A 144,179-nucleotide genomic window follows, 5' to 3' on the forward strand; every position below is an offset into this window, starting at 1 on the left:
GAAAGTTTTCCTAAAAATAAGAAGAAATATTTATAAATTAATATCCTAAGTATTAGGTTTAAGGGTTATTTTGGTATATACTATATTTTGTTAAGGGTATTTTAGGTAAGAAGAAAAGCCAAAACTGCTTCTGCTTCTGCTTTTGGAAAGAAGCTACTTTTTTCTGCTTCTCTGAAACTGCCTCTGCTTCTTCCCAAAAGAACTTTTTTTTCCCAAATAAGCTTGGCCAAACACCTCAAATTAGGAAAAAAAAGTGTTTTTGAAAAGAAAAAAAAGCACTTTTTTGTGTTGAGAAACTTGGCCAAACAGACTATTAGTCTCTTTTAAGAAGGCTTAAGTTGAAATAGTCAACCGGATGTTGACTTATGAGTTAGAGGGCTCGGATGTGAGTTCTGATGGTTCGGTTAGCTTCGGGAGGTGATTTGTGACTTTGGAGCGCGATCACAATGGGTTTTGGAGTTGTAGGGGAGATTTAGGCTTGAATTGGCGAAATTGATATTTCTGCAATTTCAGGTTGATAGGAGAGATTTTGATATAAGGGTCGGAATGGAATTCCGAGAGTTGCAGTAGCTTCGTTGTGTCATTTGGGATGTGTGTGCAAAATTTTAGGTCATTCGGACGAGATTTGATAGACTTTTTGAGCGAAAGCATAATTTAAGAGTTTTTGGAGTTCTTAGGCTTGGATTCTATGTTAAATTGGTGATTTGATGTTGTTGTAAGTGTTCTGAAGTGTTGAACAAGTTTGAACGATATTATGGGATGTGTTGGTACAATTAGTTTGAAGTTTCGGGGGTCCCGGGTAGGTTTTGGAATGTTTTAGGCCGAAAAGCATAGTTGTAGTAGGTCCAGGTGGGTTGCAGGCCTCGGAAACCACCCGCGCGGTCCACACAAAATGAAGTGCGGCCGCGGTATGTGCTGTGCAGACCGCACAAAATGGTGTGCGGCCGCGGTGGGGAACGATTCGTTGGTCCTACTTCGGTAGCTCATATCTTTTAATATACAAGGAATTTTGAGATTATTCAAAAACAAAAGTTGTAGCCCTTTGTGTCTAGTTTCGAGAAAGGTAAAGATATCGCAATTTGGACATCTGTAAAAAAGGTTATGGCCAAAATCCTAAAGCCTGTCACTGCAGAGGAAGGCCTATGCGGCCGCGGTTGTTTTTGCGCGGACCACACTGGCTTGTGCGGACCGTGGTCGATTTGGTGTGGCCCGCGGAGGCTGAAATCTGAGGGGTACTCTATAAATATGAGATATTGGGTTTTATTTAATATTTTGACCTAGAGATCTCGGATTTTGGCAATTTTTCGAAGGTTTTTCGAGAAATTCATCGGGGTAAGTGATTTTAACTCAGATTTGGCTAAAATACATGAATCTATCACTAAATTCATCATTTAATTCGTGATTTAGGATGGAAGTTGGGAAGAAAATTGTGAAACCTTTTAAAAATGTATAAGGATGATTTGAAGGACCAAATGGTATCATAATTGGATAATTTTGGTATGGTTAGACTCGTGAGGGTATGAGGATTCTGAAAATGTAAAATTTACCCAATTTCGAGACGTGGGCCCCAGGCTCGGGTTTTGGTAATTTCGGGAATCGTGCCCTTTGTTGATTGTTTTCGCTTGGGCTTTGTTTCCTTAGCATATTGTGACATATTCGTTCTGATTTTGGATAGATTCGACGTGCGTGGAGGCCAATTCTGAGGGGCAAATGCGTCGCGAGCTAGAGATTTAGCCGGTTCGAGGTGAGTAATGATTGTAAATGATGTCCTGAGGGTTTGAAAACCTCGGATTGCACATCGTAGTGCTATATTGAGGCAAGATACGCACTGGATGATGAGTGTGAGGTCTTTTACTACTGGGGATTGTGACTTGGTCCGTCCCGATTGATGATTTTACTGCGTATTTGACTGAAATTCATTTGTTATCATCATGATTTGGGATGATTGTCATATTTGGGCTTCGTGCCAACTATTTGAACCCTTCGGGGATTTTTATCATTGTTTCCTCACTGTTTGACTTATTATTTGAACTCAGTCCTGTTGATATCTACTGTTTTACAAACTTAGCTACTTTTACCCAGATTTGAAACTTAAATGATATTTCTACATCATGTTTTGGGCTGAGAACTACTGTTTTACTAATGCCCAAGGGGCTTGTGATGAGTTTTGGACTGAGTGAAGCCGAGGGCCATATGTGAGGATATGCTGAGTGATATGAGGCCGAGGGCCTGAGATACTTTATATGCCACAAGGTGGCTTGAGTGATGTGAGGCCGAGTGCCGAGTGATGTGAGGTCGAGTGCCGAGTGATGTGAGGACGAGTGCCGAGTGATGATGCCACGAGGTGGCTTGATATAGCGCTTGGGCCGTAAGGGACCCCTCTGGAGTCTGCATACCCACAGTGAGCGCGGGTACCCATTATGATCTGAGAGTGAGCTCGAGGGGCTGATACTGTTCTGAGTGATTGATACTGATCCCGAGGGGTTGATGTTGTACTGAGAGTGAGCCCGAGGGGCTGATACTATTCTGAGCGATTGATATTGTGCCCGAGGGGCGGATTTCTACTTGTTATTTACCTATTAAATTACCTGTTTTACTTGTTTTGAAAAGGAATATCATTTGATTTCTTCACTGATTTACTGCTTTAAGTAATTTTACTGCTTGATATGGAATTACTTTGTGTCTTTACGTGTTTTCATACTTTCAGCCATTATTTATAATTATTACTCACTGAGTCGGAGTACTCACATTACTCCTTGCACCATGTGTGCAGATTCAGGTATCGCAGAGTCCGCTCGTGAGTGCTGATTCTCCCAGTTCAGGCAGTGTTGATCCTTCCTTATCTTATCATTTTCATGTTGTTTTTAGAACTATTGTATCGGAATTAGTGTTCAGTAGACTTGTATCCGGATTTTTCAGTTGGTCATGACTTGTGACACCCCAGTTTAGACTATGTCGGGATGGTTTCCACTGTTGTTATCGTTAAATTTTCGCAATCTATGGATATTATATTATGTTTATTACTGTTTATGATAATTAACTGCTTAAAGAGGTGTTCCATTTTGCTTTGGCTGGCCTTGTTTTTTACGAGAGGCGCCATCACAATTGGATTCGGGAATTGGATTCTTGACGTACGAGAGTTACTAACAAAGCTAATGAACAAAATTTATTTCTAAAACGATCAAAACTACTTTCTTCATGGCTCTTTATGTTCTGAATATATACTGGTAAACAATTTATAACTTCTTCATCAATTTTCTTATAATGTTAGATTAGAAACAATTACTTTAATAAGCACAGGCAGAAGAGTAAAAACTAAAGAAGGGCCTCATATACATTTTCATGCATTATATAACTTACACGTAAAACAAATACAATAAATCAACCGTTGTTGCTACACAATCTTTTTTTTCCCTCAATGATACCTTTTCTTTTTTTCTTTTCTTTTGAGGATAATTAAGTACTCTTCCGTTCCAAAGGATGATACTTTTCGACTTCGAGAATCAAATTTTTTAACATTGACTATGAATTTGGGAATAAAATCTTTATGCTTTAATAAAATTTATATATTTAAGAACTACATAAGAAGTATTATAAGTCACAATAATTATATTAACAATTCAAAACAGCTAAATGGTATATGTAAAAAGCTGGTGGTGAAAGAACAACTCGTTTAACCGTTGAAATCCGAAAAATATTACTATCATTTTTAGGACGTGAAGAGTAACTATCATGGAACACGTGTTTTGGTGATGAAGATGCTTGGCTTGATTAATTAATATTATTACGAGTTAATGAATGACTTTATATATTACAACTATGAGATGGCTTTTATCTGCTAAAGATTTTCCATAAATTAGGAGAGAAGACTCTACTCTATCATCTCCTTTCTTCCTGCATTTTTTGGTCTCTTCAACTCCAAAACTCCAATAATATCCTTGAGGTAAGTTTATCATCCTCAACTTCAAATACTCCATGTCATGCCCATGAAATGATTTTATAATCACAGAAATGTCTATGGCATATATAGACCACAAGTTTCAGAAGTATTTCTTTATTTCTTAAACTTCAAGATCAGTCAATAGATGGAGTACTATCTTTTCTTAATTTCTTCTCATTTTACCTCAATTCTCATCTTAATTGTTATTGCAGTTGTTAGCTTGAAGTCTCAGTTTCAAAATGAAAGTAGCAGTGGTTGGGACAGGAATAAGTGGACTGGTTTGTGCATATGAATTGGCAAAATCTGGAGTGAAAGTTGTGGTTTATGAGAAGGAAGATTATCTTGGTGGCCATGCCAAGACTGTTACCGTTGACGGCGTGGATCTTGACCTTGGTTTTAGGTTCTTCAATCGGGTAAGTCTGGTTTGAGGGTGTTTTAGTAAGCGAACAAGATGATCAAACTAGCTTATAAGTATTTTTTTACTTTATTTATGTGTTAAGTAAACATTAAAGTACTTACAATCATACCTCTCTATAACAATATCATTATATAACATTCATTCACCGTAAAAGTAAAGTTTTGTCTCTGAATCGATTTTTTATATTATATTTTACCTCTCTATAATAATTTTTTACCTATAACAGTAACATCTATCTTTATAGCACTACGCTCTTTGTAAAATTATCTCTCTATAACAACTATATATAATCTCTAAGATCAACAACAATAAGTTTAAAGATTTTAACCTCAACCTATTACTCCATGAACTGAGATAGAAAACTCAACTGTTAAACCCTTAGATTGTCGAGAAAGCTATCAGATATCCTTTTGCTAAAATTTTAGACATAAATCTTCACCAATTCAAGCGTTATATCACTAGTAAGAGACTTGAATCTACTAAACAAGATACAATTACAGAGTTTTTCTACTAATCTCGAAAGAATTTAATCTTCTAGTAGTTTTAAAATGTGTGCCTTAGAGTATAAATCTTTGTGCATCTAATGATGAATTTATTTGTAATATATTAGCTTTCTTTAGTAATTAATTAGTGAAATATATATATCTTTTGAGTATTTAAATTTGAATAATATAATTTTCTTATTTTTTATATGTAACATTAAAAAGAATTAATTTTTGGTTATAAAAGTCAAAAAATATTTAAACATCAAATGTTATAGGTGTATCACAATCATTCAATATAAAAATCAAAAAATATCGGAACAAACGATATTATTATAGAAAGGTTTGAACATAATCCTATAAGCTAACATTAAAGTACTTACGGGTAATAAAGTGTTTATTTAAGAACATGACCTCTATAATTCATACCTTAATATTTCTAAATAAAGTGAGTGTTGCACAATAAATTAGTTAACGGTAAAGTGTTTGACTATACAATTGGTATAGTTTACAGAAAATTTTACAGAGTTTTCCCTATTTTAGGACTAGTCAAAAAAAATTTATCTCATAAACAGATAACAACCAACCAATATCCAGCTAAATCAATCATAATATTCATCAACTAACCAAAAATAAGTTTTCACCAGCATTATCAACCTTAACATAATAATATTAAACCCATTTGAAAAATATGAAAAGAAAGTACAATACGAGTAACTAGTCTAATATAATGAGTGAATGCTTATGACATTAATAAAAATGACTATGGAGAGAAAAGACGATAACAATAAATAAACTTTTCGCTCATGCAAACAAGTGTGAGGCTCACTAGGAGCTATCAACTGGTGTACTCTAATTAACAAAATCCTTACTCGTGTCAACTGTTGTCTTTGTAAAAAAAATAGCAGGGAGTGAGTCGCTAGCTCAGTGAATAATAACACTAAACCACAACTTTTTTTATTGGGGACAAGTCAGAAAATATGCTTGTTTAGTAATCAGAAAATATCATGAAATAAATATGCTTTTCATAATCGGTAACAACAATCAGTCTTGTTTGTTTTCATATAAGCAGGAATCAATTAACAATTTAGTAATAAACTCTGAAATATAGTCATATCAAACCTTATGTTCGGGAGGTTTCCAAGAAAGGATCATGTAATTTATATCACTGTGTGGACCCCTTCGTAAAAGGAGTTAAGTATAACTATAGGTCCCTACTCGAGGGAAAACTGTAACCATATGCTAGTTCTACCTTCCCACTAGTGAGGGCTACAACTGTAATCTTTAATCTGTATATACAAGGTGCACCAGGTCTAACGAACCCGTTGTTATGTACGTAATCCTTCAAAGTCTCCTCCCATTTATACTTTTTTCTGTAAACATTAAATATTCACATGAAAGCATTTTTAAAATAGTATAGGACATTTCAATTCTTATCAAATCGTGTAACCTCATTTCGGTAATGATAATCATATCTCAAGTAACAGTAAAATATGTCTAGTAATATTGAGAATATTTCAAATAATTGGAAACTTCTCAAGTAAATTGTTTAGTACCGGCCATATCAAGTAAAGAAATTGTCCCACGTGCGATTTCAAACATTTGGTAATACATTTTATTTTCAAAATCATGTATAAACCATGCAGGTTATAAAAACACAAATTGCGATAAATTACTACTCACAGTACTCGTGTCGAAATACCAAACGTGTCACCTCGAGCAGTCCATAAGACTCATTCAACTACCTATATTATCACAAAATCAATCTATATATCAGCTTCATAAACAATCAACATAACTGGTCCAATCCTACACATCTAGTTAATTTCCTCTTTTTTTTTGTTCCTCTGAAATATAACTATTGATTCTCTGTTAATCAATTTAGTAGTACCTAAATGGATAGGAACAACAGTTCTCTGTTTTTTTTTTTTTTTTTGGATTAATACTATGATACTTCTATATCAGAGATAAGGTAAAAAGGAATTGATTTGATTAAAAAAAATTGAATTCTTGTCTTACGTAGTGCTTGTTCTTCACTAGGCTAGATTGTTTGCTATGAAATTAATAAAATACTTATTCATCTAATTCAAAATTCATATTTGTGCTAAATCAAAAGTAGCTTATCTTTTCTTGTTTCTAGTTAACGAAATAACTGTTAATAGGCTAGATTGAGTAAATTTAACTTAACTTGTTCTTCCCCACTTTATAAATTTCTTCGGTGAAAATAGATAAACCTTCCCCTTTTTTCCTTCTACTATGTTGAATAGCTTTTAACTGAAATTTAGGCAAATCCCACGTGGGAAATAGAGGGAAAAGTTCGGACCATAATGTTTTAGATTAAATGATAACAACACCATAGGAGATTCAAGAATTACTAAAGAAAAACAAAAAAAATCAAAAAACGTGCAAAAGCTAAAAAAAAATAGGGAAACGAAAAAGAAGACAGAAATTAAAGATAGATTGAATTCAAGAACGAGTTTCTTGAATTCATGAAGTCTATTCTTGAAGTTGAATCCTAACAACAATAATTAGCTACGAAGAACTAATCACCTTTGATAGAGAATTAAAAACAGGAGATAGATTGTGAAACTCGACCCTTTAAAATAACAAGAACAATAACAAATCTAAATTTATCACCTTTCTTGAATAACTAGAAGTGATCTAAGATTTCGAAAAGAGTTTAATCATGCCACCTTAAGTTGAGTCTTAAAGGTTGAAGAATAAATCCAAGAGAAGTCACACACAAGAGTGCAAGAAAAATCTCACAATTTTATTGATAATAGAGTATAATTTAAGTCTAAAAATAAAGAAGACACCTCTTTATATGGAAAAGGGGTCATGAAATTCTACCTAAAAAACAAGAAAATAAAGTCCTAAACTAGTTTGGACAATAAGTCCAACTACCTTAGGGAAAGGGAAAAACTAGGAAACAAAAATCAAGTCATTCTTGGAAAGTAATTCCAACAATCTTAGGAAAAGAAAAACATAACCTTAACTACCTAGGAAAGCAATAAATACAATTCCAAAATATATGGGAATAAGTTAATATCAATCTAGGATAGGATCTTGAAAGTCCAAACCCAATCTTGGATAAGATCTTGGAAATCTTGAAGGCAACTTGCAAACAACTTGGCACCAACTTGCACTTAACATCTAGCACGCCTATTGAACCATTTTTGGGAAGCAAGTAAATCCTTTTTATATTATAAAAACGTGGCTTTATATATGACTTTATGGGATGCAAGTTTGGACATATATTAGGTGCCAAATTGGTCAAAAAGTGGACTGATTAGGACCTTCTTCAAAGGATATCTCTTGGGAGCCAATACTCCTCTTCTTGGACATGAATTTGAGCCATAAAACAATTGTAACACCTAGACAATTCACATCCTTTATCCTTGAGCTCTTCCTCCCAATTAACAACTTCTTCATTTGCACTTAAAATCTAATGACCTTGTTTTGTAACTCTTTAGCTTGACATATTGCTGAAGGCCCTCTTTGAGATTCCAAAGCTTTATCCTTGTCCTTGAATAGAGTTGAGCTTCCTAGGATGTTATCATTAAAGTCCACGAAAACAAAACTATAAGAGCTACAACAATATTGCAGAACCTGAGTGTAAAAACTAGAGAGTCAATTTACTCTGAGCATAGACAATGCCAGGATTTCAAGTTTATGGATTCAGGATTCTATCTTATTAAGTTACTAAATTCGAAATTAATAACTTGTACATATTTAATGAAAAATTTAAGACAAATAAATAATTTGAACCAAAGCTATTGGATTCGACCGATCCCGTAGCCGACACTGTGGTTCTGCCTCTGGCTTTGAGACTAGATAAAAAAATAGCAGAATATGAGGATGAAATAATCAGGCCTTGATAGTGTAGTCACTGTCCTTAAGGAATTTGAGCCTCCCACTTTCGTTGCTGCAATGATTAAGGCAGAATTCCTTCAAGAGTTTACAAAGACAAAGAAATTCGAGTACAAACAATTAACTTGAATTTTCACTTGAAGAAACTTTGTGAATTGTAGATAGCAGTTAGAGAAGAAGATGGAAATTTTTTGCTTTCTGTTTGTTTCATTTTGGAGAGGAAAGGAGTCTATCTGTTGAGTTCATTACACAAATGGTCACTCAATTATCCCAAATTATCTTCTAAAGTCACTTTACTTTTGTTTGTAACAACAAAATCACTGAACTCTTGTGGGGGTGAGCATGTGGATGAATGCTGAAACGGTGTAATTGACAGGTAACTTATCCAAACATGATGGAATTTTTTGATTTCCTTGGAGTTGATACAGAGATCTCCGATATGTAATTTTCAGTTAGCTTAGACCAAGACCGTGGTTGCGAATGGGGTACCCGAAATGGAATCTCTAGTTTGTTTGCACAGAAGAAGTATGTGTTGAATCCATACTTTTGGCAAATGATTAGAGAAATTAACAAGTTCAAGCAGGATGTCACAAGGTACTAATAACTTATTTATCTTTATATATGTGACTACTTATCATTAGTCAATTCCATTGAGCAATTTGTTGGTTTATTGATCTCATTAGAAATTTAGAGCACATATTCTTCTTTGTTCATTTGAACATCATGCATTTGATTAAAATGGACTAAATCGTTCTGCTTTGTATGCTTTCTTTATTTATATGTCAAGGAAAGAGCTATCTCCGATGAAATTTATTTCATCACGAATACGTTTCTGATTGCATTGCAGTTATCTTGAAGCACTTGACAACAATCCAGACATTGATCGCGATGAAACGTTAGGGCAATTTATTAAGTCACACGGCTATTTAGAGTTATTTCAGAAGGCTTATCTGGTGACATGCTGTTTGTTGTAGTTCTTGATTTTGATATATACTTGTATTGGCCTTTTACTTTATTCAACATATTGTCGAAGCAATTTACATAAATGTTCCACAGATTCCAATATGCGCTTCAATCTGGTCCTGTCCCTTAGAAGGAGTAATGAGCTTTTCTGCTTATTCCCTTCTTTCATTCTTCCGTGACCACCATCTTCTGCAGGTTTCATTTCTCTTATCTACTGTTCAATTAGCATACTTCGTGTGTAGATTACATATATCATTTTATTGTCTTTGTGCCTAAGGGTGCTTTTGTTTCTTTCTTTACAGCTCTTTGGTCTCCCTCAATTGCTCACTGTAAGATGGCGGTCACATGCATATGTGAACAAGGTGATTTTTTTAATTCATAGATACCACAACAGTTTTTACTATTTCTCTAAAAGGAAAACTTCATGCAATTACCAATTTTCACCTTCTTGCATGATTTATTATGTTAAGCATATATCATCCTTGAGAGTGATTTTGACGGGGGCACTGAATACAGGTTAAGGAGGAACTGGAGAAGAGAGGCTGCCAAATAAGAACTGGTTGTGAAGTAAATTCTGTATCGACAAATGAAGAAGGTCTAGCTTGATTTAATTTATGGCTTTTTGCTAGAGTTTGCTGTGCTGTTTCTTTTATCTTAATAGTAGATAGGCATATATCTGTTTGGAAAACGGACAGGCTATTACCTGAGGGCAATTTAGTTAATGAAAAAACACCATCACTTTATGTGTTTAAAAATGGTCCTTTGTAAAGGCCAAACCAGAAATGATGAAGATGGTTTTCATTGATATCCATTAGTGTAACAATGGTGTCCGGGTTAGCTTGCACACATCTCAACTATGCCATTGGGTAACTGTTACCTCCCATCAGCACAATACTAGGTTACTCTTCCGCCAGGCTTAGGCAAATGGGAAGAAATCATGTACTGATTTTGTCTCTGCCAGGATTTGAACCATGGTCTCCAAGGTTTACACCACCTCATTGACCACTATAAGAACATGTGTTTTTTTAGTTTATATTCATTTTGTGATTTTTTTTCAAGTGATAGTGGTGTAGATAAAGTTAATCTAGTGCTTATCCAAGGGAAAAACTTCAATCAGCTGCATTGTGTTACTATCACATAGCTATGGACTACTCTTCATTCTAACTGTAAAAGAAAGAGCCCGTGCAGGTTGTACCATAGCTTCCAATGATGGTGCCAAAGAAGTATATGATGGATGCATAATGGCTGCGCATGCACCAAATACTCTGAAAATGTTAGGCAAAGAGGCAACATACGATGAAACAAGAATTCTGGGTGCTTTCCATTATATCTACAGGTACTTTTGATTCCTTTACAGTATAGAGATCCTCTAAGAAAAGGCACCCGAGGAGCTCTATTTTGTGCTTTAGTGAAGTTAAATTAAAATGCATGTTCTAATGGTGGCTGGTTGTAGTCAATGTAACAACTACAACCTGCTAGATTTCTGAGATAATATGAAAATCGTACTGGAGACCAAGATTAATATAATTAGTAATTCCACCTCTAAAATTCAATCCACGAGCACCACATAATCTTGAAAATTTCCTTTTAACTTATTTCTCATACTACCTGGCTTGAAAGAAGTGAGTTGTGGATTGAACCATATTCTTAATAGGATTTATGATGTCACAAAAATCATTTTCTCTTCCTTTAGGACAGTGATATTTTCCTTCATCGTGACAAAACATTCCTGCCTCGTGAACCGGCAGCATGGAGTGCTTTGAACTTTCTTGGAACTATGAATAACCGGAACCATATCATCAAACTCTACTTGAGTCTCCGCCACTGGCATTGCTGCTCTAGGATGAGCTCGGCCTCTAGCACGGTCTCTGCCTCATTCACTACCCCTCGTAGGAGCTACCATTGGGGGATCGGGATACTGATCAGCTGATGAAGTGGTTCGTGTTCTCGCCATCTATGAAAGAACAGAGTAGAGAAGTCATTAGCTTTAATATCAAACCGCATGATAGAGATGAATAGAAGTGAAACTGTTCCTAACTCCGTAGCCACTGGGGATAAACACAAATGTCTTTGTACTGATCCTTCAGACTCTACTAAGCTTGTCCGTGAATTGTGAGACTTAAGCAACCTAAAGCTCTGATACCAGCTTATCACGACCTGAATTTCCCACCGTCGGGATCGTGATGGCGCCTAACATTGTACCCGCTAGGCAAGCCAATGTTTCAGAATATTCTACCTTTTTCTCTTGTCTTTCAAATATTTAAGACTTATTCAATATAAACCAGGGAAATTGCAGAAGAAAATAATTTAAAAGCTTAACTTTACACAATAACGAAAACCAAAGTAACATCCACCTAGAAGTGGTGTCACAACTCACGAACTGTCTAAGATTACTACAAATAAGGGTCTAAATTAAAAGTTTACATCTGTTTTGGTAGTAGATAATAGAAAATGAAATGAGATAGAAGGGGACTCTAGGGCATGCGGATGCCTGCAGGACTACTTTAGGTCTTCGGTACGCAGTGGTAGTAATCAACCTCACGATCAGCCACTAGCTGCAAAATCTGCACAGAAAGTGCATAGCTAGTATCGGTACAATCGACCCCATGTACTAGTAAGTGTCGAGCCTAACCTCGACGAAGTAGTGACGAGGCTACAGTGCGGCATACAACAGATACAACCTGCAACAGTTTATACTAAACAAAAAGGAAATACAAAGTGTAATAAAGCAATAACTAGCATTAGGTAAATCCGGAATCCAACTGTTCCACTATTTTTTCAGCTATAACCAATCCTTAAGAGTGTTCTAGCATCACAATAGCAGACCTCAAAGAATATGAGCACATAACTACAGTTGATGCGGCGTGCATCCCAATCCCATCATATAAACAACAATAGAATCAATATTCACTTTTATTCCTCCTTGTTGCGGCATACAACCCGATCCCACATGTCCACTCTTATTATTCCTCAACACATATCACCCTTATCCTCTTGTTGCGAAGCGCAACCCGATCACACCTGTCCACCCTTATTACTCCTTATTGCGGCATGCAACCTGATCCCATCATATAATACTATAGCGGCGTGCAACCCGATCCCAATTTACAAATCATCACAAATCTCAAAATAAAAACAAGTGTTTCACAGACTAAGCAACATCCTCTAATGTTCTTATACCTCAACTCATGCAACGGAATATCACTACGATTAAACAACATTGCCAGTGTAAACTACTCAGCAAGACCAACCAACGTATACCACAAGGCGCCCATAAACCAATAAAGACCAACAGAATAATAAAATGAAACCACGAAAAAATTGAATACTTTAATAATGAGAGCAACGATTAATATAAAGCAATTAGGCATGGAAGCATTTATGAGCAAGTAGTAATTAAGGCATGGGAGCATTTATAAGCAAGAAACAATTTATGCATGGAAACAGCTATAAGTAAGTAGCAATTAAGACAAGGGAATTTATAATAGGAAACGGGGAAGGGAAACAGCTAAACATGGTAATTTTGGTGGCACATAGGTACTCGTCACCACACCTATATTCCACGCAAATGGAATTTCGAAATAGCAAATAAGTCGGGGATTCCTATTCCCTCAAGTCAAGGTTAGACCAAACACTTACCTCAAGTCAACGGGTAATTCGACACTCAACCACCGCTTTACCTCTCGATTCCACCATCAATTCTCCGTATCTAGCCATAATTAATTCAATAACATCAATAAATGCTAAATAAACCAATTCTAATGCATGAATATGAATTCCCAAATGTTTTCCCCAAACAGACAAAAATCGACCATGGGCTTGCTTGGTCAAAACTCGAACATTGAACCAAAACCCGATTACCCATTCACCCACGAACCCAAATATGCAATGAGTTTTGAAATCCGACCTCAAATTGAGGTCCAAATCCCAAAAATTTAAAAATTCTAATTTATACCCAAAAACACCCAACTTCCCATGAAAAACCTTAGATTTTGAGATGAAATCATGTAAAAAGATGAAGTAGATTGAAAGAAATGGGTTAGACGTTGTTTACCTACGATTTGGGAAGAACCTTTCTTTGAAAAATCGCCTATGGGAGCTTAGGGTTTGAAAAATTGAAAGAATCAGTTGATGTCCCGTCAAAATCCCACTTAACAGGTTGCAGATGTCGCAATTGCGACTAGAGTTTCGCATTTGCGAAGCTTGCAATTGCAAGAACGACATCGCAAATGCAAACCTTCACACAATCTTTTCGGCCTTCACATTTGGGACAATTTTGTCGCATTTGCGACCTCTAGCCTGCCTGGACAACTTCGCATTTGTGAAGTAAATCTCGCATTTGCGAGTAAACCTGGCCCTGACCATTTTCGTATTTGCAAAGCAAAAGCTCGCATTTGCAGTCACTGCTTACATCGCAATTGCAATGCCTGATCTCGCAATTGCGAAATTAGGGGCCTGCTACACAGCTGAAACATACCAACAATCTCCCTAAGTTCAAAATCATTCTGTAGCCTATCCAAAACTCACCTGAGCCCTCGGGGTTCCAAACCAAACATGCACACAAGTCTAAAAATATCATATGAACTTGTTCGTACGATCAAATCGCCAAAATAACATCTTAAACAACGAATTTAACACCAAAGCTCAAGAATTTCACAAGATAGTTCGACTTTCTATTTTCTCAACTAAGGGTCCGATTTATATCAAATCACTTCCGTTTTTTTTACCAAATTTCACAGTTATGACTTAAATACTATATCAAACCTGTACAGGTCACCAGAACCAAAATATATACCACCGAGAACACACACCTTTTCATTTCCAAAAGTCTTTATATTTTCCAGCAAATAATTTTCTTTAAAAATTCTTTTCTCGGGCTAGGGACCTCAGAATTCGATTTGGGTATACGCCCAAGTCCTATATTTTACTACAGACCCTACGGGACCGTGAACTCATGATTCCGGACCCGTTTACCAAAAATGTGAACTGAAGTCAACTTTAATCAATTTTTAAAGACCAAATTCCATATTGCTCAAATTTTTCACACAAAAGCTTTCCGGTATCGTGCCCAAACTGTGCATGCAAATCGAGCAGAGATAGAAGGAGGTTTTAAGGCCTCGGAACATAGAAATGTATTATAAATAAAAGATGACCTTTTTGGTCATCATATTCTCCACCTCTAAAACAACCGTTCGTCGTCGAACGTACATACAAAAGTACCTAAGTTTGTGAAAAGATGGGGATATCGGTTCCACACATCAGGCTCGGACTCCCAGGTCGTTGCCTCAACAGGATAACCTCCCCACTTCACACAAATTGAAGGGAAATTCTTCGATCTCAAGTGAGGAACCTGCCGGTCTAGAATAGCTATCGGCTCCTCCTTATAGGTTAAATCCTTGTCTAACTGGACAGTGCTAAAGTCTAACACGTGGGATGGATCGTCGTGATACTTACAAAGCACGGACACATGAACCATTGGATGCATGGCTGATAAACTTTGTGGCAACGCAAGTCTGTAAGCCATCTCTCTCACTCGATCAAGAATCTCAAAAGGATCGATGAACCTAGGGCTTAGATTGCTTTTCTTCTCAAACCTCATTACGCCCTTCACGGGCGATACTCGAAGCAACACTCGCTCTCAGACCATGAATGCCACATCACGAACCTTACTGTCATTATAACTCTTTTGCCTGGACTAAGCTGTGCGAAGCCTATCCCGAATGATCTTAACCTTGTCCAAGGCATCCTGAAATAAATTTGTACCGAACAACCGAGACTCTCCTTGCTCAAACCACCCAATTGGCGATCGACACCGTCTACCATATAATGACTCATATGGAGCCATCTGGATGCTCGACTGATAGCTATTGTTGTAGGCAAACTCTGCTAATGGAAAGAACTGATCCCACGACCCTCCAAAGTCAATAACACATGCTCAGAGCATATCCTCCAAAATCTGAATAGAATGCTCGGACTGTCCGTACGTCTGAGGATGAAATGTTATGCTCAACTCAACCCATGTACCAAACTCACGCTGAACTGCTCTCCAAAAATGCAAAGTAAACTGTGTACCTTGACTAGAAATGATAGACACGGGCACACCATGAAGACGAACAATCTCCCATATATAGATCTCAGCTAACCTCTCTGAAGAATAGGAGACTGCCACATGAATGAAATATGCTGATTTAGTCAGCCTATCAACAATAACCCATACCACATCGAACTTCCTCTGAGTCTGTGGGAGTCCAACAATGAAGTCCATAGTGATACTCTCCCACTTCCACTCAGGAATCTCAATCTTCTGAAGTATACCACCAGGTCTCTGATGCTTGCACTTTACCTGTTGACAATTCAAACACCTAGCTACATACGCAACAATATCCTTCTTCATCCTCCTCCACCAATAATGTTGCCGCAAGTCATGATACATCTTAGCGGCACCCAGATGAATGGAATACTAGGAACTATGGGCCTCCTCTAGAATTAACTCACAAAGTCCACCCACATTAGGTACACAAATTCGACCATGCATCCTCAAAACTCCATCATCTCCAATTGTAACCTGTTTGGCACCACCGTGCCGCACTATGTCCGTTAGGACAAGCAAATGAGGTTCATCATACTGCGGATCCCTGAGATGCTCAAATAATGAAGACCGAGTGACTGTACAAGCTAAAACACGGCTGGTCTTAGAAACATCCAACCTCATGAACTGATTGGCTAAAGCCTAAATATCCAAAGCAAGCAGTTTCTCACCAACTAGAATATACACAAGACTACCCATACTAGCCGACTTCCTACTCAAAGCATCGGCCACCACATTGGCCTTTCCCGGATGATACAAGATTGTGATATCATAGTCTTTCAATAGCTCCAACCACCTACTCTGCCTCAAATTTAGCTCCTTCTGCTTGAACAAATACTGTAGACTCTTGTGATCTATGAACACCTCATATGACACACCATATAAGTAATGCCTACAAATCTTTAGCGCGTGAACAATGGTTGTTAACTCCAAATCATGAACTAGATAATTTTTCTTGTGAATCTTCAACTGTCGCGAAACATATGTAATAACCTTGCCATTCCGTATCAACACCACACCAAGTCCAATACGAGATGCAACACAATACACTATATATGGCCCTGAGCCTGTGGGCAACACCAACACTGGTGTTGTAGTCAAAGCTATCTTGAGCTTCTGAAAGCTCGCCTCACACTTGTCCGACCACCTAAACTGGGCACCCTTCTGGGTCTACCTGGTCATCAGGGCTGCTATAAATGAAAACCCATCCATAAACTGACAGTAATAACCCGCCAAACCCAAGAAACTCTGGATCTCTGTAGTTGATGTGGGTCTAGGCTAGTCCTTGACTGCCTCAATCTTCTTAGGATCCACCTAAATACCCTCTGTTATTACAACACGACCCAAGAACGCAACTGAAATCAACTAAAACTCATATTTCAAAAACTTAGCATATAACTGACCGTCTCTCAAAGTCTGAAGAACGACTCGAAGATGTTGCTCATGCCCCTCTCGGTTGTTAGATTAGATCAAAATATCATCAATGAAGACAATCACAAAGGAATCCAGATAAGGCTTGAACACCCAGTTCATCAAATCCATAAAAGCTGTTGGGGCATTTGTCAACCCAAATGACATCACTAAAAACTCATAATGCTCGTACCGAGTGCGAAAAGCCATCTTAGGGACATCGGATGTCCTAATCCTTAACTGATAGTTGCTAGATCTCAAATCAATCTTCAAAAATACTTTAGCACCCTGAAGCTGATCAAACAAATCATCAATCATCGGCAATGGATACTTGTTGTTGATGGTGACCTTGTTCAACTGCCGATAATCTATACACATCCCCATCGACCCATCCTTCTTCTTAACAAACAACACCAGTGCACCTTAGGGCGAGATACTATGTCTAATAAAGCCCTTATCAAGCAAGTCTTGCAGTTGCTCTTTTAATTTCTTCAACTCTAGGTGGGCCATACGATATGGCGGGATCCAAATCAATGCAAAAGTCAATATCCCTATTGGGCGGCACAGTTGTATGCGGCGAAATCAGAGGGCTTAATTTCTCACCTATCAAGCCACTTCAGAAGAATACCTCGAGACCCCAAGTATGTGGAGTTGCGACCGAGTCCCCTCCCTTGGGGCTCGTCTAGGCCCAACTCAAAGAAGACGAAGATCGAGGCTGCAACAAGTCTGACAGAGTCGGCCTACCCAAAGCCTGTGTCGAGGCATCATGTCTAGTCATCCCATCTCCATGCTTTTATAATTAATGTATGTTGTACTATAAACGGTTTCTCCTCCTATAAAGGAAACCCACACTACTTTGTAACCGGCTGATGTTGCTCCAACTATTCTCCACAAGATGAATAATATATCTCTCTTTCTTCTCTCCAACTTACTCGCTCTTACTAGATCGAGGCCCCTCTTAGCATTCATCGCCTTCATACTTGTTCTTCATTTATTGCTTGATATTGGCCATAAAGAGCCTTCTTCAATTATATTCTAACTCTTATCCCCTCCCTAGTTACCCCCGATAGCTCGAGTTCAATCCTAACATCGACCCCGAGGCTCTCCATCGACCAATCCGAGGATCGAGTATCAAGCCCCGCGGTTTGATTACTACTCCGTTTTAGCTTGCATCTCATTGTTAAACATCATACTCTTAGCATCAACTGCTCTAACAACTAGCATAAATATAGATCACGTATTTTTAGAATCCCATTTACAAATTTAATTGTCATTACCATTTTCACGATAAACAGTTTGGCGCCCACCGTGAGGCTAAAAATAATAGTGATTATTTTCTTGGTAGTTTCATTACACAAACACATGTTATCTTTCACGTCTTTTCTTGTTCAAGATCTTTGATTTCAGGTCAAATGTCTGGATCGGTAAATAGAGTCGAGAACGACAACCTCGAAAACCATGGGGAAAACGGTGTGGCTATTCCGGATGTCGGCGCGCCACCACAGAATCCCGATAACGCTCCCGGACCGATTCTAGCGGATGTGGATTCACAGAACGCACAACAGGTCGACAAAACCCCACACACCGACAAGAGAATACGTCATAATGACCGACAGAAAGCCCAAAGAACCCCAACCCGAGAAAAACAGGAAGTTAGTCTTCATGTTATTTTTGAAATGTTGCAGGCATAATAGTTGGCCATCGCTCAGTTACAAAGCCATCAAAAAACACCCAGCATAGTAGTGCCAGAAACAGCTCCCCCAGTTGAACAGGTACCCAAGAGATCGAGCAATAACAGATCGATAGCCGATCCCTGTATTGCGAATATGCTGGAGGACCTCACCGAAAGGATCGAGTCAGGCGAGAAATGATAGCAGCCAATGATAAGAAGGTAGAAACCTATAACTTTAGAGTCGATCAAATCTCGGGTGAGCCGCGGGCCCTGAAGGGTGTAGATTCGTGGAAGCTCGTGCAACGGCCATTCCCCGATGAAGCGGCCCCAGAACCCACTCCAAAGGAATTCAGAACGCCGAAACTCCCTAAGTACAATGGGACCTCAGATCTGAATGAACACATCACTGCATACACGTGCGCGGTAAAAAGCGATGACCCAAAAGACGATAAGATCGTGTCCGTCTTATTGAAAAGGTTCGGGGAAACACTCTAAAAAAGGGGCAATGATATGGCATCATAACCTAGCACCTAACCCCATAAACTCACTTACCATATCGGCAGATTCCTCTATAAAGGAACACGCTGGTGCCATCAAAGCAACAGCGAGAAGGCCTGACACATCCGTGACCAAGTAAAGGAAGAATGAAATGTTGCGAGAATTCACATCTTAATTCCAGATGGAATGAACGGGACTACACCCAGTCTCGGATGACCGGGCAGTACAGGCCTTCACTCAAAGCCTAAACAAACCAAGCCCGACGATATCGAGGCAGTTAAAACAAGACTTGCTCCGGTACCCAGCCAAGATCTGGTCGGATGCCTATATCCGGCACCAGTCGCAAACTAGGGTCATGGATGACCATCTAGGAGTCCCCTCAGGCTTAGCATACCAAGCAAGCTTCTAGCAAAGAAACCAATGTGAAATAGAGAGAGGTACCACCCGCACACCGCAGGCAGGAGAAACCCCCCCAAGGGACAATCTACCTCACAACGATTGGAGAATGGATTAAGGACAATATCCTCGAGGTATCGTTAATAAAAAAAAGATTTGATGGGGACACGAGGCCAGCGAAGGTGCCTCGCCCATCAAGATACAATTTCAACATCGTTATATCAAACATCGTGTTCACCATCGGTGAAACTAGGGACACCAGATGGCCTAGACCTATTCAGCAGAACCCCTCTCAGAGGAATCACAGCTGGGTGTGTGAACTGCATAACAAGTGTGGCCGCAAGGCCTAGGATGGCCACCAGCTCCGAAGTAAAAAAGCCAAGTCACTCAACAAAAAACCACCGTGGAGAACTGACGAGCGACCAAATTCAGGTTCAGCCCCGGGTAGGGAAGGCGGCCAGGAAGAATGAAGCAAACAGGTCTCAGCATTTTACCGCGATAGTGGAGGAGCAACAAAACTTTCAAAGAACTCGTAAAAAGGAGAGCACAAATGCTCGCCGCCAGAGAAAGGCGGATTTGGGGACATATCCCCGAGGATGCCCTCACAATCAGCAAAGAGGGCACCAAGACCTTGTCTTGACCTCACATGGGCGCACTAGTAACTTTCTTCCTCACTCGATCCATTTTCAATAAAACATGTGTTCATAAGTACAGATGGCTCGATCAATGTTATTGGGCTGAGGATGATAGGGCAGTTCAGACTGCCGGGTCAAAACACTACCACCTCTTGAATCGTTGATGGATTCCAAGCGGCGATCACTACGACAAGGAGAAAGACCACTCTCTCAGTAAGCGCAGCTGGCATAGACCAAAACGCCAAATCTCGTATCATCAAAAGAGGCGCAAGGCATGAGCGCCTTACTCAGGCAGTCGCAGATACACTGCATGAAACTAGTACCTCCCCCTCTTTTGCCAAAGGATGAAACCCCCAACAGAGGACGGAATTGAAACCGCCTGGGGGTAATGACACACAGCAAGGAAAATGTTTGTGTTATGAAACGTGGCGCCGACACCACATTTTCGACCAAGCTCGAATAAACACAGTGGAGGGTTTCACTAGAGTCCTTGCTTAAGAGCAACAGGGACATATCGAACCACGAAACGTCGCCTACGCATCCCGCAGTAAAGTAAAACTACCTCCCCCTCTTCGTTATTTTGCACTAACCTGTATGCAGATACCCGGTCAAGGCACTCGAAAGTGCTAACTCTACCTGAAGATCTCAAGGCCTTAACGGCACCCATCACTCTCTTTCCCCTAAGTCGAACTTCTTCCCCGAAGAGGGTCTCACCAGCAAGGTTCTTAGCAGAGCAACGTGCCTCCTAAGGAGGATTCAACAAGCCTACCAGACTTTCTTCACGATCAACCCCATACCAGGAAAAGACAAATGAGGTCCCAGTGGGAAATCATGTACCGGGCCAAACGGTTAAAGGAACCATGCCAGCACGGGCCGAGCTCACGACAACAAAACAACATGTATTTACGCCAAGCAATTAAAGAATATCTTTCAATATCTCGTACTCCAAAAGTGAAAATTTTGGCATGCTCACGGCAAGGGTTCCCTCCACCAGATACGTCCCGAAATACTCGGAGACTTAACATCAATAACGTGGCACCTGCTTGAATTCAGGGTCGGAATTCCGGGCTCATAAGGCCCCAACGAGGCAATTCCAGCTCACAAGTAACGTCCTTTGAGCCTAAGCAAAGTTGATGACTCAGAGACTGTCGTCAATCGCCATACGTTGGAAAACCCGAGTCCGTAAGACCTCTAGAGGGCAGACTTGGTCTAGCCATATCTATTTTACATGGCAACAAAAACTGTAAGACCTCAACATGCATGACAAACTATAAGACCTCAACAGGCATGACAAATCATAACACCTCAACAAGCATGACAAAACTGTAAGACCTCAACAGGCATGAAAATTTTGTAAGACATTACTACAGGCATAAAACTTAAATCCCGAAGTTTAGGCTATATGTCGTATTTGTAAGACTCTCGAAAGGGAATACCCTCGATATAGATGCCTAAATATCACTCGGGATCAAAAATAGCTCTGGCCAAAAGCTTATGACTACGGTCAAAACGGCTGACCAGCCAAATTAACGCAACTCGGGGACGCCCGACCATCGCTAACAAAATCACAAGCCATTACTTCGAATCTACTTCTGAAAGAACCAGTTAAAACAGGATACCCTCAATAGGCAAACGAGCTTCGACCATGTCAGATCCAAATCACGAGGCTTCTAGCTACTCAGCCTACAAGCTAAACCTTCTGAGGTGCTCGAACATCGCCGCTAACGACTTGAAATCAAAGTTCTTCCTGAACCGACGACGGGTTAGGCAAAATTATTTAAAAAGGACCTTAATAAGAGGAAAACAAATCCTACAATATTCCCATGGGAAAAAACGTAAGAGTCATTGTTGCCAGCCAAACGAGCCTCCAGGCCGCACACTAAAAGGCCGCAACGACCAACAGCGTAAGAGCCACTGTTGCCAGCTTGAAAAATTAAAAACTTGAGGATTAAAATGAGCTCGAGTCGTAACCCGATTCGGAGACTGGTTTCAAAATAGTTAACTACACATGTCTAAGGGCACAATGTAAGTGCCATTGCCACCAGCCAAATGAACCTCATGGCCACACACTTAAAAGGTCGCTTCGACCCGAGGCATATAAAAGCCATTTTCATCCGCCCATGCAGGCACAAAAAACATGAGGGTCAATTAATCTCAAGTTGAAACATGACTCGGAGACTGAACCCAAAATAGTTAAAATACAAATGCCTAAGGGCAAGGAATAAAAACCATCATCACCCACTCGTGCAGGCACAGGAGATTAAAGGTCAGGTAAGCTCGAGTCAAAGCTTGACTTGGAAACTAAACCCAAAATAGCTTGGCAAAACACGAAAGCTCTAACGCCTACTCACGTCAAAAATCGCACTTGACCAAGCATGAAAGAGTCTTCGGGCCTGTCTAATGAGTTCCGAATCCATAGGGCTCCCGCCTGGTCAAAAGTAAGCAGAAAGAGTTCAGAAAAGATAAAGCTTCAAGTTTCTTTTATTTAGATACGCAAAAGGTGCGCTCTCCATCAACAAACATGCTCTGTGAATGTCAAATACAAAATGGAAAAGTGGTGAAATCTACGCTCTGCTCCAATAAGGTTACGACCTACCAGCACTACCTTCACTCTCCATGACGTCGGCAAGGAGTGACCGAGTATCACAGTCGCCCGCCCTCGCTCGGGCCAACTCCTCCGAGAGAATGAAACCACTAATGCCGATCTCTTCGAGTACCTCTCTCCGGGATCTGTAACGAACATATTCCTCAATCCTTGTTTCACGATCAAGGGCCCGTCTCAACCCAGCTTGGGCATCAGTAGCATCCTTCAAATGAATTGTCATCTCCTGATCAGCCTTAGCCCGACTCAATGATGCTTCAGCCCGAGCATCGATTATCTCAACCCTGACCATTAAGAGATCGGACTCGAGCCTCGCAATCATCCACATAAACTGAAGCGTTGTCATGAGCCAAGTAGAGTTGGGCCTCAAAAGCGGGAACTTTAGCTAAGGCACCCTTTTATTCTAAAGCTTGAGCCTGCACCTGAGCCCTCAGTTCACCACGAGCACTCCTAACTCGGTCGGATTCACCCCTAAGGTACTTCAAGGCCTTCGTCTTTTTTTGCAACTATGATAGACAAAAGGATTAACCTTAAAGGTCAAAAGGGCGAAACACATATTATGAAAGGTTACCTGCTCCATCAAATAACTCTCAAAATTCGAGCTCCGGAGCGCCTTATATCGCCAGTGCATCAAACTCAACCTCATTCTCCTCGCTAAGGAGCCTAAGGGACTCACCCTCATCCAGAGCTTTTCGAAGCCTAGCCCAATGATGGAGCAACTCAGACCTGAGCCTATCGAAGGCCTGCATAAGAAAAACTCGATAAAGAAAGGAAGACACAAAATATAGAAGGACTACGCCGAAACTCACCATGAAGTGAAGTCGGCGGATTTTCTCAAAGGTTGAGCACACTCCTATTGGTCCAGCCCCTTCGTCCCTGGAAGAACCAACCTCGGTTGAGGCATATTCACTAAGAGGAACTACCGTTCCGGAACCAAATGTCCGGGAACAGCAGGCTCGGGCAGTGTCCTCTCCACGAAGACACAAAGCTCGTTTAGCCCCACTAAAAGCTCTATCGCACTGTGAGTGTAAGTCCCCTTCAGCGCCATCATCCCTTGGCTTAGAGGCCCACGACTCCTCCCCCTCTCTAGAGGAACACCCGATACCTGCGATGATAAAGCCAATAGAAAGGGGAAAATGTCATCTCGAATATACGATGACCAAGGTGAAAGTAGCGTACGCGCATACCTTGGTATTTCGCTTCCCATCTGCCACGGGACATAGCTCGCCACCTATACTCATCGTAAGTTGAATGGGTCGCCAACCTCCGAACCCAGCCGGGCATATCGAGAACTTTGCCCTGTGTCCATAAAGTTGTTGTAGAAGAGGAGGAAACACAATTACTCAACTAGTTTTTGCTATAAGAAAATCTAAGAAAGCATGAGACACTCTACTCACGTGCGTAATTCCATCCCTCGGGAAATGGCATGAGCTTCACGTGGATGATGTCAGTCGTACAAACCCGGATGAATCGACTGACCCACTCTTGATCCTCATCTTCCTCATCATCGATAACAAAGGGAATGGACGAGCGGCATCGCAAGGTTAATATGGCTCGATGATGAAAGGGCTAGTACAACCTGATGAGGTGGCTAAGCATGAATTCAAGCGCAGCCTTCCCCACAAAAAACCTCATCATCAGCACTACCCACCAGAATGACAGATGTATCTGTGCCAAAGTAGCCCGATACTTCAGGCAGAAATCAGGTACGACCCTATCAAGAGGGCCTAATGCGAAAAGGTATAGGTATACGTTCAAGAATCCATCAACAGAGTCTGTAATACTCTCATCCAGGGAAAGCACCTACAACATTATTTTCTCGCCCCATCCGCAGTATCTCCTCACCTTCTCCAGATGTTCCTTTCTTAACAAAGATATAGTCTTTAGAGTGAACTCCCGCAGATCCTTAACACTGGGAGTGGAACTCTCCCCTCCCTACCAGGCCGGCTCCGAAGTAGATGCCACGGCTATAGTAGAATTGACTGACTAAAGAAGGGACGTGGGCCAACACTTTTTGCACCTGAATAAATGAAGGACCAGATGCCAAGGCGGAAGGATAGCTATCTAAAATAATGAGATATTCCAAAGAAGCAAAAGCCTCCCCACATATATGTGGGAAATAGCAACGATTCACCTATCCAGAGTAAGCCCCGAGAGGCCAACACCCTCGGTACAGATCCTGGGGTGGTACCTGACCTTCGAGACCTTCATCGATAAGAAGGTAGGATTCAAGGATCCAACTACATCATCTCCAGCCCTGAGGTGGTACCCGATCTCAAGGACCTCCAGGAAAAAGAAGTCAGGCTTCGGAAAGCCTTCAGCACAATCATAGAACTTGAGGTGGTACACGATCTCGTGGTTTTTCTTTTGTCACGACCCAAACCGATGGGCCGCGATGGGCACCTGGTACCTTACTCGACCTAGTACCAAGATAACGTATCTTTCTTATTACATCATCATATACACGTGACATACGAGACTAATAGGCCAACGTAATCATTTATAAACTCAAAATATAGGCCGACAAGGCCGTACAATCTTTCACGTATACGACATATGTCTACAAGCCTCTAAAAGTACATAAATGTCATAAAGGTTGGGATAGAGTCCCGCCATACCAAACAATACACGTCTAAATCATACTAACCAAACAAGAAACTTCGAAGAAAATGGAGCGCACCAACATCTTCTGCTGAGCTGATAGCCTACTTGGAGGGCTCTCGACCTATCTATAGAGACCTACGGGCATGAAACGCAGTGTCCCCAGGCAAAAGGGACGTCAGTACGAATAATGTACCGAGTATGTAAGGCACATAAATAAGTACATAAGAGACATGGAAGAAATATAGAGTACATGACTCAACCTGTAAGTCTGAATAACTTTGTAAATCATAAATTACTTTTAGCGTCATGCATATGCGTATGAATGTCATGTCATGCATAGGTACATGTTTCATAACATCATCAGCCTCTGAGGGCATCCCATCATATTATATCGGCTACTATGGGCAAAATGATCATCGTATACCAGCTGACCAGGTGGTGGTACGTATATAACGTCATAACCTTTCCCATATCCCATATACATATATATACATACATATATACGCATATATAACGCCGTTTGAATCATATTTCAGCCACTGTGGGCAACATTATCATCATATACCAGCTGATCAGGTAGTGGTACATATATAACACTGTAACCTTTTCCCATATCACATATACATATATTTACATATATACGCGTATATAACGCCGTATGGTCATGGGCCAGTGCACATGTATAAATGAGTAAAATGCATGAAAAATTCATAATAATCTCGATATTTCCTTCCGGATAAACTTTTCCAACTGTGTATTATTTTAAGATTCATGAACAGAAGATAATAATAATTCTCATAGGGAATTAAGAATATATACACCCCTAATATTTCTATGAATAGAGTATTTTATAGAAACTGTGTATTTGCTCGTTTCTTCAGTATAATTTGGACCATACTAAAAAAAAGAGAGGGCCTTAACATACCCGTTTCTGCATAATTTATACTTGGATTCCTTGAAATCTTGGACGAATTTGTTCTTATTCTAACGTTTTGTTTATTGAAGACAGAAATGGAATTAAATCTTAATGGTTGAACTTTGAAATTTCAATTGAAATCTTGGCAAGATTTTGGACGAAAAATTTCTTTTGTTTCCAATTTTAGAATGATGAAAACGTTTCTTGTTTCCTTGAGTCTTTGAGAGGAAACGTTGTTTTCCTTTATGGTTCCTTGATAATTTGAAAGGAACAATGTTTCTTTTCTTTGAAGTCTTGGAATGAACAATATTGAATTCATTTTGATTTGAATCTTAGCAGATACCAAATTAGTCATTATCTCTCATTTATGCCTAGGTTGCCACCTAGGCATAAGTGACTTCTTAGTCACACTCTTGACGTGATGAACTCTTGCCCCATGTTTGGGGGAATGATTATTAAGTTTTTATTCATTTATTAGTTAATCGGGTAATATCCCGTTACCCGATAATTAACCAATTACCCGTATAATTTAAAAAATTACCAAAAATCACTTAAAATTTTACTAATTTTCCACATACTTTATACATTTTACTATTATGACCATATAGTACCTTGTATTGCACTAGTCCATAAATACTTAGTATTTTAGCTCGGGCCGTATTTTATTCCACAATGCCAAACTTTGACAAAATTATTTTCTTCGATTTTACTTACTCTCTTACCTTCACGAATTTACTCACCACTTATGATCCTTATAATCCACTAATAATCTTTTCTTTGGACTGATGTCAATTACATTACGACAAATTCAACGTACAATACTGCAGGGTGCAACATTGTCGTAACTTATTAATGCGAAGCGTAACATCACCGTAATGTAATACTACAGGGTAGAACACCATCGTAACTTAATACTGCTGGATGTAACATCATTGTAATATATTACTGCAGAGGGTGACATCATCATAACATATTACTGCAGAGCATAACACTGTCATAATATAATATTGTGGAACATAATATTGATGTAATATTGCGGGGTGTAACATCATTTCCCCCTTAGGAACATTCGTCCTCTAACGTTGACTAATGCTCTTATCATTTTCTTAATGTATATCTTCCGAATAATTTAGAACTTTCCTTACATCTAGGCGATTGTTCTGTGAATAAGTCCAAAGTCTAGGGCATCCCCCCTTAGGCCTCCTTCTCACACCACAACTTGTAGTCGGAATCCTTCCAATCTCGTAACTGTTGCTACCTTTCATCATGCAGCCTGTATATTTTTTTATCTTGTAAGTGTGCCCAATCTCTAGGCTTCACATGTACAGCTTGATAAGATGTCCCTTTGGGCATTTATGAGTATACTGAAGTTCTTCGCTAGGTACTTGGTTGAATTCACGAATATTGTTATATCTCATCACACAGGTCCGTTTAACCATTTGTATGAATTTACTGCCATAACTCTTACTTTAATTTATCGTTGCGGAGGTGTGCTACCAAATCCCAGCTTACTCTCATTGCTCATTCCATATGTATAAATTTAAGTCCTTTAATGCTTCCTCATTACTATTCATCTTTAGAATGACGGCCTAATCTTATCTCATACTTTATAACTTTTGTCCATCCATTGTTGATTCACCTCAATATTGATCTACAATATACAACTGATAAGTTAACCTTTTATGTAATATTACTGCTAGGGTTTATGTATTATCGTGGAACGTCTGAAATGATTAGATTGATCCACCTGGGGCGATACCCTGCTTTCATAACCATACCTCACAGCATCCCAGTGCAATTCACCTTGTGTGGGTACTTTAATCCTATCCAATTCATAAGATCTGTTTCTTTTCTTCGTTTAATCATTACTCAATCGAAGGCCAAACGTCATCTTTTATCTATCACAATTACATCCTCATTCTTTTACCAGGGTGGTATTCAAAATGCTATTAGTCTTAGACTCCTTTGAGTTCATTCAGGCTATATAGAGCTTTGCATAATTTAGAGAAACCATATGCTCTTCTTGTTTTCATGGGCTTAATCATGAGGACTTATCCATTTTCGTTACCTTCTCACTCGCCCTTTCTTATCCTTACTCTTGTCTTATAGAACCTTGTCGTTTCACCATACAATGGCTTGCGACCTACACAACTCTATTTATATTACTTGAAACCTTTCAACTTGCTTGCATCATAAATTTCCTTATGTCATTCTAGGACATCAAGCAAGACATCACATCATCTCTAACGCTTATTTACTGTCATAATTAGCCTCCTCGATACCTAGAAACCATAGGCTATGAGATATGCCACTGACTATGCCGCTATCATTCTTGGATATTGAATCCCAGCACTTCTAGCCTTCTATCCGAAGTATGGACTATTCACATATTCTGCCTTTAAGTATTTCGTACGCTGTTCAAATTTACCTTACTTACCTTAAAATATTGTATCATATCTTCTATCTCTTTCATGACCTCCCTTCCACATAGATACAATTCATGTCCATAACATGAAGCTCTGTTATAATTCTTACACCTCTGGTGCATACACAATCCAGTGGGAGCTTTGTACTGACTTCTTATGAGGTTGGTACTCTTCAGTTGGCTTCATCATAGAGCTATTATAAAATATGGCTACATTACTATCTTTCTTATACCTCTACTGCTTAAGAGTGATCCTGAGGTCTATAATTCTCTTGGTCCCTCATGTTTTGCTTAGTCGATGTAACTCTTTAATTTCCTCTTCTTTCTTATCAGCCTCTATGTAGGCTTAAGATATCTTCTGACCTGTGGCTCCTGGTATTAATTATTACTTTAGTCTTTCATAGGCGCTGAGGGATATTTATGATAAAATCCTTTAACAATTCAATCCTTCATCTATGACCTGGGCTCAATTCGTTTTTTTAACGTATACTAGAATCTTCTACGGCTGTATATGATGTAGGTATAAAACTCCAAACTCTTAAGTGTGTTCATAACGTCACCAACTCGGGTTCATTGATCGAATAATTTCTTTTGTTCCTTATTAGCTTTCTTCAATGTAAGCTATTACCTTTCCTGGTCTTTCTGCCCTCTTGTTGCGTGCATACTTAGCTTATCCTAGTTCCCACGCATGCTAGAGTTTTTGTGCAACTCATATGACTTTCGAATATTACTTTTAATTTTTCTTTCCGTTCATCGTCCACGGTAGGGCCACTTTCCTTTGGAGTGCTTACAGTGTTGTTGTGAGACTATTGTTACACGACCCTTTCCTCTTTAGGTCGTTGTGCTTAATTTGAAGCCTTCTTCCTTATTTCTTCAGCTAGTCTTTCGTTATAGTACATAGGGAGAACCCTTGATTCCTGTAAAGTTGTGAGCTTATTATGGACCTTTTGATGTCCTTCCTTGCCTATAATTATCTGTAATTGCTTACCTCCATGCCCTTGTGCTTGTATGGTTGCTTCTGAACTGATATTTCGACTGTCTCCTTAGTGGCACTCTCTTTTATTCCCGTAACATTCATACGGTACCTTTAACTACCCTGACTCTTATCTTATATATTTCAAGTATTACAATAACATTACTACGAAGCTTATTTCACTATATTGGGTTTTACTATGTTTATCTTGCACGATCAGTTGATTCGTCTGTAACCTCTTGTCTAGCCGTAACTAGGCTCTTCCTTAATCAACTGCTAACTAATCGTTGGCCCATTCTCATATAAATATTCCACATAATCTTTCTTGGCTTATTTCCGTTGTCTTAACTTACGTCTCGCATTGGCTCCTTATTTATCCATAACATTCTGGGCAAGAGCACCTCACTTCTTCTCCTTGACGTCGTGTTTGCATAATGTTCTGGGATCGTAGCCTATCTGTAGGCTTTGAATAGTGCAATCTCAGTCCTTTCTTATTTTTATTGCATTCTTCCTTTACCATTTCATAGCTACTAGAACCATTTAATTTTAACTTAACACCACATCACTCTATATTCCCCCCTTTAGGGGAGTACTAAGAGTTGAAGCCACGAGGATCTACCTATATATTTGTTATCTTTTCATCTTTGGCATCTGTTCATATCATCGATGACCCTTACTCACCTTGTGGCAATCCTTTTATACAAAGGATAATAAAATTCCTCACTCACGAGGGTGATACTTAGTGTAACTGGCACATATAATCCCTTAAGCTTAACTTTGCTCACATTGCTTGTTTTAGGGAAGTGTCTTCCTGAATAACCATTCTCTGAGTTTCTCATGAATTTTCCTCTGTGGTCCATTCTATTATCGCCGGAATGCAATATGAAGTTCTCATGATGCCGACCACCACCGAATCACTCAGTCCCTAATTCATGTTTAGTTTATCTTTTTCCACCAGCCCATGCTGACTTCTATTACCCTAGGGTCTAACGTTTTCTTCTGAATCACGTTAGCATCGCGAACTTGTTTCTCGAAGTGAGGATATGACTTTGTGGCCTATACTCTTTTGTTATCTCAAGGCTTGTCACTTCTCGTCTTTTGCTTCACTTGACTATCATCTGTGGAATACTGTCATCTTTTTGGCCTACCGTTGTCATCCATGTATCACATTTTACTCTTAATGCTTTATTAGCTCTCTTCTTATTTCCTGCGAACATTTATGTCTATCACTTTATTCTGAAAATTTCAACAAGATATTCTTTTGCTTTTATCTCCCCTTTGCATCGTCCACTAGCTCTTTGGGTTGCCTAGCATTATCTCTCTACTAGGGACGGGAGCCATACTAAGATAATATTTATCATGTTTAGGCTTCCAGTGCCTGTCTTTGTAGTACTCGTGTCTAGCAGTACTATTTTAGAGTGCACCATTTAGGTATCTCATAAAGAGATCTATTAGCACCTTTTTAATATCCTTCTGAAATGTAAATTAGCGCAAACCATCCATCCATCATTTTGGGTTTCTCTAACCCCAGCCGGATCCTGCTATCTCATCCTTCTCTTAAACCATATTCGTTAGCTCACATAGGGCATGACTGATATAGGTGTGGCCGGTTGTACGTACATCTGTTACTGTTTAAGATAACTCAAAATGATTATATCTCCATTCCTGAATGGTAAATAATGATAATCTTTATTAACCGGGTACCTCGTACCTTTCTTCACCTTGCTTCTTTTAGTTTCTGAAACTCGTGTCTAACTTCTGATTTCGCTATTCTTTTTTACCGTAAGAGTGGATAAATATTCTTTCCTTAAAGCTCATTATCAAGAACCTTACACCTTTTAGTACACGCATGATCTGCCGAAGACGTCACATTTACACATCATAAGCAAGATGAAAAATCGAATTCCTCTAACTCAACACTTCCACAGCTATATCCCTTATCAACCGTCTTTCTGAATGTAGGCATCGTCTTATTACGAATAAAATAGAATTTCAAAATTTGAATTCTTATAAGTGAGCTCTACCACACGATCTAGAGTAAGAATAAAGAGCAATCCTAAATGCCATGTATCCTATTGGTTATAAGTGAGGTGCACGACATACCCATAAACAAAGACTCTACTAGACACGACTTGTAGACTCTCTAGGACAGAACTGTTGTGATACCACTTTTGTCATGACCCAAACCGATGGACCGCGATGGGCACCCGGTATCTTACTCGACTGAGTACCAATGTAATGTATCTTTCTTATTACATCATCATATACACATGACATACGGGCCTAATAGGCCAACGTAATCATTTATAAACTCAAAACATAGGCCGACAAGGACGTACGATATTTCACGTATACTACATATGTCTATAAGCCTCTAAGAGTACGTAAATGTTATAAAGGTTGGGATAGAGTGTCATACCAAACAATACACGTCTAAATCATATTAACTAAACAAGAAACTTCGTAGTAAATGGAGCGCACCAACATCTTCCACTGAGCTGATAGCCTACTTGGAGGGCTCCCGACCTGTCTATCGGGACCTGTGGGCATGAAACGCAGCGTCCCCATGTAAAAGGGACGTCAGTATGAATAATGTATTGACTATGTAAGGCACATAAATAAGTACATAAGAGAAATGGAAGAAATATAGAGTACATGATTCAACCTATAAGTCTGAATAACTTTGTAAATCATAAATTACTTTTAGCGTTATACATATGCGTATGAATGTCATGTTGTGCATAGGTACATGTTTCATAACATCATCAGCCTCTGAGGGCATTTCATCACATTATATCGGCCACTATGGGCAAAATCATCATCGTATACCAGCTGATAAGGCGGTAGTGCGTATATAACGCCATAACCTTTCCCATATCTCATATACATAAATATACAAATATATATACGCGTATATAACGCCATTTAAATCATATTTCAGCAATTGTGGGCAAATTCATCATCATATACCAGCTGATCAGGTGGTGGTGTGTATATGACACCGTAACCTTTTCCCATATCCCATATACATATTTTTACATATATACGCGCATATAACACCATCTGGTCATGGGTCAGTGCACATGTATAAATGAGTAAAATGCATGAAAAATACATAATAATCTCGATATTTTCTTCCGGATAAACTTTTTCAACTGTATATTATTTTGAGACCCATGAACAGAAGATAATAATAATTCTCATGGGGAATCAAGAATATAGACACCCCTACTATTTTTATGAATAGAGTAATTTATAAAAACTGTGTATTTGCTCGTTTCTTTAGTATAATTTAGACTAGGCCAAAAGAAAGAAGTGAGGGCCTTAACATACCTGTTTCTGCGAAATTTACACTTGGATTCCTTGAAATCTGCTTCTAATGTTTTTTGTATTGAAGACAAAAATGGAATTAAATCTTAATGGTTGAACTTTGAAATTTCAATTGAAATCTTGGCAAGATTTTGGACGAAAAATTTCTTCTATTTCCAATTTTGGAATGATCAAACGTTTCTTGTTTTCTTGAGTCTTTGAGAGGAAAACGTTGTTTTCCTTTGTGGTTCATTGAGAATTTGAAAGGAACAATGTTTTTGTTCTTTCAAGTCTTGGAATGAACAATATTGAATTCATTTTGATTTGAATCTTAGCAGATACCATATTAGTCATTATCTCTCATTAATGCCTAGGTTGCCACCTAGGCATAAGTGACTTCTTAGTCACACTCTTGACATGGTGAACTCTTTCCACGTGTTTGGGGGGAATGATTATTAAACTTTTATCCATTTATTAGTTAATTGGTTAATGTCCCGTTACCCGGCAATTAACCAATTATCTGTATAATTTAAAAAGTTACCACAAATTACTTAAAATTTTAGTCACATTACATATACCTTATACACCTTATTATCATGGCCATGTAGTACCTTGTATGGCACTAGTCCATAAATACCGTATATTTTTGCTCGGGCCGTATTTTATCCCAAAATACCAAACTTTGACAAACTCGTTTTCTTTGATTTTACTTACCCTCTTACCTTCACGAATTTACTCATCACTTATGATCCTTATAATCCCCAAATAATCTTTTCCTTGGACTGATGTCAATAACTTTATGACAAATTCAATGTACAATATTGCACGGTGCAACACTGTCGTAATTTATTACTGCGAAGCGTAACATTACCGTAATGTAATACTACAATGTAGAACACTGTTGTAACTTAATACTGCTGGATGTAACATCATCGTAATATTACTGCAGAGGGTGACATCATCGTAACATATTACTGCAGAGCATAACATTATCGTAATATAATACTGCTGGATGTCTATTGGCGTAATATTGCGGGGTGTAACACCTTTCTAAAAATAAAAGTAAGCACTTAAAGCTCCGCCCATGAAGTCTCAAGGAAGGCTCAAGGCATCGCCTAAATATAGGCAACCCCTCAACGAAAGTCTATCCACTACACCTTAAAAGGCTATCTACATCAAGTTCAAAGGAGACCCCCAGGTACTCAAAGTTGACCTTCACTCATACCGCTCTCAAAAACTTCGAGACACAGCATACTATCTCCGTGCAACTCAAAGGGCCCGACAGCCCGAATCCATAGGACCAATTCAGGCTTGGTCCGAGGTACGATAATGGGCTCGGAAAAGAGCCATGCCAATCAGTAGAAGATCGGAAAGAATGCTCGTATCCAAGTTAGATATCAGCGGTCGACAACAAATGAAAACATTCAAAAGCCTCGAAGCGCACAAGAACATACAATAATAGGGCAAGTATCAAAAACAGGAATCAAGGAAGTATCTTTATATTCATGAATATTCATGTACAATAGCCCTCGAGGGGCTCTCTCATATGATTACAAAAGCCTACAGAGGATCTCTACACAAAAACGGAGGAGCAGAAGGATGTACATGTGATGAAAACCTGAGAACCCGGTCCATCCTCGAAGGTCCATCTCTGGTATCAACATCCTCGAGCGCTGCCCCCTCGAGCTCACATCCTCGAAGGTAATTCCTTCAGCCACCATCTCCTCTAGGTTCTCAGCTCAATCTCGCGGAAGGGCCTCACCGAGGAAAAAAAAGAAGAGGAAAAGGACGGGATGGAGATGAGGCATAGAAAGGAGACATAGCCCGCCGAAGCCAAAGGTTGAAGATTCGGCGGGCCCCAACCTCGATGGTCGATAGTGCCACATTATCCCTTGGGAAAGGAAAACCCCAAGGAATGAAGTGCCACACCAGGACTGGGTAGAAGAGTGAGTAGCGGTGCATAGTCCAAATGACTATCTACAAAAGGGGAGAATCGATTCCCCGTCTATCATCATCTCGAGCCAACGACAACAGCAATAGCAGATGTAACAGTGACATCAACAGCAACAGGACGGCATGGTTGTGCTTGAAAAAGGGAAGCTCCGGCAAGAGGCCACAACACAGCCTATGAGAGCTCTGTCGAATAGCCTTGAGGCCACGAGCCCCAAACATGATGTTCAAGGATAGAGGAAGATGATAAGAAGAAATGGGAAAATGCGCAGATGAAGGCACTTGGATAGAAAAACAATGCCAAAGCACCCCTATTTATAGGGGTAACGACATAGTCATCAAGGCTTTGGAAGATTGACCGGAGGACACAATTACTGTGTTCTTGAAGAATCAAATCGATGGAAGTGCATTCATCTTGATGAACGGGAATCGACAGTGCATTGAATGATGTCAAATACACAAGTCTATGGGACAACCCGGTTGTTGCAAAAGCTCACGCCACAGGTTGCATTACTTGTATGACATCATCGCGAGAAGCGCGTGGAGTTAGGTGTCAGAATTATTTCCCATCGCTTCATTCTGGGAAACGCAGAGACTATCTGTATACGGCGAAATCAGAGTGCTTAATTTCTTGCCTATCAAGCCCCTTCGAAAGAATACCTCGAGACCCCGAGGACGTGGAGTTTCGACTGAGTCCCCTCCTTAGGGGATCGTCAAGGACCGACTCAAAGAAGACGAAGATCGAGGCAGGAACAAAAAGGGGAGTTCCCAAGGCACACGGTTAAGTCTGATAGAGACGACCTATCCAAAGCCTGTGTCGAGGAATAATGTCTAGCCATCTCATCTCCATGCTTTTATAATTAATGTATGTTGTACTATGAACGATTTCACCTCCTATATAAAGGAAACCCACACTACTTTGTAACCGACTGATGTTGCTCCAACTATTCTCCACAAGATCAATAATATCTCTCTTTTTCTTCTCTCTAACTTACTCGCTCTTGCTAGCTCGAGGCCCCTCTTAGCATTCATTGCCTTCATACTTGTTCTTTATTTATTGCTTGATATTTTCTATAAAGATCCTTCTTTAATTATATTCTAACTGGTATCCCCTCCCTGGTTAACCCCGATAGCTCGATTACGAGCCTAACATCGGCCCCGATGCTCTCCATCGAGCAATCCGAGGCTTGGGTAGCAAGCCCCGCGGTTTCATTAATGCTCTGTTTTAGCTTACATCTCATCGTTAAACTTCATACTCATAACATCAACTACTCTAACAACTAGCATAAAAAGAGATCACGTATTTTTAGAATCCCATTTACATATTTAATTGTCATTACCATTTTCATGGTAAACAACAGTATCTATAAAAGGAACTCCGGCACTAGAATCACGAACATATGCCAAATAAGCCAAACACCCTTTTTCAACCATACGCCAGGCCTTTATATAAGAAAAAACCCTACTGGAAGAATGACTAGGAGTCTTTATCCACTCCAATCGAGGTAAACACGGTAAGGCTAAGGTCACAGTCTCGGCGTGACAGTCCAATATGGCATGATAAGGTGACAGCCAATCCATTCCTAATATGACATCAAAATCAACAATGTCCAGAAGTAAGAGGGCTACACGGGTCTCAAGACTCCCAATAATAACCACACACAAATAGTAAATACGATCTACAACAATAGAATCACCTACTGGCGTGGACACATATATGGGAGCACTCAAAAAATCATGAGGCACAACCAAATATAAAGCAAAATATAAAGGCACATAGGAGTATGTAGACCCTGGATCAAACAGAACAGATGCATCTCTACAACAAACCAAAACAATACCTGTGATAACAACATCGGAGGACTCAGCCTCGGGCCTAGCTGGGAAAGCATAACATTAGGGCTGGGCCCCACCACCCTAAACTATATCCCTAGGACGGCCTCCTAGTAGCTGTCCTCTACCTCTAACGGCCTGGCCTCCACCTCTAACGGCCCGACCTCCACCTCTAGCAGGCTGACCCCTACCTCTGTCTCCCTGACCTCTACCTCTAGCTGGCTGGGCGGGAAGTGCCAGAATTATGTCACGAGAACTCTACTGCTGCAACTAATCACCCACTAATCTCGGACAAGCCCTCCGAATATGACCATACTTACCGAATTCAAAACATTAACCTGAATGATGTGGCTGAGGAAACTGAGGCTGACCCTAGTGGACCGACTGACCATGATAATAGCGCTGAAGAGGAGGTGCTCTGATAAGCGCTGGTTGTCCTGAAGGAGGTACATAAAAACCAAGCCCCCCTGAAGCTCCATGAGATGCCTGAAGTGCTAAGTGAAACGGCATGGGATAATGGCCCCTACCAAAAGAATCCCTACCTCTCGACAAGGGACCACAGAACCTACCCAAATGACGAGGCCTCAGACCACTGACCACTCCCCTAAGATAGAACTGCCTCAACTCACCGGGCCACATTAGCCGCATCCTGGAAAGAAATCTCGCTCCCTATCTCCTTAGCCATTTGCAATCTGATAGGCTGAGCGAGTCCCTCAATAAACCTCCTCTCCCCCTCTCTCTCTCGATAGGAAGTAAAAGAAGAGCATGACGGGCCAAGTCAATAAATCTGGTCTCATACTGAGTGATGGACATAGAACCCTACTGATGGTGCTCAAACTGCCTCCGATAGTCCTCTATCCATGTGATATAGAGAAACTTCTCCAAAAATAGCTGAGAAAACTGATCACAAGTGAAAGCAGGCAACCCAGCTGGTCTAGCCAAACAGAAATCCCTCCACCATTTTTTGGCGGAACTTGATAAGCGAAAAGCAGTAAAGTGGACCCCATTGGTCTCCACTATCCCCATATTCTGAAGAACCTTATGGAAACTGTCCCAATAGTCATGGGGATCCTCTTGAAGATGTACCACCATAGTGAAGAGCTTGGTGAACCGGTCCAATCTCCACAAAGCATCTAAAAACATAGTTGATCCATCACCGGTCTAAGCTACAACGGGGGGTGGAAGTACCCCAACTGGTTGAGTTGCGGGAGTCTGAAACTGGGGAGCCATTTGCTCCGGAGTGCGAGTAACGGGAGTCTGAGCTCCTCCCCCAGCCTGAGAGACGGCTGATGCCACAAGAAGTTTGCCTACCTGAGTGACACTATCCATAAGGCCCACTAGACGGATCAGAGCAACCTGGAGTACCGGGGTAGCTACGAACCCCTCTGGTACCTAAGCTGGGCCCACTGGAGCTGTCTAGGCCGGAACCTCATCATCAAACTCTACCTGAGGCTTCGCCGCTGGTGCTGCTGCTCTGGGATGAGCTCTGCTCCTGCCTCGGCCTCTAGCACGGCCTCAGCCTCGTCCTCTACCCCACGTAGAAGTTTCCATTGGGGCCTCGGGCTGCTAATCAGCTGATGAAGCGGTATGCGTTCTCGCCATCAGCGAAAGAACAGAGTAGAGAATCAATTAGCTTTGAGATCAAACCGCACGATAGAGATGAATAGAAGTGAAATTGTTCCTAACTTCGTAGCCTTTGGGGGATAAACACAGACATCTCTGTGCCGATCCCTCAGACTCTACTAATCTTGTCTGTGAATTGTGAGACATAAGAAACCTAGAGCTCTGATACCAACTTGTCAAGACACGAATTTCCCACGTCGGGATCATGATGGTACGTAATATTGTACCCGGTAGGCAAGCCAACGTTTAAGAATATTCTACCTTTTTCTTTTATCTTTCAAATATTTAAGACTTATTCAATATGAACTAGTGAAAATAATTGCGGAAGAAAATAATTTAAAAGCTTAACTTTACACAATAATGAAAACCAAAGTAACATCCACCCAGAACTGTTGTCACAACTCACGAACTGTCTAAGATTACTACAAATAAGGGTCTGAATGAAAAATTTACATCTATCTTGGTAGTAGATAAAATAGAAAATGAAATGAGATAGAAGGGGACGTCAGGGCCTGCGGACGCCTGCAGGACTACCTTGGGTCTCCGGTGCGCAGTGGTAGCAACCAACCTCACGATCAGCCACTAGCACCAAAATCTGCACAGAAAGTGCAAAGTGCAGCATCAGTACAACCGACCTCATGTACTGGTAAGTACTAAGCCTAACCTCGATGAAGTAGTGACGAGACTACGGCAGAGCATACAATATATACAACCTGCAATAGTTTATACTAAACAAAAAGGAAATACGAAGTGTAATAAAGCACTAGCTGCATTAGGTAAATCCGGATTCCAGCTGTTCCACTAATTGTTTAGCTATAACCAATCCTTAAGGGTGTTCCAGCATCACAATTAGAGACCTCAACAGATATGAGTACATATCTACAACTGATGCGGCATGCATCCCGATCCCATCATATAAACAACAACATAATCAATATTCACTTTTATTTCTCCTTGTTGCGGCGTGCAACCCGATCCCACCTGTCCATCCTTATTACTCCTCAACACATATCACCCTTATTCCTCCTGTTGCGGCGCGCAACATGATCCCAGATGTACACCCTTATTACTCCTTGTTGCGGAGTGCAACCCGATCCCAATTTACAAATCATCACAAAATAAAAATTAGTGTTTCACAGACTAAGACAAATCCTCCAATATTCTTATACCTCAATTCATGCAACGGAATATCACTACGGTTAAATAACTTCGCCAGTGTAAACTACTCAACGAGACCAACCAAGGTGTACTACGAGGCACCCATAAATCAATAAAGACCAAAAGAATAATAAAACGAAACCACAAAACAATTGAATACATCAATAAAGAGAGCAAAGATTAATATAAAGCAATTAGGCATGGAATCATTTATGAGCAAATAGCAATTAAGGCATGGGAGCATTTATAAGCAAGCAACAATTTAGGCATGAAAACAGCTATAAGCAGGTAGCAATTAAGACAAGGGATATTATAATAGGAAACGGGGAAGGAAAACAGCTAAACATGGTAATTTTGGTTGCGCATAGGTACTCGTCACCACATCTATACGCCATACAAATGAAATTTCACATAGAAAATAAGTCGGGAATTCCTTTTCCCTCAAGTCATGGTTAGACCAAACACTTACCTCAAGCCAACGGGTAATTCAATACTCAACCACCGCTTTACCTCTCGATTCTACCACCAATTCACTCGTATCTAGCAATAATTAATTCAATAACATCAATAAATGCTAAATAAACCAATTTTAATGCATGAATATGAATTTCCAAGTGTTTTCTCAAAAAAGTCAAAAATCGACCCTGGGCCCGCTTGGTCAAAACTCGAAGTTCGAACCAAAATTCGACTACCCATTCACCCACGAATCCAAATATGCAATTAGTTTTGAAATCCGACCTCAAATTGAGGTCTAAATCCCCCAAATTTAAAAATCCTAATTTCTACCCAAAAACACCAAATTTTTTCATGAAAACCTTAGATTTTGAGATGAAATCATGCTAAAACATGAAGTAGATTGAAAGAAATGAGTTATAAAATGTTTACCTAAGATTTGGGGAAGAATTTTTCTTTGGAAAATCGCCTATGAGAGCTTAGGGTTTTAAAAATTGAAAGAATGAGTTGAAATCCCGTCAAAATCCCATTTAACAAGTCGTAGATGTCACAATTGCGACTGGAGCTTCGCATTTGCGAAGCTCACAATTGCGAGAAGGGCATCGCAAATTCAAACCTACGCAATCTCTGCGGCCTTCGCATTTGCGACAATTTTGTCGCATTTGCGACCTCTAGCCTACCTCGACAACTTCGCATTTGCGAAGTAATTCTTGCATTTGCATGTAAAGCTGGCCCTAACCTTTTTCGCATTTGCGAAGTAAAAGCTCGCATTTGCGGTCACTGCTTACATCGCAACTGTGATGGCTGATCTCGCAATTGTGAGATCAGGGGCCTGCTACACTGCTGAAATATACCAGCAATCTCCCTAAGTCCAAAGATACTATGTAGCCTATCCAAAACTCACCCGAGCCCTCGGAGCTCCAAACCAAACATGCACACAAGTCTAAAAACATCATACGAACTTGTTCGTGCGATCAAACCGCCAAATAATATCTTAAACAACAAATTTAATACCAAAGCTCAAGAATTTCACAAGATAGTTCAAATTTCTATTTTCTCAATCAAGGGTCCGATTTAAATTAAATCACTTCCGTTTTTCACCAAATTTCACATTTATGACTTAAATACTATATCAAACCTGTACCGGGTTCTGAAACCAAAATACAGGCCCGATACCACCAAGAACACACATTTTTATTTCCAAAAGTCTTTATATTTTCCAGCAAACAATTTTCTTTAAAAATTCTTTTCTCCGGCTAGGGACTCGGAATTCGATTCCGGACATACACCCAAGTCCCATATTTTGCTACGGACCCTACGGGACCGTCAAGTCACGGGTTCGGGTCCGTTTACCAAAAATATTGACCGAAGTTAACTTTAATCAATTTTTAAAGGCCAAATTCCATATTTCTCAAATTTTTCTTACAAAAGCTTTCCGGTATCACGCCAGGACTGCGCACGCAAATCAAGAAGAGATAAAATGAGGTTTTCAAGGCCTCAGAATACGGAAACAGATTCTAAAATAAAAGATACCTTTTGGGTCATCACAAATACCCTTAACGAAATATAGTATATACCAAAATAACCGTTTAACCTAATACTTAAGATATTAATGTATAAATATTTCTTCTTATTTTTAGGATAGCTTTCTAATGTATCGTGACTTTAGGGGTGAATGTTTATATATTTGTTGAATGAATTTTTATATATTTAACTTATATTAAAAGAATTAAGTACTTTTTAATTTTATTTTCATATTTTACTTTAATAAAATGAAAAGATTTAATTATTCACTATAATAACAAATTTTTGAGATTGTTTATTTACTTGTAGTATTAACTATTAAGTAAATCTATTTATGTCCTTTCTGAAAAGTTTCGTCAAACACAAATTATTGCTCAAAAGTGCTTTTAAGAGTGATTAGCCAAATATAAACTGTTTCTCTCTAAAAGTACTTTTTTCAAAAGAACTATTGAAAAAAGCACTTCTCAAAATAAATTAATTTCTCCAGCTTGGCCAAACAGACTATTAGTCAAGGATCCTATTATCCTTATTTAAATAGGACAGGGGAGCTCAGCAATTGACTGGGTATTCAATTGTTGTGAAGCTCAAGGAAATAAACTAAGATACTGTTTGGGTGGAAGGAATGAAGAGAAAAATGTGCTAGAAAATTAGGCGGGGATATCAATGAATAGTCGAGGTATATACAAGGTAATAGTGGTAGAGCTAGGATTTTAATTAAGGAGAGTCAAAATATAAAAACATAATCTCACCATGAAATCAAAGGATGCCATTATATAGTATATATACACGTTTTAAAAAAAATTACCAAATTGTACAATGTGATATTCCAGCAAAGGGGTATCGGTTGACACTCCTTTGGTGCAGGTATCTCCACCACTGCAAGGTAGTTGGATACCACCGCCAAAAAAAAAAAACTAAGATTAAAACAATAACTTTAAAACACAAGGAATGGAAATAAAATTATAGAATGGAAAAAACAACATAAGAATTCTCTGGTAAAGTGATCACTTCTTGATACGAGTTGTCCTACCAATTTATATATATATATATATACACAATTTTTTTCTTTTAACATTATTAGATTGAGTTGGCATACGACCAGGGGGCTGATCAAGCATAAGCTAAAGTTCAATATGAGTCCTAATATTTTTTTAAAAAGATATATATATATATAGAGAGAGTCTATTCTTCTAATGTTTTAGATGCAGAGTTATTAATAATTATTTTATAAATGATTTCTTCCAATAGTATATTTAATTGATAATATAACATTTAATCTTTCTTGAAACATTACTAATCTTAATTAAGATTTTATCATTTTTAATTTTGAAAAACTTCTCCGCTGAGGCAACTGTTATAAAGAGTATAGAACCAAAATATTGTGTTTTGGATTCAAAGTACCAAAGGTGAAAAATAACCGGTTACCTTTTTCATGCGTTATAACTAATTTTCAAAAGACGGTCAAAGTTTTGGTATGCTGCATATATTAGATGCGCTATACCTGAAGCTGAAAAGACACATAGGCATAGCACATCTAATATATGCGTTATACTTATTTTAAAAATGACCAGTCTCCTTCTTCGGGACAGAACTCACACAAACGTACGGCTCCCCCCCCCCCCCCTTTAAAAGCTTAAAACTCCATTGGAGCCCACCCTTCCCCCAAAATCTTGTCTCATGTTTATTTTAGCGATCTAACATTCGATCCAAGGTATTGTTGTGTAGTGAAACTCTTTTATTGTCCGATTCGGTGATCAAATTTTCATTCTTTCTCAATTCAAAAAACTCGAAAAAGAGGCATTCAGAATCACTTTTGTAGTATAACTCTTGTATATAATTGAGTAATTAGTCGTTTTTACTATATTGTATGTTTTTTGAATTTTTTTGTGTTTTTATCCGGATTAGTTTATTTATGTGCAAAAAATTATGAAAATTATATATTGTTCATTTGTTGAATAATTAGTGTTATATATAACTTTAGTATTGTACATACAATACTATGTGATTTTGATGTTGTTTAGTGCCCTTTAGTATTATGTAGTGTTGTTTAGTGTTATGTAGTGATGTTTAGTGTTATGTAGTGTTGTTTAGTGTTATGTAGTGTCCTTTAGCGTAGTAGAACTGAAAATAAATTTTAATTTATGTTAGTTGATATTGTTTATGGCCATTTAGAATAGTATGACTTTAGTGCTATTTAGGATTCTTTAGTGTAGAATAAACTATGTGTCCTCATTAACTAACCCGATTAGAGTATTCAATTATAGATCAAATTTAATCAATTATTAAGTGTATAGTAAATGCATTATTAGATAACAATCAAAAATTAGATTTGAATCATAACATAATTAGTTGGCAGTATACAATAGAGGCTGCCAGATTTTTGTGTAAATATAAAAGTTAACGAACTAATCGTTATGAATGAAATAAATCATTAATAGTAAAATTTTGAAAATAATATCAAATAGCTAAACAAATTATGTATTTAGTATTGTTTTAATCAGGAATAAGATTGTTAAAAAATTGACAATACTTAAAAGAGATTGTGTCGTTTTTGTTTGTTTAAGAGCATTAAATTAAGATATAAATCGTTATGAACGAAAAAAAAACATTAATAGTATTTTTTATATAAATAATTATTAAAAATATCGAAAATAGTTTAGAAAATTAAATTTTTGAATTTCTTATAACCCAAAAACAACTGGAAAAATTGACAATTCAAACAAAATCGTGCCGAATTTTACTCGAAAAATCTTAGAAACTAACATATAAATAAATGTTTTTATCAACCTAAATAATAATATGAAAAACTTATCGATTAAATGTTAATATAAAAAAATATCGCAATATATTTAAAGATATTAAATTATTAAAGAGAAAATACGTTAATTAATATTATTGAATTCTCAGACATCGTCATGGATCCTTCATCAGCGCATCCTGGACCTGATGTTCTAGAGCTACTGTTGCTTCAGGGTGGCCATAGGTCTTCACACATATGGGTTGGACAGTTGTTGTCCCAGGCCTTCCATCCCAGACGTATAGACGGTCTTTGGTAGTTCATTAGGGACCACTCATTTCATCCTCGTACAATTACATGCCTTCAGCAGACGGGGTTTTACCAGATTATAGAGATCGGTTGGTCGTATTTCGAATGGCCCCTGATCACAGCTATGATAGAGCGGTGGAGACTAGAGACTCACACATTTCATCTACCTATCAGTGAGTCTATCATCACGATACAGAACGTGGAGATTCTATTCTGTCACGACCCCAAATACCCGGTCGTGATGGCGCCTATCAAATTACTAGGCAAGCCAACCTAAACATTAATCACAACCCTTTTTCTTTTATAAAGCCATTTTTTAACACAGGTTTAAATACCAATTTTCATAAGAAATGTTTAAAACAACCAAAAATGTGCGAAAATCAATAAAACATAAGACAACACAGCCCAAATATCTGGTGTCACGAGTCTAGAGACTCTAAATACACAACCGACTGTCTAATACATCATAAGTCTAAAAATGCTTAAAAGAACAAGATAGGAAGGAGGAAAGCAAGGTTGCGGATGCCATGCAACTACCTTGCAATCTCCAGCAAACTCTAGAATAGTTGAAGACCCTCAATCTGATGCTCGTGCACCTGGATCTGCACACAAGGTGAAGGGAGTAACGTGAGTACGCCAACTCAGTAAGTAAATAAGGTCTGAAAGTAGTAACGAGCAGTTAAAATCATATAACGGAATAAACAATAGAATAACAGATCAAACTCCCCAGTTTAAAACCAGTTTCGTCATAAAATCTTCAGTTTCAATTGAAATACTTGAAATCATATACTTAGTAATTTTTCAACAGAGGTTTATCTTAAAAGAAGAGTGAAATCAGTAAAAATATCATAAATGGGCCCCTCGTGCAAGGTATCACTCAGATTATGGTCTCTCGGGCAGCCTCTCAGTCACTCTGACTCAACTCTCGTCACTCAGTACTCACTCTCAGCACTCATGCTCATTAATATCTCATAATAATCTATGTATTTATATATAAAAGGAGAAGCAAAAGCATGTAATGATGCCAAGTGGCATAATCATAAATAAACAAGTGTTATTTTTGGACACATCTCCAATAAACTTGGAGTTTAAAATTATTTGAAACTAAAAATAGGTAAAAAAAGATTCAACCATATGAATTCAAAGAAAAAATAGGGATACTGTCTGTCGTATAGGGTAGTTATTTTAGTTATTTATAAGACTTGGAAATTAAGAAAAAAAATAAATATTTCTCTTTTGAAACTAGAAAATATTCAACCTACACATTCACAAAAATGGATCCCACGTTTGGCCGTTATTTTATTTACTTATTAGACTTGGCAATTAAGAAAATATAAACACTTCCTGGAATTGGCCATTTTCTTTTACAAAGAAAAATCATGAGGATCAAACGCACGACTCATCATCTTCCCAAACGTGGGTTCAACAACAATTTTAAACTATCTCAACCAACCCACAATTTATGCAGTTTTATATGTAAAATTCCTTTTTCAATCCCTATTTTCTCCACTCAGCACTACAACAACTTTACAAATAAGGCTATAATCAGACAAATTTCAAGCATAGATGCAATTAAATCTGAGTTGGAGTCATTCGAATGTAAAAAATTTGGATCGTTTCAAGACTGAAATTAATACCATATTCCATAGAGTTAGATTTTACCCGCTACATAGGTAACATATTCTACTTTCATATAGTTTCTATGTGAATTTTTTCTCTGCTGCTTTAATGGATAACTTTTCCAGAATTTTCAAATACATAAAGTTGTACTTATGAAACAATTATGTATAGTGGTCTTCTATGCTGCCTTAATGGATAATTTTTTCACAATCTTCAAATTACTAATGAAACGATTATGTGTGCTACCAATATTTCTCTTTATGTTTCTGAAAATAGGATTCATAGTTGTGTACCAATTTGTATGTATATGGAATTTATCAGCAATGTGATATATTCTAGTAATGAATCTGCCTTTCTAAGGAGCATGTTATTAGGATGAAGAAAAAAATACAGAAAAATCAAATTTTTTTTCCAGCATTGCTGAAGTACTTGCTAAGACTGATATGAAATTTCGTATGTCCCTATAGCCTCTAGGGTCTACGAAATTGCTCCAATCATTCAAATTTTACATAAACGATTATGTATAGTACACATATTTAACTGTAATATTTCTGAAAGTTGGATTAACAATTGTGCACTAATTCTTACATAAATATTGATCTACATTCATATTTAAAAAACTGATTCTTAAAATTAGTACTTACTTGACTCTTTCAGTTAATTTTTTTATGCAATATGTTAGTTATTTGAACTAATCGAATGTTGAATGAATGTGTTGGTGAAGCTAAGACTTATACGAGAAACATCGATATTTGTAAACTCATTTTTGGGAGATGATTTTTACGTAGTTGTGTCTGATTAATAAGGTTCTGTAAAGTACATTTGCACTGTACAAAAACTGACATTATCTGCTCCTGGAATGCGAAATCAAATTCTACTCCTTCCCCTGTTAGTTCTGCTTACTATTTTCTGACAATAATCATCAGGGGAACTATCCATGAAACTTCAAAAAGTTAATGCATATTATGTTCAAAAGCTACAGAAGTGTTGCAGTTTTTAAGAAGCTAATTTATTGGAGGAATTTTTATGTTAACAGAGGAGTTTTTAGTGCTTTGTGAACTGGTTTTATTTATTGTGTTCAAAACTTCATTTATGATTTTTTCTCCAGTTGATTGTTTATGGACAAAGTTCACCAATGAGTAAAATATATATTTTTTTCTATGGTTCTTACAAATTTAGAGAAAAGGGGAGGGACAAAAAGAGGAGGACTTAGAGTGAAACTATATAGTACTATAGGTTATGTCATAGTCATACATTTGTGTGCTTTCATGTATGATACTGTAGATACTAATCCCATTCTTTAATGAAAAAATAAAGTCAACAAACAAGCAGTATACTTCACACCTCATTTGATTGAAATGTTTATCAAAGAGCTTAATGCTTTCCTTTTCTATTAATTTATTGCGGGTCTTAATCTTTTTAGCCTTTTGATAATTGCAGAAAACTAGATACTGACATAAGAAACAAGGACGCGCATTTCATTTTCAGGCAAATTTCTGTTGTTTTCTACGATCTTCCTTACTTCAATATTTGAATTTTCTTAATATCTTTTAGCCTTTCTATCTTTCTGTTTTTGGATGGTAAACTAGAAGATATATCTTTATGTATACTTTACCAACTTTCTATTATTTTAATCAATTTGGAAAGGATGAAAGAGAAAAAATTGAAAAAATAAAAGAACAAGTGTTGAATATGTTTCTTTTTATCTTGGTAAAGAAGAATTCCTAAATCCGTTGAGACCTTAAAGATAATCACTTTCATAAAGAGAGCTTGGAACTATCTTACATATGTATAATTTTGTTGTCAGCCTCGATCTTCTCTAGAGACAAAAAAGAAGGGGAACTGCATATTGAAAAATAATAATATAATTTTTTGGATATAATTCTCTACTGTCTCAACTAAGCCAAAGTAACAGTGAAAATTCATTTTAAAAAATTGTTCAGTACATTGAAAATTTCATGTTTTCTCACATACACCATTTTTTTCTTTCTCCATGTCTTTGTTACATTTAGGGATTTGAACCAATGTGAAAAACATGAATTCCTAAAGATAAGGGGATGGATACATGGTACTTTTCGAGTTGGAGAATTTCACTGAAAGATCCGAACTTCTCATATTAAAAGAAAATTGTGGCGTACCAGTCCTTAACTCTTTTCATATATCTAAGCTTTAATAGACATAGCTAACTTACATATTCAATAACGAAGGATAGGTTGTCCGAGTTGCACTGGTAACCACTTCTTTATGGAGTTGCTGCCTAAGTGCTAATTCACGTGTTCAAGGGAAAAGAAGGATATGCAAGATAGCTTTTCAGATAGAGGAAAATATCTTAACTTCATGTTCGTCAGAAATCACCGATAAAGCTTTTACAGTTTGTAGCATATTTTTAGTTAGTTAGAAACGAACATAAGCTAAGGTAAATTTATATTTCAAGCTAACTTTCCTATAAAATGACTCTTCCTGGAGAATTATATATGATATTAGTTGGGTATTTCAAATAAATGTCTTCAACAAAAAAAGATAATTTAAATACTAAAACATTAATTTTGATGTAATATTATAAATAAGATATAAATACTAATATACTGCCATTAGTTCCTTTTAATATTGATCGCGCATCGCGGGGGTACTAATACTAGTAATAATCAAAATATCGCAGCAATACACAGCCCGATCCATATAAGTATCGTTGCGGCGTGCAGCCCGATCCATAATACATACATATATAAATATCCTCAACATTAGGTTCTCAACCTCTCTCAGTCACTAACCTCACAGCCGCTCGAGCATAACAGTAGGAATCAGGGAACTCACTCCGAGTAGTTCTCACATTTAAGAAGTACAGTGATAAACCAGTTTTAAACAATAAACGGGTAAAACATGACTGAGGATATGCTTTCAAATAAATAGAGTGAGGAAAAAAAGAAAAAATGCCCTTAAGGGTCTCAACAGGTCGGCACAAGGCCCCAAACATGGCATACATCCCATGATACATTATAAATGACTAAAGTACGGAATATTATAAGATTTAAATCAAATACGCAGCTTAATAGTCAATACGGGACAGACCAAGTCACAATCCTTACTGGTGCATGCCCATAAATATTGATCTACATTCATATTTAAAAAACTGATTCTTAAAATTAGTACTTACTTGACTCTTTCAGTTAATTTTTTTATGCAATATGTTAGTTATTTGAACTAATCGAATGTTGAATGAATGTGTTGGTGAAGCTAAGACTTATACGAGAAACATCGATATTTGTAAACTCATTTTTGGGAGATGATTTTTACGTAGTTGTGTCTGATTAATAAGGTTCTGTAAAGTACATTTGCACTGTACAAAAACTGACATTATCTGCTCCTGGAATGCGAAATCAAATTCTACTCCTTCCCCTGTTAGTTCTGCTTACTATTTTCTGACAATAATCATCAGGGGAACTATCCATGAAACTTCAAAAAGTTAATGCATATTATGTTCAAAAGCTACAGAAGTGTTGCAGTTTTTAAGAAGCTAATTTATTGGAGGAATTTTTATGTTAACAGAGGAGTTTTTAGTACTTTGTGAACTGGTTTTATTTATTGTGTTCAAAACTTCATTTATGATTTTTTCTCCAGTTGATTGTTTATGGACAAAGTTCACCAATGAGTAAAATATATATTTTTTTCTATGGTTCTTACAAATTTAGAGAAAAGGGGAGGGACAAAAAGAGGAGGACTTAGAGTGAAACTATATAGTACTATAGGTTATGTCATAGTCATACATTTGTGTGCTTTCATGTATGATACTGTAGATACTAATCCCAGTCTTTAATGAAAAAATAAAGTCAACAAACAAGCAGTATACTTCACACCTCATTTGATTGAAATGTTTATCAAAGAGCTTAATGCTTTCCTTTTCTATTAATTTATTGCGGGTCTTAATCTTTTTAGCCTTTTGATAATTGCAGAAAACTAGATACTGACATAAGAAACAAGGACGCGCATTTCATTTTCAGGCAAATTTCTGTTGTTTTCTACGATCTTCCTTACTTCAATATTTGAATTTTCTTAATATCTTTTAGCCTTTCTATCTTTCTGTTTTTGGATGGTAAACTAGAAGATATATCTTTATGTATACTTTACCAACTTTCTATTATTTTAATCAATTTGGAAAGGATGAAAGAGAAAAAATTGAAAAAATAAAAGAACAAGTGTTGAATATGTTTCTTTTTATCTTGGTAAAGAAGAATTCCTAAATCCGTTGAGACCTTAAAGATAATCACTTTCATAAAGAGAGCTTGGAACTATCTTACATATGTATAATTTTGTTGTCAGCCTCGATCTTCTCTAGAGACGAAAAAGAAGGGGAACTGCATATTGAAAAATAATAATATAATTTTTTGGATATAATTCTCTACTGTCTCAACTAAGCCAAAGTAACAGTGAAAATTCATTTTAAAAAATTGTTCAGTACATTGAAAATTTCATGTTTTCTCACATACACCATTTTTTTCTTTCTCCATGTCTTTGTTACATTTAGGGATTTGAACCAATGTGAAAAACATGAATTCCTAAAGATAAGGGGATGGATACATGGTACTTTTCGAGTTGGAGAATTTTACTGAAAGATCCGAACTTCTCATATTAAAAGAAAATTGTGGCGTACCAGTCCTTAACTCTTTTCATATATCTAAGCTTTAATAGACATAGCTAACTTACATATTCAATAACGAAGGATAGGTTGTCCGAGTTGCACTGGTAACCACTTCTTTATGGAGTTGCTGCCTAAGTGCTAATTCACGTGTTCAAGGGAAAAGAAGGATATGCAAGATAGCTTTTCAGATAGAGGAAAATATCTTAACTTCATGTTCGTCAGAAATCACCGATAAAGCTTTTACAGTTTGTAGCATATTTTTAGTTAGTTAGAAACGAATATAAGCTAAGGTAAATTTATATTTCAAGCTAACTTTTCTATAAAATGACTCTTCCTGGAGAATTATATATGATATTAGTTGGGTATTTCAAATAAATGTCTTCAACAAAAAAAGATAATTTAAATACTAAAACATTAATTTTGATGTAATATTATAAATAAGATATAAATACTAATATACTGCCATTAGTTCCTTTTAATATTGATCGCGCATCGCGGGGGTACTAATACTAGTAATAATCAAAATATCGCAGCAATACACAGCCCGATCCATATAAGTATCGTTGCGGCGTGCAGCCCGATCCATAATACATACATATATAAATATCCTCAACATTAGGTTCTCAACCTCTCTCAGTCACTAACCTCACAGCCGCTCGGGCATAACAGTAGGAATCAGGGAACTCACTCCGAGTAGTTCTCACATTTAAGAAGTACAGTGATAAACCAGTTTTAAACAATAAACGGGTAAAACATGACTGAGGATATGCTTTCAAATAAATAGAGTGAGGAAAAAAAGAAAAAATGCCCTTAAGGGTCTCAACAGGTCGGCACAAGGCCCCAAACATGGCATACATCCCATGATACATTATAAATGACTAAAGTACGGAATATTATAAGATTTAAATCAAATACGCAGCTTAATAGTCAATACGGGACAGACCAAGTCACAATCCTTACTGGTGCATGCCCATACGCTCGTCACCTAGCATGTGCGTCACTGCATTTATCAAAACAATTCGAATACCAGGGTTTTGTACACTAAGTTCTAGATTTACAATGGTTACTTACCTCAAACTAGTGAAATACTAATCCGCGATGCCTTTGCCCCTTGAATCGGCCTCCACTCGCATTGAATCTATCCCAAATCAGAATCACGGCGTCAAAATATGCTAAGGGAAGCTCAAGTTAAAATAATCAAATTATATCAAAAATCTCGAAATTGGCCAAACCCGACCCCCGGGCCCACATCTCGAAACTCTATAAAAATCACATCAACGAAATCCTTATCCTCCCACTAGTCCATCCATACCAAAAGCATCAAAATCCAACCACAAACGACCCTCAAATCCCAATTTCTAGGTCTCTAATTTCAAGCCTTAGTTCTTCAATTTTTAGGCTTAATTTCCGTGATTAATTAGGTAGATCTCACAATAGATTCGAGTTTTAAGTCCATGAATCTTACCTCCAAGTGATTCCTCTTGAATCCCTCTTCAACCTCTTCAAAAGCTCCAAAAAATGCTCAACAATCGTGGAAATAAACTCCAAAATCGTGGACAAGACGACTATTTAAACATTCTATCCATGCCTCATTTCCTTCTTCGCGAATACGGTCAAAGCCTCGCATTCGCGAAGCACAAAAAAACATTGACCAAAAATTCCTCTTCGCGATCACGACCAGCCACTCACGAATGCGATGCTTCCTCAGACTAACCCTTCGCAATCGCATTACCTCTCTCGCGGACGCGATGAATAAAACATCCTGAAGCCTAGCTGACCAAATTCCTCTACGCAAACGCGGAGCTTCCCTCGCGAATGCGATGACCAATCAACCAGCCCTTCGCGAACGCAGAGCCTTCCTCGCAAATGCGAAGGCTAAAATCATCTGCCTTCTTAGCTAAACCTTCGCGAATGCGAGGGCCTACTCGCAAACGCGAAGGCCTTTTCTCTGCAACACTGATCTACAATTTTTTGCATTTCCAAACAACATGAAATGGTCCGATTGAACACCCGAAACTCACCCGAGGCTCCCGGGACCTCAACCAAACATGTCAATGTATCCCATAACCTATTCAAACTTGTTCCAACCTTAGGAATGCTCAAAACAACATCAAAACACCCAATTCGCACCGGATTCAAGCTTAAGAATTCCAAATTTTTCTATATTACGCTTTTGATCAAAAACCCAACTAAACCACGTCCGAATGACCTGAAATTTTGCACACACATCCCAAATGACACAACGAAACTACTGCAACTCTCAAAATTTCATTCAAACCCCTGTATAAAAATCTCACCTATCAACTGGAAATTACCAAAAGTCCAATTTTGCCGATTCAAGCCTAAATCTACTCCAGACCTCCAAAACTCATTCTGATCACGCTCTTAAGTCCCAAATCACCTCCCGAAGCTATCCGAACCATCGGAACTCACATCCGAGCCCTCTAACACATAAGTCAACATCCTATTGACTTTTCCATTTAAAGCTTTCTCAAAAGAGACTAAGTGTCTCAAACCTAAATCCTTTCCGAACCCGAACCAAACAACCGGATCACATATATAACCAATAGACAAAGCAATAAGAAGCAGAAATTGGGAAAATGAGTGGTAACCCATAAGACAACTAGCCGGGTTGCACATTCTCCCCAACTTAAATAAACGTTCGTCCTCGAACGAGTCAAGAAACATACCTGAAGCCTCAAACAAGTGAGGATATTTGCTCTGCATCTCCGTCTCGGTCTCCCAGGTAGCCTCCTCCATGGGCCGACCTCTCCAATGCACTTTCACTGAAGCTATATCCTTTGAACTTAATTTTCGAACCTGACGACCCAATATAGCTGTTGGCTCCACATCATAAGTCAAATCACCATCCAACTGAACCGTGCTAAAATCCAAAATATGAGACAGATCCCCAATATACTTTCGGATCATAGAAACATGAAATACCGGATGCACACTCAACAAGCTGGGTGGAAAAGCAAGTTCATAAGCCACCTCTACAATACTCCGAAGCACCTCAAAAGGCCCAATGAACCGAGGACTCAATTTACCTTTCTTCCCAAATCTCATAACATCCTTCATGGGCGAAACCTTCACCAGAACCTTCTCGCTAACCATGTAGGATAAATCTTGAACATTCCTGTTAGCATAACTCTTTTTTTCTCGACTGTTTTGTATGAAGTCTCTCCTGAACTACCTTCACCTTTTCCCAGGCATCATGCACCAAGTCTATCCCCAATAGCCTAGCCTCACCCGGCTCGAACCAACCAACTAGAGATCTACACCTCCTCCCATACAAAGCCTCATATGGATCCATTTGAATACTCAACTGGTAGCTGTTGTTATAAGCAAACTCTGCAAGTGATAGAACTGATCCCATGATCCTCCGAAACCAATGACATAAGCACGCAAATGTCCTCCAATACATGAATAGTGTGCTCAGACTGCCCACCGTCTGAGGGTGAAAAGCTTTGCTCAACTCAACCTGAGTACCCAACTCTCGCTGCACAGACCTCCAAAACTGCGAAGTAAACTGAGTGCCCCTATCTGATATGATAGAAATTGGGACACCATGCAAACGAACAATCTCCCAAATATAGATCTCTACCAACCGCTCTGAAGAATAGGTAGTACACATAGGAATGAAGTGCGCAGACTTGGTCAGCCGATCCATAATCACCCAAATAGCATCGAACTTCTTCAAAGTCCATGGAAGTCCAACTACAAAGTCCATAGTGATCCTCTCCCACTTCCACTATGAAATATCCATCTGCTGAAGCAAGCCACTCGGTCTCTAATGCTCATATTTCACTTGCTGGAAATTGAGACACCAAGCTACAAATCCCACAATGTCTTTCTTCATTCTTCTCCACCAATAATGTTGCCTCAAATCCTGATACATCTTTATAGCACCCGGATGAATGGAATATCGCGAGCTGTGGATCATCTCCCGAAGCCCATCTACATTGGGCACACAAATTCGACCCTGCATCCTCAACACCCCATCATCACCAATAGTCACATCTCTGGCATCATCATGCTAAACTCTATCCTTAAGGACAGGAAAATGCAGATCATCATATTGGCGCTCTCTGATGCGATCATATAAGGAAGACTGAGAAACCACGTAAGCCAATACCCGACTAGGCTCCGAAACATCTAACCTCACGAACCGATTGGCCAAAGATTGAACATCAACTGCAAAAGGTCTCTCCCCAGTAGGAATATATGCCAAACTCCCCATACTCACCGCCTTTTGACTCAAAGCATCGGTCACCACATTGGCCTTCCTCGGATGGTACAATATAGTGATATCATAATCCTTAAGCAACTCCAACCACCTCCGATGCCTCAAATTGAGATCCTTCTATTTAAACAAGTGCTGGAGGCTACGATGATTAGTACACATCTCACAAGATACACCATACAAGTAATGCCTCCAAATATTCAACGCGTGAACTATGGCAGCCAACTCCAAATCATGAATGGGGTAGTTCTTCTCATGGGGCTTCAACTGAAGAGAAGCATAAGCAATAACTCTACCCTCCTTCATCAATACACAACCAATACTAACTCTCGAATCATCACAATACATGGTATATAAACCTGAAGCTGATGGCAAAACTAACACTGGAGTTGTGGTCAAGGTTATCTTGAGCTTCTAAAATCTCTCCTTACACTCATCCGACCATACAAATGAAACACCTTTCTGAGTCAACTTGGTCAAGGGCGATGCGATAGACGAGAATACCTGAACAAACCGACGATAATAGCCTGCCAAACCAAGAAAGCTGCGAATCTCTGTGGCTGAGGACGGTCTGGGCCATCTCTGAACCACCTCTATCTTCTTCGGATCAACCTGAATACCCTCGCTGGACACCACATGCCCCAAGAAAGCCACTGAATTGAGCCAAAACTCACAATTGGAGAATTTTGCATAAAGCCTCTCCTCCCTCAATCTCTACAACACAACTCTCAAATTCTCTGCGTGCTCCTCCTGACTATATGAATACACTAGAATATCATCAATGAAGACTATGACAAACAAGTCGAGATAAGACTGGAACATGCTATTCATCAAATGCATGAATGTTGTTGGGGTATTGGTCAACCAAAAAGACATCACCAAGAACTCATAATGACCATATCGTGTACTGAAAGCTATCTTAAGAATATTTGAGTCCCTGATCTTCAACTAGTGATAACCTGAACTGAGATCAAACTTAGAGAACACTCTCGCTCCCTGAAGCTGATCGAATAAATTATCAATGCGAGGCAAAGGATACTTGTTCTTAATTGTTAATTTGTTCAATTGCCTATAATCAATACGCATCCTTATAGTGCCATCCTTCTTCTTCAAAAATAGAATCGGCGCACCCCAAGGTGACATACTAGGCCGAATGAACCCCTTATCAAGGAGTTCCTGAAGCTGCTCATTTAACTCTTTAACCTCCGCTGGTGCCATATGATAAGGCGGAATAGAAATGGGCTGAGTGCCCGGCACCAGGTCAATACCAAAATCAATATTCCTATTCGGTGGCATGCCCGACAGGTCTGCAGGAAACACATCGGGAAAAACCCTCACAATTGGGACAGAATCAATATTGGGAGTCTTTGCACCGACATCCTTCACAAAGGCTAGATACGAAAGACATCCCTTCCCAACCATATGGTAGGCCTTCAAGAATGAGATCAATCTATTGGGAACATAATTAGTCAAATATTATCACTCAATCTGTGGCACACCCGGTATAGCGACTATCTTGGCATGATAGACCAGAATAGCACGACACAGAAATAGCCAATCCATGATCAAAATGACATCGAAATCCACAATACACAGTAATAAAATGTCCACTCGAGTCTCCAGACCCCCAATAGTCACCACACATGATCGGTACACACGGTCTACAATAACAGTATCACCTACCAGGGTAGATACATAAACAGGTGAAACAATAGACTCACGGGGCGTATCCAAATGACGGGCAAAGTATGATGACACATAAGAAAAGGTGGAACCGGGATCAAATAATATAAAAGCATCTCTGTGACATAATGAAATAATATCTTAAATCATGACATCTGAAGCAGCAATGTCTGGTCTACCTAGGAGGGCATATAAATGAGCCTGACCACCACCTAATCGACCCCCCCTCTAGAGCAACTCCTAGCTAACTGACCTCCACCCCTAGCTGGTTGGGTGGGTGGTCAAGTAACTGGAGCAGAAGTCGAGGGTTGTTCCATTTGCTGAGACGGACCATCATGAAGACGAGGACACTGCCTCCTCATATGCCCAAACTCTCCATACTCATAACAACTCCCCGGTGCTGAAGATGGGGACTGAAGGAAACCCTTGGCACCGGAATGACCAGTAGAAGGACCTGATATGGAAGAACCCTGAACTGATGGAGCACGGGACAAACTCTGGGCTGGAAGGGCACTAAGTGATGAATGGACCTAATGAGAACTGTGAGATCCATGACCCGATGATGCCCCACGATAACTTGGGTGAGCTGACTGAGCCTGCCTGAATGGACGGCCTTCGCCCTGCTGAAATTGACCCCTCAAAGGAGCACTACTAAAGCTACCAGATCCCTAAGGCCTCTTTGCCTCCCTCTCCTATTGCTTCTAGTGACAAACCGACTCAATCTCACGGGCGATGTCAACAACCTCCTCAAAGGTAGCACTAGTCACCCTCTCTCTGGTCATGAGAATATAAAGTTGATAAGTGAGACCATTAACAAACCTCATAATCCTCTCTCTATCTATTGGAATCAACCAGATCGCATGACGAGCTAACTCAAAGAACTGCGTCTTATACTGTGTCATAGTCATCTTTCCCTAATGCAACTGCTCGAATTGCCTGCGCAGCTTCTCTCGGCGAGACTATGGCACATACTTCTCTAGAAAGAGAATAGAGAACTGCTGTCAGGTAAGGGGCACTGCACCAACGGGCAATGCCTCTCATAAGCCTCCCACCAAGTAAAGGCAGCGCCAGAAAACTGAAAGGTAGTAAAAGCTACACCATTGGTCTCTAGAATACCCGTTGTACAAAGCATCCTCTAGCACTTATCCAAGAAATCCTGGGCATCCTCTCCCTCTGCACCACTAAAGGTCGGAGGCTAAAGTCTACCAAACCTCCTGGTACCACATACTCCTGAGCTGGTGCAACCGGCTAGGCTGGAGGTACCCCCAGTGTCTGGAGTCCCTGCACAACCTGCTCAGGTGTGCGAGCAATGGGAGTTTGGGTGCCTCCCCCGACTTGAGAAGTAGTTACGGCCGTAGTAACTAAGACCGCCTGACCCAAACCTATACACACTGATAAAATGTGAGCTAAAGCCTCCTGAAGGCCTAGAATCACAATAGGCACAGCTGGTGCCTGAGCTGGTGATACTGTAGCTTCCACAACTGGGACCTGATCCTAAACTGGGGTAGCTGGTGGATCTGCAGATGTTGCCCTAGCTGCTCTGCCCCTACTACGGCCTCGACCGCGTCCTCGGCCTCTAGTGGCCCCAGCTGGTGGTATTGGTGGTCGTCTATCCTGCCCGGTAGCATGTGTCTTCACCATCTGTGAGAGAATGGAATGACAGAAATTTAGTACTTGGGTCAACAGATTTGTACCACAAGAATTTAAAGAATATGAAGTTTTTCCCAAAGGTTTTGCTGCCTCCCAAGCATATGTATAGACGTCTCCGTACCGACCCGCGAGACACTACTAAACCGGCTCATGACTCGCGAGATCTATGTAACTTAGGCTCTAATACCAACTTGTCACGACCTAAAATACCTGATCGTGATGGCGCTTATCACATTACTAGGCAAGCCAACCTAAACATTAATCACAACCCTTTTTCTTTTATAAAGCCAATTTTTTCTAACACAGGTTTAAATACCAATTTTCATAAGAAGTGTTTAAAACAACTAAAAATATGGGAAAATCAATAAAACATAAGACAACACATCCCTAACATCTGGTGTCACAGGTCTAGAGCCTCTAAATACACAACCGACTGTCTAATAATCATAAGTCTAAAAATACCGAAAAGAAAAAGATAGGAAGGAGGAAAGCAGGGTTGCGGACGCCATGCAACTACTTTGCAATCTCCGGCAAACTCTGGAACAGCTGAGGACCCTCACTCTAATGCTCGGGCACCTAGATCTGCACACAAGGTGCAGAGAGTAACGTGAGTACGCCAACTCAGTAAGTAACTAAAGTAAATAAGGTCCGAAAGCAGTGGCAAGCAGTTAAAAATCATATAAAGGAATAAACAACAAAATAATAGATCAAACTCCCCAGTTTAAAACCAGTTTCATCATAAAATCTTTAGTTTCAATTGTAATACATGAAATCATATACTTAGTAATTTTTCAATAGAGGCTTATTTTAAAAGAAGAGTGAAATCAGTGAAGATATCATAAATGGGCCCCTCGGGCATGGTATCACTTAGACTATAGCCTCTCGGGCAGCCTCTCAGTCACTCGTGACTCAACTCTCGTCGCTTAGTACTCATTCTCAGTACTCAGGCTCATTAATATCTCATAATAATAATAATAATCATAGTAATCCCTACGGGGTGTATCCCAATCCATAATTTATAGTCGACTGTGCTCACTGGGGGTGTACAGACTCCTGAGGGGCTCCTACAGCCAAAACGTCATATTGTTGTGGCACACAGCCCGATCCAATATATATATCGCTGCAACGTATAGCTCGATCCATAATACATACATATATAAATATCCTCACCATTAGGTTCTCAACCTCTCTCAGTCATTAACCTTACAGCCACTCGGGCATAACAGTAGGAATCAGGGAACTCAATCCGAACAGTTCTCACATTTAAGAAGTATAGTGATAAACTAGTTTTAAACAAAAAACAGGTAAAACATGACTGAGGATGTGCTTTCAAATAAATAGAGTGAGGAAAAAAAGAAAAAATGCCTTTAAGGGTCTCAACAGGTCGGCACAAGGCCCCAAACATGGCATACATCCCATGATACATTATAAATGACTAAAGTACGGAATATTATAAGATTTAAATCAAATACGCAGCTTAATAGTCTATACGAGATGGACCAAGTCACAATCCCTACTGGTGCATGCCCATACGCTCGTCACCTAGCATGTGCGTCACTGCATTTATCAAAACAATTCGAATACCGAGGTTTTGTACCCTCAGTTCCAGATTTACAATGGTTACTTACCTTAAACAGGTGAAATACTACTCCGTGATGCCTTTTCCCCTCGAATCGGCCTCCACTCTTGTCGAACCTATCCAATATCAGAATCACGGTGTCAAAATATGCTAAGGAAATGAAGCCCAAGCGAAAATAATCAAATTATATCAAAAATCTCGAAATTGGCCAAACCCGACCCCCGAACCCATATCTCGAAACTCGATAAAAATTACATCAACGAAATCCTTATCCTCCCACGAGTCCATGCATGCCAAAAGTATTAAAATCCAACCATAAACGACCCCTCAAATCCCAATTTCTAAGTCTCCAATTTCAATCCCTAGTTCTTCAATTTTAGGTTTAATTTCCATGATTAATTAGGTAAATTTCATATTAGATTTGAGTTATAAGTCCATGAATCTTACCTCCAAGTGATTCCCAATGAATCTGTCTTCAATCCTCTACAAAAACCTCCAAAAACGCTCAAAATGATGGAAATAAACCACAAAATTGCGGACAAGACGACTATTTAAACATTCTACCCAGGCCTCATTTCCTTCTTTGGGAACGCGGTCAAAGCCTCGCGTTCGCAAAGCACAAAATTACATTGACCAAAAATTCCTCTTCGCTATCACGACCAGCCACTCGCGAACGCGATGCTTCCTCAGACTAACCCTTCGCGATTGCGTTACCTCTCTCGCGGGCACGATGAATAAAACATCTTGAAGCCCAGCTGACCAAATTCCTCTACGCGAATGCGGAGCTTCCCTCGCGAACGCGATGACAAATCAACTAGCCCTTCGTGAACGCGGAGCCTTCCTCATGAACGTGAAGGCTAAAATCGTCTGCCTTCTCAGCTAACCCTTCGCGAACGCGAAGGCCATTTCTCTGCAATGCTGATATGCAATTTTCTACAATTCCAAACAACATGAAATGGTCTGATTGACCACCCGAAACTCCCCCGAGGCCCTCGGGACCTCAACCAAACATACCAACATATTGCATAACCTCATTCAAACTTGTTCCAACATTCGGAATGCTCAAAACAACATCAAAACACCCAATTCGCATCGGATTCAAGCCTAAGAATTCCAAATTCTTCTAAATTACGCTTTTGATCAAAACCTCAACCAAACCATGTCCGAATGACCTGAAATTTTGCACACACATCCCAAATAAAACAACGAAACTACTACAACTCTCAAAATTCCATTCCGACCCCTATATTCTCACCTATTAACCAGAAATCGCCAAAAGTCCAATTTCGCTGATTCAAGCCTAAATCTACTTCGGACCTCCAAAACTCATTCCGATCATGCTCCTAAGTCCCAAATCACCTCTTGAAGCTATTCAACCAGTGGGAATAAAATCCAAGCCCTCTAACACATAACTCAACATCCAGTTGACTTTTCCAACTAAAGCTTCCTCAAAAGAGACTAAGTGTCTCAAACCTTACCAAATACTTTCCGAACCCAAACCAAACAACCCGATCACATATAGAACCAATAGACAAAGCAATAAGAAGCAAAAATAAGGGAAACAGAGCGGTAACTCATTAAAAGAATTGCAATTGGCATCCATTAGGTAGCATCTGGTGGCACTGCTCACGGAGATCACGTATGACTCATCGGTAGATGATATTGAGCGGCAGACGTGGTTGTTGCTATTGATCATGTTTGGTGGTATTCGTTTTTTGAACACTCCAGGAAACCTTGTTATCTTGCGATCTTTGCATCATCTGAAGCGGCTAGATAAGTTACATACGTACAGCTGGGGTAGAGTTGTTCTAGCCTACCTTTATAGGTAACTGTGCAGAGCGTCCATGAGTACCGTGAGAGACGTCTCCGGTTATATTCCTCTATTGCAGGTGATAACATTATCAATTCTTTTAATGATTATAATAGAGATAGTACAAAATCACTCAAATTTATGTTCACATTCAAAATTAGGTTTGGGCTTCGAAACGGTTCTTGCAAATTCAACCCCCTATCCCACCAATAGCTCCAGATGCACCACATCCACCGTTTCTACCACTTGCTAGGAGACGGGTAAATAGACGAGGTTGCGCCCACGAGGTCGAGGCTCGACATCATCTCCCTTATTACAGGGATCTGTTAGATTTACTTGAAGGTGTCACGACCCCAGTTCACCCTCCGTGAACTATCGTGATGGGACCTAGTCTCTACGACTAGGTAAGCCTAACAATTTGCGGAAAGAGGAACAACAGATAAAAACTAGTAGAAACTGCGAATAAATATAATGAAAAAGTTTAAGATGTCGCTCGGCATATACAAATACACACGCTCAACTAAAAAGACCTCCCAAAATCTGTAATCTCATGAAATTAGACGCTATGAATATTACATAGTGCTCTAAAGAATCGTCTCGCCTCAAGGATAGTAGGGCTAAGTCAAAGAACCTGGATCTACACACAAAAAACATGTGCAGGAAAGGGCATGAGTACACCACAACGGTACCTAGTAAGTGCCAAGCCTAACCTCGGTCGAGTAGTGACGAGGAAGGTCAGGGCCCTACCGGTCATATACATGTATATATATAAGGAATTGAAACAGTAAGAAATAACACAGGATAATAAGGATAACAACAACTATGACGGAGAGAGAAATCACAGAAAGAATATAACTCCACACAAAGATAGCAACCGGGGATCTCCCAAGATACCGTCCTGTAGTCTCCAAATGTAAATATCTAGTGGATCTCCCGGGTGTCGTCCCGTAGTCCAACTCATATTTCGCGGGGATCTACCAAAATACCGATCTGTAGTCCTAAATGTAAATACCCAGTACTAGAGAATCTATCGGATGCAGTCCCGTAGTTCCAATATAAATGTATAGGGAGATCTACCGGAATACAAATTCGTAGTCCCAAAGTAAACATGCAGGGGGATCTCCCGGGATATCATCCCGTAGTCCCAAAGTAAACACACAACAACAACACGAAGAATATTAAATTCAATCCAAATTTCATACCAAGGTAAAATAAGTATTTCTAACCTAGCTTGCTGCACAAAATTCAAATAAAGCAATTTGAGCAAGTAAAGCAATTAAGTCAATTAGACATGCTTCCCTAAGCTAACAGTAGGCTTAAATTGCAAGTAGTATAAACAGGAAAGAAAACACAATTATAATTACTTAATGAAAACAGGATTTTCAACAATTAGCACATGTATGCACTCGTGCCTCACATATAAGGCATTTCATATGTCAACAATACCAAATCCTAAGAGGAGTTCTCACACACAAGGTTAGGCAATCCACTTACCTCGAACTAGCTCAATCAACTCGATATCACGTTCTTGCCATGAGTATCCAACTCCGGGTGGCCCAAATCTAATCAAATTAATACCAATGCGCAAATACATCTACAAACAACTAATTTAGCTAAAGGAAATGAAGCTAAGACAAAAAAAATAGGAACGCGCCCAAAAATCCTCTGTAGGACCATGCCTCGGATCCTGATAAATTTTGCAAAACTGGAATCCTTACACTCTCACGAGTTCATACATACCAAATATACTACAATCCAACCATAGATGACCCCTCAAATTCCTAAATTTATGTCTCCAATTCCCAATCCCTAAACCCCCAATTTTGCTACAGCTTTTCCATAAATTTCAAGCTGACAATGTTAAAATTCATCATAGAAACAAGTTTAGGATCCAAAAACCTTACCTCCACGAAACCCTCTTGAATTCCCCTTTCAATTTGCTCTTCAAAGATTGCGAAGGGCCAAATATAAATGTTCTGCCCTAGCTAAACCGCTTCTGCGGATCCGCACCTGCGGTCCCAGGTGCGCATCTGCACAAATCACTTAAGCGCCCCAGACCGCACCTGCGATCAAATACCTGCACTTACGCTATCACAGGTGCACTCAATCTTCCGCATCTGCGGTTCCAACGCCTCTTGCCCATTTCCACATCTGCGACCCTAGTTGCACTTCTACGGGCTGGCACCTGCGGTCCCCAAGCCACAGGTGGGATTATGACAAAACTTCAGCAGCTTCTGCTGCAAATTTCCAACTCCAACTTCCCGTCAACCATCCGAAATCACCCCGAGGCCTCCGGGACCCCAACCAAAAGCACGAACAAGTCGTAAACCACTATACAAACTTATACCAATCTTCAAAACACCTAAAACAACATCAAATCAACCAAATTCAAGCCTAAGGTTCCAAAAACTTTCGAATTCCGCTTTTGATCAAAAAGTCTATCAAACCTCGTCCGAATGACCTAAAATTTTGCACACACGTCACAAATGACACAACGAACCTATTATAACTTCGGGAATTCCATTCTGACCCCGATATCAAAATCTCACTATCAAACCGGAAACTTCAAAAAATTCGACTTTCGGCATTTCAAGCCTAATTAAGCTACGGACCTCCAAAACACAATCCGAACACGCCCCTAAGTCCAAATACCCAATGGAGCTAGCGGAACCAACAAAATTCCATTCCGACGGCGTCTTCACAATGCTCCGACTACAGTCCAAATTCTAAAGCTTAAACTCTCATTTAGGGACTAAGTGTCCCAAAAAATCCAAAATCCAAAACGAGCCTTCCCGACAACTTACAATCAAAGAAACAAACACGGGGAATACTATTAATAGGGGATCGGGGCATAAATTCGTAAAACAACCAGCCGGGTCATTACATCCTCCCCCTCGTTCGTCCTTGAAAGAGCATATAGACATACCTAAAGTTGTGAAATGATGAGGTTAACGGCTGCACATATCCTGCTCGGTTTCCCAAGTCGCCTCCTCAACCGGCTGACCCCGCCACTAAACCTTCATTGATGCAATATTCTTTGACCTCAGCTTCCAAACCTGCCTGTCCATCATTACCACTGGCTCCTCAACATAAGATAGATCCTTGTCCAACTGGACTGAACTGAAACTTAATAAGTATGACGGGTCACCGTGATACTTTAGGAGCATCAAAACATGAAATACCGGATGGACTCCTGCCAAGCTAGGAGGTAAGGCAAGCTCATAAGCAACCTCCCCAACACATGTCAATATCTCAAAAGGACCAATAAACCTCGGACTCAACTTCCCTTTCTTCCCAAATCTCATAATGCCCTTTATAAGCGAAACCTAAAGCAAGATCCGCTCTCCAACCATATAGGAAACATCACGAACCTTCCGGTCCGCATAACTCTTCTGTCTGGACTGGGTTGTATGGATTCTATCCTGAATCACCTTCTCTAAAGCGTCCTGAACCAAGTTTGTGTCCAGCAATCTAGCCTCACCCGGCTCAAACCAACCCACCAAGAATCTACACCGCCTACCATACAATGCCTCATACGGCATGGCTGAATGCTGGACTGATAGCTATTGGTGTAGGAAAACTCCACCAGTGGCAAGAACTAATCCCAAGAACGTCCAAACTCCATCACACACGCATGGAGCATATCCTTAAGAATTTGAATAGTGTGCTCGGACTGTCCGTCCATCTAGGGGTGAAATGTTGTGCTGACTCCACCCGAGTACATAACTCATGTTGTACGGCCCTCCAGAACTGTGATGTGATCTGAGTACCTCAGTCTGAAATTATGGAAACTAGAATAACATACAGACGAACAATCTCCTGGATATAAATCTTCGCCAACCGCTCTAAAGAATAGATAGTACATACAGGAATGAAGTGCACGAACTTGGTCAGCCGATCCACAATCACCCAAATGGCATCGAAATTTCAAAAGTCCGTAGGAGCCCAACTATGAAGTCCATGGTGATCCGCTCCCACTTCCCCTCTGGAATCTCTATCTACTGAAGCAACCCACCTGGTCTCTGGTGCTCGTACTTTACCTGCTGACAATTAAGACACCGAGCTACAAACCCAACTATATCCTTCTTCATCTGCCTCCACCAATAGTGCTACCTCAAATCCTAGTACATCTTCGCGGCACAAGGATGAACGGAATACCGCGAACTATGGGCCTCCTCTAGAATCAACTCCTGAAGCCCATCAATATTGGGTACACAAATATAACCCTGCATCCTCATTACCACGTCATCACCAATAGTCACGTCTCTGGTATTGCCATATAGGGCCTTGTCCTTGAGGACAAGCAAATGAGGGTCATCAAACTAACGCTCCCGAATACGTTCAAACAAGGAAGATCGAGAAACAACACAAGCAAAGACCCGACTAGGCTCCGAAAGATCCAATCTCACAAACTGGCTAGCTAAGGCCTGAACATCCATCTCTATGGGCCTCTCCGTTGTTGGTAAATAAGACAAACTCCCCAAACTCTCTGCTCTATGACTCAAATCATCGACCACCACTTTGGCCTTGCTCGGGTGATACAAGATAGTGACATCATAGTCTTTCAGCAGCTCTAACCATCTCCTCTGGTGCAAATTATTGTCCTTCTTCTTGAATAGATGCTGCAAACTCCGGTAATCAGTATAGATCTCACAAGGAACGTCGTACAAATAATGATGTCATATCTTCAAGGCGTGAACAATAGCAGCTAGCTTGAGATCATGGATATGATAATTCTTCTCATGTACCTTCAATTGTCTAGACGCGTAGGCAATCGCCCTACCGTCCTACATGAATACCGCTCCAAGGCCAATCCTCGAGGCATCACAATAGACGGTATAAGACCCCAAACCTGTAGGCAATATTAAAACTGGGGTTGTAGTCAAAGCTGCCTTGATCTTCTAGAAGCTCGCCTCACACTCTTCTGTCCACTAGAACGGAGCACCCTTCTGGGTCAGCCTGGTCATAGGTGCTGCAATAGATGAAAACGCCTCAACAAATCAACGGTAATAACCCGCCAAGCTAAGAAAATTGCGGATCTCTACAGTTGAGGATGGTCTGGGCCAACTCTGCGCTGCTTCCACTTTCTTTGAATCCACCTGTATACCCTAACTCGATACCACGTGACCCAAGAATTCCATGGAATCCAACCAAAACTCACATTTCGAGAACTTAGCATATAACTTCTTTTCCCTCAAAGTCTGAAGCGTTGTCCTCAGGAGGTGCTCATGATCTTCTCGACTCCGGGAATACACCAGAATATCATCAATAAATACAATGACGAATGAGTAAAGATATGTCCGGAACATGGTGTGCATCAAATGCATGAACGCTTCTGGGGCATTGGTCAACCCAAATGACATAACAAAGAACTCGTAATGACCATACCGAGTCTTGAAAGCAGTCTTTGGGATATCTGGCTCCTGAATCTTCAACTGATGGTAACCTGAATGCAAGTCAATCTTAGCAAACACTCATTCACCCTATAGTTGGTCAAACAAATCATCAATACGAGGCAAAGGATATCGGTTCTTCACTGTAACTTTGTTCAACTAGCGATAATCAATGCACATACGCATAGATCTATCCTTTTTCTTTACAAACAAGACAAGAGCACCCCAAGGTGATACACTAGGCCAAATAAAACCCTTATCAAGCAATTCCTGTAACTGATCATTCAAAACCTTCAACTCAGGGGGGGCCATATGATACAGAGGAATAGAAATGGGGTGGGTGCCCCGCAACAGATCAATGCCAAAATCAAAATCTCTATCGGGTGGCATGCCCGGAAGATCAGCTAGGAACACATCAGAGAAATTCCGTATTACTGGGACTGAATCAACTGTAGGGGTATCAATACTGACATCTCTCACATAAGCTAGATATGCGTCACACCCTTTCTCAACCATACGCTAAGCCTTAAGGAACTGGAAGTATGATCTAAGGTACCCCTCCACTCTACTCTCTATACACTTGGCATAGCCAGCATCACGGATTTGGCGTGACAATCAAGAATAGCATAATAGGGTGGCAACCAGTCCATGCCCAAGATAACATCAAAATCTACATTGCTGAGCAATAATAAATTGGCTCTAGCCTCAAAACCACTAAGAGCAACCAAACACGACCGATAAACGCAATCTATAACAAGAGAATCTTCCACAGGAGTAGAAACATAAACAGGGGAACTCAAAGAATCCCGAGATACACCCAAATGCAGGGCGAAATAAGAAGACACATAAGATTAGGTGGATCCTGGATCGAATAAAACCGATGCATCTCTATGACAAACTACGACAATACCTGTGATGACAGAATTAGAGGTGACAGCCTCGGTATGGGCAGGAAGGGCATAATATCTGGCCTGGCCTCCCCCTCTAGGGTAACCTCTACCTTCCCTATCTCCACCTCTAGCTGGCTGAGCATGTGGGGTAGCAACTGGTGATGTGATCATAGCCTGAGAACTCTATGGAGCACACTGTGCTAAGAAGTCTGTGGAGGTACACTCCTCCTAAGTCTGGGTCAATCCCTCACCATATGGCATGTGTCACCACACTCAAAACAAGATCTGAGAGGACGTGGTGGTTATGACTGGCTCAGGACAGGTCTGCTTGATTGACCACTGAAAGCACCCCGCGCAGAAGGCACATTAGATATCAGAGGTGCATAATAAGGCTCCTAGGGCCTAGGAGGAGCTGGAATACTATTGGCTGCTAGAAATGCTGAATGAATGGGATGACTTATATAACCCCTACTATAACGAAATGCAGCTGGAGCACGGGCAACAAAATAATGGCCCGACTCTCGAGACCTCATGGCCTCCCTCTCTTCTCTATCCCGAGCATGCATACCTTCAACTCTCTTAGCAATGCTCACCACCTGCTAATAAGAAATATTCATCTCCAACTCACGATCCATGCTAGACCTGATGTTGGGAATGAGCCCCTCAATAAACTGGCAAACCCTCTCGCGAATAGTAGCAACCAAAGCTGGTGCATGTCTAGCCAAGCTAGTAAAACGTATAGCATACTCCGAGACAGACATAGTACCCTGGCGCAAATGCTCAAACTCTGTGCGACATGCATCCTTGAGGCTCTGAGGAACATACTCTCTTAAGAACATATCTGAAAACTATGTCCAAGTCAGGGAAATTGCCTTATCCGGACTGTCTGACTCATAAGTACGCCGCCACTCATAGGCAGCTCCTCGAAGTTGGAAGGTAGTTAAGGTAACCCCGCTCGATCCTAATATACCCATGGTATTGAGGATACGGTAGCACTCCTCTAGAAAACCCAGAGCATCATCTAAATTTAGACCACTGAATACAGGAGTCTTGTACTTCTTGAACCTCTCAAGCCTCCGTTGCTCATCCTCAGAAGTTGATGCCCTATCCTCGGGCTGATCTAGGGCTATAGGCTATACAAGAATAATCTCTAGGACCTGATCAACATGTACTCGCTGCTTAGGAATGCGGGTAGTGGGAGTTTGTGCTCCTCCCCCAGCCTGAGATGCGGCTGCAGCAAGAGGAAGCAACCCTGCCTGAGCTAGAGTGGTGTACATGCTCATGAACTGTGCAAGAGTCTCCGGAAGAGCTGGAGTAGTAGTAGCAGTAAGTGTATCAGGTTCCTAGGCTTTGGCGGGAGCTGCTGGTGGCTACTCTCTAGCAGCTCACGCGGGTGCTCTGGCTACACCGCGTATGCATCTTCGGCCTCTACCCCGGCCCCAACCTCTAATTGCTCCAGTATGGGGCGCGGGTGCCTGATCATATCTAATAGCACGTGTCCTCACTATCTGTGAGAGAATAGAATACAAATGTTTAGAATTTTGATATCCAAAATCTCGCACGACAAGGAAATCAAATGAAGTGGAATTTTCCTAACAGTTACATAGCCTCTCATACATAAGTACAGACGTCTCCATACCGATGCGCGACCCTCTAATAAACCGGCTTGTGATACATGACTCCTATGAACCTATAGCTCAGATACCAACTTGTCACGCCCCTAGTTCGCCCTCCGTGAACTATCGTTATGGCACCTAGTCTCTACGACTAGGTAAGCCAAACAATTTGCGTAAAAGGGAACAACAGATAAAAACTAGTAGAAACTTCGGATAAACATAATAAAAATGTTTAAGATGCCGCTAGGCATATAAAAATACACACTCTCAACTGAAAAGATCTCATAAAACCTGAAATCTCATGAAATCACAAGCTATGGATACTACATAGTGCTCTAACTCCAGAATGTCTAAATCAAAATAACTACATAAGGCTATAACTATAAGAGGGAATGGAGAGGGACTCCTCGATTTGCGGACGCGGAATATATACCTCAAAGTCTCTGAAGAATCGCCTCACCTCAAGGATAGTAGGGTTGAGTCGAAGAACCTGGATTTGCACACGAAAAACATGTGCAGGAAAGGGCATGAGTACACCACGGCGGTACCTATTAAGTGCCAAGCCTAACCTCGGTCGAGTAGTGACGAGGAAGGTCAGGGCCCTACCGGTCATATACAGGTATATATATAAGGAATTGAAACAGTAACAAATAACACAAGATAATAAGGATAACAACAACTACGACAGAGAGAGAAATCATAGAAAGAATATAACTCCACACAAAGATAGCAACTTGGGATCTCCCAAGATACCATCCTATAGTCCCCAAATGTAAATATCCAATGGATCTCCTGGGTGTTGTCCCGTAGACCAACTCATAGTGAGAGGGGATCTACCGAAATATCAATCCGTAGTCTCAAATTTATATACACAGTACTGGGGGAATCTACTGGGTATAGTCTCGTAGTTCCAATATAAATGTGTAGGAGGATCTACCGGAATAAAAGTCCGTAGTCCTAAAGTAAACATGCAGGGGGATCTCCCGGGATATCGTCCCGTAGTCCCAAAGTAATCATACAGCAGCAACACGAAGAATATTCAATTCAATACAAATTCCATATGAAGGTAAAACAGGTATTTCTAACATAGCATGCTGCACAGAATTCAAATAAAGTAGTTTGAGCAAGTAAAGAAATTAAGTCAATTAGACATGCTTCTCTAAACGAACAGTAGGCTTATATTGCAAGTAATATAAACAGGGAAGAAAACACAATTATAGTTACTTAATGAAAATAGGATTTTCAACAATTAGAACATGTACGCACTCGTCACCTCACATACAAGGTATTTCATATATCAACAATACTGAATCCTAGGGGGAGTTTCCCCACATAAGGTTGGGCAAGCCACTTACCTCGAACCAGCTCAATCAACTCGATATCACGTTCTTGCCACGAGTATCCTACTCCGGGTGGCCCAAATATTATCAAATTAATACCAATGTGTAAATACAACTACAAACAACTAATTTATCTAAAGGAAACGAAGCTAAGACAAAAAAATAGGAACACGCCCATAAATCCTCTCTGAGCCCACGCCTCAGATCCCGATAAATTTTGCAAAACTGGAATTCTTACACTCTCACGAGTTCATACTTACCAAATATACCACAATCCAACCAAAAATGACCCTCAAATCCCTAAATTTAGGTATCCAATTCCCAAGCCCTAAACCCCCAATTTTGCTACTGATTTTCCATAGACTTCAAGCTTACAATATTAAAATTCATCATAGAAACAAGTTTACGATCCAAAAACCTTAGCTCCACGAAACCCTCTTGAATTCCCCCTTCAATTTGCTCTCCAATGTTTTCTCCCGAATGAAATATGGTGATAAAACACAAAATGTCGCGAAGAGCCAAATATATATGTTCTGCCCCAGCTAAACCTCTTCTGTGGTTTAAATCTCGCACCTACGGACCTGCACCTACGGTCCCAGGTATGCATCTGTGCAAATCACTTAAGCGCATCTTGCCCATTTTCGCATTTGCGACCCTAGTTGCGCTTCTGTGGGCTTGCACCTACGGTCCCCAAGCTGCAAGTGTGGTTATGATAGAACTTCGGCAGCTTTAGCTACAATTTCCAACTCCAACTTCCCGTTAACCATCCGAAATAACCCCGAGGCCCTGGAACCCCAACCAAAAGCATGAACAAGTCGTATACCACTATCCAAACTTATACCAATCTTCGAAAGACCTAAAACAACATTGAATCAACAAAATAACATCAGATTCAAGCCTAAGGTTCCAAAAACTTTCGAATTCCGCTTTTGATCAAAAGTCTATCAAACCTCGTCAGAATAAACAGAAATTTTGCACACACGTCAAAAATAACACAACAGACCTACCCAACTTCTGGAATTCCATTCCAACCCTGATATCAAAATCTCACTATCGAACCGAAAACGTCAAAAAATTTGACTTTTAGCATTTTAAGCCTAATTAAGCTACGGACCTCCAAAACACAAACCGAATACGCCCCTAAGCCCAAAATCACCAAACAAAGCTAGCAGAACCAACGGAATTCCATTTCGTGGTCGTCTTCACAATACTCCTACTACAGTCCAAATTCTAAAGCTTAAACTCTCATTTAGGGACTAAGTGTTCCAAAATACTCCGAAATCCAAAACGAACCTTCCCAACAACTTACAATAGCAGAAACAAATACGAGAAATGCAGTTAATTTGGGATAGGGGCGCAAATTCTTAAAACAGTCGGCCGGATCATTATAGAAGGCGCTCAGGTAAATATTAATAAGTGGGAATTTTGACTACTTATTAGCATATTTTTACTTTTGTTTTAGTCCGAAAGTATTGGTTTATGTTTCTGAAACTAATAAAAGTGTACAAATTGCAGGAATATTCGATGTTTGGTCTCCCATGATGAAATCTAACTAAAAAAGGAGTGTTTTTAATCACAAGGAAATAAAGGACGCAGAATTAAGGAAGTGTGTCTGCGCAAGGATTTCTGCGGCCGCAGAAGAAAGTGCGGACCGCAGAATTCCATTTGCAGCCGTAGACCAAGTAAAAGCACCCAGTAGAACTTTGGCCATATGTGCGGAGCATGGCCGCAGAACAGGGTTTTCATTGACAAATGATTCAAAGTTCAGAGACTGTGCAAAAGACCAAGTCCTGACGCCTTGCTGAAGTGCGAACCGCACAAGATCTGTGCGGCTGCAGAAGATGCTTCCACTATCCAAAAATGCGCAGTTGCAGAATCCTAGTTCCTGCCAACTGAAGAAATCTGCAGGCCGGTGCGGCCACAGAACCTCCCAAAGGGCATTTTTGTCAGCGAATTTTGGGCCACTTTAAATAGACGAGTTTCACATTTTTAGGTCAAATTTCGAAGTTTGAGCTACTGTAGCCACTGCATTTTACTACTTTTGGAAGTTTATGATTATTTTAGTGTTTAAACATTATATTTTATTATTTTAATCTTTAATTATGATTTTAATTAACATTTCTTCTTTATTTTCTTCCATTCTCACTATGCGTAGCTAGATTCTTACTAGGATTGTGACCAACCCTAATGTCTAAACTTATAAGTATTTAATTTAATTTGTATTTATGATTGGGTGTTGATTATTTAGCTTAGTTCATGCTTCAATTTTAGAATTAATGGTTGAAAATATTGATTCATCCCTTTTTTTTTACTTAATCTCTACTTAAGAAAGAAGCATCTAGTCTAGGATAACTTGGCTAACAAGGAATTAGGCTAATTGAGAGTTTCATTAGCCTAATTAAAAGGTACAAACTAGAGATAGTAAGAACCCGACTTAAGCTCAAATCAACTATTTGTTTGATACCCATTTTTGACTTGAGAAAGCCAAATTGGGCAATATCACTCTTTGACTAAGAGGTATTGAGTAGGTAATGTAGAGTTGAGAGCTATAATGCACTCCAATCAATAAAATAAGTATTAGCGTATTTAACCCATTAGGCTAACACCTAGGTTATGGTCACATCCCTAGGCTTTTTACCTATTTGAAAAAATACCACAAATAATCATTTGCTTCTAATTTCTTTTCCTTAGCTTAAAATTGTTAGAGTAACAGTAGAAGAAGAAATCAAAAACTTTCGTGCAAGTGCAAATTTGGTTAACCCATTCGCTTTCTTCAAGTGTATACTCCTAACACCCCTTGTAACTCCCTGTGGAAATTGACCCCGACTCTTGTTGGGTACTATTCTTGCAACGACCGTTTCCACTCATTGTTGAGTGCAACTTGGCGTGTTGTCGGGGAGTTAGAACGGTGTTAGCTAAATATTTGGGCTTGTTTTTGGAATATCTTCTTTTCCTTCCATGTTATTAAATTGTGTGAGAAACTTTAGGTATAATCATGGCGAAAAACAATGATCTCGGAAATATGCCTTTGGGGGGACGTGGATGGAGAGGATGAGCAAGTCAAGGAGGTACCTCTTGAACATCAAGCCAATCGAAGAGGTTGGGTGCCTCATGAAACTATGCCCGTTCAACCCCAACCTCCACCATAAGCGGCTCCACATCGAATATTGCCCAACGAAGGTTATGCTAGTGCAATAGTCGCTCCGCATTAGGGCGGGCAACTTATGAATAACCAATGTGATGCTCACTTTGCTTGAGCAACGGGGATTCTTCAACGGTGCTCCAACACAAAATGCTTATAAACATTTGAAGGGGTTTGTGGACACTTGTTGGGGGAGCAAGCAAACAAATGTCTCCATGGATGCATTGAGGCTAATGCGTTTTTCCTTCTCTCTATGGGGGAAAGCTTTAGATTGGTTGGAATGATTGTTGAACCATTCAATTCACACTTGGGACGAATTGGCAGAAAAGTTCATTCCTAAGTTCTTCTCTCTCGGACACATGGCTACACTTCAATATGAGATTTTGGCATTCAAGCAAGAGCCGAATGAACCACTTCACGAGATATGGGATCACTGTAGAACAATGTTAAGGAATGTCCCAACAACTATATGACGGAAAACATGATTCAACAAACTTTTTATCGCTGGATTAACACAACCAACCAATGAGTAGTGAACCAACTTGCCGGTGGGAACTTTATGACTACGCCTTATGTGGAGGCGTGTGAAATTTTGGATGAGATGGCGGAAACATCATCGGCTTGGTAATCTCGGGCCAATGTTCCACAAGTGACCCGAATATGTTCCACCTTCCCAATGAATTGCAAGACCTTGTGCATGCCATTGCCGAATTGACAACCACTATGACTCAACTAGCAAAGGCCCAACTTAGTCAAGTGCAAGCTCCTAAGCAAGTCAATGCCATAGAACTGGTGAACATGATTGTAAACAAGAGGAGGAACAACGGTCCACAAGTGCAAACTCGAGTGGAGAACTATGTGCAAGAAAATAGTGGTTTTGAGCAAGATGATTCCTATAATGAACAAGAAGAAAAGTGCAATATATTAACAATGTTCAATGGCAAAGAAACAATTTCCAAGGCCCAAGCCAACAACAATGGCGACCTCAAAGCAATCAAGGTAATTAGAATTCTAACAATCAAGGAAATTGGAGTGGTGTCAACAATCAAGGAAATTTGAATAACAACAACAATCAAAGAAATTGGAGTGGAAACAACCAAGGAAGTTGGGGAGGTAAAAATCAAGGCGGATGGAACAACAATCGAGGCAATCGGGAATCAGGTTTTCAAAGTTCCCCAATGTATCAACAACCAAGAAACCAACCTCCCTATGCTTCCCATGGTTCAAGTTCTTCAAACAATAAGATGGGGCATATTGAGAATATGATCAAGCAAATGATGGGAAAAAATGCCAATTCGGATGCCCAACTTGCCTCACACAAAACTTCATCTGCAACCTAGAAGTTCAAATGGGGAAAATCTCTCAAGCTTTAAATTTTCGTCCTAATGGGGCACTACCAAGTGACATGTTAGTAAACCCAAAATGCGGTAACAACGTAGGGCATGCAATGGTGGTTATCACAAAAAGTGGAAAAGGCGGGAATGCACCCACCTCAAGTGTAAGGCAACTTGTTTATGATTATCAAGTGATGCAAGAAGAAGAGATTCCGAACAATGTGGTGTAACCCAATGATGAAGTTCGGATTGATATTAATGATAGTATGGAAGAGACTCAAGAGGAGGTGAACCCGTATAGGGAACATATTATTGACATATTAAATCCCGCAGTGCAAAAGACTAAGGCACCATTACCTAAGCCTCCACATGCATACCCTCAAAGACTTGCCAAGATAAATGGTGAGAATCAATTCAAGAAGTTCATTCAAATGGTGAAGAATCTCTTAATCAATGTTCCATTAGTTGAAGCTTTGGAACAAATGCCCGATTATACAAAATTTATGAAGGATCGTGTGACAAAGAAGCGGTCAATAAATTTTGGAACTATCAAAGTCAGTCATCAAGTGAGTACAATTATGCATTCAATGGCTCCTAAGTTGGAGGATCCCGGTGCTTTCACGATTTCTTGTAAAATTGGAAGTGTCGAGTTTGCTAAAGCTATTTGTCATCTTGGGGAAAGTATCAATTTGATGTCCTATTCGATTTTCAAGACATTGGGAATGAGGCAACCAAGACCCACCTCTATGAGATTGCAAATGGATGATCGTACAATGAAGAGGAGTTTGGGTATAACTGAAGATGTTTTGTTTCGTGTTAATAAATTCATTCTTCTGGTGGATTTTGTCATTCTAGACTGTGAGGTTGATTATGAAGTGCCGATTATTCTTGGGAAACCTTTCCTTGCTACGAGGAAGGCTCTTTGTGATGTTGCAGACGGAGAACTTACCTTCTGGGTTGGTGATGAGAAAATGGTATTCCATGTGTGTAAGTCAATGCAGCAACCAAATAGCAATGATGTGTGTTCTTTTGTAGACTTGGTGACCAATGTTATTGTTGATGAAACAAGTGTTACAATCAATGTTGGTGATATGTTGGAGGTCGTCTTGCTCAACTTTGATGATGACGATATGGATGGTTTCATGGAATGTGTGAATTCTTTGCAAGGAATGAGGTCGTAAAACTATGCACCCCGAAAATTATCCTTGGATCTTGAAAATAAGACAACTCCTCCTATAAAGCCTTCTATTGAAGATCCTCCACATCTTCGGTATCAATTTCTTGGTCCTTGTTGTACTTTACCAGTTATTCTTTCCTCTTGTTTGACTAAAGTACAGGTACATTCCATATTGGTTGTGCTACAAAAGAGGAAGAAGGCTATTGGGTGGACCTTGGCAGATATTCAAAGGGGATAAGCCACACCTTTTGCATGCATAAGATCAAATTTGAGGATGGCGCAAAACCATCTATTGAACATCAAAGGAGACTTAATGAGTCTATGCAAGAAGTTTTCAAAATGGAGATTATCAAGTGGTTAGATGTTGAGGTTGTTTACCCCATCTCCGATAGTTCGTGGACTTCTCTAATTCAATGTGTCCCAAAGAAGGTAGGAATTACAGTGTTCACCAATGACAAGAATAAATTTATTCCTACAAGAACCATGACCGGTTGGAGGGTGTGTACGGACTCGAAAGCTCAACAAAGTCACATGGAATGATCACTTTCTACTTCCTTTCTTAGATCAAATGCTTGATAGATTGGCCGATCGTGCTTTCTATTGCTTTCTTGATAGGTACTCGGGCGACTTTTCAAAGGTGTATGATGGCTATTTTCATGGACATGGTAGAGGACTACCTTGAATTTTTCATGGATGACTTGTCGGTGATTGAGATTCTTTTGATGATTATCTCGTAAATTTGGACAAAGTGTTGGCTAGATGTGAAGAAACAAATTTGGTGTTCAATTGGGAGAAATATCATTTCATGGTCGAGGAAGGCATTGTCCTTGGCCACAAAATCTCAAGGAATGGAATTGAAGTTGACAAGGCAAAGAAGGAGGTGATTTCTAAACTTCCACCTCCAACTTCGGTGAAGGGTGTGCGGAGTTTCTTAGGCCACACGGGTTTTTACCGGTGCTTCATCAAAGATTTCTCCAAATGATGATTGCATGAGAGCTTTTGAATTGTTAAAGCTCAAGTTGACAACTCCTCCCATTATCACCACTCCAAATTGGAGTGTGCCTTTTGAACTCAATGTGTGATGCTAGTGATGTAGCAGTTGAGGTTGTTTTGGGGCAACACATCAACAAATTTTTTCATCTGCTCTACTATGCTAGTAAGACCATGAATAGTTCCCAAGTCAACTATACCGTTACGGAGAAAGATCTCTTTTCCATTGTGTTTGAAATTGATAAGTTCTGCCCATACTTGATGGGTGCTAAAGTTATTGTCCACATGGATCATGCGACGCTTCGTTATATTATGAGCAAAAAGGACTCCAAAGCTCGATTGATGAGATGGATACTCTTGTAGCAAGAGTTTGATATTGACATACAAGATAGAAAAGGTACTAAAAACCTAGTGGCGGACCACTTGTCTCGTTTGGAGGAGGATGGGAGGCCGCATGATGGCCTTGAAATCAATGACTCCTTCCCCGATGAGAAAATATTGGCAATTTCAATGAAAGAGGTGTCATGGTTTGCGGATCTATCAAATTTTCTTGTGTGTGGAATCATTCCGGATGAGTTCTCTTCAATCCAAAGGAAGAAGCTCAAACGAGATTGTCAAGATTATTATTGGGATGAACCATCCCTTTTCCAGATTTGTACGTATAGGGTGATTAGAAGATGTGTACCGGAAGAAGAGCAAGGAGAAATTCTCGGGGCTTGTCATTCTTCACCATGTGGTGGTCATCATGGTGGAGCAAGAACGACAACCAAAGTGCTTAGTTGTGGCTTCTATTGGCCCACTCTTTACAAGAATGCAAGTAAGTTAGTGAAAAGATATGGGTCGGTGGAATCCCAAAAAAAAATAAAATTCCCCTCTCAACCATTTTGGAGATTGATATTTTTGATGTATAGGGTACTAAGGTCATTGGCCCTTTTGAGAGTACTTATGGAAACACTTACATTTTGGTCACGATGGATTATGTGTCCAAATGGGTTGAGACCGTTCCTTTGCCCAACAATGAGGCGAGAAGTGTGATGGCCTTCTTGAAGATGAATATTTTTACAATGTTTGGTACTCCGCGCGCAATTATAAGCGATGGGGGGTCACATTTTTGCAACAAGTCTTTCGACCTTTTACTTAGCAAGTATGGTGTTACTCACAAAGTCACGAATCCCTATCACTCACAAGCTAGTGGGCAAGTGAAAGTCTCCAACCGAGTGATAAAGAGTATCTTGTCCAAAACGGTGAATGCTAATCGGACAAATTGGTCCAAGAAGCTTGATGATGCATTATGGGCTTATCGGATGGCTTACAAAACACCTATCGGAATATCACCATACACGTTGGTGTTCGAAAAAGCTTGTCATCTTTTGGTGGAACTAGAGCATAAGGCCATGTGGGTTCTAAAGAAGCTGAATCTTGATTGGGATGTAGCCGCTAACTTGAGGGTTGCACACTTGAATTAATTGGATGAGTTCCGGCACCATGCTTATGCAAGTTCGTCCTTATACAAAGAAAAGATGAAATATCTTCATGATAAATACATTTGGAACAAAGAGTTAAAGATGGGCGATCTTGTATTGTTGTTTAACTCCAGGTTGACGATGTTTCTCGGGAAGCTAAAATCTAAATGGAGTGGTCCTTTTGAAGTTGTGGGTGTGACACCTTTATGTGCATTAGACTTGAAGAACAAATACAATGAAGTATTTCGAGTCAATGTTCACCGGGTGAAGCACTACTTGGGAAGGTTGGAGATAGTCACAACATGGCGGTCATTCATTTCACTTGAGGGTATTCTGCGTCTTGTCGCGGCGTTAAATCAGGAGCTTCTTAGAAGCAACCCATATTACTTTTATTTTTTCTTTTGTATTTAGGTACTATTCTAACTTGATTTGAAGTGTGCTATAAGGCTGAGTATGACTTATAGGAATACTTGATGAAAATATGGCTAGATATTCAAAAGTTATGAGAACCGCATTTTATTTGTGTAGATCGCACATTTCTATGCACCATAGCAGAAGAGCATTACGGTCGCACATCTCTCTTGCGGACCACACATTTGAAACATCAAAAATACCAACACTCTAAAGTTTGAGCTTGTTAGTGTGGAGGTTGTTCTACGACCACACGAGAAATCTGCGGCCGCACCTAAAAATATGCGGACCGCTAATGAAGTTCTGGGATGAGGCCCCCAGGGGAAAGAGTGCGGACGGCACATGAAAATATGTGGCCGCACTCATACTTCTTTCCTTTATCAAATAGTTGGTATAAATAGAACTATAGCCTTTATTTTATATTTTTCCTGCTTTGAACAAGCACTGTGCGCTGCTAAGTTTTTTTGAAGATTTTCACTGTCCACGCACAAAGCCATCTCGATTAGTCACTCATTGCACTCACTCTATCTGGTATGTTTCAACTTCATAATAATCTTTTTAGTTAGTTTAATTTGTAGATTTTTAGTTCTTTTTAGGCTATCTGTTATTAGAGTTCCATTATGTGTATATGTAGGGTAGATTTGAACTGGGTTAACTTGATACATGCTCTATGGGGATTGGGTTAGTAAAACTTCATGTTTTTATAATATTGTCATGTCTATCTATGCAAGAAATTGAAAAAATCTAAGTTGAAAATATTGTCTGCTCATAAGTTTTTGAAATTTGTAGCCGCACATGAATTTGTGTGATCCGCAAATTTGGATTTTGGACAAATCAGTGAGGAAGTAATTTGCGGCCGCAATTCAAATTGTGTGGGCCGCAGATTTCCCCTTGTGGCCGTAGATCAACACATTGTCTATCATCAGAGAGTGCTCAATTTGAGACTCCAAGGTGCAATCACAAGACAAATTGTGTGGGCCGCAAATTTTCCCTTGCGGCAGTAGATCAGCACATTCTCTGTCATTAGAGAGTATTCACTTTGACACTCCAAGGTGTGACCACAAGACAAATTATGTGAAAAACAAAAATCCACTTGCGGCCGCAGATTGGTCAATTATCTGTCATCAAAGAGTTAGTATTTTTGGGATTCAGAGGTGTAGCCACAAGTCAAATTGTGCGGACCCCACTTCACTTCTGCAGCCACGCAACAAAAATGTGCGGTCCACGAGTTCACATCTGTACCTAGAAGTAAAATTATGCAGACCGCATATCCTTTTCTTGCAGGCATGACATAATGTACAACCCACTGTGTCTTATGATTTCTCTTTTACTCATATGTCTCCTAATTTGAGCATCGAACTGCAACTAACAATCTCCTATGCTTTATACATATAATGGTTTGATCAAGAAAATGAGGCAACACTTCAAAAGAGACAAGTGAATCTTCCCGGGGTCGAGGCAAAAGTGCCTTTCCCCTTGGCCAGCCAAAGGCAATAAGAAAGAAAGCAACTGCCGGCAAAGGGAGAGGTGCAGACCACTCTGAGTCTAGCTCATATATCCTGTCTAGGAAAGTGTTAGAGTGCAACTTAGCCTCTATATAAGAGGAGCAACCGGCCACACAATCGAGGATGCATGGGAGATACCATCTCAGGTACGATCCATCTTCATCTCATAGCACTTCCAACGGGTCGGAGAGTTCTAGTCAATCTTCTGAGCCATCGGCTACACCAGTCCCTGAGGCACAGGTTACACCTGATATCCCCAATGATGGCAAAGAGGAAGATGATTCAGATTCTTACCTTGAAAGATCAAAGAATAAAGAGGCTTGGAAGGATCGCTTTGTCAGCCTTGTCGCCTTCACCAGTTTCCGTATGTGGTGGCCAGTGAGGTCGCTAACTTTTGAGTGACAGTTTCTGTTGAAAGACTTGGAGAAATATAACCCATCTATACTGAGACAATTCAAGGCATGAATGGGGTGGATGTGGTTTACCCAAAGGGTAGAGGATGCCAATGAATAGCTTGTCCATAAATTCTACGCCAATGTGGCTCATATAAAGAAAGAGACGAAAGTGACAAAAGTATGCAACCTCAAGGTGAGGTTTGATCAAAATATGCTAAATTCATATTTTGTCTTTGAGGATGTTGAGTCGAAGGAGTATTTGGAGAAGTGCACACTGCAGGAGAAAGTCTGACCTTGGTTGGCTGAGATTCTAGCACCACCAGGGCCATCACCACCATAGATTGCCGCCGGAGTTCCTATTCAGCGAAACACTTTGAGTTTTGAGGCAAAAGGGTGGTAGAACTTTGTTTGTACCAGGTTGGATCCATGTCAGAACAAGAATCACCTTCTTATTCCTCGAGCAGTTCTTGTGGCTTCCATTATGGCCGGTTACCTGATTAATGTGGGTGCCTTAATAACGACCAATATCTCAGTGATAGCACGGCAGGATAGCTCATTCTACCCTTATCCTAACACTATTACAGTATATCTAATTGATGCAAAGGTAGAGCCGAGGGATTTTGATACCAAGGTGAGACAATAGATCTTCCATCCACCGATGTTGAGCCTTCTACCAGTGTCGCAGCAATGCCTCTACTATTACCTTCAGCTCCAAATACAGCCTACCCTAAACCCAGTGCCCATGCCTACTTTACCACTATCTATGTTGCGAGTCTCCCAGTCTTTGGCGAGTCTCAACAACTGGATATAGATAGCTACTTCAAAGTTGTCTGACCTATCTAGTACTGTTGCAGCATAGTCCACCACTCAGGCACCACAGGGTCCTTCTGACATTGATGAGACATTGAAGAAGATTTTGGAGAACTAGAAGACGATCATGGATACCTTGGTAAATCACGGGTCAGTGATTGAGGAGCCGAGAAAGGAAGTAAAGAAGATAAGGAAATCCCAAGTGAGCAAGAAATCAGTGGACAAGCTCCATAGGGAGGTGACCATAATTGCTATAGCCGGAGACCTTCCCTTTGATATGTTACTCGACCCGCACCAGTCTGCCCCAGATCCTTCAGCCCCATCTTCATCGGTAACACCAGCTGCCCAATCTAATGTGTCGTACCTTGATTTCGACACTACTGAGGTAGTGCGCGAGATGTTCGCCAACCCAGCCACGCCAAGACTTGAGGATGATGAGATTCAGTTGTTTGATCCTGAGGGTGATAACATTGTTAGGGACACTGAGAAGTCCAAGGATCCATAGGGAGTTTTCTTCAACCTTTCCTCTTTTACTCTTATTTTGCTAAACATTGGTGACAATGTTTACTTTTATTCGGGGGGGGGAGATGTTTATTTGACACATTGGTACACTTTGATATATTTGGTCTGTAATAATTTGATGATATTATTTCTTTTGTTATTTGCATTTATCTTTCTTTTCTTATTTGTATTTATCTATCTTCTCTCTCTCATTATGTATATTCATTATATCTTCAGTGGTTTTTGCTCATTAGCTTTTTTATCTTAGTTTTTGCTTATTAGCTTCTTTATCTTTTCCATATTAGTTTTTGTTTTGTCACGTAGCTTATTTTTATGCTTTAGTAGATAATAAACCTTTGGTTTTCTTAACGCCACGGTTCTTTCCAAAGGTAACTGTTATGTGAGCGGAGTGACTCGTCCTAGCGATGGATGGCGTGACAACCTTCTTAAGGGAATGAGTTTGTTTTGTGTTTAGGTAATAATAGTAGTAGTAGTAATGAATAATAAATACCTAATCAATTCATACTCAAAGAGTCAACCATGCTTCAATTGGTACCAATACACTTAACTACGTGTTTATGGTTAGAAACACGACTTTTCAAAGAAGTAGCTCTAGTTAGTCACTTTGTGACTCTTGAGTTGACTTTGAAAATCATCGAGTGGTTTAATTGGACCATAGTGATCTTTAAACTTGAATGTGGTTGTTGTAGTCCCTCGAATTTATCCTCTTTTATAATCTAGTTGCATGAGGGGTGAGATGAATTGTTTCTAGTACAACTATCTATGCGAAGAGACTAGAACTTGCCCCAAAGTGTTTTAAGGCAAAATCCTAAGTTTTGCTTGGTTTAAAAATTCACTGTTGGCTTTCCTTAGCCCGTTTGATCTTTATATTTCCAACCAATCTCATTATCTCTAGTCAACCAATTTGAGCCTCTAGCCTTTCTCGTTTGATAACCATGTTATAAGCCTTTACCCATTTTATCATGACCCTCTCTTGGCACCTAGACTTCCTTAACACTCTTGTGAAATAAGTGGCTTAAAATATAAGTTTGGGGGAGAGATTAGGAATTTGAAAAAGGTATCAAGGCACAAAAAGAGAAAAGAAATGATCTCTATGAAAGAGAAGGTAAGAAAAGAAAATAACAAAAAAAATGCAAAGCATGAATAAGTGGAAGGGTTGATGGACTCGAAAAGAGGTAATGATCCCTAGCATAAGAAATCAAAAAGGAATAAAAAGAATGAAATGAACAAGAAAGGGTGATGTTAAGTCTCTCTAGTCCCCAATGAAAAGAAAGTGCCTCTAAGAATTGAGAATTATGAGCTTAGAAATGAACGTGTGGAGTGCTAAAGGAAAGGTGTAACCACTTACCTATATGGTATCCTAACCTAATCCAAAATCCATTATTATATATCAAAAGAAGTGCTACTTGATTTCAAATTGAGTGAGCTTACATTAGTGGCGATCTACGTGAGGGGCAAGCCTATGGTACTTGAAGTCGTACTTGTGACATTCTCTTGTGAGAGATGAGTGAACCTTTCATGAAACCTAATTTTCAGTACCAATTTCTTAAGTGAGCTTGGCATATGAAAAGTAGAGGAGGAAGAGTTTGGAGTCTAATATGACCTGCATGATAGAACAAGAGTCCTTGATGAGTAAACTCAATTTTTGAAGCTCAAATGTCACATTAGAACTTTATGTGCGTGAATATTTGACTTGTACTATGGGTCATTAATAGTCCCAACTGATATGTGAACGGCTCACCTTTAACTCACTGAAATGACCCTTAACATTAGGAGGTGGGAACTAATTTATTTTCTTGAGGACAAGCAAAGACTTAAGTTTGGGGGAATTGATAAGTGGGGATTTTGAATACTTATAAGCACTTTTTTGCTTTTGTTTTAGTTCGAAAGTATTGGTTTATATTCCCGAAACTAATAAAAGTGTGCAAATTGCAGGAATGTTGGAAGTTTTGCCTTCCATGATGAATCCACTCAAAAAGATGTGTTATGAATCACAAGACAATAAAGGTGCATAATCAAAGAAGTGTGCTCTGCAAAAGGATTTCTGCGGCTGCAGAAGAAAGTGCAGACCATTGAATTTCATCTGCAACCATAGACCAAGTAAAAGCACCCAGCAAAACTTTGGACCGCACATGAATTGTGCAGCCCCAGAACAGGGTTTTCACTGACACATGATTCAAAGTTCTGAGAGTGTGCAAAAGATAAAGTCCTGACACCTTGCTAAAGTGCGTACCGCACAAGAATTGTGCGGCCGTAGAAGATGCTTCATAGCTACAATCCAAAAATGTGCGACTGCAGAATCTTAGTTCATGCCAACTGAAGAAATGTGTGGACCGCACATGGAATTGTGTAGCCGCAGAACCTCTCGAGGGGATTTTTTCAGCGAATTTTGGGGCACTATAAATAGACGAGTTTCACATTTTTAGGTCAAGTTTCAAAGTTTGAGTTGTTGTAGACATTACATTTTTCCATTTTAGGAAGTTTGTGATTATTTTAGTGTTTAAACATTATATTTTTTTAATCTTTGCTTATAAGTTTAATTATCTTTTCTTCTTTATTTTCTTCAATTCCCAGTATGAGTAGCTAGATTCTTACTAGGGTTGTAACCCAACCCTAGTATATAAACCTTATGGGTATTTTATTTAATGCTTGTTTATGATTGGGTGTTGATTATTTAGCTTATTTCATGCTTCAATTTTAGAAATAATGGTTGCAAACATTGATTCATGCCTTTTTGACTTAGTCTCTAAATGAGAAAGAGGGACGTAGTCTGGGATAACTTGGTTAAAAAGCAATTGGGCTAATTGAGAGTTTGATTAGCCTAATTAAAGGGTTCAAACTAGAAATAGTAAGAACCCGACTTGAGTTCATATCAACTATTTTGTTAGATACCCATTTGGACTTGAGAAAGCCAAATTGGGCAAAACCACTCTTTGACCGAGAGATATTGGGAGGGTAATGTAGACTTGAGAGCTATAATATACCCCAATCAACAAAAAAAAGTATTAGCATATTTAACCCATTAAGCAAACACCTAGGTTATAATCACATCCCTAGGCTTTTTAATTATTTGGAAAAATACCAAAAACAATCCTCCGTTTGTAATTTCTTTTCCTTAGCTTACAATTGTTAGAGTAATAGTAGAAGTAGAAACTAAAACCTTTTATGGAAGTACAAATTTAGTTAATCCATTGCTTTCTTCAAGTGTATACTCCTAACACCCCTTGTAACTCCCTGTGGAAATCGACCCTGACTCTTGTTGGATACTATTCTTCCAATGATCGTTTCCACTCACTATTGAGTGCGGATTGGACGTGAATAAAATATACGACTAAGTATGTTTGATAATGCTTGATCTGTCTTGTGTTTACTTATGTTGTTTGTGTTTAATAAATAGTTCTTATGGAGGCCATACAACGACGAGCTCATCACTAGATTGCCAGATTATTGCTCATGCGGTAGAGTTATGCGGATGTCTTCAGTCCCACTTATATGTCTCGATATAGTCAAGCATCATTCCACCGATCAAGTCCTTCAACAGTTTGGTGGATGTCATCTTAAACCTATTCTGCCCAGTTGGCATTCCACATATTACGAGCAGGATGATTACAGCAGGATTGACCAGACATACTTGGCTTTGCTAGAGGCTTAGATAGAGGACTTGGATCAGAGACCGGCCCTGATTCCACCATACCCTTCACATGACCTTGTTGACAGGGATCATAAGTACGTGGTTTGGTATCGTCGTGTTACATGTTCATCGCGATGGTGGTCGGTACATTCCATCTGTCGGGAGGCATGAGACACTAATATGTTATTTGATATACTTATTTATCTTGTTAGATTATTTTAACATTCTTCCTTAATTAATATATTATATGCTATGTAGGCTATTAGCTTACACTATTTCTACCAGTTGGGACTGGAGATGAAACAGTTTGCAGGCGATGGTGTCGCAGTTGTCCACAGGTTTGGTCGTCGGGTTGTTGATCTTGTTGCTTACACATTGAGAGTTGCCCGAGAGGACGCGTGGTTAGGTTATGAGTTTGCATGTGCCGCCTGAGGAGTACCATCATGGGCTACATATATCCCTAGCACATGGTAGACGTGGCGAGCGTGCCCAGATAGGAAGGGGTGGCCCACGTGGTTGTGGTGGTCGGTGAGGATGGGGTCCCAAGCAAGAGGGCGTTAAGGTACCCGTGGAGGATATTGGAGATAATCAGCCTGCTGACTACCTTGAGACGTCGATGCTCGTCATCAGCCTTCAGCTGTCACCAAAGAATTCACAGTTGACCCCATCAAGCTCCAGTGTTGATCAAGGGCACCACCATTATGGTGTATGATTGGGATCAGTATTTTCCTGGTCGTCCAGAGCCATTGACAGTTGCTGAGGATCGTCCGTTACGAGATGTGCATAGTGGTAGAAGACTGAGTTATGGCTCTTCACCGAGGGCTTCTGAGGATACTTCAGGCATAGAGAGGGAGACATCACATCAGGTGGACATGTCACAGCCTTCATCTACGCCAGTGCACTTCGGAGTTCCTCCAAAGCATTGTGTGCCTACTCAGATGCAGGTTTGTTTATATTACTATTACTTTAATTTGTTTATGCCTTATAGATTAGTTAGTAATATTTAAATTATTTACATTTTTTTTAAAGATTTCGTCATTACCCATAATGGAGGCCATAGTGTGCGATGCTCGCTTGCTGGAGATGCATGATCTTATTCAGGAGCCTATTGAGATCATGGTTTGACAATTAAATTTTTTACTAACAATTATGTTAGTATTCAGTATTTCATATATTAAAATATCTTATTATTTTGTAGGTTATCGATGCCCCAATGGTTGCATCTACCAATCCTGCTAGCCTTCCTAACGATCATGTTGCAGCGCATTCGCAGATAAAGAGGTGACGGGATGAAGATAATCTCGATAGCATAGCCGGGCGGGATGGTATGCACCTCAGGCCAGCCAATGCTTTAAAAAATACAGGTTGTGGGATGCATTTGATATGTATTTTGAGTTGTATATATGATATTAAATATTTAATAGTAAAATTATTGATGTTTTACATTATAAGCGCATGTTTTTATTTTTCGGGTTATTTATTAGTTTAAAACTAGAACACGAAAAAATAAGGCAGCTTAACATAAATTAAAATTCGATAAAAATACACATAATACATGAAACGTACAACATAAAATTAAAAAACTACACTTAAAAGAGGCATGTGTTTGTTTAGGCACTATCGCTCAGTACTCTCTGCTTCAACCACTGAAATATATCTTACAACTGATTATTTTATTCTTCTTCCTCTTTCAAATTCTTCTTCACTGCCGCAAGTTGTTCTTCGAGTTTCCAGGTCTAAATTTCATACTCACCAGTACGATTCCAAAGGTTTAGCAAACATGATTTGTACTATTCCTGATTAATAGGTTCATCATATCATTCTCCAAAACCACATTGATTATCGTCCTACAAATAGGGATGGCAACAAAAAAATATTAATGAACATGTTATAAATAATATATTATCCAACATAAATTTAAATATTAATAACTTACAACTTATTTACATATCCAACGTCTGTGACCTAAATTGCAAGTTAACCAACATGAACTCAAAATCGCACGTTTGCCGCAGTAACACCTAGGAACGTCATTGCGTCCAGACATGTCGTAATGCTTGATCTTGAAAATTTTATGGAAAGTTGTATTCTTTGTTTGATTAAGCCTCAAATAATAATGTTAAATATGCGGGATTCTTATAGGTTTCAATGAGTGATTTTAGGTTACATAACGCGTATTATTGATGCACTATATTTTCTCGTGCAAATAATTCTTTACGGTATAAGTTCATGCAGGCTTTTTTAGATCGACAAGACAATAAATATAACATATATTAGTGATGCACTATGTGTAATGTACAAAGGATTTTTTACGGTGCAAGTTCGTGTAGGCTTTTTAGGATGTAACGTAAAATTAATTCTTTATGGTACAAGTTCGTATAGGCTTTTTTAGGGCGACAACGCAATACATATAACACATACTATTGATATGCTATGTGTAACGTATTGTAAGATATGACCTAAAGTTGTCCATAGCAAACTTGGAGCAAAAGCATTCTAGCTTGAAGCCAAAGAATAAAAGTGTTTTTTTTCTTTACTTGGGGACCAAGAACTTTACCCTATAAATATGGGCCATCTTACTTCATTTGAATCATCCCATGTTTTGATTAGAAACTCATTTTGAGTATTCTTGTAATAGAGAGTTTTGTTATATTTCAAAGAGTTAGTGCTGGAAAATACTTTGTGTGAACCTCTTCTTTGTGAGTGATTGTAGCGAGGTGATTCTCTTGGGATATATTTTGGATAATTAGATTTTTACTTTAATTATTTACTCTCTTTAGTATACCAGTTGTTATAGTGAAATTGCTCGTCTCCGTTTGTGGATGTAGGTCACCTTGACCGAACCACGTTAAATTTTGTGCCTTATTTATATGCTTTAATTGCCGTTATTATTAACTTGCATTGTCTTTGTTATTATCATTATAATATTATTTGGCTAAATTCCACACTACCCGAGTTCCCGATCCTAACACGTACAAATGATTCTTTACGGTACAAGTTCGTGTAGGATTTTTCAAGGCGACACACATAATGCATATTATTGATGTGCTATGATTAACGTACAAATGATTATTTACGGTACAAGTTCGTGCAGGCTATTTCAGGTCGACAAGACAATACCCATAATTCATATTATTGATGCGCTATGATAATGTACAAGTTTTTGTAGTTTAGTTCTTTTTAAGTTGAACCAACATTAAAGTTTTTCAAAAACCATTTCAATATTTAAAAAATTCCACTAACATTTAATAAGTGATTTAATTAGAGAATAAAAAGGCACTAGCCGTTCATCATGCATTGGATGATCTTAACTACCTGCATGGAATTGAGGATCATCATTGGGCTTTATTAGAGAATAAAAATTTCATAGAGACATTGATTATCCTGTATTTCCAACAGTTGTCGAGTGGGAGAGACTACCAAAATTTTTACTGCATACATTGGATGTAAGAGTCCCATATTGTTGTAGAAATTAAGCAAGTGATCTTATTTATGATAGCGATAAAATACGAGAAATGTGTGTCAATTGGGACATAGATTATGATGCCCTCAGTCCGGACGGATGCGTGCAAGAGTTGACGAAGAATATGAAGACAATGACAATGAAATAGTGCCAGACAATGACGATAATAGCAAATGAAAATCGTTATTTATTTCTTGAAGTAATTTTTAATTATTGTATTGAATCTTCAATGCTAATTTTCAATTAGATTTAAGAGTATTGGAAACATAATTTTAGTTCATAAATATTGCAAGCAACACCAAATTTTATCCTTGAAAATTGGGCATATCGGAGGAACTGCCACCGGGTGCTAAATTACCACCGCATCCCAAATCGACTGAAGGACATTTACAGAGATCGTGTCCTGTTTGGGAACATATACCATATTTACGCGCATAAATGGCATCACCAATATCCATTTGATTCTGTATTCGCATTCTTTTTTGCACTTGCCGGTGACGCACATAATCCTTGTTACGCACCATATTAAATGGTTCTGGCGGCTAATAATGCTCAGCACACCCTGGTTGGAGGTGGCCGTTATAGGTGTTTACGTATGCCACAACACTATATTCTTTATCAGCGTACCATGTCATAGCATATCCAGCATGTTGAAAGCACTTCATGGCATGTGAGCCTGGCAAGTGATAAATCGACATTTTCCCACAAGATTATAATCATCTGGATTCATTGATGGTGTGGGTATTATTACCGCAATTTTGATGCAAACTTTAAAATATTTTGCTCGTTGCAATATTGCAAATATGTATGACATTGTGCTCGCTTCCTATATTTCTCAAATCTTTTCAACAGTTGTGGCATAAATTGAACACTTCTTTCCAACAAGGATGATGCACTTCGGAATCATTCAACAAACCTCTCTGCCATCTTCTTGAATGTCATCCGCACCATGGCAGTTACAGGCAATCCACGGGCAGACATCAACAACTCGTTGAAAAACTCTAACACGTTTGTAGTCAAAATTCTTCATCTTCTGCCACCATCCTTATGCAAATTCCACTTATCAAGATCATGTTGGATCAACCAACGATAAGCTCCTTGGCCTTCCTGCCTAATCAATGTCATTCGCATCCTAAATTTACACTCTTGATGATTTGTTGCAGCCATCCACATTAAATCATGTAAGTTCTTGATCGGATAAGCCTGAAGTTGGCCTTCAAGTGCCTAACATAGTAACGGTTGTAGGCATACTGTTCCTTACATACATCTAAAGTCTGCACGGAACATAAAATTCTGCCATGTTGATCAGATATTAGACAAATACATGTCTGTTATCTCACAATGTGCTCCTTCAGGTGGTTCAAAAACCATGTCCAAGTATCTTGACATTCATTGGCACAAATAGCAAATGCAAGGGAAAATATGATTCTATTAGCATCGGTTGCAACGACAATCAACATCTTACTATCATATTTTCCATAGATATGTGTGTCGTCTATGGAGATTACCGGTCGACAATGCACAAAACCATCAATGGATGGTTTAAATGCCCAAAATACATATCTTAATATGTATTCTGGTACTCCTGGAATCCTCTCAATCTTCCATTCAACAACAATCCGGGGGTTAAATTATTGCAAAGCGTCTATGTACCTAGGTAGCGCGGCAAATGACTTATCCCATTTACCATAAACAATATCAAATGTACGTTTACGCCCGAAAAATTCCTTTCTTTTGGTAATGGTACAACCATATACCTAGTGGACAGATGTTATACACTCTTTAATCTTATACCTTATGGATGATTCAATGTGTGGAATCATGTCAAGGAAAATCAAGTAAATATTCAAGTTAAAATGACTCCCATTGAATGTGTTCATATCACTAAGTGTGTTGCCAACGTATTTCCCCACCATCCACATATTTGTTTTCAACTTTCTCTCACACAGCATCCACTTACAGCCTTGAAACCATCTATGAAAAATAACCTTATATACTTGCATATATGACTCATGAACCTTGATCTTGCGATAGTGTTTTATATTGTAAATTTGCACCGTGCTACTAAGGCGAGCTTTATCAGCTAAAAGTATATTCTTTGACAGCCTTATTGGTCTAGATTCATCCCATATTGCAATACGAATGTCACCAAAATCCCTTGTGAGGGCATCTACATCTGGCATACTAGTAACTGATCAAGGTAGGGAATCCCCCTTGAATGAAAGGGCATATGGGACTTGTACACTCTGTGTCTAATGGTAGGTGGAGTCTACATATATGGAGCATGCTCATTTTTTGAATCATGCACCCTCGTCAAATCAAGTTGCTCATTCTCATTCTTATCAACAAAGTGTGTTTCCTCATCATCGTCGCCCTCATCGGGTAAGGGTGTATCATCTCCAGACTCATCAACATTATTTTCATAATCATTATCGTCTTCCTAACATTATGCATCTACCAGATCCTGATCAAATTTATCATCTTTGACCATCATGTTGCTCATTTTCACTGCACAACCAATAAAATAATGAGTTTCTCAAATTCATAAAAAGATTATATAGCAAGTTTATCTCTTAACTTACCATTCATAATCTGTTGATAGACGATGATTCATATTATCGAGTTGTTGATGACTCGCAGATTGACCAGCATGATCCAAACCACCAAAATTAGGCACATTCCAATTGTTGGCTGGTTCATAACTTGTAAAACTCATATCAGGCCAGTACCACCTTTTGAAGATATGAGTGTTAGTACGAATATTATACAAAAAAAATCATACTACAACAAGGAAAATTAAAATATACCACTTAGATTGTGAATTATGTAAACTTGGGGAGAAATTATGTCATCGCTCCTCATTCGCCTATGAAGATAAGTTTAGATATGGCCAGACTCTTTCAAACAGAAGTTGTTTGGATAAAACTGCTCCAAAAACACCACCAGATAATTGAGGGTTATCCTTATTTTGCGAAACCTCAATATTGCGGACGTCTTTAGACTTGACGTACATTTCCAGTATTTTTATCACAAGAAGTTCCCAGTGTTCATCCGGAGTCCTAAAAAAGTCTTTCAGAGTTTCATTGTCTTCAATGTTAAACTCAACATAACAAGCAATCCCTTGCGGTGTAAGCGAATATGGATATCTTCCGGTTACCTTAATATTAAGATACCAATCTATTGTATTTCAATATGAGTGGAAACTTAACAATACACTATGGAGATCAACTACAGTGTACTGAGTTGTTCTCCACGATAGCCTCACCCCCCTCTCTCCCCCAATATAATGCAACCCTAATTATTCGCTCTTCATACATTATGGCAAAATGCAAAAATATTTTATAAACAAATATTTTAGAATGAGTAAGAAAAATATAAAGGATGCTGAACAAATGGGGTGTTGTTCTCCATGACAACCTCACCCCCTCCCTCCCCCAATATAATGCAACCCTAATTATTTGCTCTTAAGACATTATGGCAAAATGCAAAAATATTATGTAAACAAATATTTTAGAATGAGTAAGAAAAATACAAAGGATGTTGAAGAATGAATATTTCAGAAGGAATTTTTGAAGAAGGAATGCAGCTCCTTAAGTAAACAAATATTTTGTGTGAGGGGTACAATAATTGGTGTGTATATATAGCGCATTTATTAAATGTGCTAAAGTATAGCGCATAAATTACATGTGCTATACCCACCAATTATTGTGGGTCGATCAATTAACAGGTATAGCGGATGAAATACATGCGCTATATATAAAAAGGTCAACAGTTATATGTTCACCTATTTTGGTGTTTTGAATCCAAAAAGACATCATTTTGGTTCTGAACTCCTCCTATAGAAAACGGTTAACATTATTCTATAAGCAATATAAATATTTGAAGAATATCGAAGCAATCCTTTTTATTTGATTGAGTATATCATATCTTCTATTTGTACAATTTCCCTTGTAAAATCAATTCTAATTCACACGTTAGAAAAATATTCATACCACCCATTTTAAGTAAGTCAAATAGTTACTTTGTCTACATATCTAAAAAAACGTTTTTTCATTTTATAAGAAAAGAAAAGAATCAATATGTACTATAAATACTATATTATTTTCTTAAAATATCTATTAACCTATTATTTTTAAAAAAATGGGCCCCTCAAATTTAGGGCCTAAGGCGTAAGCCTTATTATCTACAGCAGTAGAGTCAGCCTTGCCTCTCACAATATATAGTAATTCATGACAAATCTAGTGAAATGACCCGGCCGATCGTTTTGAGAGTATTAGCCCTGATCCCTTATGTATTGCTTCCCATGTATCAATTTATGCTTATGTGACTTGTCGGGAGGATTTTTTTCTGGTTTCGAATGAATTCGGACACTTAGTCCCTAAAATGGAAGCTTAAGTTCTAGGAATTTGATCGTAGTTGGAATTATGTGAAGACGACTCTGAAATGGAGTTTTGTTGGTTCCATTAGATCTGTTAGGTGATTTTAGACCTAGGAGAGTGTCCGCATTATAATTAGGAGGTCAGTAGCTGAATTAGGCTTGAAATGTTGAAAGTTGAATTTTCAAGAAGTTTGATCAGGAGTGGAATTTTTGATATCGGGGTCGAATTTTGATTCCGAAAATAAGAGTAGGTATGTAATATCAAATTTGACTTGTGTGCAAAATTTGAGGTCAATCGTACGTGATTTGATAGGTTCCGGCAGAGGTTGTAAAAGTTTGAAGTTTCAAAGTTCATTAAGCTTGAATTGGGGTACGATTCATTTTTTTAGTATTGTTTAATGTGATTTGAAGGTTAAACAAAGTTTGTATGATGTTTAAGGACTTGTTAGTAGGTTTGGTTGAGGTCCCTGGGGCCTCAGGTGGGTTTCGTATGGTTAACGGATCGAAGGACTTAGTGTTATTGCTGAAACATCAGATTTTGTTGGTGTCTGGTTTCCTTCTACGCGTTTGCGAAGGTTCTTTCGCCTTCGCATAGAGGAGTTGGAGTGCTTTTGTAACTTAGCCTTCGTGTTCGCAATGTATGTCTCCCGTTTGCAAAGCACTGAGGTCTTAGGCCTATGTGTTCGCGATTGGAACCTCGCTTTCGTGTAGAGGAACGGTCAGATGAGTCACCAGGCATTTAGCCTATGCGAACGCGTAGAGATGACCGCTCGCGAAGGGGCAAGAAGTGGAAACTTCGCTTTCATGAGTGGGACCTTACATTCACGAAGAAGGTTTTTTGATTGAAGCATTTTTATTCTTCGCGAACGCGAGGATGTTTCCGCGTTCGCGAAGAAGGATTTACCTGGGCAGACTTCAAATTTCAAAATCAAGGGTTTTTGTCCTATTTTCATTTTTGGGACCTAGATAGCCCGGACTTATGCAAAAGTTCAAGGGTTTTTTAGAGGAAACTATTGGGTAATGATTCTTGACTCGTTTTTTGTTATATTCCACTAATCTATCGTTAATTTTATCGTTTAATTAAGGTTTTGGGTTGAGAAATTTGTGGAAAAAGTTGGAAAGTTTTTCAACCGAATTTTGTGGTGTTGATTGGGATTTTGGTATTGAATTTGAGTAATTTTGGAATAGATGGACTCATGGTTGAATGGGTGTTTGTATTTTGTAAATTTTACCCGATTTTGAGACGTGGGCCCGAATCGACTTTTTGGGGTGAAATTTTAGTTCCTTGCTAAAGTTTTGATTTCATTAATTATATTAGTTTCTTATAGTTATATTTATGGTATGTAATTTCTTTTGGCTAGATTTGGGTCATTCAGAGTCGGAAAGTCGAGGAAAAGGCATCCTTATTGACTGATTGAGCTTGGCTTGCCTAACCTTGTGTGGGGGAAATCCCCTTAGGATTTGGTACTGTTGTGATAATTTTGTGATATGTGAGTGTCGTGTATGAGAGGTGTAAATGCCTAATTTTTTCCTTGTATATATATATATATATATATATATATATATATATATATGTATGTATGTATGTATGTATGTGTGTGTGTATGTGTTTGTTCTTATTTGTGTATGTATAGGTTTTAAGAATTGAGTAATGGTTTGATAAACGGGGTATGGATTGGGCTAGTATAATTTAATTAAAATTGTGCCAAAATTGGCCCAAAATTTGAGCCCAAAGAGCCCAAATCTGGTCCAAAAGGAGGCTGCCAAGAAGTGCTTAAAATGACGTAGTTTTGTCTTGAAACTACGTCGTTTTGTTTAAGTGACAAGATTTAAAGCCTAAAATCCCCAAAAAATTGCCCCTATTTCCCCCTTATTTCCTCTATCTTCTTTCCTTCTCATTCTTCTCTCTTCTTTCTCTCTTCACTCTCTCTACGCCGCCCCAGCTCCGCCCACCGCCGCCTGCCGGAAATCGCCGCCGCCGGCGGACCACCTCCAAACACCTCCAAATTCACGCCACGTAATCTCCACAACTTCCTCTTTCCATATCTCCAAACCAAATCCTAAAAAAAATCTTCAAACTCCAGATCTAGAAAACTTTCTCATCATCTTTTTGCCCAAATTCTTGAAGCTCCAACCACTACCACCCTCAAAATACCTACATCAATGGATAGAGCTCCTCAAGACCTAGCTATTGATGTCAATTCTATCCCAAAAATCTGGCGACCAAAATCCGGCCTAATCCCGGCGACCTCCCGGAACACCCTCTTTGGCATACCACCATTTTTTTGGTCTTTTGATGTGTAAAATGGTAAAATACTATTCTTTTTCATGGCTGATTTTTTTATTTTTATTTTTAATTTTCAGATTTTATTTTTGTCTATTATTAATTATTTTAGCATTAGTTTTTGAAGTTTGAAATGTTAAATTTTCTGTTTTTGCAATTGTTGAAGTAGTAAAATAGTTTTGTATTGATAAAAGTGAGGTAATAAAAAATACTTAAGGGTATATGGTACTTGTTTGGTTGTTTGTTTACTACTTCAAGACTCTTTGAGTACAACACTCAAAAGTCAAATTGTTTGGTAAGAAAATGTAGACCTTTGGATATTATTTGAATAAAGTCTATCTTTGAATAGTGGAGAGCAAATTTTGTTTGAAATACTTGACAAGATTTGAACTAGAAAGTCTTGCTTTTTGAATTTAAGTGCAGATTTTGTAGAAAAATCTGTCAAAAAGATTGATTTTTAATTTTTTTGAAATAACTGGTTGTTTTGATATATAGAGGGGACTCCATCACATTTTGGAGGGGATCATTTTCTGCTTTTGAAAATACAACAAAAAAAAATTAGCAACTGAAGCATCCTTTAGTAAGCTGAAATTGTAAGTCTTAAGAGTGAATCTTAAAGTGCAAACCTTTTTATTAGAAAAGTATAAGTCCTCTTTAGAGTTTGCTTCTGAGTTTCTTCTCTAAGTTTTCGAGCTGTTTTAACACGGATTTACTGTTGGTTTTGCTGCTGTTGTGCTGCTATTTTTATGTTGCTTTAGTTGCTGAGCTTCTATTATTTGTTGTTGTATTTATTATTATGTGACTCAGGTAACTCTTTAATCTTATGTTGCAGATGTTTTCACATTAACAAGAAATTTGAACTCATCTTGATTGTTGGGAGCATGTCCATTTAAATAAATGAGTGCTTAGCTAAATTTCTTTATTGTTTAAATATATCTTGTTGTAGTTCATATGTAAAATAAATCCTTGGTTGATCAAACACTTTTTTATTCATGTGTTATTTGTCTTTACTATCTATTATAGTATTGATGCATATAAAATTGAGATGTTCCAAGTAGGTTGCAATGTGCTTAAAGACTCCTTTTGCACCTTTGCAGTTCTGGCCAGTTTATGAAAAATAACAAAAGAGACATGCTTGAGACCTTTATTTATTTTTACAGATTTTATATGTGACCATCTCTACTAAGATTTTAGATTTTTTTTTTTGGTAGAAAGTGGCTAGATCCTAAATAGGTTTTGAAATTGCTAGTTAAAAATAAGGGTTAATGGCTTAGAGCAAAAGAGGTCAGACTCGCAATTTAGCCCAGGTGGGCTGTCGTAGTAAACCAACATTTGAAATCTATTGGGCTTTCAGCTTGTGCCCATTTCGGAGCCCAACAATTGGCCAAGGCAGATTCTGTCCAATAGGCTCAATGCTTTTAAGAAGTCTATAAATATTTTGTCTATTTATTTCATAGATGTTGGCCCAATACCATAACTAAGTAAGCAAATTGGCCCACTTTCTCAATAAATAAGATGATCTATATTCAAAATAATACTTACTAGATTAGTCGAATAGCTTATTAAGAATTAGTTAATTTTCATGATGTTTAATAATAATCCAATAACTTAAGTACCTTTAATTAATTTAAACGCTAGGCAACCAGTAGGTCCGTTTTAACTTTTTATTATTATCATTTCGTGGACTCTCTTGCGTAGCGTGATATTAACTCTTAATATTTTAATTCAGTAATCTCATACTATTTCTACTAGCTTTAATTATTTTCTAATTTAATAAACTCTTTGCTAAACTCGCGGATTCGCTTGCGTAGCGCGATAGTAACTCTTAATAAATAATTTTTTCAATGCACAAATATAGTAATTTTTCTAAAAGTAATAACGTGTTAATAATTCTTTGTCATGACTGTGGATTCGCTTGCGTTGTGCTGTTATGACTAAGACAATAAATTTTGTCTAGATTACACATTCGTTAGCGTAGTGTGATTATGACATTTTATTATTATTATTCTTTTATCAAATAAGTAAAAGCGTACATAAGAAAAGCATAAAAATCAAATAAATCACCGTTTATCCAAGTTTAATTCAAGCCAAATGTAGTCAACAAAGCGACCGTTCTAGAACCACGGGACTCAGGGAATGCCTTACACCTTCTCCCCGGTCAATAGAATTCCTTACCCCGACTTTATTTTCGCAGACCAATAATAATAGAGTCAAACCTTCCTTTGAATAGGGATTCAAATAAAAGGTGACTTGGAACACCAGTAAAAATCAATTCCAAGTGGCGACTTTGTAAATAAAATACTCCCTATTTCAAAATTGTCACTTTAATTGGAAAAACTCTTTAACCCACAATCCATAACCCACATTATCTTTTGGAGGGGTAAAAGGGGTGTGCCAAGAGGTGATGAGTGCGTACACGGGCTAATTATTGTAAAATCCAATTTTTACTGAACATTAACCTGTTATATCTTAAATGAGTTATCCCAGCATGTGTAGTTATCATGTTAGCCTAATATCGTATGTCTACGTGTCTTAAATGCTTATTTGAAATTTGTGCAGCATGCTTAGTTGAATTCTTGTTTTTCCTTTACTTGTATTTAGTCTTAGACTGTAGGATTTCTTGTTGTAATTGTTGTATTCCATCGATTTCGAGTTGTGCATTTACTTTTGGGACTATGAGGCGATACCTCGAAAGATACCCTATTACATATTTACTTTTGGGACTACGAGGAGGTACCTCGGGAGATCCCCATTGTATTTTTACTTTTGGGACTACGAGGCGGTACCTGGGGAGATCCCCATTGCATATTTAGTTTCGGTACTACGAGGCGGTTCCTCGGGAGATCCCCTATTGAGTATTTACTTTTGGGACTATGAGACGGTATCTCGGGAGTGCCCCTGACCCCTACGTGTTGTGTTGTTACCTCTCTGTAAATTCTCTTTGTTAAGTTCTCAGACTTTTCATTATATTACTATATGTTTTGCCTTAAATTATTATATACTAGTACGGCCCTGACCTGACCTCGTCACTACTCTACCGAGGTTAGGCTTGGCACTTACTAGGTACGACTATGGTGTACTCATGTTACTCTTGTGCATATATTTTGTGTGCAGATCTAGGTACCTCCTATCAGCCCGATTATTAGTTGAGAGTACTTGTTGCTACAATGGAGACTTCAAGATATATCTGCCAGCGTCCGTAGATCTCGGAGTCCCCCTCTATCCTTTATGTTGTTCCTACTTTATTTTTCCTAGTTATTAATGTATAGAGACAGATAGACAAATACTTAGAGCTTGTGACTTGTGACTACCGGGTTTTGGGAATTTTGTTATACTCGAGTTGTTGGTTTACTTGTACATGTCGAGCGGCATTTTTTAGCTATATAGTTATCTATTGAAGTTTAGTTGTTAATTCTGTTATTGTTGAGTTATTCTACAATTATTAGGCATACCTAGTCTTAGAGACTAGGTTCTATTACGACATCTTAGGGAGGGAGATTTTGGTCGTGACAATTTAGTATCAGAGCTCTAGGTTCATAGGTGTTATGAGTGACAAACAGGTTTAGTAGATCTCGCGGATCGGTACAGAGACGTTTGTACTTATCTTTGAGAGGCTATGGAACTGTTAGGAATATCTCACTTCTCTGATTCCTTGTTGTGCAAAATTTGTTGACTTCGGAATTCTAAACTTCTATCTTCTATTCTCTCACAAATAGTGAGGACACGTACAGTCGGATTAGATAACCAGGCACTCACGCCCCCTATTGGAGCCACGAGAGGCTGGGGCCGGGGTCGGGGCCAGAGCAGAGACCGAGGATGTGCATGTGGTGCAGCTAGAGCACCCACACGAGCTTCTACAGAGGAGCCTCCAGTAGCTCCAGTAAGAGCACATGCACCTGAGATGCCTGTTACTACACCGGTTCTTCAGGAGACCCTTGCACAGTTTTTGAGCATGTTTGGCACTTTAGCTCAAGCAGGGTTGATCCCACTAGCTCCTGCCACATCTCAATCGGGGGAGGAGCAGCTTAGACTCGAAAGGTACAAGAAGTACCACCCTCCTACTTTCAGTGGCCTATCATCAGAGGATGCCCAGGGTTTTCTTGAAGAGTGTCATAGTATCCTCCGTACTATGGGTGTAGCAGAGTCAAGTGGGGTTTGTTTCATTATGTTCCAGCTTAAAGGAGAGGCCTATTAGTGGTGGCGTAGTTTATGAGTTGGGTAGTCCGGCTGAGGTAGCTTCACTCACTTGGACTCAGTTATCGAATATGTTCTTGAGGGAGTATGTTCCCTAGAGTCTCAGAGATGCATGGCATGCAAAGTTTGAGAAGTTGTGCCAAGGTTCTATTTGGATAGACATGCACTAGCTTTGGTTGCTATAGTTCGAGAGAGGGTACGTCGATTTATCGAGGGGCTCAACCCCAGTATCAGATTTATCATGGCCCGAGAGTTGGAGATGGACATCGCATACCAGCAGGTAGTGGGGATTACTAGGAGATTGAAGGGTATGCTGGTTCGGGATAGGGAGGAGAGAGAGGCCAAGAAGTCTCGAGATTCTGGCACTTATAGTGGTACTCGTGCCCCAATGATAGCTCATCATGGTAGGGGCTATATGAGTCGCCCTGTTCATTTAGCACTTCCAGCTACCAGTGGTATTTTGGCCACTCATAGGCCCCAGGATCCTTATTATGCACCATCATTGTCTAGTACACCTCCTGCACGGGGTGGTTTCAGCGATCAGTCCAACCGACTTGGCCCGAGCCTACCATATTATCCACGCCCTCCGAGAGCTTGTGTTGAGTGAGGCGACACTCACCATATGGTGAGGGATTGCCTTAGACTTAGGAGGGGTACACCTCCATAGACTACTCAGGCATTGTATACTCCATCGGGTCCCCACTAAGCTATGATTACAGCACTAGCTACTACTCCACCTGCTCAGCTAGCTCAAAGTGGAGGTCAGGCAGGTAGAGGTTGCCCTAGAGGGGGAGGCTAGGCCAGATATTATGCTCTTTATGCTCGTACAGAGGCAGTTGCATCCGACTCTATCATTACAGGTATTGTTTCGGTCTGTCACAAAGATGAGCCAATCTTAATTGATCTAAGATCCACTCATTCCTATGTGTCATCCTATTTTGCCCCGTATTGGGAGTATCCCATGATTCTTTGAGTTCTCCTTTTTATATGTCTATACATGTGGGAGATTCTATTGTTGTTGACCATGTGTATCAGTCGTGTTTGGTTGTTCTTAGTGGTTTTGAGACCGGAGCCGATTTATTAATGCTCAGTATGGTAGACTTTGATATTATTTTGGGCATGGACTGGTTGTCACCCCATTATGTTATTCTTGATTGTCATGCCATGACTGTGACGCTGGCTATGCTAGGATTACCACGATTAGAGTAGAGAGGTACCTTAAATTACACCCCTAGCAGAGTTATTTCATTTCTTAAGGCTCAACGAAAGTTTGAGAAGGGGTGTGACGCATATCTAGATTATGTGAGAGATGTCAGCATTGATACTCCTACCGTTGAGTTAGTTCCGGTAGTGAGGGATTATCCAGATGTATTTTTGGCTAATCTTCCAGGCATGCTGCCCGAAAACAATATCGAATTTGGTATTGACTTGTTGCTAGGCACTCAGCCCATCTCTATTCCTCCATATCGTGTAGCTCCTCCTGAGTCGAAAGAGTTAAAGGAACAATTATAGAAGTTGCTTGATAAGGGCTTCATTCGGTCCAGCGTGTCACAATGAGGAGCTCTAGTCTTGTTTGTGAAGAATAATGATGGTTCTATGCGTATATGCATTGATTATCACCAGTTGAACAAAGTTACAGTGAAGAATATATATATCCATTGCCTCATATTGATGACCTATTTGATCAGTTATAGGGTGCAAGAGTGTTTACTAAGATTGACTTGCATTCAGGCTATCATCAATTGAAGATTCGGGAGCCAGATATCCCAAAGATTGCTTTCAAGACTTGGTATGGTCACTACGAGTTCCTTGTGATATCATTTGGGTTAACCAACGCCCTAGCAGCATTTATACATTTAATGCACAGTGTATTTTAGCCCTATCTTGACTCCTTCGTCATTGTGTTTATTCACAATATTCTGATGTACTCTCAGAGTCAGGAGGATCATGAGTTGCACCTGAGGATTGTGCTTCAGACCTTGAGAAAAAAGAAGTTATATGCAAAATTTTCAAAGTGTGAGTTCTAGCTAGATTCAGTGGCATTTTAGGTCATGTAGTGTCGAGTGAGGGGATCAAGGTGGATCTGAAGAAGGTTAAAGTAGTGCAGAGTTGGCCTAGACTGTTCTCAGATACGGAGATCCTGAGTTCTCTTGGTTTGGCAGGGTATTAATATCGATTTGTAGAGGGTTTCTGTAGGACCAAGTAAAGGTTAGTTTTGAAGACTGACAAAGGAACTCAGGATGAATCAGGTCAATCCCTCAAGTGCACAAAAATGGGCAGATTCGAGCATGTGGGTTGCACGTGAAGGAGATAAGCTTAACTTGGTGTATTTAATATCTCCTGATCGAAAAGGTTGCATAATTGATAAGGAGAAGGACTCCTTAATCAAAGAGAACACTATCCAAGATAGGGAAGGAGTTAGAAGTTGAAATCAACTAGAACTCTTCCACCAAGGAAGAGTTGCATCAGAACTCTAGTTATTTCTTTGTCTACTAACTCTATAAATTGCAGGATGTTCTCACATTACATGTGTTGCACAAAAACGCATAAGTTAAATGTGAATTGGGAGCAAAATAGCAAGGCTTTTTGCAAGCAGTTCGTATGTGATTCAAGTGTGCACTCCTGAAGCTACTTGAACGAGATAGAAGAACCAATTCCATTGTGTTTTTTCTTATTCTAGTTCAATTGTAGTAGGTGGTTTAAAGTTGTACCTTTTAGCTTTCATAGAAGCAATTGTATTAGGTACTTTGAGTGTTCAAGTTATAAGCTAACTTGAAGTTGTCGCAATAGTTAGAGGCTGGTTGCTATAATGGGATTAGAGGTAATCCTTAGGTTTACAAAGAGTTTTGTAAATGCTGTTTTGGCTCAGTGATTTAGTGAAGTGTTGGGGAAAATCCTACTGAGTAGTAGGTCATGGTTTTTTCACCTTTTGAGCCGGGTGTTTTCCACGTAAAAATACTTGTGTTCTTTATTTTATGTACTTTTTATTCCGCAAACAGTAGTAGTTAGAACACGTAGAAGAACCAGGTTCTTCTAGAGTGAAAATTGGGTACCACACAAATCACCTCTCCCCCCCCCCCCCTCTTGTGTGGTATTGACGTTTAAAATATCAATTGGTATCAGAGCAGGTTATCCTTGAAGAGGCTAACACCTTAGAAACAGATCAAGATGAGCGCACCACCTGGAAAATGGAAAATGCAATCCACTGATAGGCCTCCACCCTTTAATGGACATTGCTACTCTTGGTGGAAAAATAGGATGAGAGATCACATCATCGGAGAAGACTATCAGCTATGGGACATTATCACTGATGGTCCCCTGGATACCACGAAGAAGAATGTTGAAGGAGTAGATGTGCCAAAAACAAGAGCTGATTGCAATGCTAAGGACTTGAGGAAATGGGAAAAGAATGCTAAAGCAAAGAAATGGCTTGTGTGTGAACTTGGTACAGACGAGTATAGTAGAATTCAAAGTTGTACCACTGCTAAAGAAATTAGGGATACTTTGCAAGTGGCTCATGAAGGAACACCTCAAGTGAAGAGGTCTAGAGGAAAACTGCTATATTCTTAATATGAGAATTTCACCATGGAGGAAGGGGAAACCATCCAGGATACGTATACAAGGTTCACCATACTGACAAATGAACCTAAGTCTCTTGGAAGAGTTATTCTTGAAGAGGAAAAAGTTGAGAAAATTTTGACAAGGGTTCTACCAGTCACTTGGGAAAGCAAAATCATTTCCATTCAGGAATCAAATAACATTGTCACTCTTAAGTTGGATGAGCTAATTGGAAATCTCACTGCCTATGAACTTAGAAGGCAAACTATGAAGATGGATGCACCCAAGAAGGAAACGAGCCTGGGCATTTAGAATCATTGAAGGTGCTGATCTAGAGGAGGATGAAATGACCATGATCACAAAGGAATTCAAGAAGTACCTAATGAGAGGAAAGGGTCCTTCCAGAAATTGAAGCTACAAAAAACCAAGGGTTCTTGAAAAACAAAACAATGAGGGGTGTTACAAGTGTGGGAAGACTGATCACCACATCAAAAACTGCCCTCAATGGGAAACTGAATGGAAGAAGGAAAGAGCTGAACAAAGGAACATGAAGAAGGAACATGTTCAACCCAAGAAGAACAAAGGATCAACAAAGGCTATGGTTGCTGCATGGGGAGAAACATCAAATGAGGACTCAGAAGATAAAGATGGAGATGAACAAGCACTTATGGCTATCGGAGAATCAGATGATGAACAAGAGGTAAGTATTCTTCATCTCAAAGACAAGATTAAATTCCTGTCTAAAGAAAGGTTGTCTGAACTTTTGCTGGATTTCATTGATGAGTTTGAGATAATTAACACTGAAAAGGAACAGCTGTCTAGGGAATGTATGATCCTAAAAGCCAAGTGCAAAAATCTAGAGTCTAGGGCTAATGAGAGTGAAAGTGAAAATACTGAGTTGAAGACCCAGGTTCTTGAACTTGACACTAGTTTCCTAGAACTTAGGTCTGAGAACTTAAAACTGAAACTAGGAACATGAAACAAGAAAGCTGATCACACACATCTCACCCTAGAAGAAAACTTAAGAAAAATGAAGGATGAGTTGTACAGGAAAGATGAGCAGTAAAGAGTATTAAAAGAAGATCTAGGGAACGTAAAACATGAACTAGACATAACTTGCAAATGGAATAAGGCTTCTGATGCACTCTCCTGGATACAAGAACATCATAGTAGCAACAAAAGAGGACTTGGTTATGGGACTCAAACACCTAAGTGGGATCCCAAAAGCAAGTACCTCACACTTCCTGAGAACAAAATTTGCACACATTGTGGTAAAACTGGTCACTATAAAAGTGAATGTATTGCAAAAGAAAAGGCTAGTCAAAAGAATAAAGAATTTGTTCAAGGGAAAAATAGGCTGTCAGGTTGGGCTAAAAAGAATCTGATTCACCCTTTTGCGTATAGAAAGGGACCCAAATTATTTTGGGTTTCTAAGACTAACCTTTGATTTCCTTTTGCGGGTCATAGTGAAGGGGAGCAGCCAAATATGGTACATGGATAGTGGCTTCTCAAAGCATTTGACAAGAAGCAAGAACCAGTTCCTTTCACTTGAGGACCTCAAAGGAGGTAATGTCTCCTTTAGAAATGGGAAGAAAGGTGAGATCATTGGGGTTTGAAAGATAGGTAAGACTGATTCTCACTCTATTGAGAATGTCTACTTGATAGATTTCCTAAAGTACAGTCTAATCAGTGTATCACAATTATGTGATAGAGACAACTTGGTAGCATTCACCTCTACCAAATGTTTTGTTATTTATCTTACCACTGACAAGATTGTTTTGTAGGGAAAAAATAGTAAACAATATATACATTGTAGATTTGTTCACACTTTCAGAAAATGAACTCACTTGCTTAAGTATGTTGGACAATGATCCCCTCCTTTGGCACAAGAGACTTGGACATGAAAGTCTGAGTCAACTCAACAAATTAGCCTCAAGGACCTGGTGATAGGGCTGCCTAACATCAAGTTCAAGGAAGACAAAGTTTGTGAGGCTTGTGAAAGGGGGAAGCAGGTAAGATGCTCTTTTAAATGCAAGAAAGTGGTAGGCACCACCAGAACGATGGAACTGGTCCATATGGATCTCTATAGTCCAACGAGAACATTAAGCAGAGGTGGTAAAAGATATGTGATGGTGCTTGTTGATGATTACTTTAGATTTTCTTAGACATTATTTTTAACATCTAAAGATGAAGCATTTGACATGTTTACTTCTTTTGTTAGAAAAACTCAGAAATAACTAGGTAATCAACTTGCATCAATTAGGTCTTACCATGGAACTGAATTTGAAAATGCTAAGTTTGCTGAATTTTTGCATTCCACATCATAAATAGTTGCATGACTAGACCTCTTGTTAAGAAGATTCCCTATGAGTCACTTAAAGGAAGAAAACTAAATATATCCCATCTTAGGTCATTTAGATGCAAGTACTTTATGTACAACAATGGCAAAGACTCCCTAGGTAAGTATGATCCCAGAAGTGATGAGGGAGTATTCTCGGTATATTCTTCACATATTAAAGCTTATAAGATATACAATAAAAGAACTATATGTGTAGAAAAATGTATATGTTATTTTTAAAAAATTAACATTCTTTCTAAGAGGCAAGAACAAGATAATGAAGAGATTGGGCTGATAAGAAATTCAAATGGTGAAACCACAGTCCAGCCTGAAGATGTATCGCAGGAAGGAACAAGTGATGGAACAGGTCCTTCCACCCAGGGCAACATGATAGGGGGAACTGACTAGAGAGGAATTGATCCTCCACTTCGAGGGAACCTGTCCATGAACCTATTCCTTAGTAACAAAACCAGGAAGGACCATCCAAAGAAATTGACATTCCTTTTGCAACATCCACAAAATTGGATATAGATGAACCTGGTTCATCTGTTGATCAGAAGTTGTATAGAGGAATGATTGGTTCTCTTTTGTATCTTACTGCTAGCAGACCTAACATTGTTTTCGGTGTAGGGCTTTGTGCTTGATTTCTAGCAAATCCAAAGGAATCCCACTTGGCTTATGTCAAGAGAATATTGAGATACTTGAAAGGCACTACTGACCTTTGCCTTTGGTATCCAAAAGGTAGTAACTTTAACCTAGTGGGATATGTTGACACTGAATATGCAGGTTTTCTTATGGATAGGAAGAGCATCTCAAGTATGGTAGACTTCCTTGGTTCATGTCTTGTGTCATGGGCTACTAAAAAGCAAAATTCAGTGGTCTTATCTACTGTTGAAGCTGAGTATATTGCTACTGCTTCATGATTGTGCTCAATTGCTGTGGATCAAGAAACAGTTGATGGATTTTGGTATTAAAGTTGGTTGCATCCCTATTTTCTGTGATAACACTAGTGCTATTAGTATGACTAGGAATCTAATTCATCATAAGAGAACTAAGCACATAGATGTTAGACACAATTTTTGAGGGACAACTATGAGAAAGGCTTGATCACTGTGGAGTTTTGTGCTGCTGACAAGCAAATTGCTGACATCTTCACAAAAGCCTTAAGTAGAGATCATTTTGAGAGGAATATGTTGGAATTAAGTATGATTAAGATCACCTAAAAGGACCAATTCAAGGTTAAACAAAGAAAAAACTGAAAAAAAATATATTTGGTTAGAAAGTCTGTAAATTGTGTATAGTTCGATTAAATCTTGATCAGTCTCATACTTCCCATAGTATACTCTTCTGCCATGTGTGAAAATGACTCATTAATCTCTAATGATTTTCTCTATTTTTGCTAATTTAGACTTACATAAGAGAATTATCAGTGAAGAACCTGATTCATCAAGATAACATGGTATGTTTTCTACACTCTGCATAATTTGAAATAACTATATTTGGATCATGAGAAGAGTCCAACCAAATACCAAAGTTCTTGTGAACTTATCCATTACAAGTGAACTGGTTACGTTCAAGACTCCTAACCGTATTAAACTACCTAGATTCTTTTAAGTCTGCTACTCAGGGGGAAGAAAGTGGTTCTTCCAAAACTGAACAGGTATCTTCTGATTCTAAAGTTTCTTTTGAGACAATTTCTAAAGTTGCTGCAGATTTGGAAACTAGATTTGTAGGATCTATAGCAGGTTTTGAGACTACAGAATCTGGAGAAGTTGGTGGTAAAAATGAAAAAGAAAAAAAAGGAGAGCAAGGGTGCTAGGAGTACTGTGAGGGGAAAGAGGACAAGAAGGGATGATTTTTCACCCACTCCTATGAGTTTAACCAAAGACGCATGTGCAATGGTTGTTTGGGGAGATGAACCTGGTTCATCTATAGAGGAAACCCTCGCAAGACCTGCAGAACAAAGTGACTGAAAGTCATAATCCAGCTTCTTGATAGAGTTATTAATGGCACCAAAACTCATACCATTCCCTATGGCTTCATTCTCACAAATGTGCTTGCACATGTCAATGTACCTATGAAAAGGTGGGAGTTTAGTACAAGCATGGATCATTTTTGGGTTAATACTATGCTTGCTTGCGATATGAAGTCAATGTCACTCCTAAAGAACCTAGTTCATCCAAAAAGGTACCAGTGAATAGCAAGGTTAGAGCCTTGGTGCAAGAAAGTGGGGCTAAGGATGTTGAGATTGAAAGGCTGAAGAAGAGGTTGGTTGAGATGGAGACTAAGAGAGATGCTCTCAGAAATGAGTTGGCAAGAGAAAAAGAGAAGAATTATGGCATTCTTCAAGGTGTTCTGAAACTCCTCCAAGTTAAGAACCAAGCACCTAGTTCTTCCCAGCCTTAATCCTCCTAGCCTAGTGTAGATTAACCGGTGACCCAGTTCGAGATTTTTTATTTTTTTGCTCATGTTTTCAGTATTTTTATTTCTTCTTATGCTTTGTGGTAGAATATTATCAATCACCAATGAAATTCACTATCTTTTGCTCTAACTATTTGTTTATATTTCTTTGATGGTTAAAATTATTAGCTTGATCTATGATTATTAATCCATGATTGCATTTGAAGTAGCCTCAGTGGCCATGAGTAAGCTTTAAAATATGGTTATCTCACATTTTTTATGCAACTTTTTGATGATGCCAAAAGGGGGGAAAAGGTTGTGCTTTAAACAAGTGATGTTTACACTTTGAACAGTGGTGTTTATAACCTAATGTACCTGGTCCTAGATGATAAGTGATAAAAAAGGAAAAATATTTCTAACATTGTGTTGATATTGAGCCGAGTTGAAATAGGGCCAAAGTTTATGAAAAGCACAGAGTTTGTCATCATCAAAAGGGGGAATTTGTTGGCCCAAGTAAAGGTTAGTTTTGAAGATTGACAAAGGAACTCAGGATGAACCAGGTCCATCCCTCAGGTGCACAAAAACGGGCAGATTCGAGCATGTGGGTTGCACGTGAAGGACATAAGCTTAACTTGGTGTATTTAATATCTCCTGATCAAAAATGTTGTATAATTGATAAGGAGAAGGACTCCTTAATCAAAGAGAACACTATTCAAGATAGGGAAGGAGTTAGAAGTTGAAATCAACTAGAACTCTTCCACCAAAGAAGAGTTGCATCAGAACTCTAGTTATTTCTTCGTCTACTAACTCTATAAATTGTAGTATGTTCTCACATTACATGTGTTGCACAAAAATGCATAAGTTAAATGTGAATTGGGAGAAAAATAGCAAGGCTTTTTGCAAGCAGTTCATATGTGATTCAAGTGTGCACTCCTGAAGCTACTTGAACGAGATAGAAGAACCAGTTCCATTGTGTTTTTTTCTTATTCTAGTTCAATTGTAGTTGGTGGTTTAAAATTGTACCTTTCAGCTTTCATAGAAGCAATTGTATTAGGTACTTTGAGTGTTCAAGTTATAAGCTAACTTGAAGTTGTCGCAACAGTTAGAGGTTGGTTGCTACAGCGGAATTAGAGGTAATTCTTAGGTTTACAAAGAGTTTTGTAAATGCTGTTTTGGCTCAGTGATTTAGTGAAGTGTTGGTGAAAATCCTACTGAGTAGTAGGTCGTGGTTTTTTCACCTTTTGAGCCGGATGTTTTCCACATAAAAATACTTGTGTTCTTTATTTTATGTACTTTTTCTTGCACAAACAGTAGTAGTTAGAACACCTAGAAGAACCAGGTTCTTCTAGAGTGAAAATTGGGTACCACACAAAGCATCCCCCCCCCCCTTCTGTGTGGTATGGACGTTTAAACATCAGTTTCACATCTATGACTAGGCTAACCCAAAAGGGTGCTCCATTCTGGTGGACAGAGGAGTGTGAGAAGAGCTTTCAATAGCTCAAGATAGCTTTGACTAAGGCCCTAGTATTGGTGTTGCCTACATGTTCAGGGTCTTATATTGTATATTGTGATGCATCGCAGATTGGTCTCGGTGCGGTGTTGATTCAGGATGGTAGGGTGATTGCATATGCATCTAGACAGCTGAAGGTGTATGAAAAGAACCATCATATCCATGACCTTGAGTTAGCAACTATTGTTCATGCCTTAAAGATTTTATGGCACTATTTGTACGGTGTCCCTTATGAAATCTTCACCGATCACCAGACTGCACCATTTATTCAAATAGAAGGATCTTAACTTGCATCAGTGGAGGTGGTTAGAGCTGCTTAAGGATTATGATATCTCTATTCTATACCATCCTAGGAAGGTCAATGTGGTGGTCGATGCCTTGAGTCGCAGGGCGGAGAGTTTGGGGAGCTTAGCATATCTACCAGCAGCAGAGAGGCCATTGGCATTGGATGTTCAAGCCTTGGCCAACTAGTTTTTTATATTAGATATTTCTGAGTCGAGTCGAGTTTTGGCTTGTATGGTCTCTCAGTCTTCTCTTTATGATCGTATCAGGGAGCGTTAGTATAATGACCCCCATCTGTTTGTCCTTAAGGACATGGCTCGGCACGATGATGCTAAGGAGATTGTTGATACCCAATTTTTTCTCGTGTATTTTTAATACATGTATATACTTTCAAAATAGCACATATGCAATTATAAGCATGCATAAATATTTTTATAATTTTTAGAAACTCCAAATCAATTTATTTTTTCTCTTTTATTTATAAAATATCCAATAATTATCATCCAAATTACTTTTATGATGATTTAGTCATGTAAATTCTTTATTTATGCTAACATAGTGTTTAAATAATTTTAGTGCATTTTTTGTAATTATATTTATATTTTTAGGCTAAATTGCACATCTTTGCAATAATAGCCTATACTAATGCATAATTATATTATTGATGCATAAAATGATCTTTTATATTTTTAAAATGTTAAATAACATTTTTAAATCATTTTAGTATACGAAATTATTTTTTGAAACTCATTTATTATTTTGATAAATTATGTAGTTATTAAAAGTGGCTATTTAAAATCTGGCCTATTTTTATTTCAATTTTAACCCTATTTCAACCCAATACAAGCCCAATTTCAATTTTAGTTTACCCATCCCAAAACCTAATACCCGGTCCGCCCCCAAAACCCTTTTAATCTCAGTCGTTGATCATAGAGATCAACGGCTACAAACAACTCTTACCTAAAATGAACCAAACGACCCCCCCAAACCCTCTCGTTTCCTCACCGTCCGCCACCCTGAAATCCCTCTCCTCTCTCAAATGCTCTCAAACCTAACCCTAATCTCACTCATCTATGGTTATCTTGATGGCTTCTCAACACTCCCCAGGCCTCTAATGGCCTCCCTCACGTTGGTATTTCCATCTCTAGGGTCCTCAAGGGACTAGGGTTAGTTTGCTTGCATCAACGGTCCTTTCTCGCCTGTTTCAAGTTGTCCTGGTTTGATTCCGAGTGAGATATTCCTATATCTATGGGTTTCTAGGTTTGATTATTCATCTCTGTGATTGTTTTTCTCGAAGCCCTAATTTCTTTCTTTTGAACCTCTTAGATCTGTATAGATATAAGATGGTTTAGACCTATTTCATATGAGTTTTACAAGTGCCTTTTGGTTTTTTACAAGAATCGTGGGATTTTCGAATGATTTTTCATTTTTTCTAAACTCGAGTTTCCGGAAAAAAAAAATTCCAAAATGTTTGATTATTTTCGAGTGTTTGATCTTCTGCTTCTTATGTGTTTTGGCTGATTTTGTAAGTTTGCTACAACCTTAACTCGCTTGTACTGAAAGCCCAAATTTTTGACATTCTTCATTTGGTTTCTAAGTACTGGTATATTGATTGTGTTCTTGCTTTGGTTCTTGTGATTTCTCTTTAGCCATTTAAATTTCTCGTGGTTTTCTTATCCTAATATGTCTCTACTGAGTTTCTTAGTTCAACTATTTACTGATTCTATATGTTTGTCTTCATTATGACTATTTATGTTAAGACATATATCTATCTCCTTGAATCAGTGCCGTCTTCTTGATTTAACAATTTGTTTCATTAAAATCATGTGCCGAATCCCGACTATTCATTTCTTCCCTTATTTTATCTACTAAACTTGCTGACTCTTTACGTGATTTTCTCTTTGATTGAACCCTTGATTATTCTGAGGTCCTTATTTCCTGTTTTGATTTGAGCACTTTTCCTTAACAAAACTTTTGATTCCTACCTCTCTACTCGGTTTAATTGAACTGCCTACCTTAATTAATTTTTTCCTTGACTTATTTGTTATATTACTAATTCTTACTGATTATTTCCTTAATTGAAACCCCTGTGCATTCACCCCTAATTACCTACTCTGTACCTAATTTCCTTCTTTAAGTATCTGTCATGCTTTTACCATTGATTATCCCTTGATTAAAGGGAAGACTTACTGATTTTACATGTGATTGATTCCCTGAATTTCTCTAATTGCTACTTAATTGATCCCTTACCTTATATTTCTAAGCTTTTGATTACTATATAAACTCCCTCCTATTCTCACTTCTGACGACGAACATTAGTTCACAAAAGCACACTTACACTCTAAAGCTCTCTTTTTCTCCTCTACTACTTGTGATATCCACTGGTCTAGCCAGCTGAAATCTAAGGCTAGATATTGGAACTATATCTGCTTTATATTCTGCACTCTTTTCTTCAACTGGTATGTCTCTAGTTAAATTTTAAAATTCAAACCCTATGTGTTTCATTCCTGCACTAGTTCATCAGCTATGAATTCAACTTGTATTCATACTTACTTCTTTGCCTAACATGTCTAAACTCTATCCTGTATGATTAGCATACATACACTTTACCTAGTTATTTGATACTTAACCAGTATGTTTGTGAATATATGTTCAATCCCCTAATTATGTGATCATGTTGGCTATTTGATATATGTGATTGACCCTGCCTATATGTTTAATCATGTTCAAGACATGTCAAGTTTTCTATATTACAATTATGATCTATATCTTAACTATTTACTATCCATGACTAGCCTACTAAGTCTCTAAGACCCTAAGTATTTTATGCAGTTTGTTGACTATATGTTTCCTCCATACCCTATCCATGTACCCCCTATATGACTCTTATGTCCCACAATCCCTTTATCCCCATGTGAGATCTATTTGTTGAGTGTTTCTGAATCAGGATGTTTTATGACCAATTGATTGTTTGCTGTCTTCAAAAGAGTTTTGGTACTCTTCTCAAACTGTCTTTTACCACCAAACTATTTCTTGTTTTAGAAAACCTTTTCAGTCCTAAAGTCATCTCTGTACTATTTTCAAAACATTTTCAAAACTATGTTAAGCACTCTCACTTTACTCCTAGAATACTAGGTTCTGCCCCTTTGATATGTGTACTGCCTTGAGATCCTTGAGATCTCTCTGAACTCTGGCATGTTAGAGCTGGCCTTTCCACAGTGCACCTAAATTTGTTATTATTTGAGAAAAGGTCTAGGTGTGAGCACTGCCCGGGATCCTTGAAATCCTTAGGGAACTCTGACACACCTAGACACGAATTGGCTAAGGAACTTTGGGCATTTGAAGCTATTGGAGGATTGGAAGTCATTTGGGCCTACTGTAGGCTCCATATAGATTAATTTTCTATTTGTGTAAATTTGTCATTTGATTCATTGGTCTGTAATAATTATTGTAAATAAATAGTGGGGTGATTAGTGAAAAAGGGAGGGTAGTTATATATATTGGGTAAATTGGGTAGATACCATGCCTATAGGGTCCATGTTGATTCAAATGTGTTTGTTATGTTTGTTATACTTCCACACAATTAGAAACCATACCTATAGGATCTAAAAAATGGCATTAATAATAGAGATCATCCCTATAGGGTTAAAATCAGCTCTATAGATACCATGCCTATAGGGGTTTCACTTAGGTTAAATAAATGTTGTTTGTTTTACCTTATGCTTAATTTGAAGTCATGCCTATAAGACTTAAAATAGTTCAGTCTGTTCAATTCGTGTTTATATGTTCTGAAGTGGTTTAATTAACTAAATCTGTTTGCTTCTTTAAAAGTTTTCAAACGTTGCCTCAATTAAACGCTGCTAGAAAGCATGTCTATAGGATCTCCTGTTGCTCAATTTTTCACTGCTTTACTGCATTCTTATCAATATTGATATCACGCTCTTAGTACATCACTATTATGCGCTTAGTCAAGCCTATAGGGCAATTAAAATCCAGGAACTATAAAAGCTGCACTTTGTCATTTAAGACTGCTCATATTCACAGGTCTAAAATAGTAGGCAACCTGAATAGGTCTTTTACACTTGAGTCCTAATTCAATGATGTATACTTTTTGCTCACCTAGATATCATATTCTAAGGTTTTTTCAATTAAATACTTGAAACTATTGTTTGAGACGTGCACTTACTTGCTATGTTTGTGGAGGTAAATATGAGCTTTTAATTGTTTCCTTTTTTTTAAATGAAGTCCGAATTGTTTTGATTGACGTTTAGACTCTTCTCCTTTAAATACCTTAGGATGGTGTAGAACTACCTAAAAGTAGAGGTCCTAAAATACCTCCAGGGCCACGAGGAAGGGACGGGTAGTGCACACATAGGATATTTTTCAAGTTTACTATAACGCTTTAGGCTATGACCAAGGGGGGGAATTGGGTAGTAAGGAAATGATGACTATACGCTAATGTCACGTGTAGCCCCTCGTTGAGGAGTGATTACCGGGCATTGTGTGGGTATGATCATGTAAGCTAACCAACCTAGGACTCATCTTTCCTAATTCCCATTGTTTAAATAAATTTTACTTTCCTTTATATATGTGCCACTTCTTCAAGTCTTTTCCCTTTGTTTTATTACTTAAATCATACATGTGCTTAAAATACCAAAACATGCCCTTATTTGCAAGTATGTGTTAGAACTATTTATTTGTTAAAAAGACTAATTCACATAAGTATAAGTTCGTTCGGGACCCACCGTTGTGGACCGAGAGGGTGCCTAACACCTTCCCCTCAAGGTTATTTCGAGCCCTTATCCCAAATCTATGGTAATGCAAACTAGTCTAAGAGTTAATCCCTCTAGGTGCCCTAACGCACCATAATCTGTTAGGTGATGACTCTTCAAATACCCAAATCCCAAAAGAAAATGAGTTATTACCCCCATGAACTTTGGAACCCGGACTTTCTCCCCGGAGGAAAAAAGGGGGTGCGACAACATGGCAACTCTGCTGGGGATATTTTTTAGGCTCTTACCATGACAAACTTATCTTTTGTGAATTAGTCCAAGCATGCTTTATCCCACATACCCTTTCCCCTTATTTGAATTTAACTGTCTATTTTCAAGCATTTATGATTTCTTTATTCATGTAACTGACTTGTCTCCTTGTTTTCTTTTCTGTAACTGTCTCTTCAATTATTTAAATACTACATTTTTTATTTTCTTACATGCAAATACTTGACAACATGCTCTTTATTGCAGCATAAATCATGCTCAACATCATATTCCACTCGTGTGTATTAAATCCTATAGCAACGCTTGATGAGTGGTTGCGCTTTTCTAATTTATTATCCTTAAATTTGGAAAGGCTTATTTGCGGTAAAACTAGTCGATCAACGGTGTAGTCGACGGTTCCGTGCCTTTCCCCTCAAGTTGTCGGCTTGAGGGTACCAATCTAGACCCTCATAGTAACCTTACTCTTATTAAAATTGTGCATGCATCAGGGTCAAATCTAGTTGGATTAATATGTTGTCCACATAATGATCCTTTAAGACGAGCCTTATCCAAAAGTCCATCAGGGTTTCCATAATCCCAATGGACAAAATCACGTTCTGTGCATTAATTTGGAGAACTAAATGCCAATATGTTAATCATGAATGTACAAATAGTTAAGTCTGGTGGGGGAGAAGGGCCTAACCTTTTTTGTTTTGCATAAAATGAGGCACGAGGTCCCCAGATTCGGTATGGTCAGCAACATTCCACCATTGCTACTAGACTGGTGGGAGGACCTTTCCTCAAGTGACAAGAAACATGTAAGAAAGCACTTGGTAAACTTGTCGTCTCTACTAGACATTCACCCAAACAACAGGTTGACTGAGGCTGCCACTTTATTCTGGGGCAGTGAAAGGGCTGTGTTTCGCTTCGACAACTAGATAGGACTCTACTCCTAGAGGAAATTGGGGACTTGCTGTATTGACTTGGGATAGCCTTAGGTTTTTGGTACTAGAGAACCGTACTAGTAAAAGGTTCCTAAAAATGATGGGGCTGAAGAAAAATGCTGACTTGGGATGCCTGGAGAAGTCCTACATACCCTTCAAATACCTGTATGAGAGATATGTCCATAGCAAGTCCTTTCATACCTTCTATGACGAGCTTTCTATCACTTCTCTGGGGTACATCCATCGTAGAGTGTTCGCATTCATTGTGTGTTTCTTGGGCCTGATAATGTTCCCAATGAAAAGGGAAAGAATCCATACTAAGCTGGCCATGGTCGCCAAGACTTTGATGGAGGGGATCAATGGGCAAACATACACTATAGTCCCCATGATCATAGCCGACATCTACAGGGCTCTGGAGCGCTGTCAAAGAGGGGTCAATCATTTCAAGGGTTGTAACTTGTTGCTGCAGTTGTGGTTATTAGAACATCTTCAAAAAGGTCACTATCACCAAGAATTTCCGCGAAGGGTTTAGAATGACCATATTACCTTCCATCACCCCAAGCGGATGACTTACATTCCAGATAGGTTTGCTCAGCTGGAAAGCGCCAAAGAGTGGGTAGAGTTCTTCGACAATCTGACCGAGGAATAGGTGCAATGGATGTTTGAATGGTTCCCAACAGGCGAATTCATCATCAGATCCAGGGATGCTCCACACTTGGTGATGATTAGGTTGAGAGGGATATACCCTTATGTCCCTATTCGAGTCATGAGGCAAGCATGCAAGAAACAGGTTGTACCCAGGATCGCCAAAACGAGCCATTGCAGAGCAGACTTTCAGGATGATGATGTCCTTTACAAGTACCAAGCTCAGCACATGTGGCACTGCAAGATTATTGTGGAAAAGAACACCATTGAGCCAGATAGGTATCATGCGGGGTGTGAACCTCTCTATCCAGCATAGTTAGAGGACAATCTGAAGGGGATGGTGATGCCAGGAACTGGTCGAGGGAATCGAGGGAATAGGATCATAGACAAAGAAACGGAGGCTCAAGTCAAATACAACAGGCTGCGCAAGAGGGTCCACGACTCTGAGAATGAGCACCGGGAAATACACGAGAGAAATATGAGGTTGATCAACGAATGGAAAGAAATGGTTGTCACTTCCAACAGAAAGTTGGAATATCTAGAGCGATGATTAGTGGAGCTAGAGGGAAAAGTCATAAAGAGGATTGAGGATTGCCAGAATGCTGAAAGAAGTGAAGGAGGACATCTGGATAGAGCCTACCTGCTGTTGGGTCTGCGTGAGCTGGGGAACTTGTACGATGGAGTCAAGAAGATCAAATCTGGGGAAGGTCCTTCTGGGACCAAGTAGGATAGATTTATTTGCTTTCCTAAATGTAATCAGGCCAAGTGCCAATAGTGACTTACTTTTCTATTATCTTAGTGTTGTTTTGGGATTCGTCTATTTTCACATTATGAAATGAAGCATTTATTGGAATCTAAAGTTCTCCAAATTTACTTGTTGCTAGGACTACCTCGGGCACAACGAGGCTACCAAATTAGGACACGAATTTATATTCCCGCAATATATATTTAAATATTGCAAACATTTCAAAATCCTTACTGACTTGTTTACCTTTTCGTTTTTTCTTTATTTCTTATTCCCATCCCCTAAATTTGGTTCGCTCATACTGGCATCGTCAGCATATCACACTAGATCTAGAGGCCCTCCACCTCCTCCTCCTCCAAGCAATACAAAAGGCAAAGAAAAAGCAAAATGGACGATTTAAGTGGTACTTGAAAGGATAATGTTGAGAATGCAGAAGCTTCAGATGGTTGGTGTACTCCGGCACCAAATGATCTAGTCTTGAGGTTAGAACAAAAGATATTGGAGCTACAGGGAGAGCTTGAGCAGGTCCACAACTTAGCAAACTTGTCACTCACCCTGAATGCCCCCGACATCAACCAACAAAACACAAAGAACCCAGCATCTCCCAAAAACACACCAAACCAACATCCGCAAAACCCTCCTACACCGCATCAATACGCAACCCCACCCCCAAAATCTCAACCTTTTACTAATACCAACTCCGCCACAACATCACCATCAACCAATTCAGTACCCACCAACCACCACTTACCACACTCCCCAAAACACACCACAACCCACCTCAAAACTCAACCAATGACTATCATTACACCCAAGTCCTTAGAACCCATCAAAGCAACCCTATATACGTAGAAACCATACCTAACTCTATCCAACCAATACCCTATACACCGGAATCCTCCGAGAAGGGCCTGCTCATTAAAAACATAGCTGATGAACTCAAGAAGTTGACAAGTCAAGTTTAGGGTGTCGAAGGCGGCAAAGGAATAGAAAGGTTGAACTATGAAGACCTATGCATACAGCCAAACGTAGAACTACCATAGGGGTATAAATCTCCTAAGTTCAAGATGTTTGTTGGTACAGGTGATCCTAGGTTTCATTTGAGGACCTATTATGACAATCTTGTCGGGTCGGAAAGGATGAAATGATCCGGATGAAACTCTTTATGAGGAGTCTTATTGGAGATGCTTTGTTCTGGTATATCAGCCAGGATCCCAAGAAGTGGTCCAATTGGGTGAGTATGGCATCTGATTTCATGGACCGATTTAGGTTTAACACAGAGAATGCACCAGATGTTTTCCACATCCAGAATCTTAAGAATAAACCCACCGAAACCTTCCACGAGTATGCTACTCGTTGGAGGTCAGAAGCGGCCAAGGTTAGGCCATCTTTCGATGAGGAACAGATGAACAAATTTTTCATCAGGGCACAATATCCGCAGTACTATGAAAGATTGATGGTTATTGAAAACATAAGTTCTCTGATATCATCAAACTTGGGGAAAGAATTGAGGAAGGCATCAAAAGCGGGATGGTAATGAATTTTGAGGCATTACAGGCCACAAACAAGGCATTACAATCAGGCAGCATATCAAAGAAGAGAGACGTTAGGGCAGTAATGGTGGCCCAGGGCCCAAAATCTCCACTTACCTATCAAACACCCCCACCCATATATCAAACACCTCCACCCACATATCAAACACCTCCGCCCACATACCAATACTGCCTACATATCAGCCTTCATCTCCCAGATATTCCCAACCAGCCACTGTCCCTCACACCTATAACTCCAAACCATCCCATTTCCAATCACCTCCAATTCGCCAAAACTTTCCAAGACCAAGACCTAATTTCGACCGCAAGCCACCCAGACAATACACCATCTTTTCTGAACCGATCGACGAACTGTATGAAAGGTTGAAAGTCGTTGGTTATGTTACCCTCATTCCTGTTATGGCATTAGAGAATCCATCCCAATGGGTCAATCCAAACAAACTTGTGTGTACCACTCCGGTATGAAGGGGCACACCACTGATGAGTGCTGAACATTAAAGGATAAGATCCAGACGCTAATTGACAACAAGGTCATACAAGTAAAGAAATCTGCACCCAATGTCCACAACAACCCCCTCCCTGATCATAGAGGTGGTGGGGTACATGTGATAAAGACGAACGAAGAATGGGACCCTGAGGGGTCGACTAGACTTATTCGAGAAAGCAATGACTTTAAAGTTGCAGTCACACTTACTCCTATTGTGGTAAAGACTCAGTCACCAATCGAGGTCGAGGTAGATGCATCGGTTCCATTTGAGGTAGAGCTACTTGTGGCCACCCCCGCTCCATTTGAAGTAGAAGTGGTCACACCTTTCACAATGACAGTATCAATCACACCTCCTTTTGACTCAAAAGCAATACCCTGGGATTACGTTGCCGAAGCTCGGCGAAAGGGAAAGGCAAAAATGGAGGAATCCGATGCTACACAAGGAATGACTAGTACTGGAAGAGTCTATACACCTGAACATTTGGGAGGACTAAGTAAGGATGCCACTACCAGGCAACCTATCATTGAAACAGGGCCAAATGACCTATGGAGGAAAGTACAAGCAAAGGAGTATTCCGTCATTGACCATCTGAACAAAACCCCATCTCAGATATCCATCCTGTCACTATTGCAAAATTCAAAGGTGCATAAGAACGCTTTAATGAAAGTGCTGAGTGAAGCTTATGTACCCAATAACATAACCGTCGGAGAGATGGCCAATATGGTAGGGCAAGTACTGAAAAGTATAAGATCATCTTCCACGAAGATGAGCTACTACCTGAAGGGTTGAATCACAACTGAGCATTGCATGTTACAGTGTAATTTGAAGACAAATTCATAGCCAGGGTTTTGGTTGATGGAGGTTCAAGCCTTAATATTTGTCCGTTACACACTTTGAAAAGGTTGGACAAAGGTTTTCATGAAATACAGGTAGGAAGCATGAACATGAAAGCTTTTGATGGGTCTCAAAGAGCCACGATTGGTGAAATTAACCTGTGCTTGCAGATGGGGCCAACTTGGTTCGACGTCGAGTTTCAGGTGTTCGACATACCTGCCTCATACAATATTTTGTTAGGCCGACCATGGATCCATGCCGCTGGGGCAGTGGCATCCATAGTACATCAAGCCGTGAAATTTGAATAGAATCGTCATGAGGTGATCATTCATAGAGATAGGAGTAACCCCATTTACACCAGTCAAACCATCCCGGTCACTAGACATAGAAGAAATCTATAAGGGGAAACATATCATCACATTGAACATGTCATTACCGTCGAGAAATATAAATGGTGAACCAGCAAAATAGAAAGCATATTGGTATGATTTGGGTATAAGCCCGGCAAAGGGCTGGGGAAGAATCTCCAGGGTATCACTAAACTAATATGGCTGAAGGATCATGGTACTACCTTTAGGCTCGGATATCAATACACATGGCAAGAATACAATGATTGGTTGCCTCCATGGAGCGGACCGTATTACCCTCTCGAGCAACCAATGCCAAGTCTAGATCAAGCTTTTCACCAAGCTGATACAATATGGGGAACTACAGAAGAGGAAGAATTAGCTGGGTTAAAGAATCTGTTCTTGGAGGATGAAGACATGGACTGCAGTGCCATAATTGAGGAGGAGGAGGACAATGAAGGCCTCACTATTCAGACTGTGAAGAAGGGAGTTGTTCTCAAGAATTGGACTGCCACATCATCCCGAGCCCGCCGATCCCCTAGGTAGCTTGGTAGATTTTATTTCTATAGCCATTCTAGGCATTTAAAATTTTCAGTAATTTTGATTTAAAGACTTACTTGTTTCAAAATAAATGCTCGATTCATCGAGCCGCACTTGTTTGGATGTTGTATAATTTTAATCAAATTCATTTACTCTTTATTATTCATTACTATTTTCTACACTTTTTCTTTATACAGTGTTATTATCACTTTTCCTAATGGACCGGTGACTGTGACATGTAATGAGGCAATGCAACATGAGAATAGTGATTCAGATGAAGAAGATGAGATACTCGAGGAAGTTGTCACGGAAGTTAAAAACTTTGAGAATAACCATAATTCCAATCTGGACGAAACCGAAGCAGTAAACTTAGGGGACGCCGAGACCGTCAAGGAGACTCGCATCAGCATTCACTTGTCACCAGCAGAAAAGGAAGAGTACATCCATTTCCTAAAAGAATATGAGGACATTTTTGCATGGTCATATGATGACATGACCGGTTTGAGCACGTCAGTGGCTCACAAGTTGCCTACTAATCCCATGTGTCCGCCAGTGAAGAAGAAACTCAGAAAGTTCAAACCAGACATGAGCTTGAAAATCAAAGAGGAAGTTACCAAGCAAATCAAAGCCAAAGTTCTCAGGGTGGTCAAGTACCCAACCTGGTTAGCTAACATTGTGCTACTTCCGAAGAAGGATGGGAAAGTCAAAGTATGCGTTGACTATCTAGATTTAAACAGAGCAAGTCCCAAGGACGACTTTCCACTGCCAAACATACACATTTTGATCGACAACTACCCTAAGCATGAACTCCAATCCTTTGTAGATTGCTTCGCAGGTTATCACCAGATCTGGATGGATGAAAAAGACGCGGAAAAATAGCTTTTATCATGCCTTGGGGGGTATATTGCTACAAGATGATGTCGTTTGGTCTAAAGAATGCTGGGGCTACTCCATGACAACCATCTTCCATGATATGATACACAAGGAGATAGAGATGTATATGTACGACATCATTATCAAATCCAAGAGGGTCGCAGATCACATAGTGGACTTGAGAAAGTTCTTTGACAGGCTAAGGAGGTACAACTTAAAGCTGAACCTTGGAAAATGTGCATTCGGGGTTCCCGTAGGAAAGTTACTGGGATTCATTGTCAATCGTCGAGAGATCGAGCTGGATCCGTCTAAAGTCAAAGCTATTCAGGAGTTATCGGTACATAGGAGCAAAAATGACGTGATGAGCTTCCTAGGACGTCTCAATTATATCAGTCGCTTCATAGCACAGTCTATAGTCATATATGAACCCATCTTCAAGATGTTGAGGAAAGATGTCGAGACAAGTTGGACCGAGGATTGTTAGAAAGCTTTTGATAAGATCAAGAAATACCTGTCCACACCACTAGTTCTGGACCCACCGGAACCAGGACGACCTTTGTTACTCTATCTATCTACTTTGGATGGAGACTTCGGATGTGTTTTGGTACAATATGGAGGGACAGGGAGAAAGGAGCAAGCCATATATTACTTGAGTAAAAATTTCACACCTTATGAAGCACGATACTCTCTGCTAGAACACACTTGTTGTGCATTGACCTGGACAGCTCAGAAATTGAGGCATTACTTCTATGCTTATACTACATACCTCATATCCAGGATGGACCCTCTGAAGTACATACTTTAGAAACCCATGCCGACTGGAAAGTTAGCCAAGTGGCAGATATTGTTGAGTGAGTTCCACATTGTCTATGTAACTCAAAAGGCGGTCAAAGGGCAAGCATTGGCAGATCATCTTGCTAAAAATCTGGTGGGAGGAGAATACGAACACTGGAAAATGTATTTTTCTGATGAAGAAGTGTCGTTCGTAGGGGAAGACATTACCGAAGCATACGATGGTTGGAGGATGTTCTTTGACGGAGCTGTAAATTCAAAAGGAGTGGGCATTCGAGCAGTTTTGGTATCAAAAATAGGTCAACATTATCCGGTATCTGCTAAACTCAGATTTTCCTGCACCAACAACATGGCAAAGTATGAAGCCTGCATACTAGGGCTCAACATGGCAATCGACATTAACATTCAGGAGCTGCTGGCAATCGGTGATTCAGATTTGCTCGCGCACCAGGTACGAGGAGAGTGGGCTACCAAGAATTCCAAGATATTGTCATATCTGCACCATGTGCAGGAATTGAGAAAGAGGTTCACAAAGATAGAATTTTGGCAAGTACCCATAATTCAGAATGAGTTTGCCGATGCACTGGCCACCTTGTCATCTATGATACAACATCCAGATAAGAATTTCATTGATTCCATCCCAGTAAGAATCCATAATCAGCCGGCATATTGTGCTAATATTGAAGAAGAAACAGACAGAAAACCTTGGTTCCATGACATCAAGGAGTATTTGTCAAAGGGAGAATATCTGGAGCATGTAAACCACACTCAGAAATGCACACTCCGGAGATTGTCCAATCACTTCTTCCACAGTGAAGGAAATCTGTACAGAAGAACTCCTGATTTAGGATTGCTAAGATGTGTCGACGCAAAAGAAGCTTCTAAATTGCTTGAGGACGTACATGCTAGGACATGTGGTCCGCACATGAATGGTTTTGTCTTAGCTAAGAAGATACTTAGGGCCGATTACTTTTGATGACCATGGAGACGGATTGCATTCAGTATGTCCGCAAATGCTTCCAATGCCAAGTACATGCCGATATGATAAAAGTGCTGCCAAACGAGCTCAATGCAACAAACTCACCTTTGATATTCGTCGCCTGGGGAATGTATGTCATTGGTATAATTGAGCCCACTACTTCAAATGGGCACAGGTTTATTCTAGTGGCCATTGATTACTTCACAAAATGGGTAGAGGCTGCATCTTACAAAGCTGTGACCAAGAAAGTCATCACAGACTTTGTGAAATTGGTTGCCGATTCGAAGTTCCCGAGTCCATTGTTACTGATAATGTCGCCAATCTCAATAGTGATTTGATGAAAGCCATGTGTGAAACTTTCAAAATCAAACACAAGAATTCCACAGCCTACAGACCTTAGATGAATGGAGCCGCAGAAGCCACCAACAAAAACATCAAGAAGATACTAAGGAAGATCGTAGAGAACCACAAACAATGGCATGAGAAGCTACCTTTTGCTTTGTTGGGATACCGCACTACAGTTCGCACATCAACCGGGGCAACTCCCTACATGCTGGTTTATGGTACTGAAGCTGTCATTCCAGCCGAGGTAGAGATTACTTCTTTAAGAATCATACAGGAAGATGAACTCAGCGATGCAGAGTGGATAAGAAGCCGCTATGAACAATTGTACCTTATCGATAGAAAGAGGATGAACACAGTGTGTCACGACCAACTTTATTAGAACAGAATGTCCAGAGCTTTCAACAAAAGGGTCAAACCAAGGCAATTTGCACCAGGACAGCTGGTGCTCCAAAAGATCTTCCCGCATCAAGATGAAGCCAAAGGGAAATTCTATCACGACCCAAACCGAATGGGCCGCGACGAGCACCCGGAGCCTTACCCAACCGAGTACCAATGTAACGCATTCTTTCTTATCATACAATCATGGGTAAATGAGCCAGAAAACTCGTCATGAGATAACAAGAATGAAACATAAGGGAATACTCAACATATGATGACCTAACATGATATGCAAAACTTATATATGTGACATACGGGTCTATAAGGCCGACATGACCATTTGTAAACTCAAAATGTAAGCCGAAAAGGTCATACAAGTATCCATACACTTGACATCTGTCTACAAATCTCTAAGAGTACCTAATATCATAAAGGTAAGGAGATGGCCCTGCCATACCAATCAATAAATATCAAAAGCATGCTGACCAAATAGGCAACTCCGGAGCAAGTGGAGTGCACCAACACCTTCCGCTAAGCTGATAGCCTACTAGGAGGAATGTCAACCTATCTATCAGGACCTGCAGGCATGAAACGCAGCATCCCCAAGCAAAAGGGACGTCAGTATGAATAAAGTACCGAGTATGTAAGGCAGGAAAACATAAACAAGAACAGTAATGTAAAGAGAGATAGATGAGATACAACTTGTAACATCTGAGTGCCTCTGGGGACTACTGACATGAAATTCATAATACATATATATACATAAACTTTTAAAAACATTCACCTCTATGGGCATCATCATCATCATATCGTAACCGGCCTCAAAGAGGACTCGGTAAAAAATAGGTACCCAACAATCATAAGGCTCAGTAGAATCGTACCCAGCCACGTGGAGCTCGGTAATCCCAACTGATCAGTGGTTGCACAATAGGTGTCGTACCCAGCCGACTATAGTGCGGCTCGGTAGAGTAAAATAGATGCATATATATAATGCATGCTCGACTCATGGAATCACGTTCTAACCCTTTCGGAGTGATGTAAGGTCATTGCACCTTCGATTAACATTATGGACATCCCTACTATCAATATGAACCTTAGTAGGATTTAAGGATCATACACACTTGTTTAGAATAACTTTATAAGGAAAGAACAACATGGACAACTTTAGTTTCTAGGAGTAGATCCATTATAAATTAGCCTACTGTTTATGTTCATGTCACTTTAGATCATTCCAAAAGAAAAATGTAAGTGCTTTAACATACCTTGTATATTCTTCCCAACCTTAAGTTATGCAACTTCATGGCTCCTTAGTCTACAATAAGATAAATGACACTCTCGTTATCGTTTAAGTGTCGTAACTATTATGTATAGACCACAACATATTTTACAATGAAACGGACAGCACCTCCCCTATATATATGACTTCACACTAGTCAAAACAATCACAAACAGCCCAACATACCCCTATCACTTCATACACAACACGACAACCATAATAGTGTCAAACAATCCGAAAATGTTACGACGAACAACCAACACAGAACCTTGCCATTATGTGGTGTTTCTCCACACCCTTCCTTCTCTCAACTCCATAAAAATAGTAGCAAAAGAGACAACCCAATACCAACACGAAACAGCCCAAAAAAAGTCCCACAAGTTCATCAACTCAAAAATAAATTTTCAGTTTACTTAAACATGTTTCGACTTGTCTTTTCTTTCAAATTGAGAAATACAACCAAAAGTACATCATTATACCTCATATCCAATAAACCAGCCATGAATTCAACTTAAAAATAAGTTCACAACCAGCCAACCATTACACAAGAACAAACAATATACCATTCTTTCGAAACTAGCTAGGTCTATTCTTTATGATCGAGTTACAACTCGTAAACACATAGATAATGGAAGGAGAAGCATAACCTTATCTTGTACCGAGTATAAACCACGAAACCTAGTACTTCTTCATCAAAAATAAGTTCCTCACGCGGCTACAAGAAGAAGAAAGAGAAACTAGCAAGCTGTCTAGACTTTTTAGCACTAGAATCGCGTCGTAACACTCGGAATACCCTATGGTTTGTGTGGGATTTTTGGGGAGGAGTTGCAGGGGTTCAATTAGGTTTTCAAGGTCTTGAAGATGGGTGAAATAAATGAGTTGATAATCACTTAAAAGACCCCTTTTGGCCGACTTTGGGGCTTTTAATTGAGTCCTCTCTTTTTGGCAAGTATGTGATGCACCTACTTGTCACCTACCAGCCTGTGCAGTCTCGCAAAAATACGAGTATCTCTCTACTCCAACTTTGTATCGAAAAACGGTTTAGTGCTTTAGAAACTAGACTCATAGATATTTAATTTGGTAGGTAGATCATCCTCTAATTCCAAGTATTGGGAGAAAAGCTCGGTTACATTTGACCTAATGTTCAGCACATTTATGAATGGAACTTGTGATGACCTTTTCTAACTTTTGTTCCATAACTCGCTTGACTTCAAAACATAACACCAACTATCATACAACTAAAATAACTCATATTATAATCTCTCCCAACTGGCAAGGTCCTTACATAGTTCATTACTGACAGGAGGAGCAATCATACTTGCCGAGATGGATGGAAAAATCTGGCCAAAACCAATTAATTCAGACGCAGTCAAGAGATACTATGCTTAGATTATTTACATTTCCTCATCTGATGTAATTGAACTACGCTTGACCTGATTCCCTTTTAACTGGGGATATGTAGGCATCCTTATGGGTTCGGTCATAGCATAATAGAATTTCCCTTTTCCCCAAAGTCGAAAACTAGGGCAGAATTTTGAGGAGGACCCTCAAAATTCTGGAGCAAGTCCAGCCAATGCCAACATATGTCACACAGTCAGAAATCGGTTAAGAAACTGGGGTAGAATTTTGAGAAGGATTATCAAAATTCCGAAAAAGGTTCAACAAGGCTCACTACCCGCAAATAGTCAAAGGATCATCTACCAAACTGGGGCAGAATTTTGAGGAAGACCCTCAAAATTCTAACATAAGAAAGTTGCAATGTCTCTGAAATGTGTTACAACTATTAGCTCATATAAAAATCACTTGATATATCAATATGTTTCTAAAATGACTCTATTTTTGTTAATAATTGCACATTTTTCGAAAAAACTTTATTTCCATAACAGTTAGGTTTTACCCAGGGAAACTCAAAAAGGCCTCCAGAACGGAGCAAAGCAAGGATAGCAGACAGAAGCACGAACCAACCTCCCCTCACAAAACTTACAATTTTTCTTTGAACACAGGCACATTTTACGTAGTGATAGCATTCGCAAATATGTATACACAAAGCAAATTCACTATCAATCCAGACATCAGACACCGAACATATCTCCAGCTAAGAAGTACACTACTCTTATTTTCTACTTGCTCTTTCCATGGGACTAAGCCATGTCCTGCATACTTGCATGAGGCTAATCCTTTCCTCCATATCTGCATGAGGGTAATCCTTGCCTCCATATTTGCACGAGACTAATTCTTGCCTCCACACTTTCATGAGTCTAATCCTTGCCTCCCTACTTGCATGAGGCTAATCTCTGCCCCCATATCTGCATGAGGCTAATCCTTGCCTCCCATATTTGCATGAGGCTAATCCTTGCCTCCCCATTTGCATGAGGCTAATCCCTGTCTCCCTATTTGCATGAGGATAATCCCTGCCCCCATAGCTTTCATAAGGCTAATCCGTGCCTCCATATTTGCATGAGGCTAATCCCTACCTCCATATCTGCATGAGGCTAATCCCTACCTCCATATCTGCATGAGGATAATCCTTACCTCCATACTCGCATGAGGCTAATCCTTGTCTCCCCATTTGCATGAGGCCAATCCTTACCTCTCATATTTGCATGAGGCTAATCCTTGCCTCCCTATCTGCATGAGGCTAATCCTTGCCTCCATGCTAATGCTTGCCTCCATATCTGCATGAGGGTAATCATTGCCTTCATATTTGCATGGGGCTAATCTTTGCCTCAATATCTACATGAGGCTAATCCCTGCCTCCAGATTTGCATGGGACTAATCATTATCCCTATTTACACAAATATTGCTCTATTTCTAGTGCTATTTATTTGTTTTTCAATCGGGCTAAGCTCTGCCCTCCATTTTATAAGACTAAGCCCTGTCTTGTTAACATCATATTATTGCATATCATGGACTGAAATATCGCCAATCTATCCAAAGGCATCATAGTCTAAAAGACATCATCCTCATAGCCAGAAGACACCATGACATGACCTGAGGATCCCTTAAATTTGCATATCATTATTCAAAGGCGTCATGGTTCGGAGGCACAATCTGCATGGCCCGAAAACACCATTTCATGGCCTGCGAATCCCTCACTGAACAATCCATGGCTCAGGACATCATGGTCCAAGGACGTCATCTTTAACCGTCCGAAGACAACCTTCATGGTCCAAAAGGAATCTGCATCATGTTTAAATTTTCGTGCAAATACATGCCGGTAGCATCTTTTCATCTGTAGGTGAACAGCAAGTAACCACTATCCTAGCAGAAGCGACCTTGCTCTAGTTCTTTCAAACTATCTCAACTTAACCGCTCACCATAACCGCTCTTGCATCTCGTGTTCGTTCTTGCAATGACTTCATCGGTATATTCTGCCAATGAATCCATCCCTACACATGGCCTGATTCCTGTAAAACTAGGGATATGTAGGCAGCTCAAAGACCGGAGTCCAGCCTCTATCTTTCAAAACATCTCGTCTGGTCAAAATTAGCCATCATTTCTTTACCCGAAAACTCCTTCATCCTTCCCGGGTAAAGAGGGGCAGCTATTGATACCCAATTTTTTCTCATATATTTTTAATACATGTATATACTTTAAAAATAGCACATATATAGTTATAAGCATGAATAAACATTTTTATAATTTTTCTATAATTTTTAAAAATTCCAAATCAATTTATTTCTTCTCTTTTATTTATAAAATATCCAATAATTATCCTCCAAATTACTTTTGTGATAATTTAGTCATCTAAATTTTTTATTTATGCCAACATAGTGTTTAAATATGTTTAGTTCACTTTTTGTAATTATATTTATATTTTTAGACTAAATTGCACATCTTTGCAATAATAGCTCATACTAATGTATAATTACATTATTGATGCATAAAATAATCTTTTATATTTTTAAAATGTTAATAACTTTTTAAAATCATTTTACTACACGAAAATATTTTTTGGAACTCATTTATTATTTTAATTAATTATGTAGTTATTAAAAGTGGCTATTTAAAATCTGGCCTATTTGTATTTCACTTTTAGCCCTATTTCAACCCAATACTAACCCAATTTCAATTTAGTTTATCCAGCCCAAACCCCAATACCCGATTCGCCCCCAAAACCCTTTCAATATCGGTCGTTGATCATAGAGATCAACGGCCACAAATAGCCCTTACCTAAAATAAACCAAACGACCCCCCCTCCCCCCACCAAATCCCTCTCATTTCCTCCCCATCCGCCGCCCTGAAATCCCTATCCTCTCTCAAATTCTCTCAAACCTAACCCTAATCGTCACTCATCTATGGCTATCTTAGTGGCTTCTCACCACTCCCCAAGCCTCGAATAGCCTCCCTCACATTGGTATTGCCATCTCTAGGGTCCTCAAAAGACCAGGGTTAGTTTGCTTGCATCTATGGACCTTTATCGCCTATTTCAAGTTGTCCTGGTTTGATTCCGATTGAGATATTCTTATATCTATGGGTTTCTGGTTTGATTCTTCATCTCTGTGATTGTTCTTCTCGAAGCCCTAATTTCTTTCTTCTGAACCTCTTAGATCTATATAGATCTGAGATTGTTTAGACCTATTCCATATGAGTTTTACAAGAGCCTTTTGGTTTTTTACAAGAATCGTGGGATTTTCGAATGATTTTTCATTTTTTTCTAAACTAGAGTTTCCGGAAATTTCTTTTCCAAAATGTTTGATGATTTTTGACTGTTTGATCTTCTGCTTCTTATGTGTTTTGACTGATTTTGTAAGTTTGCTACAACCTTAACTCGCTTGTACTGAAAACCCTAATTTTTGACATTCTTCGTTTGGTTTCTGAGTACTGGTATATTGACCGTGTTCTTGCTTTGGTTCTTGTGATTTCTCTTTAGCCATTTGAATGTCTCGTGGTTTTCTTATCCTAATATGCCTCTGCTGAGTTTCTTAGTTCAACTTTTTACTGATTCTAAAAGTTTGTATTCATTCTGACTATTCATTTTAAGACCTATATCTTTCTCCTTGAATCAGCATCGTGTTCTTGATTTAACAATTTGTTTCGTTAAAATTATGTGTTGAATCCCGACTATTCATTTCTTCCCTTATTTTATCTACTAAACTTGCTGACTCTTTACGTGATTTTCTCTTTGATTGAACCCTTGATTATTCTGAAGTCCTTATTTCCTGTTATGATTTGAGCACTTTTCCTTAACGAAACTTTTGATTCTTGCCTCTCTAATTGAACTGCCTACCTTAATAATTTTTTCCTTGCCTTATTTGTTATTTTGTTGATTTTTACTGAGTGTTTCCTAAATTGAAACCCTTGTGCATTCACTCCTAATTACCTCCTCTGTACTCGATTTCCTTCCTTATGTATTTGTCCTTCTTTTACCATTGATTATTTCTTGATTAAAGGGAAGACTTGTTGATTTTACATGTGACTGATTCCCTAAATTTCTGTAATTGCTACTTAATTGATTCCTTACCTTATTTTTCTAAGCTTTTGATTACTATATAAACTCCCTCCTATTCTCACTTCTGACAACAAACATTTGTTCACAAAACCACACTTACACTCTAAAGCTCTCTTTTTCTCCTCTACTACTTGTGATATTCACTGGTCTAGCCGGCTGAAAGCCAAGGCTAGATATTTTAACTACATCTGCTTTATATTCTGCACTCTTTTCTTCAACTGATATGTCTCTAGTTAAATTTTGAAATCCAAACCCTATGTGTTTCATTCTTGCACTAGTTCATCAGCTATGAATTCAACTTGTATTCTTGCTTACTTCTTTGCCTAGCATGTCTAAACTCTGTCTTGTTCAATGTATGATAGCACACCTTCACTTCACCTAGTTATTTGATACATAACCAGCATATTTTTGAATATATGTTCAATCCCGTAATTATGTGATCATATTGGCTATTTGATGTATGTGATTGACCCTGCCTGTATGTTTAATCTTGTTCAAGACATGTCAGGCTTTCTGTATTACAACTGTTATCTATATCTTAACTATTTACTGTCCATGAATAGCCTTATAAGTCTCTAAGACCCTAAGTATTTTATGCAGTTTGTTGACTATAGGCTTCCTCCATACCCTATCCATGTACCCCCAATGTGACTCTTATGTCCCACAATCTTTTTATCCCCATGTGAGATATGTTTGTTGAGTTTTTCTTAATCTGGATGTTTTATGACCAATTGATTGTCTGCTGTCTTCAAAAGAGTTTTGGTACTCTTCTCATACTGTCTCTTACCACCAAACTATTTCTTGTTTCAGAAAACCTTTTCACTCCTAAAGTAATCTCTGTACTATTTTCAAAACATTTTCAAAACTATGTCAAGCACTCTCACTTTACTCTTAGAATATTGGGTTCTGCCCCTCTGATATGTGTACTACCTTGAGATCCTTGAGATCTCTCTGAACTCTGGCATGTCAGAGTTGGCCTTTTCACACTGCACCTAAATTGGTTATTATTTGAGAAAAGGTCTAGGTGTAAGCACTGCCCGGGATCCTTGAAATCCTTAGGGAACTCTGACACACCTAGACATGAATTGGCTATTGAACTTTGGGCATTTGAAGCTATTGGAGGCTTGGAAGTCATTTGGGCCTACTGCAGGCTCCATATAGATTAATTTTCTATTTGTGTAAATTTGTCATTTGATTCATTGGTCTGTAATAATTATTGTAAACAAATAGTGGGGTGATTAGTGAAAAGGGGAGGGTGGTTATATAGATTGGGTAAATTGGGTAGATACCATGCCTATAGGGTCCATGTTGATTCAAATGTGTTTGTTATGTTTGTTATAATTCCACACAATTAGAAACCATGCCTATAGTATCTAAAAAATGGCTTTAATAATAGAGATCATGCCTATACGGTTAAAATCAGCTCTATAGATACCATGCCTATAGGGGTTTCACTTAGGTTAAATGAATGTTAATTAGAATCATTCCTGTAAGACTTAAAACAGTTCAGTCAATTCAATTCGTGTTTATATATTCTAAAGTGGTTTAATTAACTAAATCTATCCGCTTCTTTAAAAGTTTTCAAACATTGGCTCAATTAAACGCTGCTAGAAAGTATGTCTATAGGAGCTCAAGTTGTCTGTTTTTTTTCACTGCTTTATTGCATTCCTAATAAATATATATATAATGCTCTTAGTACATCACTATTATGCGCTTAGGCAAGCCTATAGGGCGATTAAAATCCTACAACTATAAAAACTACGCTTTGTCATTTAAGACTGCTCACATTCACAGGTCTAAAATCAATAGGCAAGCTGAATAGGTCTTTGACACTTCAGTCCTAATTCAATGTTGTATACTTTCTGCTCACCTAGATATCATATTCTAAGGGTTTTTTTCAATTAAGTACTTGAAACTGTTGTTTGAGACGTGCACTCACATGCTATGTTTGTGGAGGTAAATATGAGCATTTAATTGTTCCTTTTTTAAAATGCAGTCCTAATTGTTTTGATTGACGTTTAGACTTTCTTCCTTTAAATACCTTAGGATGTTCTAGAACTACCTATAAGTAGAGGTCCTAAAATACCTCCAGGGCCACGAGGAAGGGACAGGTAGTGCACGCATAGGATACTTTTTTAAGGTTACTAGAACATTTTAGGATGTGACCAAGGGGGAATTGGGTAGTAAGGATATGATGACTACGTGCTAATGTCACGTGTAGCCCCTCGTTGTGGAGTGATTGTCGGGCATTGTTTGGGTATGATTCTGTAGGCTAACCAACCTAGGACCTCTCTTTCCCAATTCCTGTTGTTTAAATAAATTTTACTTTCCTTTATATATGTGCCACTTGTTCAAGTCTTTTCCCTTTGTTTCATTACTTAAATCATACATGTGCTTAAAATGCCAAAACATGCCTTTATTTGCAAGTATGTGTTAGAACTATTTATTTGTTAAAAAGACTAATTCACATAAATATAAGTTTGGTCGGGACCCATCGATGTGGACCGAGAGGGGTACCTAACACCTTCCCCTCAAGGTTATTTTGAGCCCTTACCCTAAATCTTTGGTAATGCAAACTAGTCTAAGAGTTAATCACTCTAGGTGCCCTAATTCACCATAATCCATTAGGTGGCGACTCTTTAAATATCCAAATCCCAAAAGTAAATGAGTTATTACCCCCATGAACGTCGGAACTCGGACTTTCTCCGCGGAGGAAACAAGGGGGCACGACAGAGGTCACTATTGGAGATGATGGTGAATTGAGGATGCAGGGCAAGCTATGTATGCCCAACATATATGGTTTGCGTGAGTTGATTCTCCATGAGTCTCACAGTTCACGGTACTCCATTCATCCGGGTGCCAAGATGTATCAGGACTTGAGGCAACATTATTAGTGGAGGAGAATGAAGAAGGACATAGTAGAATATGTAGCTCGGTGTCTCCAACATGTGAAGTATGAGCATTAGCGGCCAAGCAAATTGCTTCAAAAGCTAGAGATTCCGAATTGGAAATGGGAGCGGATCACTATGGATTTTGTTATTGGTCTCCCACGGACTCAGAGGAAGTTTGAAGCTGTTTGGGTGATTTTGGACAAGTTGACCAAGTCAGCTCATTTCATTCCTATGATGACTACTTATTCTTCTGAGCAGCTGGCTCAAGTTTATATCTGTGAGATTGTCAGGCTTCACGGAGTGCCGGTATCTATCTTCTCTGACCGGGGTACGCAGTTTACATTGTGGTTTTGGAGGGCCATACATCATGAGTTAGGTACTCGAGTTGAGTTGAGTATATCATTTCACCCTTAGATGGACGTATAGTCCGAACGCACTATTCAGATACTGTAGGATATGCTTCATGTTTGTGTGATGGAGTTTGGGGGGTTTTGGGATCAGTTCTTGCCATTTGTAAAGTTTGCCTACAACAACAGCTATCAGTCAAGCATTCAGATGGCACCGGATGAGGCTCTGTATGGTAGATGGTGTCGGTCTCCAATGGGTTGGTTCGAGCCGGGCAAGTCTAGGCTATTAGGTATAGACTTGAATCAGGGTGCTTTGGAGAAGGTTAAGGTGATTCAGGATTGGCTTCACAGAGACCAATCCACATAGAAAAGTTATGCAGATCGAAAGGTTCGCGATGTTGCATTCATGGTTGGAGAGCGGGTCTTGCTCCGGGTTTCGCACATGAAGGGTGTTATGAGGTTTAGGAAGAAGCACAAGATGAGGCCAAGGTTTATTGGCCCATTTGAAGTGTTGCGGCTAGTTGGGGAGGTTGCTTAAGAGATTGACTTGCCTCCCACTTTAGCAGGAGTTCATCCAGTATTCCATGTTTCTATGCACTGAAAGTATTATGGCGATCCGTCTCATGTGTTGGATTTCAGCTCAGTCCAGTTGGACAAGGATCTATGTATACGGCGAAATCGGAGGGTCCAATTCCTCGTCGTTAAGGTATTTCGAGAAGTCATCTCGAGTTATCGAGGCTGCAATGTTGCGGTCGAGTTCTCTCCCTCGATGTACATTTACACTTGACCCAACGATGATGCCGAGGATAGGGAGTTCCCAAGGCGAGCAGCTAGCACTGGCAGAGCCTGGCGTCACATCTGGTTGTCCCATCTCCATATAAGGGGAATCCTTGGTACTTTATAAACCATGTTGCTCCAACTATTTTACACGAAAGATACAAGAACTCTTTCTTTTCTCTCTAACGTATTCCTTCGTATTATTGCTCATTTTTGTTGCCTTCATACTTGTTCTTCATTTATTGATTGTCACTGGCCATAGAAAGCCTCCCCTAATTATATCCTAACTGTTAGCCCTTTCTCGGTTATCCCCAATAGCTCGAGCCCAAGCTCAGGCATTGACCTCGAGGCCCCTCATCGGCCAGTCTGAGGCCCGAATAGCTAACCCCTCGGTTCGATTATAAATCTACTTTAGTTCGTATTTTGTCTTTAAACTTCTCATACCTAGTATCAACTACTTAACAATTTGCATAAAAATAGATTACGTATTTTTAGAGTCCCATCAACAAATTTAATTATTATTACCATTTTCACGGTAAACAGTTTGGCACCAACCGTGGGGATAAAAATAATAGTGATTATTTTCTTGCTGGTTTCGTTACACAACGCAAGTTATCTTTCACACTTTTTCTTGTCCAAGATCTTCGATTTCATGTCAAAATGTCTGGCTCAGTGAATAGAGTTGAGAACGACAACCTTGAAAACCACGGAGAAAATGGTGTGGCTATTCCAATTGTTGGCGCACCACTACAGAACCCCGATAACGCACCTGGACTTATTCCAGCGGACGTGAGTTCTCAAGACGCACAGCAGGTCGACGAAACCTCACACACCGACAGGAGCATAGAATATGGCGACCAACAGAAAGCCCAAAAAATCACAGCTCAGGAAGAATAGGAAGTTAGTCTTCATGTTATTTTTGAAATGTTGTAGGCATAACAGCTGGCTATCGCTCAGCTGTAAAGCCACCTGAAGACTCCCAGCACAATAGCACCGGAAGCTACTCCCCCGACCGAACAAGTACCGAAGAGGACGAGCAACAACGGATCGGTAGCCGATCCTGCCATCATAAAAATACTCGAGGACCTCACCAAAAGGATCAAGTCGGGCGAGAAAATGATAGCAGCCAATGACAAGAAGGTTGAAACATATAACTTCAGGGTCGACTAAATCTCGGGCGCACCCCCGGTCCTAAAAGGTGCAGATTTGAAGAAGTTCGTGAAATGGCAGTTCCCAGAGGAAGCAGCTCCGAAACCTATTCCAAAGAAGTCCAGAATGCTAGAACTACCAAAATACAACTGGACCTCAGCTCCCAACGAACATGTCACTGCCTATACGTGCGTAGTAAAAGGCAACAACATAAAAGATGATGAGATTGAGTCTGCCTTACTGAAGAAGTTCGGAGAAACGCTCTCGAAGGGGGCCATGATGTGGTATCACAACCTAGCTCCAACTCCATAGACTCATTTTCCATGCTAGCAGACTCTTTCATAAAGGCACACGCGGTTCCATGAAAGTAGCAACAAGGAAGTCTAACATATTCAAGATTAAACAGAGGGAGAATGAAATGCTGTGAGAATTCGTATCTCGCTTCCAAATGGAACGAATAGAACTAACCCCGGCCTCCGACGATTGGGTGGTGCAGGCCTTCACTCAAGGCCTGAATGAACGAAGCTCAGCGGCCTAAAGATAGTTGAAAGAGAATCTGATCAACTATCCCGTTGTAACCTGGTCGGACATCCACAATCGGTACCAGTCAAAGATCAGGGTCGAGAATGATCAGCTGCGAGCCCCCTCGGTCTTAGTGTATCTGAGCAGACTCCTGGCGAATGAGTCAAAACTGAACAAAGAGAGGTATCGCCCGTACCAAAAAGATAAGAGGAATGCCCTGTGACGCAATTCGCCTTGCAACGATCGATTGGTGAACTGAGTACAGAACCCTCGGGGACTCATCAACAGAGGCAGATTCGACGGGGACACTGGGCCAACGGGGGCACCTCACCTATCAAAATACAACTTCAACGTCGATGTATCGGACATCGTGTTCGCCATCAACAAAATCAGGGATGTCAAATGGCCTAGAACTATACAGTTGGATCCTTCACAAAGGAAATATAACTTGATATGCGAGTTTCACAACTAGCACAGACACAAAACCAAGGATTACTGGCAACTCCGGGAGGAAGTGGCCTGGCTACTCGATAACAGACACCTTCGAGAATTTCTCAGCGACCGAGCTAAGAACCAGTCCCGAGAAAGAGAAACAACCAAAAAGAACAAAGTAGACGAATCCCAACACGTCATCCACACGATCTTTTAAGACACACCCTCGGTTGTATTCAAATAAAGGACCACATTGCAGCCGCCAAACAAATGTCGAAATCCAAGAGCGCTATTGCCACTAAGGTATAATCATCTCCCCCTTTTCTATTTTTTACTTTACAATAACTTTTGTGCAGGCCATCGACCAAAGCAGTCAAGATGTCGATCCAGCTCAAAGACCTCGAGATTTCAAAGCGCCCGTTGCACTCTTTTCCTTTGACAGAGTTTTAACCCAAAATGGGTTTTTACCGGCAAGGTTTTTAACGAGGCAACGTCCACACCCTACCTAAGGAGGATCCAACAAGCATACGAGGATTCTTTTGCAATCAACCCCGAACACTGGAGGATGCCCCCTCGAGAGGTTATCCACTCGGAAAAACCAATGAACGGGAACAAGGTTCCTATAGGAAATGATGAAATAGGCCAAACGGTCAAATGAATCGTGTCCGCATAAGCCGAAATCACAGCAGCAAAACGACATGTACTTATGCTAAGCAATCAAATAATATCTTTCGCCAAAACATCTCGTACTCCAAAGGAAACTCAGCATTTGCACGGTAAAAATCCTTCTACCAAGAATGCCCCGAAATACTCGGAGACTAGAATCGATGACTCGGCACCCGCATGGCCTCAGGGCCGGAACTACAAACTCATAATCCATCAATGAGGCAGCACGGAAATCATGAAACATCTCCAAAAAGGAAAAATATCCCGAACACTCGGAGACTGGCATCACAAACTTAGAAAGTGTAGTACCTCAGGGTAGGAATCTCCAAAATCATAAGCGCTCAATGAGGCAATTCCGAGCTCACGAGTAACGGCCCCCGAGCCTAAGCAAACTCGATGACTCGGAGACTGTCGCTAGTCACCATTCATTTAAAAACCCGAGGCCATAAGACCCCGAGTGGGCAGATTCGGTCTATTAAGACCTATTTAAGGCAAAAACGAAAACTATAATACCTCAATCAAGCCATGAATCATATTTATACCAAGTATCAACAAAACTGTAAGACCTCAAAAGGCATGAAAATTTCGTGAGACCTTACTACAGGCATAAACTCAATCCCGAAGTTTAGGCTACATGTCACATTTGTAAGACTCCTAAAGGGCATACCCTCAATATAGATGCCTAAACTACTACACTTGGGACCAAAAATAGCCCCGGCCAAACATAAATGACTAAGGTCATACGGCTGTACCAGCTGAATTGACGCGATCGCTACAAAATTATAGGCCATTACTTCGAATCTACTTCGAAAAGAACCGGTTAAACAGGCTACCCTCGATAGGAAAAGGAGCTTCGACCATGTCAGCTCCAAATCACAAGGCTTCAAGCTACTCAGCCTATGAGCCAAACCTTCCGAGGTGCAAGAACATCGCCGCAAATGACTTGAAATCGAGGTTCTTCCCAAACCGACGATGGGCAGGCAAAATCATTTCAAAAAGTCCTTAATGAGAGGAAAACAAAACCTACATATGCCTAAGGGTAAATCGTAATGGCCATTGTATCCAGCCTAATGAGCCTCAGGGCCATACACACTAAAAAGTCGCATCGACTGAAAGCGTAAGAGCCACCGTTGCCAGCTAAAAATTTGAAAACTTGAGGGTCAAAAAAAGCTCGAGTCGTAACCCGATTCGGAGACCGGACCCAAAATAGTTAACTATATATGCTTAAGGTCAGAGCGTAAGAGCCACTGTTGCCAGCCTAACGAGCATCAGGGCCACACATATAAAAGGTTGCTTCGACCCAATGCGTAAGAGCCATTGTCGCTAGCCCACACAAATACAAAACTTGAGGGTCGATTGAGCTCGAGTAGAAACCCGACTCAAAGACTGAACCCAAAATAGTTAAAATGCATATGCCTAAGGGAAAGCGTAACAGTCGTTGTCTCCAGTCTAACGAGCCTCAGGTCCATATCACGAATCTAGAGATTTATACTAGCTCAAAGGTCGAATCAACCTAGTTGAAATCTTGACAAACAGAAACACAAAAGACACAAATTGTGGGGTTCCCCCTTTACATACAGGTGATAAAATACAAGCTCCGTTTACAACATACTGAGAAAGCTATGTACACAAGAGCAAGGCATGAAATAAACATCCTCCCTTGGTTACTATGGCTCGGCGGCCCCTTCCTCATCATCTTCAACATCGGACAGAAAGAACTTTGCATCATACTTCTCCCTCTTGGCTTGCTCGATCTCTTCTGATAGATCAAAGCCCCTGGTGTGAATCTCCTCGAGAACTTCCGTCTGAGATTTGCACTTTGCATACTCCTTGCTACTGCCTGTATGATCAAGGGCTCTCTTCAGTTCAGCTTTAGCAATGGCAGCACTCTTCAAATAGGTCGCTGCTTTCTGTCCCACCCTGGTGCTGCTCATCACGATCTCGGCTCAGATATTCACCACCCCGGCTTTCGCCTTCGAAAGCTCGGACGAAAACCTTGCGATCATATCCGCCCTTGCAGAATCATTCGCACGAACGGTTTGGATTTGCACCTCAAGAGTAGAAACCATGGCTAGAGCACTCTCTTTGGCCGCAAAATGGGTACTTACATGCGCCTGCAGCTTGTTGAATTCGCGTTTGGCGTGACCAACCTCGCCCCAGAGTTGTCCCAGCTCCTCCGCCTTGTTCTCCAACGAAAATATCAAAACATTAATTCGGCGAGATGAAAAGGGGAGTGCAAGCCAACATGGAATGCAGGGTACCTATTTTGCTAGGAAAATCTCACGTCTCCGGCTCCGGTCCACCTCGCACCACAGGGAAAGCAGCTCGCTTTCATTTTCCACACAAAGAAGCTTAAAGGATTTTCCCCTACCCAAAGCCTCCTGCAACGGGGCCTCACAGCGAAGCAGCTCGGATTGGAGCCTATTGAAGACCTACAAAAGAAAACTAGATGAAAAAAGAGAAGAGCCTGGGACCGATATGATCTTACAACGATCAAAAACTCACCATGAGGCCGAGCCGCTGAGTCTCGCCAAAGGCCAAGCATATATCCGTAACTTACTACCTTCAGAAGATGGTCGACCGATCGAATAGCTCCTTCTTAATCGCTAAGAAGGAGTCAACCCACTGCATACCCCTTTACACCCTGGGGCTCCTTTTCGTATATCACCAATCCTCGATCCGAGGCCGGTAGTCTCTCCTCCTTTCCCAGAGGACACGGCCTCATTTCGAAAAAATATCTGATACCTGCGACTGTTTAGTTAATGAGCCGACAAGAAAAGTGCCATTTTCAGGAAACAAAACACTGGACACCTACCACGATGTTTTGTCTCTCATCTCCCTTTGGACAGATCTCGCCACCGGTGCCTATCATAAATTGAGCAAGCTGCCAGCTTACGAGACCACTCGGCCAAATCGGGGACCTCGTTTAGTGACCAATGAGTTGCTACAAATATGGAACGGAAAGATGTCATTACGAAGCCCGCCTCCGGTCAAAACAATGATAGTTTAGGTGAGACACTTACGTGTGAAGTTCCATTTCTCAGGAAATGGCAAAATTTCTCCAGGGATAACATCGGTCATTTGAATCCAGACAAACCGACTCATCCATCCATGGTCCTCGTCCTCTTTTCTACTGACTATAGGAGCTCAAGTGGATCGACGCTGCAGAGCGATCAAACCTCGGTAGCGCAGTGGCCAATATAACCTCACGAGATGGCTGAGGGTAAACTCTGTCCCGGCCTTATCGGCAAAATATCTCATTGTCTACACTATTTTCCAAAGGAAGGGGTGAGCCTGCACCAAGGTAACCTGATATCTCTAATAGAAATCAAGAAAGACCCGGTCGGGGGGACCCGATGCAAAAATATGCATGTATACGCTCAAAAACCCCTCAACGTATGTCATGATGCTCTCCACATGAGAAGGTACTTGTAATACCACACCTTCTCCCCATCCCAATCTTTTCTGATCATTTTGAGGTTTTCCTCTCCCACTGATGAGACTATCCTCGACACTTGCTCTCGGTGACTAGGAACATTGGGAGGCCTCCCCAGCGTGATGGCTCTCCTCGAGGAAAGTCACCCCGAGGCCCGCTCACCGGGCACCGGTGGTGCGTCACTATCACCAACCGAATGCGGAGCATACCTCACCCTAACGGTTGGACGTCAACGTAGCAGTCATGGCTACGATAGAATAAAAGGAGAAAGATGTGGATCTAAGAAAAAATTTTGAGTTGAAGCAACGGAAGAACTAGCATAAAATGCTAGGCTCTGTGGACGAGATAGTCTCTCAAAGCAGCAGAACCACCATTAGAAAGGCAAGTGAATGAATATATAGGGGTAAAGCAACAACTTCTTGCCTACCCAAAAGGCCAATTAATTCTGGCCACGTTAACATCACCATCTCCTAGGGAAATGTACTAACAGAATTTCCCTGAGGCCCCTTTAGCAGATTGGGCAAATTTTGCTACCCCGCAGAATTCGAGAAACTGCGAGGCCTCGGGGGCTCCTCGATATTTCCGGCACCGTCCCAAAAGAAGCTGTCAGTTTAACCCCGGGGCATGTCCCGATTTGATAGTCCTGGTCACTCCAAGAACGGATTTCGAAAGGCTAACGTCAAAAGTCAAAAGTTTAAATCCGCGAAAGTAAAGGAACAAAAAAATGGAAAGAAGAAAAGTTCCTCTTTTTACATTGCCAAAAAAGGTATCCACAAGAGACATCTTTACAAGATCTATTCCTCAGGGACTGCTTACAAAAGGAAAAATAAAGGATGCAAAATTACTTGGGGACTACTCTTCATCACCACTATCTTCGCCCTCGTCTAGGACAATTAAAAGCGCCAGTTCTCTCTCCAGTTCACGGGCTTCCTCGAGATCAACTAACAGATTGATGTCCTTGGCTCCGATCTTCTCTAGGGTTTCTCTCCTTGCCTATGCCTTAGCATGTTTAATAGCCTGAGCTAGCTTCTGCTCGGATGCTATCAATACGTCATGAGCTATTTTATGCACCCTGGCTGCGTCATCTAGATAAGTGGCAGCATTTCTTTCAATCTCGAACTTGGCCGCGGCCAAGGCAGCAAATCTCCTTGCTAGCATTCTTGAGAAGATCATGGGATGACGCCAACTCCTTAGTAGCTACCTCACTTTGCTTCCTCAGCCCGAGTATCTCCGCGTTCAGTCAACTAATCTATGAACCATTTTGCTCAACCTGCAAAATAAAGGTAAGCCAATTTGTGTTGGAATATGGGAGCAAAGGTCGGGTACAAGCAGGGCAAAATACCTGCGCAGCGAGATCAGCCTTTTCCCGGAGCACTCTCTCCAAAGCAGCTCGGAGCTCTCCTAATTCTGTCTCTCCTCGGGCAGAGTGAGCCTCTGAATCCTGCAGCATCGAGGTAAGCTTCTTATACACTTTTTCACGGTAATAAAGCTCCTCGCGAAGCCAAAAGAAGGCATGATCATACACATCCTTGCACTGCGGCATAGCGGAAAAGTTAGACAGATGAAGAATGATGCCCAAGACTAAAAGAAATATACGAAAGATAGCTATCATCTGCTACATGAATCTTTTCGCCGCCTTGACGGCCCCAGGAATGTCAAGACCGACACTATCGCGAACACTGTCAAAGATGTTGGCAAAGGAGTCTCCCCCTTGGAGAGGAATCCCTGTTTTGACAGTGTTCACCTCTCGA

At 39.6% G+C, this 144,179-nt stretch overlaps 1 protein-coding gene, 1 long non-coding RNA gene and 1 pseudogene across 2 annotated transcripts; all 3 read left to right on the top strand.

Annotated features, from left to right (window-relative positions):
• The first annotated feature begins 3,840 nt into the window (after positions 1–3,840).
• LOC138889180 (uncharacterized) lies at positions 3,841–48,007 on the top strand (annotated as a pseudogene).
• Positions 48,008–75,993: 27,986 nt separating this feature from the next.
• LOC138868207 (uncharacterized) lies at positions 75,994–79,360 on the top strand. The gene is made up of 6 exons (XM_070145660.1): positions 75,994–76,876; positions 77,065–77,333; positions 77,468–77,519; positions 77,654–77,784; positions 78,258–78,665; positions 78,806–79,360. The coding sequence occupies exons 1-6, from the start codon at positions 75,994–75,996 to the stop codon at positions 79,358–79,360; spliced, it is 2,298 nt and encodes a 765-aa protein (XP_070001761.1).
• A 16,994-nt stretch (positions 79,361–96,354) lies between these two features.
• On the top strand, positions 96,355–97,813 carry LOC104219355 (uncharacterized). Its single transcript, XR_709240.2, has 2 exons — positions 96,355–96,780; positions 97,589–97,813. It is a non-coding gene; the product is annotated as an uncharacterized lncRNA (long non-coding RNA).
• The last annotated feature ends 46,366 nt before the right edge of the window (positions 97,814–144,179 follow it).

The sequence above is a fragment of the Nicotiana sylvestris genome, chromosome 1 (genome assembly GCF_000393655.2).
Source record: "Nicotiana sylvestris chromosome 1, ASM39365v2, whole genome shotgun sequence".
NCBI classification, from domain to species: Eukaryota; Viridiplantae; Streptophyta; class Magnoliopsida; order Solanales; family Solanaceae; genus Nicotiana; species Nicotiana sylvestris.

What these genes read in the sequence shown, in the direction of transcription:
- LOC138868207 (XM_070145660.1), top strand. Translation starts at nt 75,994, where the DNA reads ATGGAAGAGACTCAAGAGGAGGTGAACCCGTATAGGGAACATATTATT. An exon ending in TTCTATTGCTTTCTTGATAG is followed by an intron (nt 77,520 to 77,653) that starts GTACTCGGGCGA and finishes ATTTGGACAAAG; the next exon opens with TGTTGGCTAGATGTGAAGAA. An exon ending in TTGACAAGGCAAAGAAGGAG is followed by an intron (nt 77,785 to 78,257) that starts GTGATTTCTAAA and finishes ATACTCTTGTAG; the next exon opens with CAAGAGTTTGATATTGACAT.